The 110498-nt window shown below is 40.7% G+C and overlaps 1 protein-coding gene across 2 annotated transcripts; it reads left to right on the top strand.

Moving 5' to 3' along the window:
• Positions 1-13988: 13988 nt before the first annotated feature.
• Positions 13989-77258, top strand: lmx1bb (LIM homeobox transcription factor 1, beta b). Of its 2 annotated transcripts, XM_055050598.1 has the most exons (9): positions 13989-14254; positions 14612-14734; positions 15101-15287; positions 66654-66886; positions 69323-69498; positions 69987-70064; positions 70432-70498; positions 73449-73610; positions 75988-77258. In XM_055050598.1, exons 2-9 carry the CDS (start codon positions 14665-14667, stop codon positions 76143-76145), a joined length of 1131 nt encoding a protein of 376 aa, XP_054906573.1. In that variant the 5' UTR covers positions 13989-14254; positions 14612-14664; the 3' UTR covers positions 76146-77258. The 2 variants fall into 2 exon arrangements, with proteins under 2 accessions (XP_054906573.1, XP_054906572.1); XM_055050597.1 differs by lacking the exon at positions 13989-14254 and having other exon boundaries at positions 14270-14734.
• Positions 77259-110498: the final 33240 nt, after the last annotated feature.

Below are 110498 nucleotides of genomic sequence, written 5' to 3'. Positions count from 1 at the left end.
GTTTCAAAAGCTAGGTAAATAAAAGAGCTAAACAGATATGCCTGCAGTCTGATTGTGTCACCTACTGAAATAATGTGGTGCAGCAAGAGACGTGAAAAATAGAGACAAGACAGTCTCTATTTTAACTGCATTACATAATGCAGTTGCATTACTTTCATGCAAAAATAAAGCACAGCTTTGCTTTCAGTGTTGCAATAGCAGGTAACTTGAGGAACTTGAGCTTCTTCAAATGTTGTTAATTTACAACAATCTTCAATGTATGTCAATGTATGTCATTGACATTTTCTCAGATATATCAATTTTAGAAAATCAAATCAAATATAACCTGAAAAGTGTGGCATGCATTTGGGTTCAGACTCTTTTACACTTCAGAAGGGCTTTACCTTCAGAAGTCACCTAATTGCAGTCTGTCTTCATGTCATTTTCTTCTATGTATTGGTTCTTTCTACAAATTGACCAGACTGAGTCTGCAAAGAAAATAATTTAAAAAAACAGCAACATAATATTTTCTTCAAATGCAAGTAAAACAACTGTCCTGAGAAGACTTTGGCTATTGGCTGGAAAAAAAAAAAAAACATTGGAGACATGAATGTCAAGAAACACATGCAGAGACTGCTCAGGAACAAGCTGTAGACAGGTTTAAAGCAGCATTAAGTTATAAAACAATACCTCCAAGTCTTCACATCTGTTCACTTCATCATTCAAAAGGTGAAAGGGGCACGGCACAGACGAGACCATCCACCTATCTGGATAGGTTAGGTTGACAGCCATTATGAGCTACATAGGAGGTGAAGGTGCTCTGCTATTTGGCTTGGATGCAAAGTTCTGAGCTAGCAAAGCACAACACTCCTAGCATACGATGAAGCATGGTGCTGGGAGCATCATGTTTCGGGACCCCTCTGTTCAGATAGGAAGGGGAAGCTGAACAAAGGGAGAAGAGAAGATAAATAGAGCTAAATGGGAGTTCACCTTCCAGCAGACAATGACTGTACACACAGGTGGAGTAGTTTAAATCAAAGCATATTCTTGTGTTAGCATGGCCTAGTCAAAGACCAGACATAAATCTAGTTAAAAAATTTGGGGCAAATATTGAAAATGTGCTTTTACAGATTCTATGTGTCCAATCTGGCAAAACGTGAAGGACTTTACAGAGAAAAAATGTGCAGAATATTCTAGTCTCTAGATGAGGGTTTCAAACTTTTGTCAGTGGACCTGCGAGATACCTGTGTGGTATCTCTCGGGTTTTAAATATGTCTGTGGTATCTCCTAGTTAAGAAATTTTTTATTCAGGTGTTTAGACATGAAGATATTTCTAAGGGTTTCTTGAGGACAAGTGTTCGATTCCTTTACTCTACATGAGCGAAGCTGATAGAGGAATACCTCAAAAGACCTGCAGCTGTAATTGCACCGAAAGACGGTCTCCACAAACAGACTTCCAGATTTCATTATTTTTGCTCCTTTTCCCCATTACTACAACTTACAAAAACTCCATCGTAGCTAGATTTGAGCTGTCACTTTTAAGTTTTGTGTGTTTTGTTTGCGCTAAGCCGGCTATGAGGCAAGTGGCCACTTCAGTCTGCTGGGTCTCTGCTGCTGAGTTGCCCTCAGAAGGGTTTGCCTTTAAATGATGTTGAGCGGAGCGGAGCAGCACATCAAAGCCCCACCCCTATGTGAGTCTGCCAGATGTCTCATGGTCATTTTTAAACTCACACCCCGGGCCCATGACATGCAGCCGTGTGTAAGCATGTAGACAGAGGTAGATGGTCCACTTGGAAATTGGAAAAGGAAGCCTGTATTTATGAGGTGGTTTGAGGTGCTGTGTTAAGACGGGCTTAGGCTGCCACTCTCCGTCTGACAGGCCTGTTCTCTCCCCCACCCCTGCCTAGAGTGGAGGTGACCAGAGACAGAGTGAGGTGAAAGAGTAAAGGCAGGAGAGCCTGTCTAAGACGGGGGGCTCTTGGGCAGGTGATGCAGCAAATCACTCTGCCACAGAATGTAGGGTTCACTAGATCCATCATCGTATTTGTGGAGAAGTAGGAGCAAATGCATTGTCAGTTGGGGCGGCTTTAAGCTTCCAGAAACTAGTAAGGAAAAGTTAAGAATGATCACCCACCCTTTAATCCGACCACTTACCTCAGGTCTTTTCTGTTGTCTTGGTTCCCTGTTGATGTCATTAAGTGTTGGGAGACCCTCACTGAGACTGAAAGCAAGAGGTCAGACGTGTGGTCTTCACCATACCTCCACCTTAACAAGCCCCTGGGCTGCACTCAGAGGGAAGCCGCACGTCATGCACGTCTTTCCATGCTTCAGCTGGAGGTAAGATGAGTGATGTCCCAGAGCAGGGAACCCCCTTTTTCCCTCCCCTTTCCCTCGTCTCTTCCTCTCTGCGCCAAGGCGGCCGGCCCATGTGAGTCACATTACTGGAATTGTGCAGGGATGGAGTTGGGTGTGAGGTGATCTCTCTCTTCACCCTCCCCACTCCCCTCTTCCACTGCCTCCTTTTCCCTTTCATTCTCTTGCAGATATTCGCCACATGTTGTGAAATGACCAGCAAACATCATTCCTCTCCCTCTTTCCCCTCCAATACTGCCTGCGACACAGAAATCAATTAACTCCTTTCAAGTCAGATCAAAGACCCAATGCACTGACCAGGTCCTACTGAGACCTCTGGGACAATTAAGCCTCCCTTTGGACAGCGACGGGGATGCAGAGATAAAGGCGAGCCGCTGCCACTGTTCGCCGATGTGTGAAGTTGCCGTAAACAACTGGGATGATAACAAAAGGGAATATTTTGTTGCATTTGTTGCACGATATTCAGTAATGACATTTACAAATAGCTCGTGCAAAATGACCTTACTCCCACTTTGACTTTGAATGGCCATTTGCCTCGTGTCAAGATAACACACCTTTAGTGCAGCATACCTTAAGGTAAGATACACATACCTTAAGGTAAATTATTAGAGACTGTAGATGCCACTCTTTGCCTCAGTTTCAAACTGTTAATATCTCTGGACAAGTTCAAGAAAGCTGTAATTTTCTAGTCGCCATTTCTGGACCTTTGAAACTCAACACATATCTGACGTTTTTGAACTGGATGGAGATTTTATTATGTCTTACCCATTTTGAAAAGTGGTGATTTGGCCTCTGGGTCAATGTTTCTTATTGACCAATAATAAGCATTTGTTGTATTTGTGAAAAGATAAAAAAAGTAGAGATTTCATTGGTTTCATGAACCAACTTGGGTCGAGAGAAGCATGTGTGGTTAGCTTTAACAATCTCTGCATCTAATGTAATAGTTCAAGTTGTTTTCTTTATTCTGCTTTCAAATCATGTCTGGGTTTTCTACCTTGTCAGCAACTGAGATATTTGGCTATTTTTAAAGTCTAGTTGTTGTTTTTTTTTATCTACTTATGGTTCAGTTTTTTTAAAGTGTCTTCTCGTTTTGTTTGGGGCGGGAGTTTGCCAAACCATTCAATTTTTTTTTTTTTTTGGTGCTAAGGAGAAAAATCAAAGGCCCAGACTTTCAGAGCCCGTCTAACTAATCTCTCCCTCATCACTGCTGTGGCACAGAGTGTGACATCAAACCAGTCAGACATGGGGGAAGTGACTAAAGTTTTTGTCCACAGACAGGTGCACTGACCCTGTCCACCCTCGAAGGTGCCACTCTCATTTTATTGGACATTTATGGCCAGCCAGCATTTTTTAACCACCACCTGGATGCAATAAAGGTCCGGCTCCTGAGCCCCGGCTGCCCAGAGGATTTCCCAGCAGCTCCCACGGGACCTCTGGCTAGTTAAGATGTTTATTAAGCTGAAAGTGGTCCAGTGGGAAAACAAGGCACTTCTGAGAGATTCGGGCCAGCAGTTTTCTTGTTAGACAGTGGGCTCCCCGGAGGATTGGGTTTCTTTTCCTTTCAGACCTCGAAGGGGAGGACAGGGTCAGTTCATGGGGTGCAGGGTTGACCAAGTGGTAACTAGGCACATGAACCCAGGAAGGCAAACATCTAGATAGCATCAAGGTCAGCCCGCTGTGATTCCCACAGTTGCAAAGCCCTCAGAGATCAGCTAAAAGCTTTCACATTAGCCCTGAAGTGCGGATGGTTTGATGTTGGAATTCCATCATCTACATACTTTCTGCTTCACATGGACTTACTGCATGAACATGTAATGTAAAAGTTTGATATTAATAGAAAACTTTCAACATGTATTTTCTTTACTGCGTAAAGCTGACATGTTTTAAAAAACTTGTCCATCCACAATATAGAGAAGCTATTTCTCTAAGCTATTTGATAGATCTTGACCTCACTAAGCCATGTTGGACCTCTACTTCAAAACCCGGTCTGTAGCCTCCAGCGTTCTGCCCTGTAATTACTGATGTTAGTCCCCGGTTTTGGTGAGTTTTTCCAATCACACTTTGCTTTTAGGTAAAGTTCAACCAGCTTCTCCCGCGCTCCGTCTGACAAAAATCATTTTTGTTCTCCCGTAGCTGTGAACTTTCAAACTGCGGAGGCCGCGGCGAGCACATTGCGTGCCGCACATGTTGCGAGCGATGGGTTTTTTTAGTGTTCTCTGCCTAATGTTCAGGACAGATTAGAAATGCTCGCCTGTGACAGATGCTGTCTCCATCTTCACTACCAGATCCACCCAGCTGCAAGACATCTGGAGGATTTCTACCTTTTCCTCTGAAGTGCGGCCTGTTATTGGCACACTCACAATCATGCATGTGTACGCTTGCGCACAAAACACATCCAAGGCATTTAATTGAGACATGAAAGAGGAAAAAAAAAGAAAAGAAGAAGAAGCAGCACTTTTACAGATGCGTGATCTGTTAAAAGCCTACTGGCCTTGGTAGGCAGATTGTCTACATGTTTTGTTTTTGTTTTTTCCTTTTTTAAAAAAGGATTCTCATTGCATTTAATTCTGCATGAATGATGCATGAATCTATCTGTATTTTTGTTTGACTGAAATTAAATCCATTTTCTGAATATTTGTGACTACTTATACCACAACATATGCAAACACATGCAGCTTACTCAGCTGACGGAGAAGTTTTCTTGTCCACGTGAAGCCCCGCACTTGTTGCTGATGGCATGCCTCCCACAATAATTCCCCCGTCACCCTGCAGCTTGAACTTTTTCCCTCAGAGGAAACAATATTTTTGCGGGACAAATCCACTGAGCAATATGACCATTTGATGAAAGAAGCTGCAAATCATACCTATGCAGAGGTACCCTTTGCTAACGACAACATTAACCCTGCAACAACAAATGCCCTTTGCTCGGCCCCAGGATTACACTTTTCAAAGTTTGTGAGAGAGCTGAAAGATTTTTGAGAGTGCCAGGCTTTATTTCTCTACCTACAACTCCACCATCATGAGTTATTCCACGCTGAGTTGTGTTTCGTGCCTCAGACCATGTCGGTTTTACAAGAAGTAGCAGAGGAAAAAAACTGAGATCATACAATTTTTGAAAACATTTGAAAGAGAAAGTCAAATAAATATATTGCGCAAATATTTTATTATTAGTATTATCATTATTAAGAAAATTCATTATGAAACATCTTTATGACATGGAAGGTAATGTTTTGTTTTTTTTGTTAAATGTTTGCATTTTTTTAGAACCAAAAATGTTACTTATTTTTTATTAGTAAATAAAAATTTACATTTGGGAAAAATATGATGTAATGCAAATAATTAAATTACTTTGTAATTTACACATTTGTTATATCTGTTTGCATTTGTAAATTTTGTTCTTTTTTGAGTGAAGTCAACTATTCCAATAAGACAGAAAATGATAGACTTATATCATCTATCGATAAATGTCATAAACACCTTCGAGGCGTTTTCTTCATTTTTGCTCTTTACATTTTTTCCCCCAAATATTACTTTTTTTTTTTTTTTTTTTTTTTTGTTTTTGTTTTTGTTTGATTGTTGTTAGTTTCTTAGTTGTTGAGTATACTTGTTTATTAGCTTTTGGGTTGAAAAAAAAACTATTTAAATCTATTCTGCACAGCTTAGATAAGAAAAAAAATATGCTTCTACAAAAAGTAGTTAAAACTATTTAAATTTTTATGTCTTTTTGGAAAATGGAAAATACTTAAAAATTGAAAAATATTTACTGAACAATTTTATATTGCTCCTGCTTCTTAAAAAAAGTGTTTCACTTCTGTGTTTGATTTGGTTGCATGTATAATAATAATAATAATAATAATAATAATAATAATAATAATAATAATAATAATAATAATAATAATAATAATGGAAAGTTATGAGTACTGAAAATGTTGGCAAAACCAATGTTAAAAACGTCCCATATAAACAAAGGTTCAAGCATTTATACTATAAAAAGGGCATGCATATAAATTACATTACTGTAATTTATATTATAGTAACGTCATGATTTATATGTGAAGGAAGAAGGTAAATATAACATCCAGATTGCATCATAAACAATCTTACTTTGTAAGGTGTTTTATTATTATTATTATTATTATTATTATTATTATTATTATTATTATTATTATTATTATTATTATTATTATTATTATTATTATTATCATTGCTATTTTTTCTACATTTCCCCTTTAATTCAATTTAGTGTACAGTGTCGACATTATTCATGGGCAACATTGATGTTACACGACAGTGAAAACGGCAAACATAGGATGACGAAGGTTCTGCACGAGGTGGACTCTCAGGAAACTGTGTTGAGAGAAACGTCCCAGCAGGGGGCGATGTTGTTGTGCATAAAGCTGGCATAACACCTGCGCGGCTGAATCAGGCTTGTCTGTTTCAGTCTGGAGGAGACTGGGCAGAAATCCGCATGGGTCACTATGAGTAGGTTAGCTCAAGTTACAGAAGAAGGAACCAGCTGCTCAATGATGACGTATCTTATTTTTTAATAATATATACAAACATTAATTAATTAATGGTAATGAAGCAAAACATTTGATTTGAGTTTAAGTCGGTTCAGGAAACGGTTCACTCATTCACAGTGGCTGGGAGAAAACGAGGGTAATACCGTTACATTGACTTTTATTACCAATGGCTATGTACAATATCAATTAACCCTCTATGGCATAGCTTTTTATTTTTTATTTTTTTTATTTTTGGGAGCGTGGTGATCCCTAATTACATATCAATCATCAAATCGGACCGACAAGGGCAACATTTCCACCATCTCCCTTATCTGGTAGTTTTGGTGGTTGCACGTCTCGCCCTGTGCAGGTTTTCAAGTTGTAAGCAACACTATCTGCACCAGCCAGTATCCTTCATAACCATATTTTTGGTATTGGCAGGTGTTGCTTCAGACTTTGCCTGCCTTGGAGTAGGAACATTTGTTCATTGATGAGCAGCTTATCACCCTTTGGGGCTGAAGTTAGTTTTGAGGATAAACAAAGAAATAATGGTGGTACAGTGGATTCTCATGTTTTCATTGGGAATAACCCCAACTTATGAACCCAGGCACCTTTTCTCCATGAATGATCTTGCATCCATCTGCTGTTGCTGTTAGTTATTAATAAAGTAAAAAAAAAAAAAGGCTTTACAATTATTTTGTAATCAACTGCATATCAACGCACTAGAATAATATTGTCTGAACAAAAAGGCCCTAACTGCGCAATGTTGCCCTGAAGCAACATACAAAAAAAACACAGTTTTAGCATATACATTATTTAAAAAATTGTCTTAAAATGATTTACAACTTTTCTTTACATACTCAAAAACATACAAATATTTTTAGTTTGAGTTACTCAAAATTTAAACATGAAGAAAAGTGATCTATAACTTACAAGTAGGCGTCGTATGCAACTCTCCTTCATGAAAAGTTCTGCTCCGCTTTCAAGTAAAACGTCACATGAACCTCAATACCTCTTTGATTTGGACAAAAATGTGCCTGGTGGTGTTTTAAACCCCCAACAAAAAGAGAAAAAAAATCCAATAAATTAGCAACATGAGGTACAGATATGTGGTTTGTTATGTGAGGGCGACGCCGTGCTGCAGAGGGTTAAGTAAGAAAAAAGTATAATTTGTAATAAGAGTTGTCATGGAGATGGTTTTCTGTAATGGGACTAGCTAGTTGAGCAACAATCCTGCTGGTAATGTCGAGTCAACCCTGAGGCAACCGCTGCCAGTGATCAGCGCACTGTGGCTGTGGCTGTCAACTTGTTAGAAAAGACTTGAAAGGTCCATAACTATTTCCAGAACTTTTTGTGTTTTCATAAAAACCTAATTCTTCTTCTTCTTTTTTTAAACACTGCTAACGTGAAACCAGACGATCTTTTGAAAACAACAACAAAAGTCCTTTTAATTCTAGAACCGTGTAATGCGTGTGAGATTATGCATCTATTGTGCACATTCAGCCATGAAGCTTTATTATTATTAATCAGAAGCCTCACAGTTGATCCAAGCTTGTATTTTTTTTTTACTTTTAAGGGCATCATCGTCATAGAAAAAGACATTTAAATACACACTGTCAGCTTTTTCCTTATGAGTTGTTGGCGGTGCAGATGTTCAGAACTTCCATTTCACTGTTAAAATACAAAACAATCTACATTTTTCTCATTGTGGTTAAAGTCTCCATAAATAATAATAATTTAAAAAACAGACAATTAAAAACTAACCTTTCTTTTTTATTAGATTGTTTAAGGCAGTAGGTTTTTAAAACTACTAAGAATAAAAGTTAGTTCTTGAAATGTTTCAGCCATTAAATTTACAAAATTTACTGACTAAAATCTGCCTAAATAAAAGCTTCGGAAAATGTTACACCAACTTAATTGGTTATATTCACACAGTTTAATCAGTGCATTAGAGGCCTTTGATCAACATTAAATTATTTTTAACATGAACTTTCTAATGAATCTAACCAATCAGATGGACGACCTAATTTAGCCAAGTTACAGTCACATTCAGTCGACTTTAATTATGAAGTGCAACTTCCCAATAAACAAAATCTTCTAAGGGCGCCATGAGATTCTCTTGCAATTTCACAAAATCTGCAGTTTCTATTATTTATTAAGTCCAATTCATTCCTCAGTTACATCTCAGCCTAAGTCTTATCGCAATACAGTACGACAAAATTAAATTCTGAAATCACTTCAAAGTCAACGGCACACAGCAAAAGTTAGACGTCTTATTTGACAGACGATAAGGTGAGACGTGTTTGTTCAATGTCTCACATAAAAGCCTTTCTGTTTAATTTACAACATGAATTCCCCTAAAAGCCTTTAGGATTGTAAGCATTTCTCATCTAGGATATTTAGGGCTGAAGGATTGGATATTAGGGATTAAATAAGAAAGGGAGAAAAGAAATGATTTTGCAAAATTTTAACAATCAAAGATATACATGGTTTTTCTGAGTCAGAGAAGTAGATCAGAGGAAGAGTGGTCTGCTGCCACGAAACAGCCCAGCAGAACTGGACTGTTTCTTCAGCTTGATTAAGTTGGGATTTCATCCAGCTCATTGATTTAAAGGGATCATTTAAGAAAACAAACAGTGAACATTTCTTCTGCCGGAGTAGAGAAGTTAAAACTAGCAGAGTGAGTTGAATTGCTTGGTGTTTTGTCCAGCAGCTTGAAAAAAGGAAACAAATTAATATATATATATATATATATATATATATATATATATATATATATATATATATATATATATATATATATATATATATATATATATATATATATATATATATATATATATATATATATATATATATATGTTTAGTTTTTGTTTACTTCACCTTAGCTTATATAATATTGTATAAGTATATTTAATATTATAATAATTATATATAATATTTAATATATGTTAGAATATAATACAACATTAGATAATATAAAAGTGATCATTTATGATGTTACTATATAAAAATGTAACTATTTCCGGTCTAAATGGGCTTAGCCCCCCAGTGCTCAGCATCTTAAACTCGCCTCAGTTCCTGGCTATATGCAAACTAAGAAAACACTTTAAAACCTACTTGCATTTATAATGAGGCGTACCATCACTCCGGTTGTGACTCCGCTCGTGATTAAATCTAATCCTAATCCAGACCCGGCTCGGCTTTACTTAAACAGGCTGCGGGCCACAGCCACAGGTAAACAGATCTCAGAGTCACATTTCAGACCTGGACGTCAGCTCGCTGTCACGCAGGAGGCTGTCAGGTCATTTGTCAGAAACTCAATAAATTTGTCAGTGGATGGGGATGGTAGTGGGGGAAGAAGAAGAAGAAAATCTGAATCCAATAAATCATAAAGTAAACAAATCTCGCCATGGGTTGACAGTACTGCATTGTCCTCTGGTCTAATCCTCCGGGAGCCGGGATTATCCTGCAGTATCTTTTTTTTTTGTCTGCCTCGGTAAAGATACGAGCTGAACTGAGGAATCATTGTTTTGAAACTTTTCATCTGAGAATCCTTTGTATATATATATATATATATATATATATATATATATATATATATATATATATATATATATATATATATATCATTAAAATATTTATAGAAATTGAATTTTTGATCAAATAATACAAAACAATAAGCATCCTGTACAGGGCCCTTTTACAAGCCTAAATGGGGCCCATGTATTCGCAGCTGCTCTGGTCCATTGTTTTAGGCAGGCCTATACAAATATAACTTTAGATTATAAAAAGATTATAATTTCTGATGTGTAAAAAGAAACAAAAACTAAAAAAAACGAAACGTGGCCAAATATCCAGCTTCTGCAAAAGTCAGGTTAGATCACACCGGACCGGGTCGCAAAAAGCCGACGTTTTAGGCGTCAACAAGCTTCCGTGTTGACCCACGATGGTCAGCAGCTCCGTTGACGTAACGAGGAAAGTGCTGCGCCCCTGTAAAGCCTCTGCAGCCCGGAAGGATTTTTTTTTTTTTTTTTTTTTTCCCTGAAGCGAAGATCGCACGGGGCTAAAAACAAAAAACAAAAAAAAAAAAAACAGGCGCAATATCAATATTTTAAATCAATTTTGTTTGGGAATATCTCAAGGAGAAAGGGACACCATACAATGCAGCGTTTTTTTAATTTATTTATTTACGTTTAAGCAGGCCAATCTTCATCAGAAACCCTTGTTAAAAGATCAAAGTGCGTCAACTATTAAAGTCCTGCAGCTCTGCAATTCATGCAGCCATTAGGTATTTGCTTTGCTATTACGCCCCCCTTTGAAGATGTAAGGGGGTCTTCCCACTTTTAACACGGCGTTTTATTTCAAAATGCCTCTCAGTTTTATAGGGATTATAAAAAAAAAGAAAAAAAAATACAACCTCTCAGCTCAAGAAACTTACCAGAAACACTTTTCCACACTCAGCCCGCGTTTCATTTTAAATATCAAAGTTATTTATTTCATTTTTTAGTCCTGCAACTCACAGAGCCTGCGTGTGTAAGGCATGCCTCTGGGTTCTGTGCGCGCGTGTGTGTGTGTAGGTGTGTGTGTGTGTGTTTCTAATGCAGCACTATGCAAACTGAATTCGCCCCACTTTTTAAAAACGGATTATTATTATTATTATTATTATTATTATTATTATTAATGTAAGCAACCTCAAAATAGCAATCAAAGTTGTAATATAATAACAGACGACGCTAGAAGTTCTTAAAACCACGTAACGCGCTGTCTTTCAAACTTAGTAAAAAAGTTTCACCTTTCATTTTCAACTTGTTCAACTTTTGACCCGAAACATCTACATTTTGAGTTGGATTCAATAAATCGAGATTGCATTTTTTTTACACTGTTACAAAAACAAAAACAAAAAAAAACTCTGCAAATGAAATGACAGCAGACCGCCTGCAGGTCATTCTGATTTATTTATTTTATTTTATTTTTTGCAAAAGCCGCGTTAGCATAATGGTCCCTTACCTTTCCGATGGACGCAACAGTTCTGCTGACTTTAAAGTAAATTACTTGCTTTACGTGCTGCACACCTGCTGCTACAGTTTTCTCTTTTTTTTTCCCTCTCTCCCTCTCTGTCCCATGAGGCGAGGGAGGGCTCGTCATGCAGAGGCTCATTAAAACACCGCAGGCTGAAAGTTGGCGGATTGATTTATTGAACGCATGTTTGATGTCCTCATTCACAGAGGTGACCCCATCCGATGACTGCTGTGTAGGACATTAGAGGGGAGCAGGGTTGGGACTGAGGGGGCAAAATTCAGAAAAAAAAGAAGAAAGACAGAAAAAAAAACTATCGATTATGTTCTATTGATAGAGTTTAAGTCATAATGCTGCTTAGTGGTGAGATAATCCAATATAGTGTGAGACGAAGGTAATTGACCCCATGCTGATGGATGCGCAGGAAATAGAAGGAAACTAGAGGTGGAACCTCAGGATGTCTTCATAGGGGCTCAGAAATAATGAAATAATAATAATGTCTTGTGTACTTTTAGATTTTTAAAAAATTTTGTGAAGGTTGATCAAAAACAACTTTACTTAAAACATATAGCCTATATATTTTTTTTTCTCTCTCGCTGCACTTCAGATAAATGCAGTTCTCTCTTTGAACGGCAGAGGGCAACGACAGCAATCTCCAAGATTTCTAAACTGAACCACAGGGTCATCATCGCCTAAGGAGCGCAGAGGCGAAGGCCTTGGGAAAGGATGCAGACCTGGTTGCAAAAAAATTAATAAATAAAATAAAATCTCCAAATTTATTTAAATTAATAAAATTGAAACTCACACATTTATTTTTGTTCTATTTTTCTTATAATATTTGTCAAATGTTATAAAAAAATAAAATAAAAAATCCCATGTCACCCATTCCTGTCGACAGACTTAAATACACACACACACACACACCAAAACAACAACAACAAACAAACAGTAGGAGCAGCACAAATGAACACATGTGTCCTGCTCCCCAATTTAGATTCATTCACATCCAAGAACGTTCCTCGCGGCTGCTGCCGAGCTGCTCGTGCCACCATAGCTCAACTAAACCAGACACTCGAGTCGACACGACACGCAAAAACACAGCAGGTCAACAAAATGGTCGGTCAGGAGAGGAACTCAGATATCATCAAACTTCCCAGCCTATGAGCAACAACAACAACATAATAATAATAATTTCGATGACATCTGAAAGGTTATTCGGGGATATGCATATTTAATACGATGATATCCGCTCTTGCCTGTGACTAGCCTCAGCAGAAAAAAACAAAACAAAACAACAACGACCTTTCATTCCATGCAGGCCTCATTGCTCAGCAGGTTGATCCTCAACATCCACACCACAGATCCTGAGTGAAGATCTTCACTTCATGATTCAGGAAAACCAACTTCAGTAGTCACATTATTATTATTATTATTATTATTATTATTATTATTATTATTATTATTATTATTATTATTATTATTATTATTATTATTATTTCCCTGCTCTGGCTGATCGAAAACTGGCCAGCCGAGGTGGCAGAGGCCACTTCAGCGGCTGACACGGCGCTGTTATCACCCCTGATCGCCAGGTGCATCGGCTGAAAGGGAGCAGCAGCGTCCACCAGAGACAATACACAAAAGAGCCTGTGATGCTCCAAAACACGCGCGCGCATACACACACACACACACACACACACACACACACAGTCTAGTTCGGAGTTCTGTGCACAGAAAAAGAGCAAACCGACCCCCATTATTTATTTATTTATTTATTTATTTTGAACTTCTTGCCATATTTTTAAGGTTTGTTTTTCTTTTATTCTTACAATTTCACGTTGTAATCATGGTGCATGTAATTTTCAGAGTTAGTATTCCTTTCTATTATTGTTATTATTATAATTATTATTATTATTAGTAATTCCCCCCCCCCCCCCCTTAGCTCTCCGTGCTGTGACCGGACAGTGCAGAGCGCCGCTGTATTCCGCTCCACTAGAGCCCCAATGGCAGCGAATGGAGGAGGGAGGAAAAAAAAAGTGTAGCCATGCATGCAGGAGTGGGAGGATCTTTGCTCGCTTCAATCTTGATCTCAGACTTTTGCAGCGACGGGGGCACAAGCAGCCGACCGTCTCTGTTACTTCCAAAGAGTTACTGCCGGGACATCTGCATATGCGGGCTGTGCTTACCTCTGGATTTGGTGTCAACTTTTACCCTTCTTCTTCTTTTTTAGCTATTATTATTTTTCTTTCCTCCTCTCTGGCGAGGCTGTCACTCGGTGAAGTCATTTTGTTGCGGCTGCCTCCTCTCTCTTTTTTTTTTTCACCCCCCCTGTCGGCTTTGGGGAGGAGAAGATAAAGCTTCCTCGGGTCCTCTAATCATAACAGGTGACTGTCCAGAGTTTTCCCATGTTTGTTTGCCGCTCTTCCCTGACGCATCAGGGATTCACGCTTCCGGCTTAGGCTGCCTTATTGGCGAGCATCAGAAAAAAAAAAAAAGTCGTATTTTCTCCCCCTCCCTTCCTCTCCTTCGCTTTTATCTGTATCTTTTGTCGAAACGCACGGCTAGTTTGTGCGTCGCACGGAGTTTCCAACAGGTTTCTCAGCTCGCCAAAAGTCCTCCAGTCAGCTTTGGGCAAGCCGGGATTTTTTTCCCCCCTTCTTTTCCTTCTTCTTCTTCTTTTTTTTTTTTAAATCCTCCCCCTGTCAGCTCTCACCCCCATATTCTTATGGATATCGCAACAGGTCTGGTGTCGCTGGAGCGCCTATCCGCGGGGGAACGGTCCGAGACGCGCATCATGCTGGACGGCATAAAAATCGAAGATCACCCGCTGCGATCGGGACAAGCCACGCTGGGAGTCATGCTCGGTGAGTGCCACGCATTTTCTACAAAGCCGAGCGCAAACCCCGCATGCAGCCAGATGTCGGATTATTTGACTTTATTTTATTATTTGCATTCATGCATATTTTAAATATATATTTGTAACATTTCGCAACGATGCAAAAAAAAAAAAAAGAAAGGTTTGTGGAAGCAAATGGAGGAAATGATGGCGAGTCCTTATTCTATTTTAATATGGATGATAATTATCATTGAATAGAAAATTAACAAAAATGTTTATCATGTATGTATTTTTATTTACTATTTGAACGCAATGTAATAATCGGTTCGCGCTTCCCGTGCGGTCAGGCGCTGCAGACCTTGACTCGGGCCTCCCCCTCTGTTCCTCCATGCAGGCTCCGAGTGTCACCACCGGTCCGTGTGTGAGGGCTGCCAGCGGCCCATCTCCGACCGCTTCCTGATGAGGGTCAACGACTCCTCGTGGCACGAAGAGTGTTTGCAGTGCACCGTGTGTCAGCAGCCCCTCACCACCAGCTGTTACTTCAGAGAAAGGAAACTTTACTGCAAACACGACTACCAACAGTAAGCACAATGTCCGAGGAAGGTGGAAGATTTTTTTTTAAATCTTTTGTTTTGTTCTTTTCTCTTTTTCCTTTGTTTCTTCCGTCTGCTTTCTTTTTTATATATATATTTAGATGTATACGTATATTTCTTTGCGTTGCTGAACGGGTGTGCAGTGATTGCACAGAAAATGGCTTTTGACTGGTCTGAAGGCCCTCGGCGGGTCTCACGCATCAGAGGACAGTTGATAATAAAGTGACGAGAATATTATCAATATTATTATTATTATTATTGCTACTATTATAAGTAAAACGGAAACGTTTTAAATGCACGTGAGTTTTTGATTCAATTTAGACATGGAGCGGTTGTGCGTCTCCACTAACAGTCCCAGGAACCCCCGGTGTTTCCACAGCCGCCTCCGCAGCTTGATCCCGCTCGAGTCCGAAAATCCGGAGGCGTAAAAAACAGTCGGTTTTTATTCCGCTCCCTGACGCTTGTTTTCGGGTTGAATCATGTGGCGTTTCCCACGTCAGCCTCAGAGCCCCCACTTTTTTTCTTTCATTTATTTTCTTTTTGATATAATACCAAAGATGGAAAACACTCTCAGTAGGTTTCTGCGAGCCCACAGCGCTCTCAGATTTATTTCTCCATCAGTCTATATTAGGTTCTTTCTGTAAATCATTTAGCGCTGATATGCCCTTAATATTAAAATGTCTGTCCCTTATTTGATTATGGCGACCAAATACCATATCCTATGACTTTTGTTTGATTTATATTCTGCGTGTTGTTTTCTGTTTACGCAGCAATTTTGTAAGCATCTAATTTATTTATGTTTTTTTTATTTTATTTTATTACACATTTATATATTTGTTATCACACAACAATCAATTTATTATATGTATTTTCATGGAGCTAAGGAATATTCCGTGCGAATATTTGAGTTGTGCAGAAGAGTAATGTGCGCGTTTAAGCCACCTGTACCGATTTAGATTCGCGCAATTTGCGCATGTGCGAATAATGCACTCAAATACAAATGTTTTAAAAGCATTTAATTGGTTTCAATACAAAAAATTACACATTAATAATAATAATAATAATAATAATAATAATACAAAAGCATTATTAATATTGTTATTATTATTATTACACACTCATGCAATAATGTTTATCTATTCCTATTTGTACTGTTTCAAAATATTTGTTTAAATTAGAGTTAGCACCATGATTATTGTGAGATGTATTAATAACAATAATAAAAAAAACAACTAAACAACAAAAACTTAGTGCTACCTTCTAATTTAAACCTATTTCAGGAAGACCTAATAATGTAAACTAAATTAGTATTTCCTGAAAAAAAAAACATACATATGTATTTTAACAATCCTCATAAGGCTGATGGAATTAGCGGCGTGATTAAATTATCCGACAGACTTAAAGAAACGCAGTGGCTATAAGTGCGGCAGGGCCGCTCCCCGGCCTGTGCAGACCCCGGGGTGCCCCAGTGTCTCTCATTGCATGAGCGCTTTTCATGCTTGTCACCGAATTTCCAGCTTTTTGTGTCCGGCCCTTTTGAGCAATTCTCCTTCCATTACCGGGACATTATGGCTCTCTGCTAGACACCTTGCAAAGCAACAAAGAGTTACATCTATTGGCATGCGTGGCATTCACCCCGCTCTGGGACGGCGGTGTAGTCGGCCGGTAACAATGGAAAAAAAACAATTCAGGGCAGTAACCCGGGATACCAGAGTCACGGCGTCACGGCTCATAGGTAGCTGGAAGGATCTCTTTCTCTCCTACTTGTTGCGGCATTCTGTTCCCATTTGAAGTTTGGTCATTTGCAGAAAAACAAAAAAAGAGTTGACAGAAATGCAAATGCTTGAATAGAACCTGACTAACTCTGGCTTCTTAATATTAATCTTTCTATACGTGTTTCTTTTCCTCTTATGATCTTTAGACATCATATTTGGAATAAAAGTGTCTGAATCCCTAACTACTATTTCCCGGTTTGCTGCTTTGAAAGCTGTGAGCAGGCTCAGCCATCCGGCTCCCGCGCTATAATATTCATAGCATCTTCAGGATCTTCTCCCCTTTTTTTCTCCTGATCCCTCCCAGACATAAAAAGAGCTGCCAGGTCGCTCTCTCACACCAGCACAGGTATATCTTTTTTTTTTTTCCATGTTTATTTCATTTTCGCTGATGTGATACTTAAAGACGTAATTGGCACCTTTTTGACTTTTATGACAGCCATTTAAGATGCATTTGTCAGCCCACAAACTGCTTTGGGCTGTGAAGAGAGCTCCAACCCCTTACAGAGGACTTCGTGCCTAATTACATTCCTACAGCAACTGATTCATGCCCCGTAATCAGAGCTCACTAGCTATAATAAATCAAGGCATTGGCAAGAGCCCCCTTCTCTTACTTTCTTCCTTTCTCTTTTTTCTTTTTTTTTTGCACCTTTTTAACAGGTTTAAGTGCAGAAGAGGGAAAACAGTTGTGTTCTGTGTTATTAAACATAAAACAAACCCAGCTTGAAAATATCTTGCCCCCTATCTTGCTACAATATTGTAACAAGATTGGTTTGCATTACTCCCTTTTCTATTCTTTTTCTTTCTTTTTTTTTTTTTTTTTGCCCTTGATTTTGGTTTTTATCTAAAAAACAAAAACAAATGTAATTTCCGTGCGAAAGCAGGATCCGACACGTCCGAAACGTGCAGAAGTACAACGACTCAGTTGAATGCGTGTCAGAATATCTGCGCGGAGAATCGTGGAGCAGAATTCAGTGAGAAAATGCGAGGCCGATCATGAAAGGCTAGTAGCTGAGGCTGTCAGTCGGTTGACAGCCGTAGCCGTAGAGGAGGAACAAGCTCAAACGAGACGAGCGGTATGCAAAAGGCAGAGTGGAATTACATCATTCCGGGAGAGTTTGTTGTGCCCTGGTGTTTGGGAGGTCAATTATACATCATTAGAAAGAGGGAGATCTTCCACCCCTCAACACCCCACCCCCCCCTCCACACACACACTCACACACACACACACACACACGCATTACAAGGATTTTTTTTTTCTCTAACCAAGCAGTTGCTTTGAAGGGAGCCACTTAATAAGGGCCTTTCACTCGACCCCAGTGTTGGACAACACCCCTCTGTAATGGACTGCCTTGTTAGAAAGTGCCACAGGCTCTACCTGCAAAACATAACATTTAGCAACTATATTTTACACCCTGCCTCCTTGTTATTGTGAGCGTCCTGTTGGTGCATTACAGAGTTTTTTTCTTTTTAGTTCGTCTCATTATTTCTTAGAAATAATAAGTTTGACTGTATGCCAGTGGGAGCACATTTTAAATATTTATATTTGTTCTTCATTCAAAAACAATACGCAGATTTTTCTTCAAGTTCCCATGCTGTAATAATAATAATAATAAAACAACAACAACAACAACAACAACAACAACAAAACAATGGAAAAAAAAATCCAGGTCACGGCAATGTGAGCAGTAGGGAAAAACAGCAGTGATGAAGACATAAAAAAAAAAAAAAAAAGTGGCGCTCCCAGAACCTGTCTCGCCTTCCAGTGTTTTGTGCAGGATCCCCCTGGTGTGCTGAGAGGTGCTATTTTTTTTTTTTTTGTCAGAACAGTTTGCAGTGCCCTCCTGTGAAATTGTTGTTTTTTAATTAGCCATGCTCGGGACGCTGCCGCAGAATGTGTGTGTGTGGGTGTGTGTGGGTGTGTGTGTGTGTGTGTGTGTGTGTGTGTGTGTGGGGGTGTGTGTGTGTGTGTGTGTAAGTGTGTAAGTGTGTGTCTGTATGTGCAGGATAGATGCTGACGGCTTGGTTTCTGTGTTGGCTCGTCTAGTGAGAGTGTGTGCGCGCACCCGTGTGTGTAGTGTGTGTGGTGTTTTACTCTCTCCAGGACACTCCTGCGTCGCCTGGCGCTGTTAGAGCACTTATATGCAAGCTAAGAATAAAAAGCAAAAAAAAAAAAGGAAAACACAGGGATGCAGTCGGTGTTGTGGTTGAGGTTTTATACTCAGCTGAGGAGTTTTACGCTTAATTAAAGATGCTCCTCAACCTGCCGAGTGTGGAGCTTCCTTTCCAGAAACATTTTCTCACGTTTAGCTCTACCCCCCCCCCCTTCTACATTTAAATCTCCCTTAAAAAAAAAAAAAAACACGATAAAAAGGTGTTTTTAGCCTCCTGCTCTTGGGAAGATAAATCAAGACCTCTGCAGAGAGATAAATCTCACATTGGAAACACAAAGGCAGATGATATTGCTTCGGCTTGCTGGGATTTTTTTTTATTTTTTATAGTGGCTCGTCGAGGAGCGGGCTGAAGCTGGCCCCGTTCTTCGCTAAGGAAGTATTGGGTTTTATGTCAACACGGCTTGGCCTGTCCCAGCAGCACACTAGGATGCATCATCTGTCATCTCACGGCTTGCTAACCATGCCCCCCTTCCACCGTCCTCCCTCCCGACACATTAAGAGCCATTAAAGACCTGTTGGGGTGTGTATATATTTGCATCGCTGCAACATCATCTTAGGTTCCCAATTTCTCTCTCTCTCTCTTTCTCTCACTCTCTCTCTCTCTGTCCGCCATCTACTTTCCAAAAGTGGAATCTTTAAGGTGATATTTATTCTTTTTCTAAGTGCCTTGCAAAAGTATTTGCACCCTTTGAACTTGTTATCACTTTGTCATGGACTTCAGTGTTCAGTTTTCTTCAGAAGTGCCTAATTAGTAAATAGAGTTCAGCTGTGTGGTTTAGTCTACGCTGTGAAGGCATCTGAGGTTTGTTAGGGAACATCGGTGGACAAACAGCATCAGGAAGAACACAGCAGACATGCTGGGCAGAGGCTTTAAAGCAGGTTAGCTTGCGAAACAATATCGCCAGCTTCGGTTTTCTGACAAAGGACATTTCTGTCCATCACCCACTAATAATATCGGAGTAGGGGAGGGCAATATGGATTTTGGAATTTTAGCATCATATTTATGGTCCAGTAAAGATTAAGATTAAAGGAAAACTATTTATTTCTTATTTTTTGTTTGTGACTGTATGGCTGTGACTGCATGGCATAGCACCATAAACACAAATATCGTTTTTGAAAACATTCACATTTGATTTAGGCTTCTTTGTGACACCACTTACTTTCAAAAAGAGAATGAGTCATGCGCTCATTAAAAGCACTTAATCATATTTTTGAATTTATGGAAACCTATCGTTGCTTTCGTGAACAAAAAGTGACGAAAAGAGCAAAAGTAACATTTTGGACCTGGTTGTCAGTGGGTTTTTTAAAATTATTATTATTTTAACATCAAAAACTGAAATTAATCATGACAATGTCAAATCAGCATTCTCATCGTGCCAAGAAATTGTTGAGTTTGACTTTATTGAATGTAATGTAGTGAAGGAAAAAAACAAAGTTTATTTACAAACAAAATTTATTTTCACAATAAATGATAAACCAAGCAGCCAACAGACACTGGATTACTGTGAAGATCCTCAGATCTTCCTTACACCACAAATAACCCCAAACAAACTACTGTATTAAAGTAAAACAAGGTGTTAGCAGCATTATGCTGAGGGCTAATCCTTCAGCAGGGACTGGAAAAGCTGGCCTGAGATTGAGAGAACATGGATGAAGCTAAACAAAGGCTAGTTTTTGACATTGGAGTGGATGGTTAACTTCCATCGCAATGCAGAACATATAGTTCGAGCTGCAACGTAGCATGGTTCGGATCAAAGGATTTGCATGTGTCAGAATGGTCTAGTCAAAGTTCCGGCCTAATTCTGAAGGCGACTCTTGCCTCGGAAAGATTTTGAAAGGTCCCATCCACTTTTAATAAAAAGAGGAAAAAAATGGGTTGATTTCCCGAATGTCTCTCAGCCGTAATTGTTTCAAAAAGTCAGTTTTTATGAGTACAACCAGGAACTACCTAATGTTGCTCCATCATGTAAAATCTTAATAGAATATATCGTAACATCAGGTCGTAACATCAGGTTGTAATGTGATAAAATGTGGAAAATCTACAAACGCTTCTTCTGCAAAGCGCAATACTTGAAGTCTTGTTGCATTTGAGCGAAACACCACAGCAGCTGCTTTTATTGACAGGAAACGGTCTGCCACGTTTCTGGATCCAACGGTGTTCTCGATGCCGCAAAAAGATCATAAAATAAGACACAGAGGTGATTCAATTAAGACGTCTTTTTGCGCACAGATGCAGTTCTCCTGCTGTGTGTTTTAGTGGTAATGACTGGGTACTGGGTGTGCATGCCAAGACGTTGCAGGGAGAGCGAAGAGAGAGTGGTTTGAAACTCTGAGCGCTTCTCAGGACACTGTGGGAAGCCACGGTAATGCCCATCACCACTTTAGAGGCCAGGCCAGTGGCTAGGGATGTGGAAAGAGGGCTGTGTGGCTTTGTGTGGTGGCGGGGGGAGCTGTTGTGCAGCGGAGGAGAAGGATCTGCCCGGTGTGCTCACATTACACTGCATGATAGCGTAGGGCTGCAGAGGAACTCAAGCATGCAATTTGTTGGTAGCCACAATTTAACCTCATCTGCTAAAGCCGGCTGTTAGGCAGCCAGTGGGACACGTCAGTCAACCGGGAACGCAGATCAGCAACGGCAGAGAGAGACAGAGAGAGGGAGAGAGAGCAAGTCGGAGGGAGAAAGAAAAGCCCTCGGCTCGGCAAAGCAGTGATTTTTTTTATTTTTTATTTTTATTACTGGCTCTGCAATCCTCAGGCCTTCAGGTTTATTTTCCCAGCATGACGGCGCTTCATAACAAAAAAAAAACAAAAAAAAACAGGGCAACCGCAAGCCATTAAATGCAATTTACAAATTTGATTTTTTTGGCCAAATCTGTGAAATCCTATAATCGTCTTTTTCAAAGCAACCGGTTGGAGGAGAATACACGTACTCAGCAAATGTTTATTTTTTTCAGTATGAATTACACTCAAATCTGGGTCCGTTACTTTTGCTGCTGTGAAATTATTCAATCAGATCGTCGCTTCTTCGGCTGGCTAATTTATTCCCGCACGTTTGCAGTTTTGTTCCTGCCGATATTTCCGATCAGTTTGTCTCGCCTGCACCGTCTGGAATGAGCCCCCACTTGTTTCTTCGGTGCAGCCCGATCGAACGCGCATGAGAAATTGAGAAGGGGCCTCTGCTGCTGGCTCGTGGTGCGGCTCCTGGCCCCAACTGTGTATATGTGATCCCCCCTCTGGAATGTTTTTCCAACACGTAGGCTTTTCACAGATACACAAGAGGGGACTGGCACGGCGGTGGCAAGTGCTGCGTTCAGACTGTTGTGTGCCCAAGGCTTACTCTCGCACTCACGCCACACATTCTAGCTGTGCATGCGAATGGGCAGAGCAGTGTGTTTGTCTACACTCAGCCCAGGTTTTAGTGAGGGTGTGGGCACGCTCGCGTATGCATGCACACTCGCTTCCTCTCCTTTCTTTGTCTCTAAATTCAGCTCTTTTCCACCGCCTCGCATTGCAAGCGAGAAGACGCGAGTCTCATCCTCGTTGCTGCGTGTCATATTTAGCTGCTGGCTTGCTGCGTTTTTTTCTGGGTTTTTTCTCTCTTTTTTTTGCACAAATACGTCATTTCTTTCTTTCGCTCTTTCAACAAACAACAACAACAACAAAATCCTTTAATCTTCATCAAATCAGATTAGCCTCCAAATGCTGGTATTCCTGGCCAAAGTGACTGACAGAGATTTGCACTTTTATCATTAAGTGTGACAGTAAGCCGGTCAGAAGCTTTGTCTTGAATAGAGGACTCTGACGGAAACGGGGGCTCCTAATCCTTTTATTTATGTCAGACCCAGAAAGAGGGAAAGAATGGGGCCCGGGGTGGGTTGGGGCCGCAGGATGTCGCGGCCCTTAGTCGCCTCTAGACCCGGCCTCCACAGCCAAGTGAGCATGAGAGTCGTCCTCTGTGGTCCGACCCCTCCAACCTCAACAGTCACTCATGTTTTCCTTGCACCTACAACACGTTGTGTTTAAATGTTAAACCATCTCAGGGTGCAGACAGTTTCTTCGCATATTTGGGGAAAACTCCTCAAACAGCGTCGGTCCACAGTGTGTGTACCTGTTCACAGTCAACTCGCTACGGGTGTTGCAGTGATAAGGGGCTCGGTCTAGGATGAGATTAATAAAATTTGCCGCTTCCCTGGTCGAGGTCCAACGTGAGGCCTTTGTCTGCGGCTCACCACCGGGTTGTGGGGCTTCGGCCCCTTTTGTGCACGTACTCCTCTTGGTAATCCAGCTCCAGCGGGAGTCCCCCGGGGCACTTTATTTACTCATTCAACTGTTTAGAAGTCTGTTAGACTGCAGATCAGATGCAGTGAGACCAATGTGATTACTTTAACCCGCACTTGCAGATTCCCGGCCCGGCATCTCTGCTCACCATGAGATCACCATGAGCCGGTGGGGGTCAGCAGGCGACCAGGGTGCGGGGAGGGGGAGGAGCTCCACGTCGGCTCTGCCTGTCCCGGGTCTGACATCTTCTCTGTTCAGACGGGGTTTTTTCATTTATTCAGTGAGTGACCTTATTACTCATCTTTATGCATAAGAATGAGGTTGATAACTTTTCAAAGTATCACTGTTTAGCAGTTTTATCGCAAAAAGTAAAATATGTTAGCTGCAATAAAAACAGAAACACAGCAAGCATTTCTGTTGCTACAAAAGCAATATAACACATTTATTATAACAGATGAAATAATGTTATTTACAACATGGGTTTATTATATTTATAAGTGATTATTATGCTGGTTAATAAGGCTAGTGTCTGCTTACTTAATTACTGCTACTTTTTCCAGCTTTTCAGTAAGGAAGCTAGCTATTGGCTATCCTAAAAGTCCCCAACAGTGGGTGAATGACATCTTCCCCTAATTTACAAAATTTGCAAACGGCATGTAATTGTAATAGTACCTGTAGCAGAGATGTCTGATGCAGTGGGAGATAAGTTAATGAGGAATATCCGAGATATGTTCCGAAGTCCAAATTCAATTCTTTGTCGATTATTTTTCAGTTTCGTGTCTGGCTTCTCGTTTATATTATATTATACATATTTATTTTAATATTTTCTTCTATACACTCTGCGTTAGTGATCTAAATCGATCTTTTCTGAGCACAATTCCATTGCAGTGTGTTTAGATTGAAAGGAGGGCGGTCATCTCCTGATGCTTTTGTCGGATCAGGAGATGATGCTTCAATAGCAGGCAAGGTGATCTGCCATTGCTTTGGGATAACTCTGGAAGTCTGCAGTGGTACCAGAAAAAAGATGCTAGAAGGGTCTGAATGTTCATTAGATACATATCAGGAAAGTAATGCTCGATGCTTTCCAGCAGCAGTTTTAAGACTCCGGTACCTTTTACCTTAAACAGAGATTGCTTCAGTTTCCATAGAAACTTAACTGTGGAAAATCTTTTCAGCAGATGGATTTGTGTCTCTTTTGAGTAAGGGAATAGTGCAGTAGTCTTCTTTCAGCCAGCTGACTAGCAGTGGGCAGCAACCTTTGGAGGAGGGGCAGACCTACATGACTGTCAAGCTCTCTGCCACTTTTTCTGCCATATTGTTCTTACAGCTGAACATTTCTTTTAAACAATATTTGAAACTATGATCTTGTAATACCTCCATCCACCTCGTGCCTTCTTACTAAATATATAATGCGTCCGCCGATGTCCTTTCGTATCAAAGTGAAGTGTTTGACGTTGCACTGACAGAATCTGGTGGCTTCCCTAATTTCTTTCACTTGCTACATCATAATTCAGCACCATAGCAAATGTGGTGTCAACATCTATGTTTTATTGCAAACAATGAAGTGGATTTGGTTATCCATCCATCAACATAAACCCAGAGCTATGTATTTGGGGCTAACCCCCATGTTAAACCACTGCAGGCTGTCAGGCTTTCTGAATTTACTCACCACCCCTTCCCCTTCGCGCGTCCTGGGAATATGTTTGGGATCAGCTGCCAGGAGCAGCATCAGTGCAGTGGGAGCTCCCCTAAAACTCTCTGTTTAGAACCAGCTGCTGATTGGCGATGGCTGCCTTGGCAAGGAAAAAAAAGTATGAAAACAGTGCAGATTGGATTTCTGCGCGCCTGACTCCCTCCTGTCCTCTCTGACCGGCCCCCCCACGGCAAGCCAGCGTGATTTGTGCATGAGGTCCTGTGACCTATGGAAGCTTCAAAAAGCAGCGAGGGGAAATATTTAGATGATCCTGATGGGGGAGTGGAGACGTGGGAGGGAGGGAGGCAGAGACGACGGGGGCTTTGGTTGAGAGCTGGGGTTCGTGCTGCGTAAGGCGAGGCAGATGTGGAGGATCTGCAGTGCAGCAGCGATGACAGGGAGGTGTGTGCCGAGATGACAGTCCTCACTGGACTCCCAGCCCTCCCACCCAGGCATCACCACCCCGATGCCCCCTGGGAAACAGACTAGCCCCCGTCAGAGGGGGTGAAAGAGTTGCAGCAACTGCAGTAGAGGAGGTGTTTATTTTATTTATTTAATAATTTTATTATTTTTTTTTACATCAGGTACGATACCGATCGTCTGTATGCCCCGGCCCTCTGCTGCTCCCCCTCTCCTCTTCTCTTTACCTTTCCTCTGCAGGCTGGATATTAATATTTCCCAGAAAGCTGCAGCAATATGTCTTCTTGGGAAATTCCACGTCTCCCGAACACTGCAAAATGATCTGGTGTCTATGAAGAGGATGGATAAGGGGATAAAAACGTAGACATTCTTTTTTCCTTTGTCTATATGTGATTTCATAGAGCTGTCTGAATAGAAAAATCTATACTTTTGCCTTGATAAGAAAAATGGGTTGCTGCAGGCAAAGGCCGAGCCGTTTGCTCTATTTATCAAAGTTTTCCTCCCCCAGCCTAAAGCACGGCGTCACTGGAAATCCCGTTTGAACTAAAAATGTCAATAATAAGCTGAGGTTTGATGCAAACTGAAGCTTAGCTGGTAAAAGGAGAAAATGTGGCATGAGGTAACTGTAATCAGTCTTGCTGCTGCCTCCTTCTCTGTGTGGGTGGGGTTAACTGACCCTCCCGGCCTCCCTTACCCCCACCTTCCTGGAGGAGAATGTCGGCTTGAAGCCTGGCCCCGAAGGCCACTGGAGGGGGGCAGGCGCTGTCCCAGCCTCAGGCCGGAGTTGCGCTCTGACACTGGAGCTCTATCGCGGCGTTGGGATCCCAGCTGGAAGAACATCTCTGGCTCTACGCGGAGCCGTCTCTCAGCATGCAGCCGGGCTCACCGCTGGCCTCTGAGCCTCCAGCATTCATCACTCCACTGAGCTCCGGTTCAGATGCCGTTATTTACACACTTTATGGTTCTTCAAGGGCCGAGTCCGAGCCGGGGGTGTAACAAGATCTTGTGGCTTGGGATCTTGCGATATTGAAACTCAACAATATTTCTCGTCGAATTTTGGGTTTGTTCACCACCTCATCCTACCCGCATTTTATACCAAGACATTTCCATTTAGTCCCTTCTTTCTTCCATTTGGTACTTATAAACAAACGATTCCTATTTACTAAAGAAATTGTGTGTCATTTAGCTTTTTATTGTAATCATATATTTTCATACACTATGAAAATATATGATTACGCACACATAATAATATATTTTCATATAAATACATATTATTAATTTCCAACTGTTACGTTGTTGCCCTGTTCTGTTGATAGAGTCGGCTAAAAAGGACAAATTGTCAGACTGGCTGGCAACACTTGGTTACAAAAGCATCGAGGACCTCCAGCTTCAGAGCTTGTTGTCAAGGTAAAATGAAAAAAGACTTATTTCAGAGTTTCTGATTAATCTGGTCTGTATGTGTCCTTCAAAGTCTAAAAAGTACGAATGCCAAAGTATCTTGACACGCCAATGTAGGCTGACACTTTCTACCTTGATTAGATTCGTTAGCACAGTTTGTGATTTGTGAAACCCTTAGTTTTATAGGAATTTTGATTTTTACCCAAAATTTTAGCTAAAATCTGACCTCGTTTTTGTCTCGTGTCGTCTCATCCTGTGAACTGGATGTGTCTTAATGTCCACTTGTTTGAACAAATATTGAAGAACAATATTTCGTGAGGTTTTGTCATCTATAAAGTGTTATGGAAAAGTGTTTGCTCTCAAACAAATTTCTTCTGTTTTTTGCCAGACGCAAACTAAACAAATTTTAAAACACATATACAGTGTTTCAAATGACTCCATTTATTGAGGTAAAAAATAAATAAATAAATAAATACTGGTGAAAGCAACCTATTTATTTGTGAAAAAGTAGTTTCTCTGTTTGTTATGTCATTCATAGCCACATTTTTGGAAAGGTGAGTTCAGTTTTATTGTGCTTCTACTTAGACATGTGACCTCTGGGTGTCTACGATCAGGAAATCCCTCACATATCACTCATCTTGAAAAAAATGTATTTGGTGAATTTATCTCACAAAGCATCCCATCATGGCCAGACTGATTATCATTTTTTCCAAATATCTGATGACATTTGTTGCCATGACAAGTGGCAAAACAAGGTTTCGACGACAATTAACTTATGCAAGCCAACCTGCAGAGCAAAGCTATGGCGGGTCAGTTTGCTTAGTTTTTGTTGCGCTATAAATAAAATCATTATTTGCAAATCCTTCATGCACTCAGATTATCTTTATCTGATTGTTCGTTGGTGATCCGAAAATACAGGCAATTGTTTGGTTATTGTTGACCTCGGTATTCCCTCTCCAGGTCTTTCTTTCTACTATATGATAGTGCTGGTGTATGTTTATCTGTAGCGGGATGTGTTCTGTATGCCTGTTCTCATGTTGACCATGGATCTGTCACTCAGCCAGGCGTCGGACAGCCACTCTCTCTGTGGACTCTAAAGGCACAGAAGCGGTGCGTGCCACCCAAACCACCGGACGCCTCCTTCGCTTTCCTCCTCCCCCTTTTCTCTATCATCAGCCAAGCAGACCTCTCCCGGTTCTCCCTGCTCTCCTTTTCCTGGGCCCCAGAAGCCGGGCTGTGGCCTATGGATGAGTGCTACATCCTGGCTGTCAGCACAGGGGTTAGCTGGGGATTGGCCTATGGTGGAAGTGCAGTATCAGGCTCTGTCTGTCAGCTCCTCGTTCCACTTCCTACCCGCCCCTCAGAGCGGGCTGCAGTCGGTGACACAAACACACGCTGAGCTGCAACTGAGTCAGATCTTTGACTTGGGGGTTGGGGGTGGGAAGGGAATGAAAGGATAACCCGTTAGAATAGGCATATTCATGGCCCTGCCAATGAAAAGGGTCTGTTTAAGTGTTGTGCTTTTAAACAGACTGCGAAAGACTTGACAGACGGTTTACTATTTCACCCCGTATTTCATTTCAGGTGCTTTGAACTGCTGCATTACGACTTCCGAGAAGCAGCCGCTCACCCCGAGCGTGGATTTGCATACAGTTACAGATCCTTAGCAGCCGCTGCTGAGGCTGCTTTTTTTTTCTGTTTTGAAAAAAGACAACCTTCCATCTATTAGATTGATAAATGTTTACAAATGTCACATGTGGTGATCTGCAAATGTTGCTGGCTCCAGCCAAGATTCTGATCTCTGTTCCCTTTGACGTGGAGCCGTACCTTTCGCTTCGTCCACGAATCTCATCTGCGAAAACACAGGTACATAAACGCTTAGACACACACACACGAGCGCACATCTGCACGGCACATGGCTCCAGACAGGCCTACATATGTCGGAGGATTTGCGACTATAATCAGATTAATTGGTCCATCTCTCCTTGGAAACATCACATACACACATCAAGGCCTCTGGTAGCTTTCAGCTGGATGCCGCTTACACAAACCAGAAGCCAGGCAAAGCGGGGCCGAGGTTGGAGGGGTCACGGCACGCTCTCTGGCGTCAGCATCTCTTCGTGTTCAGAAACGTATTACGGCACTTACTGGCTCACTCTGCCCAGCAGTGACAGAACCTTTTATCTGCTCGCTCTCGCTGGTTCCTATTTATTCAAGCTGTTAAATGTGACAAAAAAAGACATCTTTTCACCAACGCTAAGGGTGGAGATTAGTGTTGCTTGGCAGAGGACACAGCCTTTTTTTTTTTAATTTTCTTTCAGAAATGGTGGCAGAACACACTTAGCCTCTGTGGCGACTATTATAAATACATCAACCATAATCCTTATTAACATTCTCCAAGCTTCATGAAGGTTCAGTGCCTGAGTATGCGGAGTGTTTTTCTTGTTGCCCACAAGTATGTCCATGTAAGGGACTATCAACACACACGCTGCCATTCATGATTTTTATTACAGCCCTTGGTCTCACCACAATTTCTAAGTAATGTTCTCTTACTCTTGTTTTCAGTCTTTGCAATGTCTTCAGCTTGAGAGCGTTCCAGTAATTATTACCTTGTCTTGTGGGCAAATGAGAGTCATCGTTTAGTGGCAGACAACACGGGCGCATAAACGTTGCCAAACCACATTAGCTCGCAAGTCCTCTCTGGACATATAGGCTATAAAATGACAATTTGTTTCAGTCTTGAGAAAGCAAATAATTAATAAATCTTTTAAACCGTAATTAATGATCAACATAGCTTCAAGATCTCATAAAATTTACTTATGTAGCATCGTTTTGTACCAGATGTCATCTTGAAAAGCTTTATAAGACAAACAGGTTAAATTCATATCAGATTATATTCATATTCAAATGAGAGCACTCTAATTAAGAAGTCAGACTGAGAAGCAACTAGAGGCAGTAAAAATCAGTCTAGTAGTGATGTAATGCAGCAGAATTGGGTCGGCATCTCTGTTTTCAATTCAAATCAGTTCAATTTGAAAATACTTTATTAGTCTCAAGGTAAAATTTATGGTTGTTGTAACTTATAACATTTTCTTCAAAGAGTTGTAGGAGATGCTGATGACTGTGGGCATGGAGCTTCTCTTGTAGCAGTCTGTGTCACATCAATTTGAAGAAGGTGCTGACTGAGGACACTCTGTAGTATAGCAATCTCATACAGAGGACGTTCAAGGTTGTCCGTAATTTTCTGGATTTTAAGAAAAACCTTCGTTTTTACCATCATTTCCAGGGGTTCTGTAGTTTTCAGAACAGAACCAACTGTCTTTATCAGGTTACTTAGGTTTTTTTTAATTGCTGGCTCTGTTGTTGCCATCTCAACTAATGATGGTAGAAGAGATTACAACAGATATACACATATGGCCGATCTGCAGCATCTTTTTGTAAACACTTAAGGACCTACGCTTTCTCAACAAGTAGCATTTTCATCCGCATTCAAGATGAGACTGTTGTTTTATGTACTATCTGCAAAAATATGAATTGAGAAAGTCGAGATCCCCAATCTCCCAATCCTCAGTTATTATTCATGAGCTAGCACCCCACTGTGCAAGCTCATAGCAGATAATAAGATTTTTATTGACAAACAATTACAATTGGCTATGTACCGTGGTGGTAAAAGGGTATTTTTTTGTCTTAAATGGAAAAAAGACCAAATATTTTCTCTGGTGTGAACTAATATCATTAATACGACCCAGTGACATTAATACCATCTTATTTTATGACATTTCTAATTTTATTGTGTGAAAGCGGTTTGGTAAAGTTTCTTTTTGACACAGATGATAATCTGTGCGTAATCTGTTTCTTACTCCAAAAAAAAAAAAAAAACACAATTTTGCACCAGTGTTGGGTTAAAACAGCAAAATTTATCTTTGAAGAGCAGAAACCCAGCATCTGTATTGAAGAAATACCTGAGCTATTTTCTGTTTGTTTTTCTTTGGCAACTTTTGTTTATGTTGAAACCGCAGGGCCATAAAATACCAAGTATTATTAAGGACACAGATTAAAGATATTGCATATTAACATGCATTTACATGTAAATATTGCAGACTGCAGCGAACGCTAAACTCACATTTGCATTACATTATCTCTTACTTGTGGAAGCAAAATCTGCAAGCACAACAGAGTACTGCAATGTTTACTCAAAATAATAATTGACAAATCGCTGTCGAGAAGAGTTACACAGCTTTTCTTTATGTTTCACTCATGTTTTTTTAAACAGATGATGTTTGAAGTTGAGAGGGGACGATAAAGCACAAGAAATATCCATAAGACTCACCGAATAAAAGGAACACTATGTGACTGTTTAAAGACTTGGACGTATCTGAGATAGATTTTATAAGTTGAATAAGAACACTGGAAAATGGCTAGAAACAGGTCTATTTAGGCTTGACAGACAAAAAGCAAAGGTCATTTGAGCGTTTTGAACCGTTAACTGTTAAATATGGTTGGTGTTCAAGTGTTGAAAACTATTTTATGTCAGCATATCCAGAAAACAACTTGTTAAAGGTAATCACAGAGTCCATATTACAGAGTTGTGTGAGTTTTGTTGACTCAAAGGCTGGAAGCCTATCTCTCGGGGTGGGGGGAATATGATATTTAGACACACAACACAAACACCGACTTCCACCTAAAACTAATGGCTGATGAGAAGGTCTGTAAGAATTTTCATGCACATCATATATCTTATCCAGCATCAAGTATCAGCAGCATGAGGTTTCGCAAATCATAAACGCAAACGTTTTGTCTGGTTAGTCTTCAACTTAACCTTCTCATCATTATTTGTTACTGTCTGAATGTTCTGTCCGCCTGCCCCGCTTTATGTGGGGAACCCCACTCCGCTGGCGCTCCAGACGAGTAAAAGAGCCCATAAAAACCCTTTTTTTTTTTTTTTTTTTTTCAAATACGGCTTTACCCTGCTCTGCTTTTTTCACACATTTTGCTGCTAATAAGCTCTGACACACCCTAAACAACCAGCCTCTCAAAGACTACATCCAGTGTGGAGCGGCGGTTTGGTGTCCAGGGGGAAGCCTGCGGTTCTGGAGCCAGAGAAGGAGTCGTGCCCTGCCGTCCCACAGAGATGACAGGAAGATAAGAAAGAGAGGTGGCCTCTCGGCGCAAAAACATCCCACCACGAACTAACCCAACCGAGGGCAGAGACTGTGGACTTTCGGGTCCACAGTTAAAAAGTTATGCTTGGTGTAAGAAAATCCAGAGAGGCAAAATAAATATTTTCATTCATCAGATTTACAAATCCTTCACGGGACACGTCTGATTGTCCTCTACTGGCCTTCAGAATATGCTGCGAAATTTTCTTTTTTTTCTATTTATTTCCTTTTTTTGTTTGTTTTTTTTATGTCAGAATAGCCATATCAAATTTATGCTTCCACAACATGCCTCTGTATGTCATAACAGCGGCTGTGCAATACAACTTCTTCCAACCAGCATCCACAGAACGAGACGGGGGAAGAAAAATCTAAGTGCAAGCGACAGACTCTTGGCAGACACGAGCTCGTACAGTTACGACTTTGGACAACCACTTCTAGTTGTTGCAGTATTTAAGAACGTGAAGGGAAAAGGTTGCTTCTCCAAGACGGTGCGTAATGAGGGAACGGTAGGGAGGAGATTTCTGGGATCAGTGGCATTAAAAGAGATTTACACCCGCAGCCCTTAAAGAGTTTTCTTTTGCTGAACCGTTCGTCTTTTCCAGATATATTTTAAGGAAGTAATAAAGTGCGCTGACAAGCATCCGAGAAGGCTTTGAAATGTCCTTCTGCCTGGGCTTTGTGTGATCGTCATCTCTGCCCAGGTCAGCCTCTTTCTGTCTGGAAATTGGGTTCAGCTTTGTGTTGCTTCATATCAAAGAAATGTTTGGTAACTAACCCTAATACATCAAGCATTATGCTCCCCCTCAGGGTAAATCAGTTCAGCATTTATCTCTTTGTGTGAGAGGTGCTTTCCCTGCGTGGTTTAGGCCAACAGACTGTTTTTCTTGAAGGTTATGTTCTTTTGAAGCCGCCTGCATGGTCCAGAACGAGGCCCTGCACAGTGTTAAGATGTCATATTCCCACTGTGCTGACCAACATGCTCTGTGGGCCTCGATGTACCCATAACATTTAATGGGACTTTGGCAAATGCTAATGGAAATTCTTACTTTGCTTGGTAATCAAATTTAATTCCTACTTCTATAGTTGCTCTTTTCTTTTCTTTTTTTTTATTTACTATAATTATTCCTTGATATGCTTAAGTATGAACTCATGGTTGAGAGAGCAGTGTGGAGGGAAACAAACACGCATTATCTGTTAATTATTAAGATTAAGGGTTGGATAAACAAACCAGAACCAAAGGGAACATTTGTCTTGAGTAAAGCTTGGTTTCCCGCATTCTGCTACCCTAGAGCGAGGAGGTTTGAAGTCTTTTGTAGGGTGTCCCTCTTGGGTGTAATGTTGTGGCCTATAGGGTGACAAGATACCAAAGGGGGAGGAGGATCTGGGAGTGGGGAGGGGAGGTCATGCCGTGGCACATAAGTGTCTCAGTGTGGGATGAGGAAACATCTCAGCCTCGCGCAGGTTCAAGAAGAAACAGCCTGCTTTTGATTAGTCACCCTGATCTGCAGTGATAAACAATTCCTGCGGTCTCCTGCTCAGAGAGAGGTCGCTGCCAACGGCTTGGTGCTCATGGGTGGTTTGTGTGTTTGCATGTATGCCCAGACATGTAAAGTTTCTGAGCGTGAATGCGAGCTTTTGCGCTGAGAGCAATTTCCAAAAATAAAACCTTTGGTCTTCCACAGCAGTTTGGGTGTGACGACATTCCCAGCTGACGAGACGATACGCTATATATATTTTATGTATATTTTATTGATGTATTTACATGTGTGTGTGTGTGTGTGCACAAACTTGAAGAATAAAACTGGCTTACATTGTTTAGATATCCCATACTGTGTTTTAGACCATATTAAATCAGTGCTGCAGGATTGATTGCAGGTGTGATGAGTCCTGTATGCTGAGAAAACTTTTAAAAAAAAAGTGTTCTCAGAAATTCATCTTAAATTGTCATAAAAAGAAAGTTTTTGTCAAATGAAGATCTTATTAATTTAGTCACATCCAGCTTCAGTCATTCTAAATAAGTTATATTTTGAACAAAATGTGCAAATTGCAGCTCAGCCCATTTAAAATTATAGGAATTGTCCCTTTAGTTCAGTGCTGAAAAGAAGCCCTGAATAGCTGCCAGGTTCAGAGTTATTAGCAGTTTATGTTTAACCAGTCATTCTCGCGGCGCATGCAAATTATTCATTTTTTTTGTCTGTGGTTCTTTTTTGATCCAGACATGAAAGCAGTCCCGATGCCTTGAAAACTGTGTATGCCCCTTTATTTAATGCCAGTAGGTAGCTCTGAAGCAGAAGCCAATTTTAATAATGTTAGCTGCCAACGGTTAGTTGGTCATGATATCATTGAAAAGGTTACAAATCGTTCCTGTCTGGCCTTCCCACTGTCACTGGTTCATTTTTTGATTGGAGTTGTTGTAATCATTTGTAGTTGGAAGGTCTAATGGTAGTTTTTTTTTTTTTTTTATATATATGCTGGACATCAATAAATAAAGAACTTCTTTTTGTCTTGCTTCAAAAAATTTGCCTTTATGATTCAACGACCGCAAGACTGCCCAAAATTAAGATCTGGTTGGAAACTCTGAAGTTTATAAAAACTTTAGGTTGTTATACAGGCTAATGGTAGGCCTCCAGGTCTGCAAACTTTACAATGCAACAAGTCGTTTTGAACTCCAGTCCAGACTAGCTCAGAGGTCTCCTACAGTTCTGGACCACAAGTGGCTCTTTAGACCTCCCACAATAGCAGGTATCTTTGGGTAAAATAATGATCAGTTAAGGCTTTTAAATACAATCTTATCACCATATTTGGGGGTATTTATTGTAATAATGATAATGATAAAAGTGATAAAGGAGCATCTACAGCTTCTTTTCTGTCTTTTTTATGGTGCAACTACAGGTTTTCTGTTTTTCATGGAATAATTACAGAGTTTTCAATACATTAGATTGTCTATTTTAAAACATACATTTTTAATAATGTTAAAATGTACATTCTGTAAAAAAAAATCCATCTTTTCTTTGTAAAAGTTTTATGATTTTCTTTATTTGAAGCATTAAAAATAGAAGTACAATGGTGGTTCTTTAAAAATGGCAACACGTTTCCCATAATATATATTTATCAGAAGCTACAAATTGTCTTTTATCAAAAGATCGCGGGGCATTTGTGGCTCTTGACCAGTTTTATGTAGGTGAGTTGACTGTAAACATAGCTTTGGTTACAAAGGGGTGGATAATATTGCATAACCATGTTCTATCTCGTTGTAAGACCTTAAAAAAATACATGATTTTTGATGAATTGCTTTAATTGGAAATTTATGGTTACTTTTTAAAGAACTACAATTGTTTCTATTTTTAGGTTTTGAGTAAGAAAAACTAAACTTTTGCATAAAGAGGATGGATACAATATAGTATCCATATATCATAGGAAGTTATGTCATAAAAATAGATCTAAAATGATTTCAAATACCTTTTTGTTGTGAAAATTTTAGCAGGGGTGTATCAGAAGGAAGTAATCTGTCCAATGGGACAGTCGCCTTGGACAGATGCCAACTTTCGTTAATGACGTCTCTTTGTTGATATGATGTCGTGTAATCACAGTGAAACTCCTCTTCCTGCCGAAATTGAAAGTAAGTTAATGCCATACGCTCTGGGATTAATAGCTCTTAAATCAGTCTCCTGTAGTTCAAGCCTTCTTGGCTGGAGACCCAATATATATATAAACATTGCTCATGCATCATTGTGCACGGTCCAAAGAGCCACTTGTCTTCTAATTCTAAAAAATCATCTGTGTCTTGTACTTATGTTGGTTGACTGATTTCTGTTTTTGTTTTCTATTAGTTATTCAAAATGAGGTCACAGAACTAATAAAAACGGGTGGAGGGTTCTTGCAACCAAATGCTCTTGGACAATTGTTTTTTCCAACTCCATCTCAAAACTGGACAAATAATCAAAGACAAGTTAGCTTCCTGTCTAAATCGCAGTCATAGATACTGGACATTAACCTCCAAGAACTCACTTTTATATTCAAAATTCCCTGATAATAGGGAATTTTGCTCACAACAACCATGCAATGCTTTGTGAGACTTTAATTGGACGAGAAACATTGTGGTGTTTTTTCCATTGCAAAACATTGTGCAACAAGAGCTCCTTACACCCTTAGATAATAAGTTTTGACATAATTTTGCATTTGTACAAACATAAAATGGTATTTTCAAACATTTTTGATTTTGAGCAGCCACTTCAAATTCGTTCCAGCTTGAGAAAACATGAACTTCACCTTTAGATTAGCATTCAAGAACATAGCAACTTGAGCATTGTTAGCAGCAAACACATAACCAACCATGGTATTCTTGTAATGTGTTGCTAAAGCATGTCTGCTAACTCTCACCATTTGCTTTTCATAATGGGAGCGACAAAATATCATTACACAACTGATTTGAAGCAGGTGGAGGCTTATCTAATCCTGATGTAATCAGAGACCGCTTAAGATGTCACCCAGTCCCCAGTTTTAATTCCTTACTCTGTCAACGCTACGGCTGGACTGTCTTACATAAAATGGATGTCAGACATAGATACAAAATGTGAAACCTAAGGCGCAATTTAATCGCATCAGACTAAATCTTCAGCTCCATGGTGCTATTTAGATATAAATGTATTACAATTTGTCATTTGTCATCATTTTTGATTTGTTGTTACAACAATCAGATCAAATATTCCAACAGTGTAAAATGATTTCAAGACAACAATCTTGTCGTTTGACTTTGGATTCCAGGTTTGGATGTTTAAAACCCCTCAGGTGTCACCCTCAAAACACTTGCATGTAAGTCAATGGATCCAAGATTACACCAGTCCTCATGACAGCTAAGAAGTTATTAAAAAAACAAAACAGATTTTAAAAAAAGACCTTTTGATCCCAAACATACAAATCTATGGTTGGTGGGGAACCTTTATGAGATTGCAGTCATGTCGTCTGTTGTCCTCCTTGCCCTCACTGGTAACTGGCAACTTTATCTGTTGCTCTGTACTTCCATGCATATGCCTGGCATCGAGCCGCGGGGCGATAAAAATGTCCTTGGGAGGTAAGTGTTTATGGTGAGGATCCACAAAGTTAGCCGGATCAAAGCTTTGTTGAAGGGAAATTAAGCAAAGACAGAGGCATGATAAACAAAACAGCCAACACAGATTTATGGGTGCTAGAATCCAGCTCAGGGGAAGGCAAATGTCTGCTACGTTGTTCTTTACTGCAGCAGAAAAGTCCCAAACAGCAGGCGAGGCGAACTGAGTTAAAAGAACAATACAAGCAAAGGGAAGAGTAAAGTGCTGAAAATCTCACACCCAAATAAATAGTTTTTTTTTTTTATGCCTCTCAACATTGCAGTGTTTTCTACTATTGTCCGAGACGCTAACTTTTTCCATTTCCAGTGAATTTCTTGATCTGTGGGTGGATGTCCTCAGCAGCCTCTCCATCTTGTTTTACCATCAGACAACAGCATTGTGTGACTCAGCTTGGGATCTGTTCTGGTGCTTGTCGGCGGAAAAAGGCAGATTGGGTTGACTGATTTATTTGGGTAAATCACCCTCCGCTCACCCTCTTGTCTTCGTGTTCCTCATGCTAACACACTTGGGTACCAGATTTCAATCCAGGCAGATTTATCCATCAAATCAAAGAGTTGAGTGACACAATTGCTTTTGTTTTTGATGTTCATATGCTTTCGTTTTAAAACCGGAGGCTCCTCTCTGAACTTCCTCCGCATTGCTGGTTGACATGTTCAGTTGACATTTGCTTCGAGGAGGGTTATGGTGCACCACCAGGGCCATGCAGTTCCCGCCCTGCCCTGTCATTTGCTCGCGGCTAGAGCGCTTTAAGTTGGAATTATTGCCGTGGAGATAAGTATGGAGATAAGCCAGTCCTTGCCTGCAAGATGTATGAGGTGTCTGGACATGGCGAGAGGTGCACCTGACCTGGAAATGAATGGTGTGAAGGTGCAAGTGCAGCACATGAGCCTCCTTACTCACCCGGCTCCTGTCGTGTATACGCGCAACACCCAAGATTACGGCACAGATATTAGGAGCAGACGATTGTAGTTTTAGGGCATTACAAGATTTTATCAAGTCTTTGAGTAAAAAAGATTATTTTGTGTGTTGGAGAAGTACAGATTTGGGTGTAATTTTAAAAGCAAGTGCACGAGGCAAAACAGAGCACTCGCTGTTCAACAAGTGCATGAATTGTACGCTTGTGCTTTAATCGTTAGGATCTGGGCTTTTAACGACAGGAAGGAAAGAATAAACCAAGTCAAAAAGCAAGACTTGTTGGTGTACTTTTAAAACCAAGAGCAAAAGGCAAAGCAGAGCACTAGCTGTTCGCCAAGGGTCCAAATTGTACGCTGGTACTTCAATCGTTAGGATCTGGACTTTAATGACAATAAGGAACAAATAAACCATGTCAAAGGAAACACCAGCTGCTGTGGGTTTAGAAGAGAATGTGGCATCGTGCTGCCCTGGACCTACTTTGGATTTATTCCTGGAAGTTTGACAGCTGTATATTAACGGTATAACCACCTTCTGGTGTGGCAGAGCATTGCAGCACTTTTGATTGGTCAGATGTCCGAGGCTAAAGACGAACCTTACCGCTCCTTAAACAAATATATGCTCTTTGTACAGATACATTTTAACAGATAATGCCTTGGAATCAGATGTTATTGCAACACAAAATTGCAGTGAAGAACAAGCGATTAGGCAGCTGATTTTTGAAGGTGCGTGGGAGAAGCATTCTTGCTGCTTGGTATGTTAATTCGCCGCTCCGGGCTCTGCGCCGTCCCTCGCTCTTTGAAGTTCTCCTTTCGCCTTGCCTTCCCTCTATCGGGTGAACTTGTGGACCCCTCAGCATTTTTATTTATTAGACAATTCCTCACATGTAAAAAATGATAAGTTGACACGTTACAGGCAGTCGCCGCTTGCACGCGTTGAGAGGAGTGCTTTGTTAAACACCCCGGCAAATTTGAGCTTTAAATTTAATGACACTTTACATGCCAGAGTGGCTTGCTCTCTGGACTCCAGCCAAAAGAAGCTAAAGGTTGTGATCTTACGCTGACGCTGTCAGTGTAGCAGAGTACGAACAGGTTCTCCAACTGCTTTTCACATTTACCTATTGCCATGACTTTTCTTTCTTTCCTTTTGATTTGCAAATCCTTAAAAGTCCCCTGTTCCCGCGCTTCATCCTTTCTGCCATTATTGCTCTTCTTTTTCCGACTTGCCCGCCAAGAATCGTCCTCGAGCGAGCGTCCGGCAAAGGTCAGCCGCTGTTACGGGCGAATCGAGCCGTGCCGGTCTGACCCGGCGCGCAAAGAGTTATATAGGTGGTCGGTGAGCTTGTCAGTCAGGAAGGTTGGGGTTTTTTAATCATTTCATCTTTGCTGGGGGGCCCTCCCGAGACCCCTGCAACGTTTAGCAGTCTGCGGCTCAGAAACCCCGGGGCTCGTCTAAGCCTCGGCTGTATCCGAGCTGCCATTATTAGCTCTGCTCTCCAGAGCACGCCGCTCATCTCTCCCAAGAGAGGGCTGCTGAGAAATGAAGCACGCGGGCTGGGCACGGCAGCGGAGGGCCAATAGCCCGACATGGAACAGTAATTACTCCATTGATATTCCTCGCACAATAACACTGTCATCTCTCATTTGCATAACCCCGGCTCTGCTTGCAGCGGCAGGCGAATGCAAATGATCTCGTCAGGAGGCTGCGAGGCTTTTACGCGGCTTAGGGTTTTGAAGGTTCTCTTCCCGCCCCACCTCACCCCACCTGTTTTTAAGGTTTCCAACTACTTGCATAATTTGATTGTGATTTAAGTTTGCAGATTAAAAAAAAAAAAGCAACCCGTTTACTGTTGCTGTGGTATTAAAATGTGTGCAAAAATAAAATAGAAATAGGAAGTTGTCAGTTTTGCAACAGCGTTTGTGCACGCGTGACTCTGCCAGGGAGAATGAAAGTGTGTTGAGGGGGTGGGTGTCAGCGGATGTCATAGGGCCCTGTCTCAGTCCTTGGTTAATAGCCATTGGTCATAGGCTGTCTCCCCTTTATTTCTTTTGCTCTCCTGCTCTATCCTCCCAGGTCTCCCGCTAGAGCATCGCCCTCAGGCTCCGCATCATTTATTGCTGTCAGGAGTCACAGTAGAGAGGAAGGAGGGAGGAGAGAAAGGGGGGATTAGGGGGGTGAGGCGCAGGGGCAGAGGAGACAAGAAGAAGGTGTGCGGCAGAGAGAAAGAGAAAGAAGCCAGTGGAGGCAATGGGGAGAGGCAGGCATGCTCGACTGTCAAATCTCAGCCGATGAATATTTAATGGAGCCTGGAGTGTTTATTTAGTTAGCCTGTCGATTTTTACTGCTCTGTCAATAGCAGCTCCCGTGTAGCCCTGCTGATGATCTTTAGTGTCTCTTCCCCCAGGAGAGGCCAGGCACTAAATGCAATTATGGATTTTCCTGCACCGCAATGTGTTTGATATTTTTACTGATCTAATTTGCAATCTGGTAGTTTATTGTTTGGCATTTTAGTGGCGCTCAAGTGGCGAGGCAAATTTGATTTCCCCTCATAATTCTTTATAACTTCATTAATGCTGTTAGCACATTGGCACAGATCTTAAATAAAGCCGGAGAATCATCCCATGCATGAATGCATTCCTCATTTTATTGTCTCGGTTACCCCGCTCTTCTTTTTCCTTTTTTTTTTTTCTTTCTTCTTTCTCTGTTCCTGTTGTTGTTTTACTGATTCAGGTTCTAATTAAAAATCATCCTGGCGGTGTACTGTCTTTGTGAAATATGAACTCGTAATCGGGTTTGAATGGCTCCCTTCATGGAAGCGTCGTGGGCCGAGCCGAGTCAAAGCCGCTCCGGCTTTCGGTGGCATTTCCAAGCGTCTCGGGAGACAAATGAGCGGCATTAAGCCGCGGAGCAGCGGAAGGGAACAGAGGCGAGAATAATGCGGCTGATTGCCTCGCAGAGCGCCGCGCGGGCGCAGCGCGTTCTGCGCACAGCCGTAGGATTTTCCAGCCCCTATGACGGATGCGTTAGTTAGAGGGGCAGCATTAGCCGTAATGCTGTTAGCATGTAGCCGCGTGAGTGATGTGCTAGTTAGATGCCCAGCAGTAGAGCTAATGGTGTTAGCGTGTTGAGCCTTCAGAGGGATGCAATCGGTTAGGCCTTGATGGATGAGTGTCGTGCTGCAGAGGCCTGCGAGCCTCCTCCTCTGCCAGCCTGTCAGCTTCTTAAGTGGACGTGCACAATTAGTGCTGAAATCAGAGACTGCTTAATCTGATAGTTGGCTTAACATTCAGGAGGGGCAAAAAAAAGAAAAAAGCCTCATCTAGCTACTGCTGAGTGAATGATGGCCGCTTAAAAAAAGAAAAAAAAAGAAAAAAGTGAGTCTGAAAGCATTGCAAGAGAGAAGGAGCTGATACAGATCTTTCTCATTCTGAATTCTTGCGATTGCACAGAAAAAGGTCCGTCGCCCTGAAATTCGGGGGAACGTAGGAAGGAGTTTCTGGGACCAGCAACTCAAACTTCCGCTTGAGATAGAAATCTGAAAGGTCTGCTGCCGCTGACTGAGTGACAGGCAGACGTCGAAAGCCGAACAGACTTTTCACTTTCATTGCGATGAAAGGGTGCTCGGGCTCCACTCGAGCACATTTGATCATGCAACGTATTCACACGTCACCCGAGTCTCCAAAACAAACACAAGGAGCATCAAAGGCAGAGCAGCTCTGTTTCTGAGCCACTTCACATCAACAAAACCTGTTCTCACTTGGCCCGCCGCTGTGTGCAGACACAAGGCTGTCATTATCAGTCTGATAATCAGTCAGACTATGATGAAAGCAACCACAAATTAACTTGTTGTGAATTTATTATGCTATATCAACTCTGCCCTGATATGATGTCAAAGTCTCATCTTAAAGAAAAGAAAAAGATAGCGTATCAGATTTTATTTACGTATTCATTTATGTCATTCCTGTGCCGTATAATTAATTATCACGACGGTTGGACAACTTTTAACAAATGCACGAAATATTCGCGTCGCTCGATCAACAAGCAGCTGACGCTATAGTAAAGGCCACATGTTCAAAGCAAATAATGACAAAAGCTAGTCATAAAGCTACACGCAACAAAATGGCAAAGAGCGTTTTGATTTATTTGCAGGTTTATGATGAACTTTGCAAAGTTTTTATTTGTGTTTGTACGATTCAATTAAGCATGAATGTATGCTTTGTTGTTACCTGTAGAAATCCTTGCAGCTCCTACCGCCCTTTGTTTACGATTTCTTTATTTTAGCCCTTTGGCAGAAAAGATGGATGCAAATAAATGAATAATCTAATAAAGGCTTTTCGTCTTGCTGGTGTGGTTCTGCAACATTTGCCCTTGTCCTCTTGAGTCAGTCTTAGAAGAACACATACCTGCTCGGCCAAGTCTTCGGCACAGACGAGGCATGTTTCTGCTCCGGCCGCATATAAAACTCATTGTCCTTATCAGCCAAGATGAGAGGGGGAGCGAGGCTGAGGAGGATTTCTCTTGGAGCAGAAAATGTAATTTTTCTGCAATAGTTTATGATTCATTCCTCCACCTTTGACTAAATAATGAGGGATGACAATTAGAGCAGGCCATGGGAGTAGAAATCAAAGGGCTGAGATTCCCTTTGGCAGAGTCAGGCCCGTCTGAGAGTGCTCCCAGCAAACAGGATCCAGATGTCGGGTCTGTGCCGCCATAGGCGGCTGTTGCTGCTGCTCCCGCCGCAGCCGCACAACAGTCTCTTTCTGCCAACTAGCAGCTAGCCAGCTAATCTCTCAACCTTCGTGCATGCAAACATAACAGGAGCCTCTCCTGGTGAGAGCCCAGGACAGAGGCCCCTACTCCAAATAAAAGAACTCCAGCACACGGATCTCGTGGGGCTGAGGTCTGCAGAGTGTGGCCCCCCTCATGCTGTGATTTATCTATGCGTTGGTTTGTGTGTCTATCCCCTCTTTGTCTTCCCTCATCCGTTAAAGTGTGTGTCTACGCACAGCATGCATGGCTGACCGATGGGAACTAAGATATGAATGTTTTATTAGTGAAAATAATACAGTTGTACATTGCTAACAAAATGAAATCTTTCACGGTCTGCAGTTAGTAAAGCATTGTTTTTAACTGTTCTAACAATGTGTGCAACTTAAAGTGGGCGAACAGGAGTGGGGAGTGAAAACAAGGGGCTGCTGTTGTCACTCACGGCTTTGGCTCAATCGATGGCTCGATGTGGCAGAGAAAAGGCCAGCAGAGCGCTATTGATATGTTTAACAAATTAGCCCTGATGACGGCAGGTGTGATTGTGAGAGCAGATCCGGGGTCAGCTCGTCATATGGTGGCTAACAGACACGATATTGCTGCGTGTCCTGATCTCTCCATTCCCTCACAATGGCATTAGGGGCACCCCAGGGAAATAAAGAGTCCCACTCCCCTATCCCCAGTGCTCTTCAAATTAACTCCCCAGAAGGTTAAGCTCCCTGATTCATAATTATTCAAGCCCACCGCTGCATCCACCGGCGGGCCCACTCCACATCCACTCGGTGGCCCCTTCTCTTTTTCACTCTCCCTACCACTTCTCCTGAGTGGCACTTGGCTTTTTTTGTGGGAAAGCCCAGGAATTAGATTAACTAAGCCTGACCTGTGAATGCACAGCCAGATGACGGGAGCGGGATTGGACTTGATCTCTGCCTGTCTAGCTGTCTCTCTATTCAATCTAGCTGTCTGTCTCTCATATTGTGTGTTTATTGCTTGTGAGCGTCCCTATGGATGAGACATTTTCAGCCGCGGCTCTTCTGCAATTGCATATATGGGCCTCAGAGGAGCGACCAGTGTCAGGAGCACATCCTACTTGCATGGACGAGATTTGAATGATGGGGGGGGGTTGATTGGCCTTCGGTTCTCCCTTTGTGGTGCTTGTGACAGTCAGCGTGCTGGTCTTCTCATTACACGTGTTCAGCATGGTGAACAAAAGTAGTGACTCTAAAGGACAGCCAGAAGGCTAGGCTCTACACAAGCAGAGGCAATTCCAAGGAAACATAGATTTTTTCTTTTCACATTTTGTCACATTACAAACACAAACTGCCATGTATTTCCATTTTTTTGTGATTGATCAACACATAATTGTTTATAATCGTGAACTGAAAAGAAAACTGTACGTCAGTTTTACAAAAAACCCTGAAAATGTAAAAAAAAAAAAAAGTGTAACATGTTTGTCCTTTTTAATCTGAAACCACTCCAAGCCTTCAAGATTCATTAGAGAGCATTACCGATAACCAAGGAACACAATGGAAAAGACATCAAGAAAGTTATAGAAAAGTTTAGAGTAGCATTATGTTACCGACCAGTTCACCATTTGAAAATAGAAAGAGCATGGCACAAAGGTCTGACAAAAAATTGACTGATTGGATGTGCAGAGCATTCCTTAAAAGATCTGCAGCTGCAATTGTTCAAGAAAGTATCAACTGAATGGGGCTGAATACCATTGCTATGCCACACTTTTTGGGTTTTCATTTGAAAACCTTGAAAAGGTGCTTGACAGGTATGTTGTGTCCAGGAACAGAACAATGCTGTGTTCATTTGTACAAGTGCATAGCAAACCGAAACGGCTGTTCCAGATGGTTTCGATGTAACTACATGAAGTCACACCCATTTAAAATACTAATAGAATAATCATTACTAATTACACAAATTCAAGTTCCTGGTTGATGTTTGCAAGTCACTGTGATGTGCTGAAATTCTTGAGTATGAAACAAACTTTCAATTTCAAACAAAGACACAGCTTTCGGTGCCACATGCAGCAGCAGAGGGTTCTGGACATGCATTACCAGCCAGAAATAGCTGTCACAGTTCTCAATCACTGTAGATCTTCCGCCGAGGAGCAGCGTGCCTTTTAAGTCAATTTGGCTCCTCAGGAGAAAAAGGTAATGTAATGAGGGACCTTTCCAACTGGGGGCCAGGGTTCCTTCTTTCCACCTTTACATAATTAATCTCCAGATTCCACCACTCATCATGTCCTGACAGATACGTTTGTATTCGGTGCATAATGGCGAAGACTTCTGGGCTTTCCCGGTTGTCTGTGTTTGGGAAAGAGGTTGCAAAAGCCCATTCCGTTGCAGGCTACAGAGACTTACTTACAAACCAACACTCCCTTTGGGCCCTATTAGGACACGAGGAGGAACACTCACCTCACAAGCAGGTTCCCTAATAATATGTCCGCAATTTAGATAATGACTGGGAGTGAGATAAACTGAACTGCGTATAATAGATAATTGGGTCTGGAGCATGTTGTTCTATCAAAGCATGCATGGAATGTTGTGTTTTGGTTTCGGAGCTGGGAAAGGGCATTATTATATGAACTGCCAATATTAGGTATTGTAATTCTTGCTCAGATGTGTGGAAAATAATGACCGATTTGAGATGCTGTAGCTGAGAGCCCATCATAGTCGGATGTAGCTCAGACTCCGGGTATCCAGTTGTGGGCAGTTCCCCACTCTGCACCATTTCCTCCCAAGTCCCAGGCGCTTGCCAGCCCCTCCGTTTAGTCATATGATGACAAATGCAACACTGCTGGCTGTCTGAATGATCACGTTAAGGGGTTCTCCCTTCTTCCCTCTACCGTGAAGCCTGAAAAAGTTGGAGTCATAATGAGAGTTGTCAAGGCTGTACGGAGAAACACGCTGCAGAAAAGAAGCACAGAGGATACCTTCGGGGGCCCTGGTGGGCCGCATCTCCCTGGCCTTTAAAGAGATTACCCGAGCAGAGCGAGAAGTTCTACTCGAAGGGTTATAGAAAGATAGGCCAACTAGCCTATTACCAATACTGCGGGGGACCCTCACCAGCTTCATTAATAATCTGATGATGAATCACCACTTTAGTTGGACCTTTATAGCTGCTGCCTGATCCCCGACTCCCATCTTTTCAACTCCGTACTTAATGGGCAGGTAGTTTGTTTTTATTTCTCAAAATAATCATTTCTTTAATTGATTAACTTTACTTGTTTCATGAACGAGGAGGCTTAGATCGATGGGAATAATGTGATGGGTCTTCGCAGAGGCATTCCTTTCAATCACATTTTGTCTTTGTTCGGATTTGTCCATTAAGTGGGAAGTGTAGGGCAGGTTCTGAGGCAAGACGTGGGGTCAGATTTTTCCCTCTCTTAATTAGATGAGAGATGGTCTAATTAAATCAAATTCATTATCCTCAGCTCCAGAAATCAAGAGGCTCTATTGGAAATAAGGTTAGGCTCTCCCTCATCCATCATGGCCTAACTAACCAATTTTCAGCCCAGCCTTTTGCATGAGGCATTATTACCTTGTCATAAACACTTACCTTTAAAATCCTTGAATCAAGCCGTGATATGCTGAGCTTTTATCACATTAGTTTGCGCTACTGTGTCAGCCTCTTTCTACCTAAGACAAAGTGGGTCCCAAATAATTATATTAGCCACATAAGGCGGAGACAGTGCAAACGACTGCTATTTAAATCTGGCTGATAATTCTGTATAATTAAGATGTAGCACAGTTCCTTGCAAGGAAGAGGGACTGAGGGCTTTTCTTGGGTAAAACAAAAAGGGAGAAAAACACTGCTCCTGGTAAAGATGCACTCAGAGGGCTGAAAAATCTCAAATGCATGTAGAAATGCATTGATCTCAGATCTCCATGGCCTGATTTCCATTCATTGGTATTTGATAAAACTTTGACAATCGATTACTTATTTTTTGGTTAAAAATAAGTAACCAATGGCAGACATTTTTGATTCTGACAAGTCAGATCAGGGACACAGCGATTAAACGTAGGGGAGGAAATTGGGGTTGGACATCCCTGCCCTGGTCTGTCTTTCCATGTTGTGTCCGTGAAAATAATAGTCCAATATCCAGCGATCTGAAGAGAGGAATTGATGTACAATTCACGTTCATAGATGTGATCTGAAACCTTTTGAATCCTTGCAATACCTTACTCTGCATCTGGGTAACCATAGTAGCACATTGTTTTCTCTCCACCCTCTGCAATCTTTGTCTGTACTGATGCATTTGTCTCGTGCATCCACAGCAGTGTACTGACAGCTTCTTCCCTTGGACGCTGCTCACATTGGACTGCTTCTTGTGACAGCACCCTCAGATTGCTTGTTGATGTATTCACGTCACATTGTCCAGACGATTGAGCCACTTCAAAAGTGCAACGTGAAAGTGAGCCAAACCAAATGACGTGAAATTTTTTGACAATCGATTTAAACATGATCAGATTCAGGTAAAACAGCTGATTTCTCTCTGCGTCCCTACACGGCTCCTTACTGTCTAACAGTTCCTGCTTTCTTTATTAAAGCTGCTTTAAATGCAGGGGACCTAATATCCCTAACTCTACGCTCTAGCCGCCGTGTCTAGTCTCTGCAGCTGCAAGTCGCTCCGAATCTTTTGTCTAGGAAAGATAAAAAGCCACCTTCATGATTATTCAGTTCAACTGATCCATCCGACGCGATATGCTATTCATCATGTGGCTCGCCTTTGATATTGCTGATGCCAAAAACGATTGGAAGTCCTATTTAATAAACTGTCGCAGCTCCGTCTCGCAGTCGATATCTTGGAATATTTAGAGCTGATTAGCACAGGTGTGAGATGTAAATAGTTGAGTGAGGACGTGAGAATGCAGTTGCTTAAAATTTATAACAGGCCACCAAATGGCCACAAGCCCCCTTAAATGCTGCTCAGTGATGGAGCCATATTCTGGAACACATGAGGCCTGTCCTCGTATCTGTGTTGGAAAGTGAATTAGTGGGCTCGATTCTAAAGCTGGTGATAGCAATGGGCCGAGGGCAGTGATTTGTTGGCAGCGTATATTACAGCCCCACGGTCAGGGGAGGAGGGATGTGTGTGTGTGTGTGAGGGATAGGATGGGGGGGCCTTATCACTCAGTGTTTACTCACAGTAAATTGAGTTGAAATAATAGTCTTTCTCCGAGGCCAAACAATGGTGCAGGCTGCAGGCCGAGGGCCCAGGCTGGTGCCTAGCTGGTCTGCGCCACTTCAAAATGAAAGGAGCTGAGCCCGGGGCCACGGAGGCAAAGCGAGAAGGGAGCTGGTGGGGGAGAGGAGTGGAGGGGGGTCCTTTATGCGGACAGCTACACCAGTCATGGAGCAGACACCCCTCTGACTGGCACCTGTGCTGGACAACAAGGCGGAGGAGGGGTGGAGTGATGAGGCCTTGGGGCTCTGCCATTAGGGTGGCGGTGGAAAGGAAGATGACTGCCCCGAGGACAGAGATGCGACAGGTCTCGATGGGACGGCCGCCGCGACCTCTCACTCCCCCGGGCCCGTATGAGGACTGGTGGGACGTGTCGGTCCCCTTCCCCACCGGGTATCCTCTGCATGCTGTCATAACCTCTGGCTATGGGTGAAGCGCCAGGAGTCCAACCTGCTGAGAGGCAGAGCGTGTCAAAGCGAGAGGCGGGCACAGAGTGCTGATCCATGTAGCGTACGGACCCTCCTAAGCCATTGTCTGGGGGTGGCGGGGTGTGTGTGTGTGTGTGTCCGTGCGCTTCAGCTGCACCTCAGCTCTGCCTTTTCCCCTTCATTCATCATTCTGCAACATAAAGTGCTGCCACAGCATTATAGAAACAGCTGCTTTTCTCAGACGGCCGCAGAGAATGGGCTGCCTGCCGCCACACAAAGGCGCTCGTGGACCTAAAGAGAGTGTAAAATTGGAGGCTGAATGCAAACCTCTTTCATGGCTGAGAGACCTGACAATGGGTGTCACTGTGGCGGGAGACTCTGTCATCACATCTAAAGACAAATAAGGATCTGCACGGACCGAGTCATGTGTGCAATTGTGGCGGGCCGGGTTGGGGGGGGCACCGGCGAGATCAGCCTTGTTCGCAGCTAAATGCGCGTAACCACAGCTGCTTTGAGTCATAGCCTCTTGAGAATTCATATCAGTCCGTTTAATCAGGCTTTCTGTGCATGAATCATCCGAGTCGAGGCATCTGTATGTATCTCTGTGTGCTTCGGCACAATACAGTGTCTGCTTATTGAGTCCAGAGCCAAAGTGAAGAAAATGAACCGTGTCAGTGCTCTGTTAGAGGTCATAATGCAGTCACTGAAGGGCTACGGTTAAGGCCACTGAGCCGACTGGAGGTAAGCGCCGCGGGGGCCATGCAGATACGCTGTCAGTTGGTGCGGCGAGGGAAGCAGACGTGCCGTGCCATGCTCGGCCATTCCGCTCCAAGCCTCGGAGGCTCCACGTGCAGCGAAGGGAATTTTGCCGAACCTGTTCTGTTCCAGCTGGCGAGATGAGATGTTACACTCCACCAACCACATGACAGAGAAGCGCTGAGGTTGCGTGTGCGTGCGTGCGTGCGTGTGCGCACACGCACCTTTGTGTGTGGGTGTGTGGGAAAAGATGGAGGAAAGCTGAAGAAAAAGAGCAGCGGGGGCATCAGACACCTCATCTGCCAGACCTCCTGGGGGCAGAATGCGTGCTTGAGTACTTGAAGACATGAACAAAATAGTTTCACAGTAACTTTAGCTGCTACAACGGGGAGAGAATTTCCCTTTCAAGATAACGCACACAAACACTCGCATACATGCAGCAGGTCCCGGCAAGTAGAGACAATTCATTTATTGTTTAGGTGAAACAACACAGAGACAACACTTGGTAAAGTGTTGTCTCTGTTTGACTGAGTTCGACTTGACATCTGTGGCTTGACCTGCAACCTGCAGAAATGCAGCTCATTTTTAATGAAATTTAGTTCAGCTTACTTTTAAAAGTAACTGTTTTCTACCGAAGAGCTGTCACAGGTGTGTCTTCACATAATGTTGCGTATTAGCAATAAACTTCAAGGAAGATTACAATATGGCAGACCAAGGTTCTCTATTTGTCTTAACAAATAAAATCTAAATAAAATAATATGCAGCACATTTTTATTTACCCACCTTGAGTCAATTCCATGCACAACTGCATGTTACTGCTGAGTCTTTTGAAGTTTGTCTCCATAAGGTTTGTACACCCTGACACCAAAGTCTTTGCACATTTTTCATGTTTTACAGTAGCTGAAACTCAGGGGGTATGTTTAAGCATCAGTTTTCAAGTTTTACCACAGTTTCTCAGTTGGACTTTTGACTTGGCCACTCTCAACCATTGACTATATTCTTTTCTCTTAGCCAGAGGCTCCAGACTCTCAGTGTCTTTCAGTATTTATATGTCTCAGCTTCAACAAACCTGAATCACATATTTAGGTCATGAACATGTCTGGAGAACATGAGGAGGAATGTTGGTCCAATTCAGGTGTGTTGGACCAAGAACAAAGGCTGTCGCAATAAGCAGTAAATCAATTAGTCGCACAATAAATTAACATGAGCTTCAGCAGTTTCCTGTTGCATGACTGATCTCATGACTCCACCTCTATATACCAAGAACTGGATGACAAAACTCTTGTGCATTGTTCTCAACTAAACCTTTTTTGGAGGGGAATTTTACTTTAAAAGACTATAGTATCTATTTAGTTGTTTCTTTGGTTGTTTAATATGGATCCGTCCCCCAGTTTCAATTCTAAACATTTGTTGGAAGTTACGCTTTATTGATCTTTGAGAGGGTGCTTTTGCATTATCATGCAAATACTGTTATATTACTTGAAAATGGTCTCAAAACATAACATAAAATTAGCTATCGTGACAAACATACCAAGAGCACATCTTGAAGACTGCAGTTTTAGGCCTGAGCTTCTAAACCTTCTATTATTGTACCTTTGACTGTATGCTTAGGAAAATTATCCTGCTGGAAATTGAACATTAGGGTTTATCTCACCGTTAGGCTGTGCCTGGTTCATCCGTCTTCCGATCAGCTCTCTGTCCCTGCTGAAGAAAACGCATCACCTAAGCATTGTGCTGCCACAGCCGTGTTTCAGGGTTGAGAGGGCGTGTTCTTCTCCATGTTGATTTTCACAAATTCTTATGATCAAAGTATTTTCTCTCTGTCTATGTTGTGGTTGACTTTAAATGGCTTCATTCACACAATTCTCCTGTAAGAAGTCCCACGTATGTGGAGTGCACTACTATTTGTTGTCCTGTCAACTTTTTTTCCCTGCCTGGCTGTTTTTTCTGTTTTTCTTGTCTGGCTATGTCCTGGTTGTTTTGGACAATTTTTGGAGGATGGATAAACACTGCACTGTGAGATGTTTAAAGCTTTGGATAATGTTTTATAACCCAATCCTGCTTTAAACATCTCCACAACTTAATTCCAGTTGAGTTTCTTGGTCCTGATGAAGCAGAGGGGTTTTGTTTTGTTTTGTTTTTACAATAATGTTCTACAGCAAACCTCTTTAACAGGACAATTGTGTTCATCATACCTGAGATTGTTTATGCACAGCTGTTCTTTTGTTGCTCAAGGTAATCAGTGGTACTGGGTTTTATTTTGGTATGTCAGGTTAAAAAGGGGCAGAGGAGAAATGTCCTGTGTTTTTTTTTTTGTTTTTGTTTTTGTAAATGATAATTTAAAGATATTTCACATTTTCATTCACTTCACTGACACTATTTTCTGTTCACCTGTAGCAAACAGGTGAAATGCAACACTTTGTTGATGTAGTCTGACAAAATGAAGAACGTTACATTGGCACCAAATTCACTGAAAGAACTATTATTACGTTTTAGTTCTACAGACTTTGTATTTTACATAAAAAAAGCATTTTTGCTCCACTTGATTATGTCGCTTTAAATGTAATTTGATCGCATTCCCCCGGTATGTTATGTTTTGTCATGATGCATCTGTTTTGGCAGAATGATTTTTATAGGTCAAAGGTAACTGGATGAATCATCTCAGACAAAGCCGGAAGGACATTTTTTTAATCCATCCTGATCAAGACATCTTCTCCTCTAGGATAAATGCATCACTTTTACATCTGGCTCCCTTTGAACCAGGCAAGGCACGCCTAAATCAGCCCACTTGTAAAAGTCCATCTATTTAAAAAAACAAAACAATAGGGACAGTATAGCTGCTTGGAATTTGTAGGTGGTCTCAGTGCTGACAGTCTTTAGTCTTTTTAGTGAAGCAGCAGGTTTTCGGTTTGCTCTGCGGTGTGTGTGTGCGCCCCTCTGTCTGTTTGACACATTCCAGCACCGCGCCGCCACGCCGCGGCTCCTGACTACCAGCCTGTCGCCATGGCTACAACCATACATCCATGCCAGCTCTTCACAATCAAAGACATATTTGTTTGGCAAGTGTAGCTTCGTTCCTGACCAAAAAAAAAAAAAAAAGAAAAACGCTGCTTTTTAGCATAACACCTGCTAATCTTGGGATTTAGCTCTATGAAGAGGATTGCTGATCAGATATTCAAATATATTATTTGAATGCTAAGCCGAATGTTAATCCTTGGCCCCGGGTCTTAAAGCATCCTGTCTCTCAATAAGTGTTTATTTTTCATTTGTTTTGTTTTTTTGTTTGTTTTTTTGTGTCTACCCCTTTCATCCCTTTTATAAAAGATGAGATGGAGATCTAAACTCTCAAAGGATGCAGCAAATTAAAGCATCGATTATTTAGTTACTATTAATGAAGCAGAATATTATTACTGGCTCACCAGTTTGTAAAATCAAGTTGATCTATCCAGCTAGATTCTAACAATTGTTTGTTTGTTTGTTTTTTCATCTTTAAAGTTTAGCTTCTAAAGTTTAGGTTAACTTATCCAAATAGTAATGTGAACAAAACTTTTCCTCTTTATAAAAATTAAGTCTTTTTTACCAGCTGTTTTATCTACAGCTTTAGGTAAACAGTAAGGTGGGTCTACATTGTAGGGCCATTGGAAACTTTTGTTTATTTTGACATAATCCATTTAGAACATCTCAGAATTTAGGTGCTATAGTTTCTTTACAACATATCCATGGTAAATATTGAATTAATTATATTTTGTAAAATCTGTCCATGTTAACTGTGTTGTACGGCCATTTTTTCTTACTGTGCATACGTTGAATACAGCGTAGAGCTTCAGGCATTTCTCAATGACTTAACATGCTGTTAAGCAATACGAAACTCATTCTGGTAACAACTGATAGATTGTATTTTTCCCCCGGGAAAGTGCCTAAAGATTGTACCGCCCTGAGAATGTTTTAATGTGTAAATCGAAGAGAAAACAAAAAGACATATATAATCGAAACATTTATAGTTTTTAGATATATTCAGAAAATAGCTACTTTGAGTTTCTGTCATGACCTAAAATGCTAACTGCATATGACATCGGAGAAGGGTTTCCTGTCTTTTTCAGTCTTCTCATATCTCCAATAGAGACTCAAGGGCAGGGAGATCACAGGCACATGAATCCGGATCTTGTGAACAACCTCTAATTCCTGGTTGCCTCACATTCTCTCCCTCCAAACTAATTTTGGGCTTAGACTGAATCTCTGCTAAGCAAACAGAGCCCCCCACTCATCCAACAATCCTCTGTCACAAGGATCTCCAGATCATCTCAGCCCATTAAAACCTGGGCAAACACTTTACTTCACACCAATATTCTAAAGACTGGAGGAAGAGAAGAAGAAGAAGAAAAAGAAAAAAGGGAAATGCACTCTTTTTTTTTTTTTGCCTGAGACTTTTCCAGATTGTCTCTCTGTCTCCCATTCTAGCCTGTAATCCACTATCTTTCAGTGCTGGTAAACTCCTCAAGATGGACACAGCTCGGTTCGGGGTGCAAAGGGGTCAAGCTTCGCTGGCCTCTGCACAGAGCTGTGGAATTTTTCATTAGTGCACAGCTGGGTCACAAGTGGCTCCAAAGCCGTCTTAATATTGTGTAGGGCCCAAAGATTAGGAGCGGAGAAAAGAAGCCAAAGCGCGATGCTCTCCACCAGACCCTGTCTTTGCATATTTGCAGACTTGTGCTTTAGAACACCTCATATTACTGTTTGTTTTATTTCTTAGGCCCAGAACCTCTGGGTCAATAGTAATTATGAAGCCCTCCAATCCAAATGTTGTTTTTTAACCATTCCGGTGCTGAATCCGAGAGACGAGTCCATTTGTTTTTTCTTACAATAAAAAAGGGGGGATGGGGAGGGAGGGAGAAAAAAAAAAAGAGTGTCCTTGAGCTGGATGCTGCTCCCATGATTCTATCTTGTCTTCCTGCACATATGAATTGTTTTTATTGCTGCAAAGTATTATTGCACGTCCCAAACTGCTGTCAATCTCTTATTAAAAAATAATAATAGTGTTTGTCTGGGGGGGTCGCAGTCACTTTGTAATTCTGAAGCATGTGAGAGCTGATGTGCTCACTTTTAAAACAACCGTCTGTTGCAGTAGCTCAGCAGTGGCAGGTTTCGCTTTACATCTCACAGATAAAAGTGAAATTATTTATTACAATTTTGTCCACCTTAAGGACACCAAAAATTCAAACTCGTCATTTTTGTCAGTGACTGTTATGTATGATGCAGCTTTATGCCGGGAGGTATTAGGACTCACAGTCTTACTGCTTTGTGTTTAGGCAAAGAAGGAAGCTGAGGAGCAACTCAAAGACGGCGCGCACAGAAAACAAAACAAAAAAATGTTCTCAGTCATCATTTCTTCACAGATGCTGTAGCGCAGCGTGTGCTACCACACTGTTTGCTCGAGGCTTTAAAAACTGAGCCTAAATGTGATGTCGCACTCATTTTACATACTCAGGAACAGCAGCTGTCCAAACAGCATCGTGTGTGCTCGCCTGCTTACTCTTGTATTTAGCTGTGTACTTAGCCTCCTCCGCTGCCCAATACACTGTCCTTTTCACTCCGTGAGCTTTGTTCTACCTGTGTGGCTGTGGAGGATTATTTCTGTGCTGTTTTCCTGTAGTGACTCATTAGTGAAGACGGGAAAAGAAGAAGAAGAAACAACTCTATATGTCCTTTTTTTTTAATTTTACGATGGGTTTACGCTGGCCACTTGCTCACAGATTCTCACTGTATGATGATTTGTGTTGAACTTAGTGTGGTCTCATGGTATCTACACAGAATATGTCAACAGAGATTATAATTACTTTTCATATCAACTATTTTTGCCACCGATTGAATAAATCGATGTGTCAATTATTAGGGCTTTAATAACGGCGTCGACATTTTATTTTTTATTTTTCTAGTTACATTTGGATATACAGAATATATTAGACTTAATCAAAAACACGCATTCATTTTTTTTTTGCTTCTGTTTCTTATTGAGTGACATAAGTGAACCAAGGTAGTCTGCAACATGTTCTCCATGAACATGTTCTCCATGAACGTGTTCTCCATGAACGTGTTCTCCATGAACGTGTTCTCCATGAACGTGTTCTCCATGAACGTGTTCTTCATGAACGTGTTCTCCATGAACGTGTTCTCCATGAACGTGTTCTCCATGAACGTGTTCTCCATGAACGTGTTCTCCATGAACGTGTTCTCCATGAACGTGTTCTTCATGAACGTGTTCTCCATGAACATGTTCTCCATGAACGTGTTCTCCATGAACATGTTCTCCATTAACGTGTTCTTCATGAACGTGTTCTCCATGAACGTGTTCTCCATGAACGTGTTCTTCATGAACGTGTTCTCCATGAACATGTTCTCCATGAACGTGTTCTCCATGAACGTGTTCTCCATGAACGTGTTCTTCATGAACGTGTTCTCCATGAACATGTTCTCCATGAACGTGTTCTCCATGAACGTGTTCTCCATGAACATGTTCTTCATAAACATGTTCTCCATGAACGTGTTCTCCATGAACATGTTCTTCATGAACATGTTCTCCATGAACGTGTTCTCCATGAACGTGTTCTCCATGAACATGTTCTACATGAACGTGTTCTCCATGAACGTGTTCTCCATGAACGTGTTCTCCATGAACGTGTTCTCCATGAACATGTTCTCCATGAACGTGTTCTCCATGAACGTGTTCTCCATGCTGCTCTTAGCTTGTCAACTGTACATTTATAACATTAGATTAAATTGGAAGATGGGTGGTATGCCTTCAGTTTCCACTTCATAACCATGAGTTGTGACCAAACTTATTCCCAAAAACTATAAATTGCAGAAGGACACCAATGAATCAGTCAGAGACTGTAGTCTGCCAGTTTTCCCTTTAACATCTTTGATTTGTGAATGTCAAGTCAATTCTGCAAGTACTTATTGTTCTCCATTTGTTAAAAGCAAGACCTTCGAGTCTGTCTTTCTTTACGAACACTGAAGACAACACCATGTTTTATTATTCCCTTTTTTGATTTAATGAAAATCAGACACTGTTCGACCCAAAGTTATTCATACCACTGGCGGTTTAAGTCGTAACGTTTTCTTTTGATTTTACTGACATGTTTTTCTGCCTGAAATCAATATTAACATTTTGGAGTGACCCGGTCAAAATGTGACGTCTTATCTTACCAGATATCAGGTCATCTGAAGAGCATCAGATAACCTGTCTGTAATCTTCTGCGATAGAAGGTAAAAATGAAGGTGATGGCAAGACTTATCATTGAACATAAATCATCCATCTCCCAGTGAAAACATGCAAAGAAATAGCCTACAGTTATAAGTAAGGTCTGATCTATAGAGATTGTTTTACCATTTATTGTTGGGAAGAAAACATTTTTGGTCAAATGAAGCCAATTTACCAAAACAATGTCTTATGTAATAAATTGCTTGGTGATATGAATGACTTTGGGTTGAACAGTAAACTGTAAAGTATTTAGTTAAATTTTATGATTTCTTTATTTACGGATGGATTGAAAACTGGTCTTTCAAAAAAAAAAAAAGAACATGAACCCCTTTTCTTTATAATTTCTGACCTTCTTCAACTCAATGTGAAATATTTGTTTCGACAAAGAAATCATGGAAAAAACAAGAGCAATTCTGATTATGTTTTGATCATATTCTGATCAAAACATGATCAGAACATGTTTTGATGAGTATGTGCCGGAGCACAAGCGACGCAGATTTCTACCAAGCCGTATTTCAGGTGTTGAGTAATCTGTGAAGCCTGGAAAGAGATCACTGAAATGACGACGCCAGGGTTAGGATTTCTTTTTGCAGCTGTGCTGCTACGAGCAGATTGGCCTGGGATGTCCGTCTGGCTGGAGGCTCGTTCAACGAGTTGCGCATTCCAGCGCATGGGAGCTGATACCGCCACAGAACCCTAGGTTCTCCATTTATTTTTACAATAACAGACGTGAAGTTGATCCTGGAAACATTTCCTTCCTGTCTCTCTCTCTCTGTAACCGGCGGTGTTTTGCAGGCTTAGCGTTGCTCTGCTCAGCAGCTATTACTAAGTGTGTTTCCTCTGAGAGGAAGGGCACGTGCATATGCAAACTCTAACACATCAAACATATTTCTGCTATTATCTTTTTTTTTTTATGCCAAGTGCAATCTGCTTGTCTCATTCATCCCCCTGTGAGCCTGCAGGCAGCCGGTGCTGCACGTCAGCGCGGGAGTACGAGCCGGACCCTTTGGCCAGAGCTGCTTGATGAAGAAGGCACCTTTGGGCCATTAGTGGTGTACACATTTCCCGTTAATGTGTTTTACTTTTACCTGCTGGGAGTTTAATTAAAAAACAAAGAGCCTCAATTTAAAGGCCATTATTATGCTAATGTAGTAAGCAAGGGATGGTGATTAAGCAGCTTTTAGAGCTGACTGGAGCTGGCCCTCGGGAGCACGAGGATGGCACTTTTTATTTGGCTTCATTACTCTCCATGAATGTGTTCTCCAAAGAGAAACGCTGATACAATGAAACAAGGTCGGCCAATGAGGTTGCTCCAAGAAACGGCGTCATCCTTACTACTTCTTGTTTCGCGGTCCACTTTCCTTACAGGTCTGAACTTCACCAGGTTTTTTTTTTTTTTCTTTTGCATCCACGACCAGCTGTCTTAAACCTGCTTTTGTCATCAGAGCCTCTGCAAGCAATCAAGCACTTGCATTAGCTGAATCCAGGGCTGCTATTTTAGGGCAGAGTGGTCAACATCCAGCCTCGGCTGCACGGAGAGGACAGCAGGGCCGTGCATAACAAAGTAATTTTCGAGACGTTCTGGTGAAGTTAAAGAGGTTTATTCATCAATGGGGAGGCCAAACATCTGGTCGTCAAATGTTCCTCCGCGTCTTCGGCTCCTCGCGCGGCTGCTGAAGCGCCGTCTTTAAAGTGAGGCGAGGAACTGCGAAGAGGACAAGGAACATTTTACGACAAATTCAGTTTCTATAGATATTTCTTGGAAGAAAACAAATGATGAGTTTAGATTTGCAGGCCCTGCAAAGTTTTATCAACTTTATCCACAGGCAACGGTTAGTTATGTGAGTGTTCCCTCTTTGAGTTGATTTTAGATATCCACTTCATAATTCATAGTGGAAATGATGACATGTGTGACACAGAGTACTTTATTCTAATAAATATCTGTCTTCATGTTTGCAACACATGGCTGTTGTGCTGCAACGTCCGCCCGATCAGCTGATCTCTGGGATAATTCCCAAACAAATGACGAGACCTGGAAAAGCTCTTTGATGTTGACACAATAACTACAGGTTCACTCCTCTTTTGGGATTATTGAGTCACAGCTGATAAATTGAACTGATAAAACAGTCTGTCTCGAATCACGTAACTCTAGCATATTAATGCTAACCTTCTCCAGCTAAGAAAATGATAAGCAGCACAGTGTTTCCTCTGAGTGTGAAAGTTTAGCATTCACATCCCGTTGATATAAACAGTTTCGATGTGAGTTGTTTAAAATAAGTAAAAACAACTAAAACTGACTGATAGTCCTCTCTGAGGATTTCTACACTTGTCTACAAACTCACAGTAATATGACTTGATATCTAACCCTGATATGACACTTTACTGCCCCTTTAATCAGGTCCCTTTGATTATACTTAGTGATGAGCTTCAAATGTATTGTTATTCCTTGAGGAAGAGGTATTTATAGGTTGAATGATCAGAATATCAATGCAGAAATTTGCTTATATTTACCCACCTTATGCTATTGTGTTTCTAATTTATGTTTTAATGATATGGCCAGATATGGTGCCTAAAGGAAATGATGTTCTGGCTTTGCCTTCAGAAGCGATTTACAGTACAAAATGTTGTCACATAAATATTAAGCTCTTACACACTGTATGTGTCACTGACACAGATAAGCAACTGATTCTAAAATACTGCAGATAGTATTTTACTCACCTGGCTTCAAATGCCAAGTGAAACACGTGGCAGGACCCGCTTTTAGATTCATTTGGATAAAAATTATCTGACCGATTGGTGGTGCTCGAAAGCATTACAATTTCAATCCCAGACGGCCAGTGGAGCTCTAAACATGACAAATTTGAAAAATGTCAGTCGTGTCATTGCAAAACCTCATCCTAATGCAGCAGCGCAAAGTGAATTCCACAACCTACATCCCAATACACGTGCACTGCTCACAACGGGAGCACGTCAAACATGACGGACACACGTTAGAAACAAGTTGTTCCCCTTCATGTCTTCAGGTTTAGACCTGCGCTTCAGACATTGCTGAATATGCTGACACACATGGCAAAATAGGAAAACACCTGCAGTGTCATTAGATTATTCTAACTCCTCCATCCTTTCAAAAGACAATTTTGTTTGCTGGTGATTATTTATTTGTTTTTTTTTCCCAAGTTTTGAATAATCTGACAAAAATTCTAATCACTGACTAGTTCAGAGATTATTGTGCAAAATGTAGCATAACTACCAGCTGTGAGATAAATGTAAAATCAACGTATATCCATCTGAGATCATATGAAGGAAGGGCGAACCAGGATAGGCTCAAGTAAAAGCCCTAACAAGTCAGTTATAATATTTGTATTTGTGTTGATAGATTTCCTTTTTCTTTTAGGTATTTGTTCTGCTTTTCATCAACAAAGTTCTCCAATATACACACACACAGCAATATTACTCTATGAAAGAATCAAACATTGAGTTATTTTAATTAAACTCTAAAAACTGAATTGAGTTTTTTTTTAATAACTGTACATGTATACTTCTATTTTTTTTCCCCCCATGATCTGCCATATAGGCCTCACACCTCACCTCTGCATGATTGGCACAGCCGCAGGTTTTCCTACCAAAAAACAAAGACACACACGCACACACGCACACGCACCCATCTTCAAAGTAATAGCTTACAGCTGCTGCCTGGATAATCCTCGTCCTCTCTTTCTTTTGAAGGGATGTGGTGACATAATGGCCCTGGCTATTCTTCGCCTAAATTGTTATGGTATTTCTCAGAGTGTTGTTCAAAAGCAAAAGGGGAGTAGGTGAGGCCGTTGCACGTGTTGGTTAAATGTGGCATGATAGCAGCCAGCAACCTTTCTCCTTCCCCCGCTTCCTTTTTTTGCTCTCTCTTTCTCCCTCTCTCATTCTTCTGCTTTTCTTTTATCCCACCCCGTCCTCCCGATGCTCGCTACTGCGGCAGAAGTAATAAATGTAAAGTCTGCAGAGGAGAAATGGCTGGCAACACGTGGTGCGAGTTTAACATGTTGTCACACTCTTAAGTTGCGCTTAATCTGCTCAAAGGGAGGATGCGGCGGGTCTCTGAAGTGCCGGGATAGAGGGGCAGAAGACGACGAGCCGAGCTCCCCTGATTGCACCTTTTGGCGGTGCAGCTCATCAAACATAAAAATACTCCTGGCTTCTGCTTATTTCACCCTCAACAGTGTGATAATCTGTCACACAGAGAGGTGATGTGAGAAAGAGCAGACGAGGGATTACAGGTATGAGATTTGAACAGAAAAAAAAAGGACGATGTAATGATTCCACAGGGGCCGAGGTATGTGCTGAGATGGGCTCTTTTTTTGTTTCCCTCATTTATGAGTCCTGTTCCAGGGAGGCCTAGGTAAATATTGACAGGTCTCTGCTTGAGATGCAGCCATTGATCCAGGCGGCGGGGTCTCATCACTCGATCTGTGCGCTCAGGTGTGGGAGGAGGAAAAAAAAAAAAGAAAAGAACCAGAACAGGAGTTATCATGCTGGTGGTCCCTCTTTGTGTTGTCCTTTTCACGCAGGCTTGACTTGCAACACCGGGCGTCCTGTTACTCAAGCAGATGAATGACTGGAAAGTGGATTTTTTTAGCATCGCTGGAGTCAGGCAGGAACGAGAAATTGGTTAAAGACGACCTAACTCGCTTCAAGTTTGATTCAGAGCCACTTACGGCGTCGTAGACGTCTCCGGAGAGCCGGGAGGTCTTTGGCGCGGCCGACGTCGTCCCCCTGCCTCTGCTCGTATGTTTTTATTTATAAAATCATAATTTACATCTCCCAGTCTGTCGCCTGCTGGCCGTGCCAGCCCAGCAGCCCCGGCCGCAAACCTCTAATCAGGTAATGTTAGGGAGGTTGAATGGCTTGCCTCCCCCCCCCCACCATCCCGGTCAACCTTCACTGCTCACACAGTGGTGTTGTTTTTAAGAGCATTCTTTAGCAGCTGAACTTGGAAAGGTATTAAAGTGGGATTAGGCTCCTCCACAATCCACTGCTTGTGTCATTCAGGGAGTTTGTGTTCCCCTCTCCCCGCTGCCGCCTCCCCGCTCCTCCTCTGTTTGATTGTGGCTAGCCGCAGGAGTGGGACCGACTGTGCCTTTCAAAGGATAGGGGTAGGGTTAAATCCCTAGTCCGCTGCTCCCTGCTAATTCTCCTTGTTCCTTAGAGAAGGATTTACTTCTGCTGCCAGCCTCTCAAAGGCCTTCTCTGCCCATCCGAAAAGTCGGCGTTGCCTTCCTGTGGAGGTGTGGTTGCCATAGGAGGGGCGTCACGCATGGCTATTCCATCTGAACCCCGCTGAGAATGGGGACCGGCGGACTGAAAGCAGGCAGAAAGTCCGGATTAGACCCGGGGACAAAGCAGGACAGGAAGATTCCAGAAGGGACGAATGGGAATTACAGCAGCAAAAATAATGCAAAGTGACAGAGAGGGGAAATAGAAAAATAATGGCTTACAAGATTAGGCCCGGAGAGGAGAAAAAAGGAAGAAAGGAGAAGGGAGCTGAATGAGAATGTTTTCATCCAGATGAGAAGATTTGAGAGAGAGAGAGAGAAAGAGAGAGAGAGAGAGAGAGAGAGAGAGCGGTCATAGGTGAATGCAGCACGCCTGACGCATCAAAACCGCTCTAACAAGTCATTTCCTCAACTTTTTGCACCCCTTTTCTGAGCCTAAGCCGCCGATCATTAGCTAAACATTAGAGTTGGAGCTGGGAACTCGTCTTGACAGATTCATCACCTCAGTTTCCCTGATCCCAGCATGTAGTTCACTAATCCCCTCTGAAAACCAGAGACACATCTCAGAATATTCAACTTTTTCCACTGGTGGAATAAGCAAAAATCTAACAAAGCCACAGAGAAATGAACCCAATGCAGACCGGTCATGTCGTCAGATTTAGTTTCAGTTGTACATATTTCAATGCAGACAAAGTCAGTTTATGTTGTCAAATGGTGAAAGGTCATCTATCTGAGGAAATTCAACCGCATCACATCATTTACTTTGCAGCAGTTCCTCGTAGAGATCATGTGGTTTCAGCAGAACGACGGGCTTCTCTCAAAAGATCATAAAACAATGTAAAAATGGCATAGATTTTGTAATCTAAATGTTCTTGCTTAGATTTTACTGAAATTGCTCACCCTTCTTGAAAATCAGTAGGTGATTTATTCATTTATTTATATTTTTTACCTTACAGCTCTTTTTAAAAATAATTATTTGTTAAATATGTAATGAAACAATCGGTGATAAAGGCAACGAATAAACTTTCTGAGGGAATCTGTTTGAAGAGGTGTGACTGACCGGACGGAGACGAATGTAAGGTGGTGAAATAGGAGTTTATCATCACTGCTTCCAAGGTTTCAGCTGAAAATGAACCTCCTGATGGAGAGCTGCTTCTACTTGAGCTTCAAAAACATCAAGTCGTGACATAGCATCCACATTACGCTGGAACACACAGCTGCTTTGTTCGGGGGATCCTGTGTACTGAAGCTTTGCACATTTTCTTCCTTACACCGCGCATGTCTCTTCAACGTGTTTTTACGCTGCAGTCGGTGTCTTTGGAGGCAGAGGAGAAGCAGGAAAAGTTCAAAACGGGAGACATTTACCAGCTGGATGAGGAGCATGTGCAGGCAAAACAAAGTCTGGGTTTCGTGGGAGGCGTTCTGCTGGCTGGGTCGCAAACCAACCACGTTCATCAGAGTATATGTCTCTTGGGGGACATTTATTTGTCCTCAAGTGTAAAAAATTGTATTCAAGTTTGTTTGTACTCAGGGGTTTCATTGTATTTTAAAGCAGTGATGTCACGCAAACCCAAACCTCAACTCCAAGCACTGCAGACAAAAGACAAAGCATCGCATGAAATCCTCTTGTGCTTTTGCTGCATTTCATTGACTGTGTTACTACAATAACTATGTAGTTGTTGTAACGGTTTAAGTAAAATTTGTGTATCGATGAAGATGATTCTAGAAATTTGTTAATAGTGATTTTTTTTTATAAATAGGCAGGATTTAGTAGGAAAGTTCCTATTTTCACGTGAAAAAAGGCCTAAAAACTGTGACATTCATTGGTCCCTGTTACCCTGTGATGTTTTACAAGAATATCAGATAATTATATATAATTATGTGGGCAACAAAAATGACTCTGGTCCCTCGTCCTTCTAAATCCGGCCCTGGATGTGATGCTTCTCTCTTTTTCTGTCGTCCAACTTCCCATCGTCTGTTTTTTTATGGACCTAACTTGGTTGTTTAGAGGACAGATCCAGGTTGGCAGGTCAGTTCAACAAGAGCGCCGCAGGTTTGAGAAGCATGCCAGCATTTCTTTCGCAGAGGATTATCCTGGAGGTTTTTCCATAGTTCAATAATAATCTTCTTAACCTATTGTAATAAATGAAAGATTAAAGGATTTTTGACCCTTGCGAGTGCCAACATTGACATCTCTGTTGTTTCACTGCTGGGAAAAAAAAAAAAAAAAAAGACTGTGATGCTCTACTTACCTTCTGCTGGAAGAAATATTATTTCAGTGGATAGACATTAAGGATGGTGCAAAAATAACAAATTAATTGCTCTTTAATTAAAAGTTAAGAACAAAAGCGTGTCGGTTCTCGGGACACGCACGCAGCTGCTCACGCACACGTGTTAACACGCACGCGCACACACACATTATCAGCACTCAATCAGTACCTATAAGTGCATTAGCATGACAACAACCATCCTTTGGTTTCCCCTCGCTCTCATATTTACACATTATATTCATCACTATCGTTCAACCCTGTCGCGAAACTGCCGATGATGTCAACTGCTCCCCTCGCCGCCTCCTGCACAATGAAATAGATGTTCACCACAAACAGATAGGCGGTTGCCAGCTGTCTCCCAGACCAGGGCAAACACAGAAGCCACTAATAAATCCAGCTTTTACAGCTGGACAAGATCAACCGCACTCCTCTGCCTTCTTGCTCCGTTTAATGTGGCTTCTTCCGACACAACAGAGTGCGAATTAAATGCCTCTCAGTCACCGATAAAACAATGCAAACATCTTTGCTGAAAGGGTATAAAAGAAGATGGAGGTGTTGTCAGGGGAATGGTGATAGAGGCGGGCGTCGCAGCGTCTAACATATCTCATCTCTGTTAGACGCAGAGATGAGATATGAACGGTAGCCAGCAATGAATCACAGTCTCAGATATGCTATCTGATGCATATAGAGAACTGTGGAAATGAAAGAAGTAAAGGTGGACCAATCAGGCTTTTCCAACGCAGTACAAACGTCCAGTTTGCTTGCTTTTTATTTATTTATTTATTTTTTATCTCTGGCCGGACCTGTCGATTGTGATTTTGACTGATTCAAACCATAACACTTAAAAGGCATTCTGCAGATGGCTGCAGATCCGATTTATAGCATTGGATCCCACAGACAATGAAAGAACACATCAAAACAAAAACAAAAAAAAATGTACATCATGCAGGTTTCATGGTTTTAGACTGAAAACTGTGAGAGTTCTTAGCTTTTAATGCAAAGAAACAAAAGAATCAGATTTTTTTTTTTTTTTTGTAGCATTCAGATTTCTGATCTTAGCAGAAAAAAGGAAAAGTTGGCTCACTCTGAAATCTGGGAAACTTCGATCAAAGAGTCTTTTGGGATTTTGTTGTTTGAAGATCGCTGCAGCAGAACCTGAACCAGCCTCTTCTTCTTCTTCTTCTTTTTTTTTTTTAGGTTTTCAAAGTTTTCCATGACTGAGCTCACTTTGGACTGATGCAGGGTTGGGTCCACCCTAGAAATTTTAACAGATGAGTTGTTGCCAAAGGAGTCACATCCCTTTGACTGCTTAAAGGGGTCAAAGAGCTGGTGTTAAAAAAAACAAAAAAAACAAAGAAAAAAAACTATGCTTTATCAAGCAACTAGAGCTTCCTTGAAGAGAGACCACAAATATGAATAGAAAAGAAATACATATAAACTATAGGTTCATCATAATATTTTGTGGGTTTTTTTTATTGCAATAGTGAGAGACATGACAATAAGATGTGATAAAAATAAAAGAATCACTCTTTCTAATGATTCTTTCTCTCCATAGAGACATAGCGTAAAAAAAATAAAATAAAACTTACGCATAATAACTTTTGAGTCTGCAGGACTTTCATTTAGCAGTGCAACTGAGCTTCAAGACGCTACATATTGATTACATGCTATTATATTTTGTATAGCTAAACTGCAAAATTTACAAATCCAGTCAGGTTATCGCAGAATGACTTTTTTTTTCAGATTATCTTCCAAAAAATAATAAATGTACAAAAATCAGCAATCTCAAAAAAAAGGCAGATGTGACATGAGACTTCTTAAACACAATACCGGTTTCTAAACTTAACTGTGAATATGTTTTTGTAGTTATATACTTCTTTCTAAAATTACGGCTTTCAAAAAGCTGCTAATTCTTTAATGCTTATATTTCTCATAAATTTAGTTTTCACTAAATATAACATTTGTCTTTCATTTGGATAGTTACGTAATTAATTAAAGGTTCGTTGTCAGTGTCCTAATTTATTTAGGTGTCAAATGTATTTTTTTTAAATTAAATAGATTTTATTATATTACCAAAGAATTGCCAAATTTGTACTTGTAAGTACAACAAATTCTTCCTTCTAACATGACTGAATATGTGAAAAGGTGAACTGTGGACAATGTTCCAGACAAACTGAGTAACTCACTAACTCAGAATTTCCATTTTGGGAAATAATAATAAAAATAAATAAAATGTGCAGTGAACCGTTCAAGCAAAACACATTTTATTTTATTTTGTTTTCTGACCTGCCTTGTAAACTCTGACACTAAAGATGTTAAGTGCATAAAATGAGACAATTTAAACGAGACATTTGTTGGAGCTGTGGTTCCTGGTTGGCAGCGGAATTGGGATTGGGTTTTTCAGTCTTGGCCCCACATACAAAAACAACGCACAGTGTGCCTTTTTTTTTTTTTTTTTTAAAGACATAGTAAACAGTATGTTTTACTCCTCCACCTTCAGGTTGTTTGCCACCAAGTGCAGCGGCTGCATGGAGAAGATCGCTCCCACGGAGTTCGTGATGCGGGCCCTGGAGTGCGTCTACCACCTGAACTGCTTCTGCTGCTGCGTGTGCGACCGCCAGCTCCGGAAGGGTGATGAGTTTGTCCTGAAGGAGGGTCAGCTGCTCTGCAAGATCGACTACGAGAGGGAGAAAGACTTACTCAGCTCAGTCAGCCCGGATGACTCAGACTCAGGTGAGGCCCCCACCACCAGGCCCCTCTCGCAGCAGGGTGAGAACAACACTCTGGTGCTATCATCATCCGGCACCGAGGTGTTGCATTCAGTGTGCTCTGCTGCACCACAGCACACGCCAACAAAGATGCCCTCCATGAGAAAACGAAGCCCACCTCACTTTATTATTGTTAGAGTGGTTTTCATAGACATCTGAGCTGCAACGCTTGCAGCCGACAGAGCTGAACTTATTTACTCCTGTGGCTCCATCTGGAGCTCTTCGATGGTTCTTCTCGCGTTCATCCGAGCGAGCAGTGCGGCTTTATACCACTGTAGGAAGTGGAAACAGGACAAAGCCAAGCCACCCCGCATTAATGGCTCTCCATGCGTGGGCAGGATCTGGTGCTGGAAAGAATTAAATTACTGTATCACGATGAGTGACAGAGGGATTTGGGGGGCCTTTCTGCAGTAAGCCTTCGCCTCCGCTCTTATCAGCCAGAGTGCTCCTCGCCTATAGACTGCACACACAACGAGGCACCTAGCCAAGCCTCGCTGTTCGCCGCCATCTGGCTTACATTTAGACATTCACAAAAGCGGGAATTTGTCAAATACATCTGTGCCTGTGTCAACTTTTGTCAACTTGTGGGAATATTTGCTCCCTGTCCTCTCTACCCTCCCCGGCCCCCACTCACCCGCCCTCATCCCTCGTTTACTCGCATCCCAGTGCATCACTCACACGAGTCTTTGGGAGTCTCTGGGATTTTCGAGGCGGAGAGAATCTTGACACGAGCAGAGGTTAACCTCGGCATGTCGGGGACCAAACGGAGGTTTTGGGTTGAGAAATGTAGAAACATATCAGAACCAGATGACAGGAGACACTCGGCCGTCGTGTGAGAGCCTCCGTTTTCAGCCGGGAGAGCCCGAAAATCAGTAACAGCAATGCTGGTTCAAATATGAAAATACTTTTCATTTTATTTTTTTTTACTTTGTTGTGTATGAACAATTGAAGGTTTAAAAGCTACTTGTCAGACGTTTTTTTTTTTTATCAAAATTCATCTGACCCACCTTTTTCACTCAAATTGATGCCAATGGATCAACATGTCATTGTCATATTTTTATTTTTTTTACATTTTTTGGGGATATGAATTGTTTATTAATCAGACAAACAACAAAAAACATACATGATATTGCATGAGGCAGTTTTTTATTGGAATGCATCTATGTGCCTTTTTTTGGTTTTGTCTTTTTTATTCACGGTTTACAACAATGTTTTACATGTAATCTGTTGAGCTCTAGCATAACGTCTAAGGCGTATTTAAAATCAGTGGGAATTTGGAAAAAACGAAAAGTGTATTTTGAACTTAAATGCTTCAGAATTGTTTTTCCACCACAGTTTGGTTCACTACAAATATGGCACTACAGTTTCTCTCTTCTTCTTTTTTTTTTTTTGTTGCAGTAGGACAACAACAATATTTGTATCAATTATGGTGCTAACCCACCTTGAAAACACTCAAGGCTGAAGTGTTGGATTCAAATGTATATTGTTATCTGGAGACTTTAACTCTCTTTCCTGTTGAGCTTTTTTTGTTGTTAAATTGGACTAATTTTGACCCCTGATCAAACCAAAATAACAGAGTGACCTCTTGCTATTTGTTGAGTTCAAATAACCAATTTTCCTCAGGGCAATTTATGAGAAGAAAATGCATTTAAATTATTGATTGTCAAAGCCTCTTGTGATGTCATCAAAACAGAAAGCAGATTTTGCAGATTTTTCTGTCGGGAAGTTTTTAAAAGTGTTATTTTGTGATTTTTTGTAGTTTTTGTTGAAGGTTTACCCTTTATATTGAGGAGAAATACACCAAGAGATAAATTTTTTTTTAATCAATCAAGACCTAAAGTAGTTGTATGCTGCTGTCCTTTGGTACAAGAGAACTTGATATTTGTCTGTTTTCTGATAAAGGTTCTACTTTATGAGCTTCAAGAACACAAAACAAATCGAATACAAGATCTGTCACAGCAGCCTTAGTCCGCCTTTAAAAGCTACAAAGTCAAATTTAGTTTTCCTAGAGATGCTTTCCCAACATGAGCCCACGTTGGTTTTTCCGTGGCACTCATGAGGTGAGTTTTCTTATCAGAGACTGATTTAGTTTAAATTAGGCAAAGCTGAGAGCAATAAATTACTAATGACAGAGTAAAGAAAGAAAAAAAACAAGATCATTTTTCAGTATGCTCTCCGCATGCTTCTGAACTTCTGATCATGCTGTATTTTTTTTTCTTTTGTACAAGAGTGATAAAGTACCAAACACATGTGTCTTGTTTGATTCGTCGTTTGTTCCTCACCCGACATAGTGGAATAAAAATATACATTCATCAGCCGTCTGTCAACAACTCAAAGCCTGAGCTTTGTCCGAATTTGGGTTCATTTTGGCGAAACGATGCTCTTCTTTTTTTTTCTGCAGAGAAAAGTGACGATGAGGAGCTAGACATCAAGCCAGAGAAAGGAATCGGGAGTCAGGGCAAAGGGGACGACGGGAAGGATCCGAGGAGGCCCAAGAGACCGCGGACTATTCTGACCACTCAGCAGAGACGGGCCTTCAAGGCCTCCTTTGAGGTCTCCTCCAAACCCTGTAGGAAGGTAAGACGCAGCACACAAAAACTTCCACCACAAAGTGGGATTTTTATTTTCCTTTTTTTTTGGAGTTAAATGTTACTGTAGGACTTAAAAGCCCTACAGTAGTTTGACATATAAAATCCCCAAATTAAAAAAAAAAAAAAAAGTAAATTCTCCTCCACCTCTGAGCCGAGCTTTGAAGTGGAAAGCTGTTTTCTGTTCGGCGTTGCCGAGGCAAGGCAGCAGTAACACAGTCCGTCTGCATCAAACGTCACACTGAGATGAGGGGGTCGGGGGTGGAGGGGTGTCTGCATGACTTCAGCCCTGAAACACTAACACAGGAGCAGCAGTTTCTCAAGAACCTTTAGGAACCAATTAGCAATAGGCCCAAAAAAGACAGCACCATTCAGGTCACTCCAATCAAATGAAAAAAAAAAAAAAGTTATATATTTCTTCTTTTTGTGTGGGATGGTAACAGTATTTCTTTTTTTTTTTTTTTTTTTTGTCTTTAGGTGAGGGAGACGTTGGCTGCAGAGACGGGACTCAGTGTTCGAGTGGTCCAGGTGTGGTTTCAGAACCAGAGAGCTAAGGTGAGAGACATCCTACACCAGTTTAAAATCCGACTCCCCCCCACCCGAAAGAACAGCTCCGTTCTGTTTTCGCCACTAAATCACCACAACTATGCGTGTGTTCAACTTATCGCCGCATTCCTCTCGCGAAATGCAGAGAACGAGAGCGAAGAGTTGCAAATCTCGCTTTGTCCTGCATTAAATGTCTACGCCCTCCTCTTTGCTGATGATTATCTCGCGAAAACCTTTGATACTCGACAACGAGGCACGCTGAGATAGAGATTTCAGGCGGTTCACGCAAGGGTGAACAGCGAGGAGCATCCTTTTTAAATTAAAGACAGCATGTTAGTTTTGGGAGTTCTTCACAACTTTGACTCCTTCGTTTCAGATGAAGAAGTTGGCAAGAAGACAGCAGCAACAACAAGAGCAGCAGAATTCCCAGCGGCTTGGCCAAGGTACGACCTTCATATTCTCTGCACCAACGGTGGCAAATGTTTTCCTACTCCTTCAACCCTTTTTATTTCTTTTTTACAATTTGAAACATCCATGCAACATAGAACCATCCATTACTCTCACACCCCTGAATTAAATTAGACAATATCCCGGCTGACAGAACATTGTTCCAGCCATTAACTGAAAATGGTAATGCTATCATACATGTGCAAACTTGGAAAGATGCCGCTGCTTTGACGGGAGGATCTGTCAGAAGAACAACTGCTAGACATGGAGCAAGAAAAAAAAAGCTACATGCAGCCTGTTTACAAAGTTATAACAAGCAATATCGGACTTACAGCAAACATGTAACTCTGCTGAGATGAGACCAAAATGAGACATTTTAACCTACATGCAGAGAGGTTTGTGTTGATGCAAAGAGGCAGCAACATCAGTACGGATTTGGAAGCTCATCAGAGTTGATGGGAGTATGGATGTTGGTAGAGTTGTGCTTTAACCATAATAGTTTATGGTTAAAGCTAAATAATTTTAATCACAAGCTAAAACTATTTTGCTCAGGGGAGCCAAATGCAAATGCAATCCACTCTGTTCAGATTTTTTTTGTAAAAACGTATTGAAAACTAAGTATTCTTTGCATTACTCCTTGCGGCTAATATGCCTATCTTTTTCTAAACTTAGATCACAGTAAAATGCAGAGATGTTTGTGTTTTCACTGTGACAAAATGCGAAAACTGTTTAAGGATGCGTGTATTTGCAAAGCGCTTTTTAATTAATCTGATAATATTAAACAATCAAACTATTTCGAGTTCTGATGTTTGGAAACCAAGAGCTCAGAAATGCCTCATTACGTAGCTGTGTTGCACTCTAATCGAATTTGTGTTCAGTGATTACGCAAGGATAACAGATTGCAAACACGTCAGCGGGTAAACAACAGCGCCACAGAACAAAGTTGGAAATTGTTTTCCTGAGGCAAACAAAATAAATGACAGACATCATTTTGTAAAACCGCTGGAAAGTGAAACGTGGGGGGATGGGCTCGAGTACCGAGGCTTTGTGTCCCTCTTGACACTCAGTCAGCCAAAAGCAGTGTTTGTCAAGGGGAATTGTGGCAGTACTACTGTAGGTTACCATGGAAATGCTAACACAGAGACAGGCGAGCAATCTAAGGTATTGGATAGTCGTAGGAGCTTTTCTCAAAAGCAACCGCAGTAGGCAAACAGAGACGGCCCAAAGCGAAAGAACCCTAACCAGCTGTTTTAGACTCTATTCCAACAAGGGGCCCCCAGTAGCACCAGAGTTGTCTATCATATAGACAACTCTGCATGTGTTTTTTTAAATATATGGAAACTTGGTATGATAATCAATGTGTGTAGATTTGTTGTCATGATTTTGTTAGAAAGTGCTTGAAAATGAAAAACGTGTTATCACAAGTTGAAGGTAATCCACTTGAACTGAAGCCAGCAGCAAATTGTCAACTTAATAGGATTTAGCTTAACCAATAGCTTAACCAATGAGGGTAATGACCTGATTTAGTTCCTTTCTGAATTAGTTCATTTTCACTTAGATTTTACTTCCACAAATTTAACAACTGCTCGTTGTTGTATCACGTCACAGATGAATTACGATCTTGAAAGTGAACACACAGTCAGTGCAGTCAGATTGTCGCCGCTTTTAAACTTTGAAGCTTTTTTAATTGGACTGAAAATAATGTCTCTTAAAGTTCAAAATACAGGATACTTATATCAAAGGCTTTTATCTTGAAGCTTTGTAGTAACTACTGTCTCTGGCTCTGCCATTTTAAAATGGAGTTGGTAATCATAGAAAAAGTGTATCTAGGAATCCTTAAAACTGCAAATCCGATAGAAATTCCAGTATGAGTGATGCATCTGTGATAGTTGCGCAAATCGGCCTCACTATCTTTTTTATACAGAATATATGTCGTAAACAGTGAAGTCAATCTGCTAAGATGTTTCTCTAAGTATTCTGTGTTATTGTTGAACGGGATAGTAACTTAGAAACAGCCCTGCTGCTTTCAACCGCATCTTTTCATGCTCACCTCAGCTGCAGACAAGAGCACAAACTACCAATAATTATGTCAATAATAGGAAATAATGATGGCTTTTCCTGAAAAACAATGTTTCTTAAAGGCCAAATTCTGTTTAATGATTTCCATCCTGTACTTAGTCAATACTGAGAATTATTATCAAGATAAGGAAATATGTTTTTCATATCTTTATGTATCCACACTTTCAACGTAAAGCCATCAATGTACAACTCATAGGAGATGGATCTGATTTAAGCAAGACACAACTGGTTATTATGTAGTTCTAAAGCACAGTCATATTTAGTAAACTAGAATATGTGTTGAGAAGAGGTTTGTTTGCCAGACCTTTAAGCAGGCATTAAAACTACTTTTCATGAAACCCAAAAATGTGTTGTTTTTTTTGTTGTTGATCCATTGCAATATTCTGATCTTAAATATCATTTGAGGTGAACGTGTGCGGCGCACAAAACGTCTGGATTGAGGAAAACTACCTCAAAGTTTCATTGTCATTAAACTTGAGATATCTGCTGAAAAAAAAAGTATCAAAAATTGTTACAAATGAACAAAAAAATGAATAGAAAATTGTCATAATTAAGATAAATTAAGATCTTGAAAACATCAGTCAGTGTGTAATTAATCTATGTAATGTGGTTCACTTAGTGAATTGAGTTACTGCCTTAAAACAATATCCAGATCCATTCAACATGCCTGTGATAATGGTTGGTTATGGTAGATGGATAATGCATACAGTCAGTGCAAAGAGGATATTACTTACGGCGAGAAACTATTTGTTTTTTTGGGACCCAACTGTTTTGGACCGACACTCGTTATGTCTTTTTTTCCCCCTCTTCATTAAAGTTGTTTTATGTAAGTACTGTGCATGTTTTTGGTTTTTCCGTTCGTTGCAGAGGTGATGTCCAATCGGATGGAGGGGATGATGAACTCCTTTACACCGCTGGCTCCCCCTCAGCAGCAGCTGGTCACCATGGATCAGAACGGCTACAGCACAGACCCGTTCCAGCAGGGGCTCACCCCCCCACAGATGCCTGGGGACCATATGAACCCATATGGTGAGCATCCCAGAGCTACACGGCTCACATACACACACAAGACGAACACATGCCCGTCCCGTCATCAGCCCCACGGCTCCTCTGTGTGGGACATGTTTCCTTGCCACAGCTCCCTGATTTAAGCCGCTCTCCGAGAGGAGCGAGCAGCATCTCCTCCCACATGAGATAACACAACTGTTCCCATAAACTCTTGGGGTTTGAAGTGTGCTTTCAGATCTGTTTAATATGGTTTCAACTCCATGCCTCCACTTCTAAGAGATGCCTTGTCACTGATGATGTTTCCTAATGTCGGCAGAAACATGTGGCTTGGCGTAGACCGCCTGAGATGCACTGCAGTCCGAGGAGGGTGAGATAATGGAGCAGAAGTGGGAAAACAACAAGCCTCCGATTTCTGTTTGAATTAAAATGCAAATAGAGGCCGGGCAGGAAAATGAGTCAATCAATGTTTGAGTCCACGGGATGTAACAGGAACAGCACATTTCTGAGTGATGTCCTCAACGTGTCCCAGTGGGACCATTTCCCGAAGTTCATAACTTCCTTATAATTTGCTTCCATTTAGTTCTTCGCGGCAGTAAGAAACCAAATCCCTCGTCTCATCACTCTCCTTTGGTTTGGGGAACAGAACAATATTGGCAAGGCATTAAAAGATATCTCTCAAAACGCTGTCCCCATTTTGTGCAACACTATCATTAAGATCCAGAGTGTAATAAAGTTAACTATTCCCCCCAGAGAAATAACACATTGAGGTTTTTATGAAAGGCGTAAACAGTTGCTGTTAACCAGATCTTTTAAGAGGGTGCCCCTTGTTTACATGCTCCCTCGCTGTCTTTCAATCGTCCCAGCGAGGGCAGCAAAAAGTGAGCTTTGATGATATCTAACAAAAGTCTTCTCGCAATTGTGATGACACACAACAGCTATTTCTCAAAGTGACTATTAGTAATTATAATTCTCCAACTCTGCTATAAATCTTAAATACAAGGTTGCTGTGATTTTATAGTCATAGCTCAGTGTTGTTATTTATTTATTATTTTGTCTGATGTCTCTCCCCTCTAAATGGGCAATGCTGGTATCAAGATTGTGCAGCTTCAGAACCACCAATGTCCATGTTTCACTGTTCTGCTTTTCTACTGAGTTCCAAAACTATATTTATATAGTTCTGATTCACAACAAACAACGTCTTAAGTAATTTTCAAGACAGATTAAATTTCTGTGCATACATTCCAATTTGATCCAGGTCATAAAATAACGTCGTCAAGTTCTGTTTATTATGCTGCTTGGTAAAATGTTTTCTATTTAAGGAAACCTGTAGTCGATAGTTTCAAGTTGCTGACTTTTCAGCAATCCCTCCTTCTGAACGGGCCTGTGCACAGAGGGCCGAGTATGGAAATGTATCACCATCTAAGCCAGGCTAATGATGATTCATTAAACTCAGGTGCAGGGTGCTTGAAACTAAAAGTGAAACCCATGGCATAACCTACTTTCTGGTTACTTTCTTTTCTAATTTTCTAAACACAAAGGAACCCTCATAGAGAAAGAGATTTCTAGAAATCTCCTCTATTTTTAGACAGCTGGTAGATTTTTAAAAAATAAAAAAGAGAAAGAGTGTGCCCTGTGTTGATGCAGGTGAGCATTATGAATTTCACACCTTTTGTCTCTACACAATCTTGAGGAAAAACTGAAAGCACTCCAAAATTGACATGTCTTTCAAACATTTTACAGAACTTTAATTTCTTCTAAACCCACTTCAGTTCCTCATGTTCGGGTCTGCACGACAAGTTCCACTCAAAACGCCAACATAGATGGAAAACATAAGAAACAATGTGACAGCAGCTTGAAATGTTCCTGCATACCATTCCACAGAATCAGAGTGTGTTACTGAGATGCCAAGTCAAAGTGCAGAAGAGGAAAGATCTTAGTTCAGTTGGAAGGAACTAAATGTTTCTCCACACTCCTGCTCAGCTGGCACATTTTATTCTTGTTTACAAGAAAAATAAAAGTAGTCATGTTGCAAGCGGCATGCCTGTCATGTCAGTGAATATTAGATTGTTTTTCTGGTGCTACTGAATTGTATTTTTTACTGTTCTGCTCTTGATAGTTTGCTTAATAGTGCTTGAAGACTGCTACTAAATTTAGTGTATATATGTATTTATGTTTTTTATAGTTTATGTATTTAAAAAATATATCTAAATATCACCCATATTGAAACTGTCCTTATAAATGTTTTAGTAGTAGTATGAAATATTGCTACTTTTCTCTTAATTAATCACAACATGCTATGCATTTTTAGTTAACACCTCGTGAAATTTTTTCAATCTTACTCCAGAACAGGCTTGCTGTGAATTCTGATGACTGATCGCACCACGTCCTCTCTTCACAGGTAACGATTCTGCGTTCCACGACATAGACAGCGACACATCTTTAACCAGCCTCAGCGACTGCTTTATGGCGTCCTCAGAAGTGAACTCCATGCAGGCCCGCGTGGGAAACCCCATCGACCGCCTCTACTCAATGCAGAACTCTTACTTTGCGTCATGAAAAAGAGTGAAGCAAAACTTGTCAGCATTAAAAAAAAAAAATTAATAAACAGAGAGAGAGAAGAAAAAAAAACCTGCCCATCTCAACCTGCGCCGCGATGGCCTGGGGCTCCTACGCTACTATGGACATGAAGAGACGACCCCTTCCAGCAGCTCCTGGTGACGCACGGAAGCTGACGAAAAGATAGCTAAACCACTTTGATGTAGGAGAGTGAAGAATGGTGGGGACTTACACAAGACTTAAATATTCTTAGAGATTATTTGGTAGGATTGCTTATTCCTCACTCTTTTCTTTGTTCACTTAAAGAAAACAAGTAGATACGGAAGCCACTGATGAAAACCTGTCAAACCAAATAATACGCTGAGTTTATACAGTGCATGATCAATTGTAAACTAACTTTTTGTAAGCCCCTCACCGCCCTCCCCCTCCCTTCCTGGTTATGATGTGGTGTTTGGACTATTTCTTCTTCACACTACATGGACTTCCATGTTCACCGTTAGCATTCGATCACTTGCCATAGATTTAGGTATTGTGTTAATAGTATATAGATGCAGCATGTCTGCAAGAGTGACTGTACATTTGTGTGTGTATGAGCGTTTGTGACGAGAAAGAATTGTGTAGAGGAGTAAAAACTAAAAAAGAAAAAAAAAATAAATAAAATAAAGAGGCGGACGTGTAGGATCAGTGAACTGTAAATAGTTTCCCCGGACAAATTGGATGTGCATGTTAGAAATGGAAAGCATTCTATTTATTTAACTATAACAGGCTCTTGAAGGTACATATTAAACGTGAAAAGCTTTATTTAAAAAGGACAGCTTTTTTTGGAGCAGTTAGTGAATTCACAAGAATCACATCGCATCTGTATGCCATTTTTGAATATGAAGATTAACCCTTACGTTTATTTTTTGTTTTGTTTTTTTTTCCTCCCAGCCAAGCTGTAAAATGAGCAACATAGCTATTTATTTCATACAGACCTTTTTTTTTTGTGTCATTGTCCGATGTACATTCTCAAAATGTTCAAGTTGCTAATTGACCAAAGTTGACTGGTTTTACGAATAAACAATGTCTTTTTTTTCCTGATAACATTAAATAAATGCCATCTGTGACCATTTACATGTTAATGGTGTTAGCCCAGTATTATTTGTGTGACTGAAGAGCTCTATTAAAGGTCTTCCAATATGTCAGAATATTTTCATTTCTGGTATTGGTGAAGCTGTCATGTCAGGAAATGATATGAAATATTCCCCTTCATTTTACATTGGCATTCAACATAGAAAAAAAAAACAGATTCCTTTACTTTTCATCTGACTTACAAGGTAAACACACAATAATCAAGCTATCAGGGTGGTAGCTTGATTATTGTTGTCTGCCTCACAGAGCTTTCAGAAGTCATAAATCAATCCATTTAGTCAGTCGTTGGCCTAAACACCGAAGCGGGTTTCTGCTCCGGTGTGTGACACGTCCGTACGAGAAGGAGCATATAGAGGAATAAATATTTCACGCAGCGCTTGTGAGGTCAAGGAAGTTCAGGTGACACACCAATACAGCTGCACACTCCACCTATAACCCTGAGGGCTGTCAGGCGGCTGACTTGAAGAACCATCTGGGAGCTCTAGCTCTCTCTTGACAGCTTTTCATGTGGACAGGCAAGCGCCCGCCCACTGTCTGAGTAGTCACGTGCGTAAACTGACAACGTTGGTGCTGAAGATGTTTAAATAACTCATTCCACACTAACGCACTGATTTTAAGGTAGCGACAATGAAAACTGTGACTGGGATAAGGATGAGTCACCACTGCCAGTCTTGAACAGCTACAGTAGATTGAATTGGATTTGACTTGGATAATAATGCTCAGAGTTTGTGTTCTAGCTACTTTGGGACTCATTATTGTTTTGGTGCTAACGATGGTAGCAATACAAGCTGGTAAAAGTCTATTTTGTTTCATCTGTCCGAACACTAAAGGAACATGTAGTAGTACCATGTGTATCACTGGGAGATACACGTGGTAATAAGAGTGTTTGCATTGACCGCACAAAAAGTATGCACTGGCTATCTTGAAATACAAGCAAAACTATGGGAACACAAAAACATTTACTAAAAAAAGAGCACTTGATATCTGTTCAGTTTGTTAGATCCATACCAGATGCCAAGTAGCAAATGTAGGTCTGAGTTATAGGTGTTCAAGCTGCCAAACATTTCCTACATGATCATGAAGAACCACTTGTTGCTGCCATTGTAGCACACAATCAGTTTGCATTTAGCTGAGTAAGAAGTGTCTCAGTGGCATTTCATCACTGTTGGATGTGGGCCCTCTGTAATTCATACAGACAAAAAATAGGATTATGTAGCCTGGAAATATGCTGGCTAGCTAGGACGTGAGCTAATTCTGAATTCATTTTGGTTTTTATTTTGTTTTTTTTCCATGAAGTCGGAGCTGGAAACATCCCACCTAAGTTTAGTTCTGTATTTTTATGCATGAAGATCAAACCTCCAATTCCACCAATATTGGCAGTTTAGCACCAGATGCACAGTGATAGTGATTCACCGTCCAAAAATAGTTGGGCCTTGTAGCTTGACTGCTATGTAATACATGAGCTAAATAGACAAAATAGCTTTGTGTGCATACACGTGTCCCTTTGTACAACATGGGCTCCAGGAGGACAATAGGCGGGTATGCATCAGGTTTCTTGTTTATATAAGGATTAATCTGTGAAAGACGGAGTAAACACGAATTACAAAGAATCCCATTTACAGTAAACATAGATAGGGCTGCCATGCACACGTTGTGTTTGTGTGGAACGGACAGTACAATTGGCTTAAACTGGTCCTTTTCAAGGCAGCCAGGTGAGATTACAGAGAGGTGTTTTGGTGGAGGGAAGGACTGAAGACCCTACGGCGGACAACGTCGAGATAAAGTGAGCGTAGAGTGAGGAGCCAGGAGAGAACTACACCTCTGCAGCTAAGCTACGAGCCTTCAGTGTTTACTCCTTGCTGCAAAGGAGTAAAACCACCTCGGTTGCGCTCATCTAATAACTGCTAGATTTCAGCGTCACATAGCCAAGAGAAATTGTTCATATGGGCAGGAATGTCTGGGACCGGCTACTGAGAACTGCAACTGAAAAATTGGTAATGGTGGAAGTATTCATCATGACAGAGCTCCCGACTTCAAACATTATTGTCGGACTAACGAGGATGTTGACATAACGTACTGATGTAGACGTTCTGGCCAAACTGAAGAATGGGTTTGGCTATTTCAAACCAGTTATTACAGAACAGTCTGTTCTTGGCTCCTGTTTGCACCATTGTTACCAACATAAAAGTGCAAATGACTCAATCTTGTAGGAACACTTTAAATCTCTTTTCTGCAGTAGATAGCTTTGATAGATGTTAACCACTTAACCGTCATTGACCAGTGACTGTGGTCAATGGTGAAGGAGTTTCGCCCAGCCACCTGCTTTGAACACATCAGTCACTTAAAAGTTAGAAAACCATCAGCTTTTACAGGTTTCACTTTTAGTTAAAAGTCCCAGTTTACTCATACCTCCTGTACAGACATGCAGCAACATTGAAACGATTTTTCTTTCTTTATTGCAGCTGCATTAAACAGTACTTAAAGTAACTGCTGAGCTCACTGCACAGGTTCACCACATGGTTTGAATCCAGCGACTAAACTGGCAACGGAAGAAGGTTGGTGTTTGTATCTGCTGAGTCATCACTGTCTTTATTTGGCAATTCTGGATCGTTATTCTGCTGAAAGTGATCCAAACAGTTTTCAATTTTCTGGTAGTGTCTACCAGCTTTTTTCTGTTCTCAAGAGTTTATCACAGGCTGTTCTCTAACAAACTTCACAAAGTCTTTTAAAGGGAAACAGGGCCCCATTGTCACATATCTACACCTGGGTACCCTTGACCATGCCTTCTGTTATACTGAAAGCAGTAGACGCTATACAGAAAGTCAGTCACAAATACCACAAGTGACCAATCATATCATTTCTCTAAGTGGGTGGGTTTTGTAATCATGTTAGTGGCAAATTCTGTACTTTGTGATCTTAATCTCACCTAACAAAAGCTCATAATTCTGGTTAAGAATTCTGGTATGTTTGTGTTGGTAGGGCATAAAAAGTTTTGTTGTTGTTGTTTGTTTTCTCTGGTATGTGGCCCAAAATCCAGGATACCCCTGCAGTTAGTAGGAGAAATATGAGTTATTGTGTTATTTGTTCCAGTTCTTGGTGCTCACAACCTGTTGTCAACTATTGCTCTGACTCACATGGGAAGCTTTGAGATACTCTGATTCACTTCAACCTTCTTCTTTCGTTTGAGAGACAGGATCTGATCATCTCAATTACTTCTGAAAGGAAAATCAAGCAAGCACATGTTTACATACATGTACAACCTTATTTAGTTTGCCAATCCCAGTAGTCTGGGTTTATCTCTTGCTCAAGTCCACTTTGAAGTCCTGTTTCTAACTTGCAACCACAGCATAACAGTTCAGTATATCTACCTCATTTTTAAAATGCAGTAAAACTTGGATAAACTTTGAATTTACACAGGAAGCAATACTGAGTTGTCACCAAATATTTATATGCGCTGTCTGACATTAGAGCAGCTGAGATGATCAAAAATGATTCTGTTTTCTAAATGACAGAAATATTGATTTATCTTTTCAAAATTTGGTCTGATTAGAATTAGAATTGCCTTTTACTGTATGACTTGGGCCAAATTTAGGTCTGTTCCTCTTGGCAGAAATTGTGAAAGTGTCAGTGTTTAAGCCAGCCTTGCCCATACACACGTTTTTTTTTTTAAAGATTTCTTCAAACATTTTCTTCAGCACTGAATTCTGCATCTTTGCAAAAACCAACTTTGCTGTCTTTAAACCACCTTGTGTCCAATTTGGTGGTATGCTTACTCTGGATTTACACTTCATGCGCCTTTGATCCGTTCCGCCACACACTTGGCTTCAGTTACATGGTAAAAGCTGATAGCTTATATTATAAATATACCCACATATTCATTAAAATGTTTCTGCCATCCGCCAAAAGTTGAATTTGTTCTAATTTTGCTGGTTGCTGAAGCAAAGGTGCGGCGCACTGCACCACCGTAATGGTTTTTTCCACTCCACCTGGCCTGACGATCCAGCTCAGTACAGGACTCGTTACATTATAGATAATAATCCTCTTCCTGACATCTTGCCATATTTCTTTTGATATTTCCATAGTGTCCCACAAATAAGTAGTATGGTACTGTTTAAAAACTAAAATTTTGCGTTAAATTTGTCAGAATAATGATATCAAGATCTAGACTCAAGATTTCAACAAATTCTCTTGAAAAAGTTGTAAACTAAGATACAAAAAGTGTGACAAAGAGGTTAACAAGCATTTATTTATTTATTAATGAAAGGTGCATGGAAATATGCATGTAAAGATTCATAAATCCTAATGTAATGACGTTCTCATTCGGAAAAGGCCACTAGCTTTGCGCATGTAGAGCTATATTAGATTTGTCTATGCTCTAAACTCAGGTGTTGAATATAGAGAAACAGGGGAAGGAGACTGGAGTGAATCAAATTTACAGATTTCAAAATGTTTATTGGATTAGCCGTTTAGGAGGCGTCCCTTTACACCTCCTGCTTTCTTTCTTTCTTTTTTTTTTTTACCACTGGCTTCCGACTTCGCACAGTTCATGCCCCAAGTCAAGAAAACTGTCAAGAAAATGAATGAAAGTCATCTATGCTGCCACTTATTCACTGGCTCTCAGTTGGACGTGAATCCACTGAAGAGGCTGAGGTAAGTGTGGCCTCGATATGAAAACAGCCACCCCCGAAACCTGAGCTGGAGACACACAAACTCACAGCAAGCCGAGAGTCGCCCTTCAGAGCTCTGTTCACACATTTACTCTTCTGCACTTCTGGCACCACAGAGGAAATGAGTCTAGTGACAATATTTTCATTAGATAACCAAAATCCTGAAATTTTCCAACCAGAGACACAATTGTAAGTTTGTGATTCAGTTACACCGCTAGCCTCTCTCGCCGAGCACATGGAAAAACACATGGAGCTCAGTTTATTGTTGGGGGTAATTTAAAGCAAAATTCTGAGTGGCTAGCTAATAAAAGCACAGCATGAACTGGGGCAGAAGCTGCACCCTCTCTTCATCAGATCCATTTCACCAGGCCGTGCAACATGTAGTTTCAACCGGCCATTGTCTTTGGATTTATTGTAGCTGTAATTGACATTCCAAATTGGCATTTCTCAACAGTGCATTCACAACAGACCAATATTACATTTTAACTAACCCAACCCAATTAATTGTTGCCTTGCCAAGCCTTTCAGACACTTGTGGCTTCAGCACAGTCTAGATTTCTTTTCATGATTTTGCTGGGTTCACAGGAGTTCACAGCCAGTCTCCAGTGGGAACCGGGGGGAGCTTATGGGTGTTTTCATTGGGCATTTTCCATGCCGTGTGGTTAATTGTTAAGGGAGACTTTTAACCAACGTCTGACACATATTCTTTGAGCCTCGAGGGCCTGTGTATAATCAAATCAGAGCCTGTACCGCAGTTCGGGCCGTGGTGAAGGGGTCGAGCCAAACATCCAAGCATGCCCTCACAGCAGCGTCATACTTTGTTCTGTCAGTCAGAAACATGACACACTCCTGCCACTGGGTGAGGTGTCATTTGTCTGCTACGGATCCAACAAAGAAAGGGGATTCTACTAAAAGATGCTGCCACTCTGAAACATTTTTGTTTTCCTTTTTTGTGGAAAAAAAGACTAAAGTTCTTGACATTCACACCAGTTTTTTGAAGAACAATTTCTCTTTATTTAGGAAAAAGGCTATCCGTCAGGGCCAATTTGATTTCACTCCTCTAAAAGGATACAAACATCCATCTCACATGTGCCTAAAACATCTTGATGATCCTCAAGACTACTCTGTAGATTCACAAGACCAAGCCAGAACTTTTTGGAGGGTGTGTCCCGTTACATTGACACAGCATGCCAGAAAACATCGTACTGACCGTAAAACACGGTGGTGGTGGTGTGATGTTCTGGGGCTGCGCTGCTTTCTGCAGCACCTTAATGAAGGGCTGTAATTGAATGAACATTGAATCCTCTCTCGACCCAAAAAAAAATCTGATGGTCATCGTTTTTGACCTTAATGTAACGTTGACTTGGGTTATATTAAAAATTAGAAGAGCACCTTTGAGGAAACATAACAACAACCCAGCAACATTTCCCAGTCACATTCCTTCAAAGTTTGCAATGAGATTTGTCTGGTAGATTGAGATAAAAAAAAAAGGAAAGGAAACCACAGCAAAGTCTGAAGTGCGGTCAAGGTGGACTCAGTTAAATTATCCCGTTCTGTGGAAGCGGTGACCATTTGAACTTCTCCTCCTGAGACATGTAAACACATCGCAGCGACTGCTTTCCTGCCTCCCACCTTTGTTCCTGTGCTGAGAAAGAGACAGTGTGGGATTCGGTTCTTGGTGCCCAGAGGTACGCACAGAGCCCTGGATAGAGATCAGTAATCCCCACCTCTATTGGAGTCCATGTGTTTTGGCTTTCATTTTTCTGCATCATTAGTGCTTATTGGTACATGGTCTAGGAATGTGGCCAGGGTGTTTGAAGTCAAGGAGGAAGGTGATGCCAGGGGCATTAGCTGAAGGAATGATGACCTTAAGGTCTAAACACAAGCCAGTACGCCTAACCTCCAGGAGCCTCTCCCTTCATGTTGGAATCCAAAGTCCTGCACTCTTTCCAACCTCCGGCACATGGAACATTACAAATCTGTTTTAGTCCCATAGCCGAGTAATGCCACTGATATAACATCTCCGTATATGTTATATATGTGCTCAAAAGAAATCTGCAGCGATATAATTACACGTCACCTACCATTCAGAATACATGGTTTCATGTAATTTAGACGTATCCAAGGGTTTGAAAGTACATTTTTTGCACAACTGATTCCAAATTGCCTTCATCTATCTTCATAAGTAATATGGAATATGTGGTGTCTGGTTTTTTGTGTGGCGGTGGTGCACAGGTAAATGTGTGGCAGTGGTGCACAGGTAAAATGTGCAAACCATGTAAGGGGGTCTCAGTCCTCAACGCAGCTGTCACAGGTTTGAGTCCCGACCCGCACCAAGACTTTCTGAGCTGAAATAAATTAAATGTACATCTTAGCATGACTGGAGAAATAGAAACTTAAATGTGGAATGAGAAAAAGAAAGAAAACGTTGCAAAAGGCCAACCCTTGATCGGAGAAAAAAAAAAAAAGCATGACAGAAGGAACAACACAACAGAAAAAATATATTTTCTGTTTGATCAAATGTGACTTTTAAAGTACAACATAGACAAAATTTATTAAATGGCTAAAGGAATGGTTTTGAAAACGAGAATATGTAGGCTGTTCAAAAGTTTGGTCAATCTTAGAGCATCATTCAGCAACATGACTGAAATATAAACACTGTCATGTTCTGAAAACTGGGACCCAACCAGACAGGTTGAAGAACGTTGTGCTTTTTCAGAGAGGGTTGTCTGCTACAGCTTTGCAAAACATTTCAGTTGAGGAAAGAATAATTTTTGTCTGTTTTATATATAACATGACACATATTAAGCACATATTATCCATATTTGCAAACAGTCTGGTTTGGTCCAGTTTAAAACACTAGAACTGAGCCTTTGCTGCAATGGTTCTTTTTCCAGACTTTTATTTATAACTTCTTTGTTTTTTTGTCCCTGTGCAGCTGGAAATGTATCATGATGCATAACCATTGCAACAAGCCATTGTTTTCACAACTGAGAGCAGCTGATTAGCTTCTCAAATGGTCAAATAATACCCAAACTTTGACCTTCACATCCCAGAGGAGTTAAAAATAGATACAGAACAGGACCAAGGAGCAAAGAGAAAAGGAAGAAGTTCAAATCATTTCTTCCATCGATCATAATGGGCAAGAATCACATCTCCGACTGCAACATCTCTCTGTCTGGCTTTCTGACCATAAAGCCAGACAGAGATTTAAAGGGGACCGGCAAAATCGCCAAAGGTGAATTTGACCGACAACTGATGGTGTCATCCAGAACGTGGAATATCATTTCTGCTGTCCATTTATTGAACTGACAGAATGCAATGACAGTCATTAGACTGTCACACAACAGCCGTCTTCAGTCAGAGGCCTCATCAGATTTACTACAAGACTGACTGCTGCGCAGCATCACTATCCACAATAACATGACTCTTTGAAGATACTTGGATAATACAAACTGCAACAATATTAAATTTCCCTTTCGGTTAAAATAAGGTATTTCTGAATTGAATGCTATTAGATGAATTGCATTATTTTTGCTCAGTCGCTTACTGCAAATCTGTTTTAGATTTTTCTTTTCAAAAAAGAAAAATTCAAACCCAGTTGAGGTTTATGTGATTAAATACCATTGCTGGTGACATTCTTCTGAGAGATTGCTTCTGTTTTACAGCGAAACGCCCTGTAGCACATACAGACCCTATTGAATCTCTGTTGTACATTTCCCATCACTACTTCTCAAAGCTGCCAATAGTATTACTCAGGTTTTAGGTCGATGCTCAAAAGGTTTTTTCCTTTGAGTCTTTCTGAATTTATCTTTGAGTCTTTCTGAATTACAACATTTGCTGCTAAATGACAGTTTCTGTGAAAATGGGTTAATAATTACAGTAGCAGCTCGACACCCAAATCTTATGACTGGAGACAAAATCATCTGGAAAACTCTTTGTGGTCACTACTGCAGCACAGGCCTACTTTATTCCATATTACTGAATTTTGACACCGAGATGAAAGTTTTGCCCAAATGTCTGATACGCAAACATTACCTTATTCTCTGCTCTCAGATGTTTTTATTGTACAATTCCAATTGTCTTCCATCTACAGTCCCAACTAAATGAAGCATCTCAGAGATGTGTGATATTTCAGAGTATTCCCCTTTCCTGTTGTCATCATCTCTGTTTGTGAACTCTTATCTAAAATTACAATGGGTCCTCAATCCATCTTCCTTCTGAAGTTTGAAGTGAATCATTGGAGAAAGGACAATGACTCATCGAAAAGGTTTCAAAAGATGCTAGGATCAGTGAAAATATTCACAGTAATGTGACAGGCATGTCCTTTTCGAGAGAGAGAACTGGCCAAGAACGCCCACTGTTACAAGGTACAAACTAAAACAGTTTGAAGGAACATATTACAAGAAAAAGGCCAAACTTAAGATTAGTCATTGGGCTCTTTCTGTCACAGAAAGACAAAAAGCAGGACACTTTAGCACAGTTCAGGACCTTATGGTGTACTTCATAAAATTCATGGGATCATGAAGAAAGAATATTAGGTGGAAACATTGGCATGAAGAAGTAAATTCCTGGAGGCAAATGGGATTAGCCACAGGGTGGTTTAAGGACAACAAAGTCAAAGTTTGCAATGGTCAACACAAGGTCAATCTGAGTCCAGTAGAAAAATGTGGGTGCAGGGTGGAAATTATGGGTGTTAGCAAGAGAGTCTCCAAACATGAATCAGTTACACCACTTCTGTCAGCAGCAATGGACTGAAACTCCATCCAACTATTGTGAGAAGGTTGTGGAAGGAAACCCAAAACGTTTTGACCTGAGTCATACAGTTTTAAGGCTAGTCTGTCAAATACAAGAAATATATTTATAGAAAGTAATAAAAATTCTCTAATAAAAATTTTCTCTAGTGTTTATGTCTTTTAGCAGAGAGAGAAAATGTGGTCCCAGTTGACCTGAGAGAGGAAAACTGTGGTCTGATTTAAAATTATGTTGGGTGTCTTTTTATAGTGTACACAGCTGTATCAAAGAAAATCACAATACTATTGAAAAGTTGATTTATTTCAGTGACTTGACCAGAATGCATTGTATGGGTTAATTACACACAAACTGATTTCAAACCATTAATTCGGTTAATTATTTTGATTTTACACTAACGATCCTCGATTAGTTGGAAGCATAGATATATGCATACACACACACACTGGCTCTCTTTTGAGTCAGACAAAAACCTGCAGACTGTGCACACCTTTTAAGGTGAGCATCACGTGTAAAACAGTTCAGGTTTATCTCTCATATCGTAAATTTCTTTATTCATTTATAATCAGCTATTCATAACCCTCCTAAAAGCTGCTAATTTGTGTCAAAAACCAGAATCCACGTCAATATTTATTATGCTTCGATTAGCCTATAATTTGGTCATTTTGTTTGGATGCTAGCATTTTTAAGAACAATGAAACTGGGTTATTTAATAATAAAAACAACACAAAAAGGCTATTGTGTTACATTTTAAATGTGTGTGTAAATCTTTTGTTGCATGCTTTGTAGGATCATTTTAGTTTGTTAACGATTTAGTAAGGTGCTGTGATTAACTAATTACGGCAAACTTGTGGAAAAAGTTGTTGAGAAGATTTAATTATTATATTTTTTTTTTTCCTAAACGAAATAAAAAAGTCCCATAAAATGCAACTTTAACAGACTGACAGTTCATAAAACACTTCAACAGTTTTGCTTTTATAGTCAGTGGTAACAATTATGTAACATCTGACTGATGCCAATCACAACAGCAGCACAGCCCAAGAAACTCACAAATAATGCTTAATGTACAATAACATTTTGACATATTATTGATACAGGCCTGAGATCAGACACGTTTAACTCATGTGAGGATTGAGTGGCAATCGTGCCGTTTAATTACATGCCACTAATTGATGTTTGTGTGTTTATTATTCATCTTTAAGTTGCCTTTGGCAACCACGCCAGACCTGCCAATGCAAAATCTTGTTTGTGCACCGTCAGTCTGGAGAAGTGAATCACATTTGTCACCATGAATTACGACTGTCACACAGGCAGGTAAAAGTAGCAATTATTTCAACCACAAACGTTGGAACAAGCTCAGGTTGCTCTGGCAATTTACAAATCGCTTCAATAAGAACTCCCTTCTTAGCTGCGTTACTCCCACTCCCAAAGCATGCCTGCTTATAAAACGGTGATTTTATCAGTCTGGTCTGAAAGCTTGTTAAAATTCAAAATCACACTGACTCCTTCTCTTCCATAGTGGATAAACTGGAAGAGGCAGTCACTCCGGGTTCACACACAACTTTAGTCAGAGCCGATGTTCACAGAGCCGCTCATAAATATTACCTCCGGATGTAGATTAATGCACAGGACAAGTTGAGCCCTGAGCTGTGCATGTGCTCGCGTGTGTGTGTGTGTGGGTATGTGTGTGTGTGTGTGTGTGTGTGTGTGTGTGTGTGGGTGTGTGTGTGGGGTGTGTGTGTGTGTGTGTGTGTGGTGTGCGTGTGTGTGGGGGGGGGGGGTGGGGGGGGTGTTTCGACAGAACTCACCTGTGAGCTCTATAAATCACTTGCAGTGTGCTCTCAGAGTTGTGGACAGTAAATCTGAAAGTCAACAGCCAGTGAGGTCGAATCCAACCTGTTAGGAATTCTGTGTTAAGATTTCGAAATTCTATTTATTATGCAAAATATGCTGATATTTCTTATAAAGACTCTTCCTGGGGCCACTAAGGAAAATAGCTCAGGAAGATTTGGTTTGTGAGCATAAAGTTGATCATGTCAAGAAATCATGTTTCTTACAGGTGTTCCAGTCTAAAACATATGCGGCTGTCTACAAGTTTTTCCTAATACAATAATCAAGATCTTCAAATAATGCACTGCATATTTAGCCACAAAAACTAGCTTAATATGTGACTTTTTTTTCTTTGCTAATGTTCCTTTCTTTTTGGGGTCAAACAAAATGTTGTCATGGATAAACTAATTGCAGACTTGCAACAGAGAATTTAATGAATGCCATTTAATTCTTTCATAGTTACAGTACTATCACCCAGTTAAACCCTTCAAACACTGAATATGTAGAAAAAAAACACTGCATAGCTCCCTCGTCTAAAGGAAACTATTCTGGTGAACAACAACTACAACAAATTCAAACTAGAGACTTTGTGTTAGGCTTTGTTGACTGAGTTCGCCACTTGAACTATCATGAGGTACAAGCTCAGTTGCACAACCTGGTGTGCAACTGAAGTGCAAACTGAAAGAAACATACAACTTCCCCAATTAAGTGTTTAATACAGTAAATCCGTCTTATCTGGATGTCACTCCAGCAATTGTGCTGTGTGCTCGTCTCCTGACCGCTGGCTCACATTTGACCTGCTCGTACTCCATAATTAGTGCTTTCAGAAAACAGAGGTCAGAGCCTTGATGCCCTACTGTGACCTTTTTCAGTGTAGCAAAAGGCAACATGATTATCAGCTCATCATAACAGCAATAATCCATACGGTTACATATGAAAATAATTTGTTTGTCCTGTCTTTCTGTCCAGTTGTCCCTGGGGACCGAGCTCCACTAATAGAGTTTTGATGCACACTGCATTGATTAGCCTCCTCCTCCCGTTGCAGTTCACAACAGACTATCATCCTTTGTGCGCCGCTCGGCCTTTTGGTGGGTTTTGACAGTTTTATTATAAGGAGCAAAGCGGCCCAAATAAACAGAGGATTAACAGCCGTCCCTCGCTAGCGTTTCCAAAGGTTAGTAAATCTCACCATATGGATTTTTTGGTGTCTCCCCCAAATGTCATGGCTTAATTATTAACTGCGGGGCCATTTTGGAGAGAGATTTGCACTTTTACAATATTGTTGTGCCTGGTGAGGTTAAGTGTTGAGAGTTCATGGAAGGCCGTTGTCCCCCCCACTCCCCTTTGTGTTTAATGAAGATGGATTTAAAGACGAAATGTTGAGTGTAATAAGGACAGCGTGACCTTTAAGGCTTCGCCACAAGTAGAAAACATGCTGATGGTTTGAACTGACAAATAATAAAACTGCAATAAAAAAAGAGCGCATCCAAGCGTCCAAGCTTTCGCCGAATGATTTTTAACAAAGTCAGACTCCATGCTTCCATAGTAGCAGGTATTTTTCATATGTATCTTGACTGATCATTTTTATGGAATTGTGAGAGATGTTGTTTATTTTCTCTCTCTTCCAATAGACAAGGGTCTATAAGCTCTAACTCAAGATTATAACCAGCCGTGGACAACAGGGGTTGTGACCTCCCTGTGTGCCTGTTATGAGTAAATATTGATTACACTGTGGTCAGTGGATAAATGGAGCCACTTGAGCAAAACACTATTACGTTGCACGCCGTTTTTTCATTTTTTTTTTTTTCTCCCAAGCTCTGTCCCCTCTGCAGCGCTTTTCACCAGCATGTGTGGCTCCTCAGCAGCTTCAGGTTTGTTGGAGCTCCTGTTTGGTAGAGTGAAGCCTTCAGGGCTTTTCATTGGAACAAGCCAAAGAATCTCAAAGTCCTCACGTCTGCGCTACCCGTAGAGAGCTACGTTGGTGTGAGTGCATGAGATGCTAGAAGGCAGAGCAAGAGTTCACGTGTTGCTCAACTCCTAACGCTCGCTTGGGTGAAAGCGTTCTGTTGACTCACGTTGTTTTTTTTTTTTTTTACAAGCAGTAAGGACTACTTCGTTAGAACACAATGTCAAATATCAGCCAGAGCACTACCGGTCTGTTCTGAGAGTCACAAGTCGGCAGGTGATGTCAGGAAACTGCTTACATAAATCTGAAAGTCAGAGCGATGACCGAAAACTTGTCGAGCCAACCAGGACCTCATTATCTGTAGCCGTGACAAATGGTGAGGAGATAGTAAAAAGAAACAAAAGGAGGTAAAACCACTTACGCTGAAGGCCCCAAGTCACCATAACAACAGTTTATATTGAGGTGTTTTCAATCATTTTAGCATAATTATACATAATTGTGGAGGTTGTTGAAGACCATGGTGGGGATGCTGAGGGACCATCTTGTGTTAATAGCAAAGACCAACCTATTAGGCAAGTACAGAAGTTTATGAGATGTGTTGCAATTCAGCCACTTTCTAATGTTGGGTCCTGTTGCTGGTAGAGAGTATCATGCAGCCTGAATACTGTGTGATGGAGTCGGTAACGTTGAAGTTTAACTGCTGACAAAGCACTAAAAGTCTGTGAAGAAATACACTCCTGGTCCTAAATTTATTACATACCACAGCAAGGGCTGCAATGTTGTTGTATTTTTAACAGTGGCAGAGATAACGCAATAAATATGGTGTAAAAGGATAAAAAACTAGATGTGCATGGAGACCTTTACTGCAAAGTATGGAACCGGAGAATAGGCAGAAATTGCAGACATTGTTCTTTGCTTTCAGACACAGAAAAGTAATAATGATTATGTGTTGTCAGTAATTAAGTAAATAATCTTTATTGACAGTACCTTTCACAGGTCAAAAACTACAAAGTGGGTCACAATAAAAACAAACATAAATGTATGCAGATAGATTACAAATGCTTGGTTTAATCAGTCCAGCTGACTTCTCTGTGCAACGGGATAAATGGCTTAAACTATTTACCTCTAAGTATTGTAGTTAATAAATTAGAATATTATTGAGAAGCTCATTTATTTCAGTATACGAGCTCACGAAGCTAAACACATTATGTAAATTATCTGCGAGTACAGTCAGACTGATGTCTCCAAGCTTTTATCATTTTTTTAAAATACAATGATTTATATGCGGACATCTTGTGAAAGCAACATTTAAAATTAGAATATTTCATTAGATTAATAAGCAGTATATTAATACATAAATATGGGATTTATATTAAAACATGGTTGTTATTTTCAAAAGGTACTTATAATCTGCGAAATGAGCCTCGTCAGGACCTATATATAGCTTTTTGAAAATTACTGTTCATAATTGTGCATTTATCTTTGACAGCTTGTGAAGGCAGGAGTGAAGACCTGCACAGCGTTGTACCTGGACTCAGAGAATAGTTTCATATATCATAAATCATGTAGCTTCTCAGAAGGTAAACACGTCTCATAGTGCTAATGTAAGTAAGAAAACCTAATTAAAAATGTCAAGCGTGTAATATTTTAATTCTACAAGTCTACCAATGTGACACATTCACAAGCAGCACCCTTATGGCAATTTGAGCATTTAACCACCAAGAAGATGCTACAGACCAAGAATAAATGAGAGCATTTCATGTGTCTGGAACAGCATTCTTCCTCTACACAACAAACATTTTAGCTAGCTCAAACATCACTCTCTCGGGAACATTTTCACACATTTGTATTGGATTAGCAGTTGCACCTATCTACATATAATTTCTTTCTAAAATAAACATTGTTTATTGCTGCGTTGAAATGATTATTTCAAGTAAGTGTAATTTAATGTAATTTAAATGATAATTAGGCAGAGTTTTTTTGTTGTTTCTTTGTTTGTTTTGTTGTTTTTTTGTTTGATTGAATGTTAAAATGACTTGCCGTACTCTACCGCTCCAATTGGGTAGCTTCACATGGACAGATGTTTTAGCTGCACAATATTGTTCAGGTAGTATCATGATGTAACAATGCTCTCAAAATCAAAAGATCAAAAGTCCACTTTGTCTCAATCTCTGTATGACTGGCTGTTAAATCTGGATCCTCAATGACTTTCTTTGTCTGGCATTGAACCAAATCATGGGGTCGATACACATGCTGCAGTTAAGATATTAAATCCTTCTAACCTTTTAACAGAGCCTCACTTCAAACATCCTTGACAGTCCCTTTAAGGTGTGCCTGAATTAACACGGGGGCAAATTCAACTTAAAATTGCTCCATTGAATCTTGTAACATGAAGCAATGATTAGCTGTTTTTGTAAATCCCCTGAACAAATGGAGGATTTCTGAGCTTCTCATCAACACAGGTGTCAACGTTCAGATTTAGCTGATCTGCTTGTGAGGTGATTTAGAACTGGAGGCAGAAGGAGGCAGCAAGCCCTGACAAAGAGCTGCCCTCGCACAGAAAATATACCCACAAACCCTTGCCTGTGGCTTGGCCTTTGAAGGTGCATGTCTCTTCTTGACACTTCTTGTCAACTTGCCTTGGGAACAGTGAATTCCATCCACTTGGTCCAAGGTTTTTCAGACTGTGTGGCATGATGCAGAAGGAAAGAAAAATAATAATAAAAAAAACAACAACACATAACTGTCTTTATTTCAGTCACTAATACCTGAAGGCTATATTCCCAAATGAGCCTTATTTTCCATCCGGGTGGTTTGATTCAATGAAGGAAGAAGGTTCAAACTTCCTTGTATTTAAACATAGAAACAATCCAAAGCAAAATACTAGCTTTAATGTGCATACTCTTTTGTACAAAGAGGAATCTGACATGGAAATTGGCATATTTGTGGCACTGCTGCAATTAGAAGAGAACGACATTAATAGATCATGCAGGGTGTAATACGATTAAAACATAAATATGCAAAGCACAGTGGGACACCAGTGGTGTGCTGGATGTCCTGGGGCAGATCCCAGACGTCCTCGGTGTTTACAGCAAAGACGCTGCAGGAGAATGGGATCAGAGTGCATTAATTTGAAACGTCTTCTCGTTTTGATTTGAGCAGGACTTGAGACTAAGACGAGCTGAAACAGAAAATGAGCACAGCGAGAGACACTAATGTGAAAATAACCTAACATGTGCAGAGGAAACCCGCCATGTGAAGAGAATGGATTCCTTGCTTTTATTACTGCATGCAAGAAAAAAAAAACAAATAAACTAAGCATTACAAGTTAACTAATGATTGTCATTTTTTGAAGGGTCTCTAAAGTGAGAGAAGGTGTAAAAACCACTGTGCATGTCTGGACAGGGATCTGCTTACTCCCAGGCAGCTGCAGTCGAGAGTGAAAGTCCTGTCTGTCTAACTGACTCCGGCCCCGCTGACACGTCCCGTCCTCTTCCAGGGGGTATTTGCTTTCTCTTTCAGCGGATTCATTCTCGGTGGTCCTGTGTTCAGTTTGGCTGATGAAGCAGACAGATCCCCTTGCATCAGATTTACATGAGCTGTCACGCGCGAGGTGGCTGTCCAATAACATAGGCTCCTGCAATCCGTGCTCAAGGACCTTTAAGCCATCACATGGCCATTACCAGTGAAATCTCCGTGTGGAAGAGTGGTAGGGAAACCAATGCGTCGCCGTGACAAAAAGGCTCTTATTGCGAAAGGTTCCCCAACAGTTGAACGCAGGACGTCGAATAGATTTCAAATTAAGGCCTTGCAGCTGTAAGAGTTGTGTATGGGCTGCTGCAGCATGTGGCTCGCTTTGATAAGGTTCAGAAAATGGTTGTCTTCTTTTATTTGTTCACTCATGTTGCAAAAATGTTTGTCCTTTGAAAAATTTTATGTTTTGTCACTTTATAGCTGCAATCATCATTGCATGTTAATAGCATTTGGTGTGATAAAAAAAAATCACAAGAAAGTAATATAAGTGGACTTAGTCCACTTATGTATATATAAGTGTATAAAATCCACCTATGCATACACCAATATTAGTCAAATTAAATCCCTCCTGTGAAGGCCTCAAATGTTTAATGTTTGTTAAGTAGGTGATGGCAGCATCATGCTGTTGAGGTGGTCTAATGTAGAGGAAACTCACTGGAAGACACCCAACTTTCCAGCAGCACAACTGTAATAGAGAACCTTAGATCAAAGTTCAACTATGTCTTAGATCGTCCTAGTCAAAGTGCAGGGCAAAATCTAACGGAGAAGGATTTGAAAATCCATTTTTATAGATGCCCTCCATCTGGTTTGACCCTTGTTCTGACCATTTTGCAAAACAGAATTGTGCAAAAACCTTCAGCGTCTTGATGTGCAAAGCTAGCAGAGACAAACTTCAGACTGACAGATGTAATTTCGGGGAGAGTTGACTTCACACGGTATTGATTCCGACGCAGTAACCGGATTTCTTCAAATAAAAACTCGAACCTTTGCAGTAGTTTATATTGTATATCTTAGGCTTAAGTGCATCCTGAATTGGTTCAGTGGAAACGATGGAACCGGTAAAGCCATGTGGTGACAGCTGCTGACGTTTGACATGAGTTCATCAAATGTAAGTGATTTCGACAAAGCCTAAATGGCAACAAGCGCCTTTTTGAGAATCCAACTACGTGCGACTGTGATGACGAAGGTGACGATGACAATTTTGATAAATGTTGTTTGCTGTCAAAAATTAGCGCCGCAGATAACTTCTGTTTCATCGCGCTTTCTGAAGAAATTTTGTTCTCATCTTCCACATCTGCTTTTATTTTCCTGCTGGCTTTCACTGTCACAGTGCGGTTTCCAAAGTTTTGTTTTGTTTTGTTTTGGGTGTTTCTCAATGTGCCCTCGCAAACCTCTCCAACCCAAGTAATAAATTTACATTTGCGTTTCTTCCATGGTTGCCCATATCTGCGACAGTGTTTCCTCTAGTTATTGTCTTAAATATGACAGATGGGATTTGGTAAGTTTTGTGGGAGGGACGGAGGGATGGCTGGTGTGTGTGTCCTGAATAAATGACAATAGAAAGAGTTCAGCGATGGGTTTATGATCAGCTTGTGAAAGCTTTTAAACGAAGCCTCTCTCCCCTCTGACACAATAGGCCGCAACATCAGCGGAGGGAAGAATGTCTTCACAGCTAAATGACCGTGACGTTTAAGTGTGTTATCACTCACTCCTCTTTCAGAGTGAAACAAAGTCCCTCGTTCTGAGGGGGAGGAATCGTGTCTTGGATTAATTAGCTTGAGGAACTCCCTGTTTGGGGAGCTTAGCATGTGCAGGGTGATGTTTTCTTCAGAGTCTTTTCCACAGGGATAGGTTTGCACTCATCTTTGATAGTTAACCCCGAGTGACCCTTCCCTAGAGCCACAGACCGCTCCCACTTTTCTGCTCCTGCTTCTCATTAGGGCCTGTCCACTGGCCTGACTTGGTCTAAGCAGTCTGCCACCCAGGCCACAAAGACGCCGGGACTCTCCACGCTCGACACAATACGCTGTGGATATGTGTAAAAGGATCTGTTTCATCAGTTAATAGCTCTGTCGGATTAATTCAGAAAGTGACATGAATCTCAGTTTACTCCCTGAAGAGTCGGGGTTGTTTTTGTCCTGATGTTGCTGCGTAGGCCAGGGATTCTCTCCCTTACACTTCTGCGATATGTGATCAGGCCTTCTCATGCATAGGTTAGCATTATGCTAAACGTTGCTAAATCTGTGTAGCGTCAAACCTTTAAAAGTAATGTGGGTGATTCAGTATAACAAAAAAAAAGTCATTAAATGCTTAAATTGACTGAGGATGTCAACTATTTAGCTTCATTTAGGATGGAACTGTTGGTAAAATGCTCTGAAAAGGCCTTACATTTAGTGACAACATCCCTCCGTTACCGTGTAAATACCTGAGCCTTCAAAATCAATAACCGAGTTTATGAAAGACTGACTAAAGTCTCTACAAACAATTACACAAAATGATTAGCTCGTATTTTAGTAAGACGGAGCCAAAAACATATGATGGAGATGTTTTTAAATAGATTTTTTTTTCTACTTTTGTTAGCGATTAGCACAGTTAGGATGGTTAGCTAACTGTAACAGTAACAGTAGATTTTCAAAGTATTCGAAATGCTGACATTTACAAATCTTTTATGCTGAAAGAATAGAAATGATAATAATTAAAAAAGAAAAAAACTGGAATTCAGTCAATGAAAAAGAATATCTTGGTTATTAACATTCATTTGTTTCCGGTACTCAGTTCCCCAAGTGAAACACGTCATTTAGATTAATTACAAATAGACTGATGTGTTCAAGCTTTTATCTCTGCTAATTATGATATTTTTGTTCTGCTGACAGCCAGATAATACAAAATGTTTTCATACATAAACGTGGGCGTGATAAATAATGTGTTTAACATGTGCCTAAAGGTTGTTATTTTCTAAAAGTTTATTTTAATCGGCCCTTAAGAGCACATATTGGAACTGATTCAAAGCAGCCTGCTTCTGTATTGATGTTAACCTTCACGTTGTCCATCTGTTGAGCTCTGGAGTTTTCTCTTCAGTTATTATTACTGTAACAATGTGAGAAACTTCCACCACATTAAATATTTGCACACAACACATATTCTGTCTTGCATTGTCTCCACCCACTAAATTATTTCAGAAGAAGGTGATGATGAAGAGCTTAGTGCTCGTTCTGCAGAAACAGATTGAGATTAAGCTTCTGCAGCATAATCCCCTGCATGTTTAAACCTTCAGGAATCTACACCCTTTTAAAAATATGTGGATGTGTTTCAAGCATTTGATTATGTATGGGTTTTTGAGATTATCATGTATGTGTAACGTGTATGTAGATCGTGCAACAATTTTGTGGCCACATCTTACTTGTGGCCACATCTTTATAACATATATATATATATATATAATATATATATATATATATATATATATATATATATATATATATATATATATATATATATATATATATATATATATATAATACCTAAATATGGCAGAGTGTTTATTTTCCACAAACTCGAAGGAAAACAATAACCAAAAAAGCTTTGGAAACTAGTGCACAAAAACAAAGAAATGTTTAAACGTATGTTTAATCTACAGTTTCACACATCAGTCAGTGATTAATGATCAGAAGGAGCTACAACAAAAAACAACAACAATCTTTTAGTTTTGACTTTAAAAAGCCAACATTTTTTGCACTTGTGTGGGCTGGAGCAAAGGAGCGTAGAAAACTAAATGCTATGGAGCAACGAATACGTAAATAAAAACATGTATTTCCTGTTTGTCTGATGAATATGTATTTAGACTTTTAAATGTTCTTCATTACAAACTGTTTATAAAAAACCTTCCTCCCATTTAAAGTGGCTTGTCAAAAACATTTCTTAAATGTTCTTAACTTTTGTGGCGCATTTTTAAATACAAATGGTTTTGCAATGCAGTTTAAGCAGCACAAAAATTGTTTTACATAACTCTTTATTCTTACATTCTTCTTTTTTTTTTTTTTTTCATCCAAACAGAAATTTTGACTTTTGCTGCATGATGGTGACAAATTTATACTTAATTGTTAATAACCGGTCAGGAAATATTACTGGAGGACAGAAAGTACTTACTCGCAGTGAAGTGGGTCTATTACATGCAGTATCCAAACAACTTACTTTGAATTTTAGGCAGTAGCGTTAAAATATTCTGATTTTTCTTATTTTTATGTTGGCAAAACAGAAAATCAATAAATGAAATTGTTCACATATCACACGCCTTCCCAAACATAAACCTGCATACTTGGTATATAAGAAATACAAAAGTGTCCATTTGAAGAATTATAATTATTGTTTTACACTGCAGGCAATGGAGTTGAAACCACAGCTGAGTCATTATCACATTATCGTCGCTATCTCTGCGTATGATGAGACATGAATTCGTCTGACCTGCTTGGGGCAGGACAAAGGACTGAATTGAAAGCAGGGCACCTAGAGGACAAGCTGGCGGCCGGCCCAGCTGAGGAACACCAGCCAGCCGCCACCTGCATACTGCTGCTGCTGCCCACCCGCCCCCACCTTTGCCTCCTTTCCTCCCCCACTTTGCAGCTCTGACCAGCCTCATCTGCATCCCAGCCGTGTCCCTACTCCCACTCCCAATATCTGCCCGGTCCATCTCATCCGCCCATCACGCCAGCTGAACTCAGGACGGAGACATCAGCTGGGAACAGATGTCTCTAGTAGTCAGTGTGCCGATTCTTGGAGGCAGAGCTTGTCAGATCTTTAATGTTAGACTGTAGCTTAGCTTCTGGTTGTGCGGAGTTTTGTTTTCGGCATTTGAAATTATGGATAAAAGCTGTGGTATTATCACCTGTGGGACATTTGTTGTGACTCAGGCTCTATGTGACACAAAACTTTACTCCAAATGACGTCACTCCCGCGATGCTAATCGACTTTGGACTATGATTTAAATGCAAGAAAAATCATCACCCTAATGTGGAACTTGTATTTACCCACCTTCACCAAGCATGTGACTGAAGGAAATGTGTTCTTTCACTTTGTTGGAAATGCTGGCCTATATTGTCAAAGTAAAAGCAGAGGAGTTTCAAAACATTATTCCAATATGCAGACCTTGGTTGGACTTTTTGAGACACAAAAGTGCAGAATTTAATTAAACTAAAAGGGCTGTACTTTTTTCACCTGTTTTTGTTTGTCTGTGCATGTTCGTTCTGGGAGGTTGTTTTCTTTTTTCTGGCTTACTTTGTTTAATAAGTTTCAAAATACTAATCAAAATATTTTGACAACAAATTAACAACTCTGTTTTTTTGTTTTGTTTTGTTTTTTGCATTTTAATTATTAAATTGTATAAAAAAAATTTAAAAAATGGAATATTTCACATGCATTTTTGCCTGCCTGAAAAAGATAACTTGCATCATTGTTTGTATAATCAACATGGATTATCTTGTTTGTGCCCAATAAATTTAACCTGACAGTTCTTGCACTGCTTTTAATCTCTGACCATTAAAAGCTGCAGCATTAAGCATATGAATGCTTTTGAAATATCTTAAAGTTACCAGTAAGGATTTGATTAATTGGCTTGTTTGCTTTTCATGTGTTCTGCCTCTGTACAGCTTCAGGGCTACAAGTGTGCTTCTCTCTCAGTTCAACAGTGCCCCCTGGAAAACAGCTGGCGTATTGCAAGTCAGAAAATCCATCTGCGGGTGGGAAAAAAAAGGTGACGGAACAACAGAGCGATCACTTGGCCTGCCACTGGAGAGGCTTTTTCTCACGCAAACATTCACACGTTGCAGCTCCATGATGTTGAGGTGAAAATTCGACCGCACGTTCAAAACCAGGAGATGTATCATCATTATAAAGATGATTTAAACACCATTCAGGGTGATGTCGCGACTATTAGCCTTCTTGTCAAAAAGAAAGACTCACTTCTTCCACCTCTGTTTTTCTGCCTGAGTCGGGCCCCCGTTTAAATTTTTACTTTTACCAAGATCACTGTTTACAATTCATTTCCCGTCAAACTCGGATGTCACAACCCAGATGACCCTTGCCACCCCCCCGAGTAAAACCAATATCTAAACACTGAGCCGGGATGACAGTGGAGCCAGACAGGGAGCACTGGGATGCCAATGCCAGACAATAAGAAAAAGGCCAAACCCAGGATGGTCGAAATTCTCCTCCCAGCTGTAGACCCTCGTTGGGTCCCTCCTCTGAATTCCTGAGCTCTCCTGACGGAGCCCTCCAGGCTGGCAGAATGACAGGGGTGTGCTGTGGGAGTCAGTCCTGTTTCTCTAAACCCACACATGGGAAGGAGAGGTCTGAGGGGGGCAAACGGGGAAGCTTGGGGGGTACGTGTGTGCTTGATAAAACTGCATTTTTGACCCCCTCGTGTCGCTGCTGTCTCTGCAGCGGCGTCTGATTCACGCTGAGGCGTAGTCGGGGCCCTCCAGACTCGTCTCCGAGATTCACGCCAAGACTAATTCAGCGGCTTGTTGCAGGCAACAGTGTTTGACTCCGAGCATCAGCTATCTGAGGTGCACTAATGAGAGAGTTCAGGGAAGGTTAAAGGGTTAGTGTGCTTTACTACTGCTCTAACCTTGATCACCAAGGTAATTATGAGACTGGGGGTGAAGGGACTGTGGACACGCCTGGGACAAGACAATACATTAGAGTACAATATCTCAGCTAAAATAGCTGAGTGATGTAAGTGTGCTTTACTTATTTGTCAAAAACACACATAAACCTTTCTGATTTAATATTTCTCACCCAGCTCCAAATTATTGTGGTGGAAAAGATATTATTATTATTTTTTTTTTTATTATTATTTTTTTTTTTCTGATTGACTTCTTTATAAATTCTTGACTTTTCATAAAAATAAAATAAAAAATACTTATTTAAAAGACAGGTTACATGTTTATATAAAAATAAAAATAAAGGTTTAAATTTTAATTTTGGAAACTCATTCTTAATTTATTTGATTGAAAAGATCAAAGGAACAAAATGTAAAGGATATTTATTTATTTACGAAACAAAATGTACATTTAACAAAAAGACATGAGACATTATCTTCAAAGAAAGTTTTCTATAATCAATTACTTTATATTTACATAAAAAAATAAGGTGAAGGATATTTTTGCATCATGAGTTGACCTTTGTAAGTGTTTCCCTTTCATTGTTATTTCTGAATGAATGTTCCACACAGACAACATGTTTGTCTTCAGAGTGATGTGTGTCTCCACTGAGTGACCAGATGAAACAAATTCAAACCTGAAGCTCACTGATGTCCTTGCAAGAAACCCACTCTAACATAAATTCCACCTAGGACGGAACTTATACTACTACTAAAACTCTTACCTTTACCACTACTACTGCAAATAATAATAATAATAATAATGATAATAATAATAATAATAATAATAATAATATAATAATAATAATAATAATAATAATAACAACTACATTCTAAAAAATAGTGGTATGTTGTGAAGGTATGCACCTTTTTGAAGGGCAATCCAGACGCCGAAGGAGGCTGTCATTCTGCATGAAAGTTGACAAGTCATATCATGTGTGTTCATCTGCATGCAGCGGCTCTCCTGAGGGCTCAGACTGTGGACTCTGTGTGCAGGACCAGTTTTGGCCCTCAGATCGGGGGAGCGGTTCTTGAGGCGATCCATTATCAGTAGTGGGTCAGGGTCGCACAATGGGGGCACTTTGTCGGATCTGTCGGGGATGCACTGCGGTAGGCAGAGGGCTTGCTTTGATCTCGGTGCGTATGTTCACCGAAGTGTGCCATGTCTGAAAACTGATCCTCTAAGTGACATTGCCCTCCCATAACCGTCGGGGTCCGTATCTTTCTTCTGGGAAAAAAAAACAAAAAAATGATGACTGTTTACCTGTATTCCCTGCAAGACATAGCCGTGTCTGCATGGAGCAAAAATCGCAGCCTCACGCAAGAAACTTTGATGATATCTCTGTTGCCCGTCCTCTGTATAACAGATAAATGGGCAGTTAACAGTTGGCTTGTGTGTGTGCATGCATGCATGCATGCAAGTGTGCATCTGTGTGAAGCCGGGACTGCCTGGTGTTTGTAGTTTTTGTAGTCCTGAGGGCCCCCGGTGGGTGTGCTCACTTTAAAGGGCCCAGTGAACTGTGAGGACTTGAGACATGAGACCGTGCCGCCCAACTGGCCCAGAGGACACGGGTTCACCCGGAGAATGTGAGCCGGGCAGGGGAACTGGGCCGAGACGAGCTCCCACAAATAGCCGTCCCATTCCTGAGAGAGAGCAATCCCAGCTAAAAGATTCGCCTGTTGCTGAACAGAAGGAAATGCTGCATTGCAAACAATGCAAAAGAGGAACTGAGTGCTTCATAGGTTCCCACCCTAAAAAAAGAAGATACATGCTGTCAGCTCAGATAGTTTTAGGCTTCTTTACACTCTGCAATGGTTCAAATCATCAAACGAACGTTGGCTAAACGATTCCTTCATTTACTAGAGAAAAAATTGTACGAACAACCATGTAAAAATAAAATTGTCCCCCAAATTAAAATATTAACCACCATGTTTGGTCCCTTTTTTCCAACCTAATAATCAAAACATAACAGTCTAAAGACTTCCTACAGCAGGATGAGAAAAAAATGAATCGGTTTCACTTCCATCAGTCAGTTTCAAAGTGATTCCCACTTTACACTGTGGGCTTTAATTGCTCCATTTAGGGTCAGTGTTAAAGGTTTGGCAATGGAAGAAAGACTGGACCAAAAAGACATACTGTACATATATTACAAATACCTATACTGATCAAAAAGGATACAAATGTCCAGCTCACATTTTCATGCCCGTATCCGAATGGCTCAGAAAAATGCAGTGAAGGCTGCAAAATGTCCTAGTTCAAGTCCGAACTTAACTCTGACAGAGATGCTGTTACCTGTTACCTCATACTCAAACCCCCTTCGATGTGATTAAGTTGAAACAATGCAGCAGTGAAGAGTGGGCAAAAAAATCTCCACAAAGATTCAAAATAAAAACAACTTATTGCCAGTAATAAAACACACTTTGTGTCAGACACAATATGGAAGTGTAGAAGAACAATTATTACAAACCAGGTTGGTTTGTATAGCTTTTATTCCACCTTTTAATCATTGAAATCCATTGACGTCGTATTTATTCAGATTTAAATGTGACAAAAAGTACAACACAAAAAAATTACTTAACCAATCATTCTTTTATTTCAAGTTCAATAACATCAATCTTTTTCTATCTATCATTTTATTAATGCCTATGTCCTTTTGTAACTAACAACTCTGGATGGATCAGAGAGTAAGGAAGTAAGAAACCTTTGATCATTATGAAGACAGGATAGTAAGGATAGTAATCAGATTTTGATTTGTTGAAAATAACAGAAATAATTAAGATAAGAAAAGATTTGTTAAAGACTGTTGATGTGGTTCACTTGAGGACCAAATGTCAAATTAAAATATCTAAACCAAACATCCTTCCATTTTGTGCATCGTTGAAAGAAAGTCACAAGAATTCTCACTTACGTTTTGCACTTTATGTAAGGGAGACGGCAAACACGTGGATGATGGCAGCATCATGCCGTGGAAGTGCTTCTGGAGACATATTGTGGTAGAGATTCAGCTTCCAGCAGAAAACATTATTTTGGAATACTTTAGATCAAATCATTCTCAAGATTTTATCAAAAAAATTTAAAAATGATGCTCACAGATGCTCTCCAATCTCTCTGACTATGCTTGAACTACTCTGCAAAAAAACTGGGGGAAAAGAAGGGGGCTGAGTGTGAGACTGTCTCTGCATGTAGACAAAGCCGGCAGAGACGTGCCCTCAAAAAACTGCAGGAGTATTAATACCTTTTTCAAGGCACTGTATCAGAAATAACATTTACATTTACACAAAAACATATGTTTCAGCAGTGTAGTGTGCGTGAGATTTATTTTTAGCCATGCAGATAGCTTGAGGAAGCCTTTATAGATTGCACCCTCCCAGGAGAGGAAAAACAGAGACTCCAGAAGTAAAGCGAACCCCAGCTGAGTGTTGATATCAGGTTGGGATGTTTGCTGTTTTAACATGAGCCTCTCTTTTCTTGTGTCCTGTTGTTTCTTCTCCTCTTCAAGGGTAGACGGGCAGACGAGGCCCGAGGCTGTATCTCCCCAACTGGGATCTTAAGGTTAAGCTCCAAAGAGCAAAATACCAATGTTATTTCTTGCTGCATTTCCTTCGTTGCTACTCTATTTTACATCCTCCTCTGGACGTTTCCCATCGCACGGCTTTGCGCTTGTAATTTGGACGAGGTTCTCCAGTTCATCCTGAGGTAAAAGGTTAGGAAAACACAGTCTCTCTCTGTTGCTAAGCTGTCCATTTTCAGTCCTCTGAAAGACGGAGATCCATCCATGTGTGGGCAAGACGTTAGAAAGTCGAAAAGAGCCGCAAAATTTATGATCGCGGAGTTGTCTGAGCAACTAGAGAACAGGAACACTCCTAGAGCACATTCACTTCTTCTTTCTTCACAGAGAACCGCATCCGTCAGGTCGGGCTCCAAAGGTACAGGGCTTGACAAAAATGTCAATTAAAGGGCAATTTAAATATTTAAACAACAAAGTTAGTAAGCGGTCCCCTGGGTGCAGTTATGGGGGAGGAGGGTGTGGCGGAGAAGTAAATGCAGCCTCAGCTCCCTAGGGAGCAACCTTAATGCCAGGCAGCCAGCGTGGATAGTTGGGCGGCATCACGGCTAGGGTTACAGTGTGAATTAAAGCTGACACTAAGAAGCGCTCCTCACAATGACCTGCAGAAAACGGCAGACAAAAGAGCCTATTTTGAAGCAGGACAAAGGGGAGGTTAGAGGAGATACCTGAGCCAAGGCCGACCGAGCCAGCACGTCTGCGGAGCGACGGACGGCTGGTGTGACGAGACCACCGCCGTTACAAACCCACATGGAGAAGATAGTCCTGGATGCCCACACCGCCTGGCTTGCAAGGCCATACGAGTTAAAAAAGCTGAGATTTATAACAAAATTAAAAAAAAAGGATTTTATCTGTATGTGCTGACGTTTTGGTCTCAACGCACAAGGTGTATAATTTCCTTAACATTTTAAACAAACGTGTTTGTCGATACACTGCAAAAAGAAATTTTGGAGACTTAAATATTAGCCATTAAAATTACATAAAATTTTAATTTAGCATAGTACTTTGCATATGTAATGTTCAGTAATGGTTAAATCTGGTGTCCTGCAGAGACAGTGAGGCTGAAATGTTTTTATGGGCTGTAATATGAGGTAATATACAGCTCTGGAAAAAATGAAGAGATCACTTAAAATGATCAGTTTCTGTGATTTTACTTTTTATATGTTTGAGAATAAAAGGACATTGTTCTTTTATTCTATGAACTACCGACAACGTGTCTCCGAAATTCCAAGCAAACATTTAGTATTTATTTGCAGAAAACGAGCAATGATCAAAATAACAAAAAAGATGCAGTGCGTTTGAAACCTCAAATAATGCAAAGAAAACAAGTTCATATTCATTTAGAAACAACAATACTAATGTTTTAACTCAGGAAGAGTTCAGAAATCAATATTTGAGGTTTTGAAATTGTGGTGGTCTCTTCATTTTTTGCCAGAGCTCTGACCTGAGTTAGGCTTGGTGCAGAAATGTTACAAGTTTTACAGTGCTTTACAAACATTTTCAAGCCGCTTTAACTGTTTCACCCTACAGTGAATTTTGAAGTACTTAATAACTGTAAAGTGGTAGGAAAAACATTTTACTCCATTTTAGATTTTTAACACAAAGAGACATCTGAGAAGTCTGGCTTGCATATTGATTGTAGCCCTCTAGAATCAATACTTTGTCGAACCAGATTTCATTGCAAATACAGCTGTATGTCTCTACCAGCTTCCAGCGAAATTCTTGCCAATTCATCCATACAGAACAACTCAAGTTCAGTTAGACTGATTGGAGAGTGTCCGAATATCGGCTTTCCAGTCTTGCTACAGATTCTGAACTGGACTTGATGCAAATCATTTCGCTGCTGCTCTGCTGGCTCCGTTTTAAGTGATTTTATTCGTTCTGGAAGGTGAGCCTCTGCTCCATTCTCAAATCTCCTGCAACTTTCAACGGGTTTTCTTCCCTGGTTGCAGAGTATATACCTCCGTCTCTGACCAGCTTCCCTGTCCCTTCTGAAGAAAAGTATCTAAAGAGCGTGATCCTGCCACACATTTAGCATGGTGTGCTTAGAGTGATGTGTTAGTTTTATGCCAAATATAATATTCTACATGCTGGCATAAAGTGTTTTGGTGTGATCTGACACTAAGGAGGTATTAGTATCTCTGCAGAACACAGCAAAAAACAAAAATGTAGATAGTTATAAACCAATCTATTTGATTAATAAATCACCAATAAAATGTATTTCAATACAAAACAATCAATCAGATCCTAACTGTTTTTTCCTAAATAATTTGATTAAAAAGGTTTAAACATATCATTTGGGAATGTTCACAATCAGCTTAAATTCACTGATTAGCATCAATCCAAATTAAGGTTTGACCACTTTCAGTCATCCCTAAATTTCTATTGTGATTCCTTGTCAACAAGTGTCTGTTTTCAAAAATGATTTCCTCAGAAGTAAAGTCCGGTCAATCATTACAAAAGACATTTTCACTTGAAACTCTCATTACCAGAAATACCTCCGTCAACGCTCCACCACTCCTATAGCAACGCTTCTGTCGCTCCCCACCCCTCCGCTCCCCCAAATCAGGCAATAAATGGTTGTGAATTCCACAGAAGTTTGTGCAATCTCCCTCCATCTTCTGTCACCATGGTCCTCAGCGTGCGTTTAGCCTCCGTCCTAATCCCCCCGACTTCATCTGAAAGTCAGGGTGACAGCTTTGGCTCTCGTCGCGTCTGTGTGTGTTTTTTGTTTTCTCTGACTTCTCGAATGTCCGCCTGCTTTTTTGTCAAGGAGGCCGCGCAAGAACTCGCTCGAGTAACTGGAATGGTTTTATTCGGCTAATAAATATATCAAAGCTCCAATTCCCCCTCTTACCCTCAACCTAAACTGAGTTATCTTAGGAGCTTATATACTTCTTTATTTCCAGACAATAGTTCATTTGCTTTGAGCCAAGCTGAGAGCATCCTGGTCTCAGTAATTACTTTCTGCAGACATCTCCCGGGGTGCGGAGTGTCCAGACGACAGCCACATCCGTACTCTGGCACTCCAAAGGGTCACTGCGAGGACAGCGCTCGCCGTGGAAACCGTGTGAGCGGCCATCTTTATGCTGCCGCTGCCGCATTCTCTTCACCCGCTGTCTGCAGCATAAAGGACGAGCGGCACTCCTTAGAGCCAGATATTATTAAGCTAAGGGCTTTGTAGGTGAGATTCCTCCTCTGTTGTGAAAACAAGAAGACCGTGACACAACACGCCGAAACCCAGACAGGTAATTAGAGGAGATGAGGCACCTCAGTGACATTTATCGAAGGTGTGAGACAAAAACACAAACAGCCACTTTAGATGTAAATGAGATCAAAAAGACCAACTTTTTTTATTACTATAATTAAAAAACCACATGGATTTAACCACTGAAAGATATTTATAATGTGTGAAAATTCTCCACTGGAAAAAAAAACTGGATCAGAGAAATATTGCTCTTAAAATTCAATTGTCATCTAGACAATCCAGTTCAAGGCTTTCAACTAAACTAACTGGCTTTTCAGTGTTTTTGTGTGATGTGGACTGGATTTTAGATCAGAATCAAAAATACTTAGCCTAATTAAATCTGACCTGGAAACAATTTTAAGTTTATGAAACATTTATTTAAGATGAAACCTATGAAGATTTGGATAAATGCTGACACCCTCTTATGAAAGCATAAACTCAGCCAAAAGAGATGTTACTATGGAAAAACCTGAACACAAGCTTACAGATTGTAAGATAATTCACAAGTATTTGGGAAGGTGACAAGGGGTAATTTTATTACTTTTATTCCACTGTTCTTTGCGTTGAATTATAATAATCACTGTTATTATTACGCATTTTGGTCAACAGCTTCCACATCAACAGTAACTACTGAAGTTGTAAATTTCTTCCTTTAATATCATTTTCTATGGCTGGGGACAAACTTATTTGCTTCACTGAGTGCCCATTTATTTTGTTTATTTCTCTGTCATTTTGATAGGGAATGCATGCTCCACTGTGTTGGGTGCAGCATAAACATTAAATTAAATATTGCTGTTTGGCATCGCCCAGCTGTCAGTCTGGTTTGCATCTGATTCATCGGTTTAGACTCTGAATTAAATTTGAGGCATATTTGACATTTTTACGAAATCTGAAGTGCACTTCATTCTTTCTATTCAACTTCTAAAACCCTCGGACTGAGCAAACCTCAAAATGATAGTCCCACAGAGATTCTTTACCAACAGCTTGACAGTCATAAAGTATTTATTATTTGTATATTGTGACGCTTTTAAATTGACACAACGATCCAAAGCACAACTTATAAACATGCCACGTTGGACTGAATGATTTACATCAGTTTAGTTTTTTAAAAACACTTTTTACTTTGATTAGGAGAAAGTTTGTATATGACTATTTTTAACTATAGCTGACTTGGCTCAAACAGATCATTTTCAGTACCTAATGTTTCTGACAGCAAATTGAAAAACCACTGTTGTTTTTGTTTTTTTGTTTTTTTTAAAGAACTTGTTTTGAACCTCTGTTTGTACATTGTTGCATAGAGAGTTTGGTAGAGACAGGTGTTGGGAACCAAATAAGCAGCCAAACTACCTGCTCCGTGCGCCCTTCCTTGTAGTTTCGAACTTGTCTTTAGCTAAAACACGAAGCCTTTATCAACACACGTTAAATTCTATGTACAAAATAAATCTGGCCACAGCATACAGTCAGACAGAGCCGCCCCAGCAGGAAACCAGTGGCTTACACGTCTCCGGTCTCTACTGATTAACATGGATAACTGTGACCCACAGACTGGGTGAGGATTCCTGTCTAATTGAATTACTGTCAGTCTTCCAGCCTCCAAATATTGTCTTGAACTTATACCCCTCAATTATTTACATTTTATATGTGGTAAAAGTTTCCCTCCCATCAGTGTTTTATTATGTCAGCCGTACCAAATCATGTAAGGACCATGAAATAATCTGCAAATGAAGGACAGGTGAAATAGGGGAAGTCTGTCCTTGAGTCTGGGTTTCACTTGTACGTTAAAGTGAAAGCCAAAACTCCATCCACTGTTTTGGATAAGCCAAGTAGTGTCACCCCTTTCCTCTGCAAAAAGTCTTCAAGTGGTAATTAAGCTCCATAAAAATTACAGACTTAATTTTGGTAGCAAATTCTACCGAAACAGATACTTGTGTGTACTAAAACAATTGAAATTGACAAGAAATCCCTGCAAAGTCCCGTTGTTGGGAAAAAAAACCCAACAAAGCTGCTGAAAAGGTTGCAAATGATCTCAAATTTGATCGGTCCTCATAATATGATTTGGGTGTCTATTTGTCACATTTGAGGAATCATAGATAAGTTTGAATACCTCAAAATACTTCATCTGTAATGGAGGAAAATATCCTTGGAAATGTGGTTTTAATGGGACAAAGAGTAGAAAACAAACCATTAGGTGATCAGTATTTTGGTTCCAGAGCAGCAGTTGCTGTTTTGTGGAGACCAGTCCGATCCCTGGAAAAGCAGAGAAACTGTGGAATGTAGTCCAATCAATTGGAGCTGGAATGGCTGAATCCACCCAGAAACACTGGCTACAGCAAAATCTGCAGGCATTTCTCAGTTTATATGGCAAATGTTTGAATTTGGAAAGACAGATGCAAACACTGGAACTTTTTAACTGCCTAATATTTATGTTCCATGACCTTCTGCAGTGTTTTTTTCTTCCTTTGCATGTGCAATGTTTCACTGTGTAAAAAAAAAAAAAAAACAATTCTAAGGATTTTAAGCTTTTCTCACGTTTTCAAAGAAGTGCTACTGTGATGATCAAAACCGTGTATTTAGGGGGACAGTTTTGAGTTTAGGAATTTTAAATGACTGCTAATTACATGTTGTTTACGATCTGTGGATTCTTCAAAGGTGCTGAAATTCTATCGAAAGTCTATCTAAATAAAAAAAATAGTATGTTTAGAACATAGCTAATGTACTTAAGTAATGAATCCAACTTGTTGGAGCAAGGATTAGTAAAATTTCCTTAAATTATCTTAAAAATAAGTTAGAATGAAGAGATGTTGAGTCAAATATATGTTTAAAGTTGATGAAAATATAATAAAGTAATTAACGTTTTGCTGGTAAATGTACAAAGATTTCTGATGAGAAAAGCTAACTTATTCTGCCAAATCCACCTTTTCCTTTAGTTACATTTTGTTCTCTCGGTGACGTTGAACATCACCCCTCACCCAGGTGGATTTTTCCCAGAGACGGGGCCTGCAGCTTCACTTCCCTCCATGTCATCCCTTCTGCATCCTGGGAGAACACAAAAAGCAAAGATCGCA

The sequence above is a fragment of the Poeciliopsis prolifica genome, unplaced genomic scaffold (assembly GCF_027474105.1).
Source record: "Poeciliopsis prolifica strain line A6 unplaced genomic scaffold, Auburn_PproV2 SCAFFOLD031, whole genome shotgun sequence".
Lineage (NCBI taxonomy): Eukaryota > Metazoa > Chordata > Actinopteri > Cyprinodontiformes > Poeciliidae > Poeciliopsis > Poeciliopsis prolifica.
Note: the sequence above shows the minus strand (reverse complement) of the source record. Positions and strands in the feature narration are given on the sequence as shown.

Excerpts from the sequence above, each read along its gene's own strand:
- lmx1bb (XM_055050597.1), top strand. The coding sequence starts at position 14,596 with ATGGATATCGCAACAGGTCTGGTGTCGCTGGAGCGCCTATCCGCGGGG. Across the intron at positions 15,288-66,653 it reads TGCAAACACGACTACCAACA|GTTGTTTGCCACCAAGTGCA; the intron begins GTAAGCACAATG and ends CTCCACCTTCAG. Across the intron at positions 70,065-70,431 it reads TTCAGAACCAGAGAGCTAAG|ATGAAGAAGTTGGCAAGAAG; the intron begins GTGAGAGACATC and ends CCTTCGTTTCAG.